The 144,179-nt window shown below is 44.3% G+C and overlaps 1 protein-coding gene across 1 annotated transcript; it reads right to left on the bottom strand.

The window, feature by feature from the left end:
• Positions 1–37,240: 37,240 nt before the first annotated feature.
• On the bottom strand, positions 37,241–137,321 carry LMBR1L (limb development membrane protein 1 like). Its single transcript, XM_068265191.1, has 17 exons — positions 137,078–137,321; positions 112,304–112,388; positions 108,357–108,390; positions 64,062–64,201; positions 61,314–61,417; positions 59,551–59,677; positions 57,975–58,043; positions 56,968–57,032; positions 56,447–56,519; positions 56,277–56,360; positions 55,285–55,361; positions 55,112–55,189; positions 43,125–43,198; positions 41,859–41,949; positions 41,166–41,232; positions 40,180–40,341; positions 37,241–38,646 (listed from the first exon to the last, which is right to left on the bottom strand). The coding sequence occupies exons 1-17, from the start codon at positions 137,141–137,143 to the stop codon at positions 38,591–38,593; spliced, it is 1,452 nt and encodes a 483-aa protein (XP_068121292.1). The 5' UTR covers positions 137,144–137,321; the 3' UTR covers positions 37,241–38,590.
• Between the last annotated feature and the right edge of the window lie 6,858 nt (positions 137,322–144,179).

Below are 144,179 nucleotides of genomic sequence, written 5' to 3'. Positions count from 1 at the left end.
GCGGAAGTACCACAAGGGTACTACCGCTGAACCGCCCGCTGCCTGGCCTCAACGCGTCACTCTGCTACTCGGACTCCTCCTCCTCCTCACTCCACTGCCAGCGCCAGCCACCAAGTACTATTTAACTTGCCTTAAACTTTTGTATGGGGAAGCGGGCAGAGGGGGGAGCGCTAGCGGAGGGGGTGGGGGGAATTTCCGACCCCCCCCCCCCCCCCCGCGATCGGGGCATGCTCCCCCCTTATGCCTGCGACCCCATAGGGGGGCCGTATTGCGGCATGTTCGGGCGAACAGGGCCCTGTTCGGCCGAACAGGGGCCCTGTTCAGCCCTGTTCGGCGGCCATTCAGTAGTTCGGGACGAACCCGAACTTAAAAGGCCGAACACCATCAGGTGTTCGGCCGAACTCGAACATCACCCGAACAGGGTGATGTTCTGCAGAACCCGAACAGTGGCGAACACTGTTCGCCCAACACTAATCCTGAGTGACATACAGTAGCGAGAAAAAGTATGTGAACCATTCGTAATTATATGGATTTCTGCACAAATTGGTCATAAAATGTGATCTGATCTTCAGCTAAGTTGTGGGCAGCACGGTGGTGTAGTGGTTAGCACTCTCACCTTGCAGCACTGGGTCCCTGGTTTGAATCCCAGCCAGGGCACTATCTGCAAAGAGTTTGTATGTTCTCTCCATGTCTGTGTGGGTTTCCTCTGGGCACTCTGGTTTCCTCCCACATTCCAAAAACATACAGATAAGTTAATTGGCTCCCCCTAAAATTGGCCCTAGACTACAGTACTTACACTACATAATATAGACATATGGCAATGGTAGGGATTAGATTGTGAGCTCCTTTGAGGGACAGTTAGTGACAAGACAATATATATATATATATACACATATATATACACTGTACAGCGCTGCATAATATGTTGGTGCTATATAAATAATAATAATAATAAGTCATAACAATAGACAATCACAGTCTGCTTAAACTAATACTATACAAATAATTAAATGTTTCCATGTTTTGTTGAAGACACCATGTAAACATTCACAGTGCAGGTGGAAAAAGTATGTGTACCCTTGGATTTAATAACTAGTTGAACCTCATTTGGCAGCAATATCTTCAACCAAGCGTTTCCTTTAGTTGCAGATCAGATGTGCACAACGGTTAGGAGTAATTCTTGACCATTCCTCTTTACAGATCTGTTTCATGTCAGCAATATTCTTGGGATGTCTGGTGTAAATCGCTTTCTTCAGGTCCTGCCACAGCACCTCATTCGGGTTGAGGTCAGGAATCTGACTGGGTCACTCCAGAAGGCGTATTTTCATTTTTTGCGCCGCTCCCACACCTGCCACATGACGTCAAGCATGCGCCTCCATCGTCCCTTCACATAGCAATACAGTGCGTCCTCAGCTACACAGTTGATATGCGTCTGTACAGCTGAGCTCAGCAATGTTGCCCAATAGGATTGGGTGTTGATCCCTGTTGGGCAACATCAGTAGTTCGGTGTGTACACACCCATACTCTCAGGACTATAATTTGTTCTATCATTTAACTCTGTGAGTGTGGCAAATAATGACCAACAGCACTTCTCAAGACAGAAGATGACCATCTCTGAGGAACAAACCCCCTTTTGTGGCTGGTAAAACACCCTCAGCTTACCAAAATTACTATGGGGAAGTGAAGGCTAGAATCTTGCCTTGAGCCACATTTCATCTTGATCCCTTTCTGCTGAAGCAGCGCTGGGACAGGTAAATATTAAACTGCTCCACAGTGCTACTCTGCAGAAGTGAGGAAATGGGGAGGGGCTGCCTCTCCACATACCTGCTATAGGGCAGGCTTATCAAAACCGCACCACCAATTTTCATAGCACTGGTTGTGTAATTGGCCCCTTTGTCATTATATGTCACTGCACCTCACATGGTGTAATCCAGGGGTCCCCAAACGTTTTGGGTCGAGGGCCGGGTCAATATACTTCAGACTGCTGGGGGGCCGGAGCATACATAAAATTATGTACAAGTCTTTCTGAGCCAGACAGTGAAACATACCCAGGTGGCAACCTGCAGTCCAGTTGGACAGCAGTGTCACCTGATGTGGAATTTGATTGGAAACTAGCAAATTGCTGCTTTCTGGCTTCCATGTGGATGGGTGGTGCCAACACTGCTGTTCTACAGTATATGTGGACAACCAATATTTAAAGATGTAGCTGACCGCATCTATAAGTAATAGATTTTGTGTGTGTGTGTGGAGGGGGGGAGGCTGGTAGAAAAGCCTTAGGGGGCTACATTCGGCCCGCGGGCCTTAGTTTGAGGACCACTGGTGTAATCACTTCCCAATGTCAGGTTTTTCCCACAGCTTCCAGTGAGATGATGTCTGCCCATCATGTAAGCATTGGTACATTACGCTGTTTACTAACTATACAACTTTACACATTTCTGTTACATTCTGCACCATTCTTATAAGACAGCTTGTTTTGTATCCTGCAGTGATTCATCATCATATTCTTGGAAGTGCAACCGTGTTATCAGCAAACAGAGACATTACCCAGCACTGCAGTCTCACAAACACAAAGGTGATTGAGGTGAGTGGAGCAGCACAGGTAATAGACTGAGCTCCACTGAGAGGGCAGGAGCTGAATGGAATCCCAGGTTAGTAAACAAATTTCCATTGAATAAAAGGCAGAGGAGGTCCTGAGATAAGCTCTGGAATCAAGAGGTGTTGTAAAAAGAATTTTTTTTTACATCCTCTTCCCTTTGACACACTATTGGCACAAGGTCACCAGCAGAGCACCTTATTCCCAGGGCTGCTTCTGTTATGGAGGGATTGTGTTAGAAAAGCATAACAAACTCGCCTGGTAAAAACCTGTGATATACAGTATATTGACAGAATTCTAGTTTGAAGTGTCTCTTTAATTCATAGACAACAACCTGGGCTTTGTGGATATTTCATTTCACATAACATATTCTGCTGCTTTTCACTTTGTACGATTCGAAAGGATCAAATGCTGGTCACCTGAGGCGAAAATAAACTAATGAAATAAACAATTGTATCTATCTTCCTTCACCTAAAAATGACTTTTTAAGATATTCTACAGTTTTATTTTATGTTTAAATCTACTTTTTAAGTTTTAACTGTTTTATTGTGTTTGCTCAATGATGATTCATTGAAGTATGTCAGAGCTAAAATTTATGAACTATTTTTTATCTCTTTCCTGCTCTTAGAAGCCATTTTCTGATAGGAAAGTGTTTTATAGTTGGAATTTATCTTCCTTCTCCAAAAAATGACTTTTTAAGATACTCCACAGTTTTAAAATCTACTTTTTAAGTTTTAACTATTCTATTGTTTTTGCTCAATGACTCATTCATTGAAGTATACCAGAGCTAAAATCTATAAACGGTTGACTCTTTTTATCTCTTTCCTGCTCTCGGAAGACATTTTCTGCTAGGAAAGTTTTTTATAGTTTGAATTTCTTATCAGTAAGGGTCACACTGTAGTCACTTCCTGTCTGAGTCAGAACTGAGTCAGCCACTTACATACCTGATATTTAACTCTTTCAGGGAGAGAAAGAAAAAAAGGAACACAGCATAGTTATTTGTGTGCTAGGCACTGTACATACCCATGTCTATCTCATCATGTCACCTCGGGTATCCTTTAAGGTAGCAATACACTTACTGTTTTTTACCATCAATATTCAGGAGATTCAATCACTGTGATACAATTAATGCCACAAGCGATGCCCAGTTGATCGATTGCATGCGCCAGTGCACAGGTGGGAGTTAGCTCTGCTGCCAACACTTTGCACAGCTTGGGGGTTCACTTTACATAGGGGAGACCTGGGGGGCCGGTATGCAGTGCACGACTCCATAGATTTTCAATAGATCTCATGCTGAAATCGTGAAAATTTGTGTAGAGTGTGTGAAATGATTCCATCCCTCTCAGATCACATTTAATGGTTGTCGAATCTGGTGGCCATTTATATGGCAATCTTTAAAGGAAACCTAAAGCCAAGTGAATGTAAATTAATAAGAAAAGATACGAGAATGGAGCGGAAAATTGAGTGGAAAAACAAATCGAAAATCAATACATTTTTGAAGGAAAAAAAATGCATCGTGTGTACCTAGCATTAACACTATCTGTACTGGAAACAATATGAGACGCATATCTTTGCTACTAATGTTCTATTTATTAGCTGTACTACACATACAAATCATTATATCATAACTTTTTTTTCATTTCAGATTCCCTCTAAAGAGAGTCTGAAGCCTTAAAAATGACCTCTTTTTAATAGCCAGTCCTCTTCAGCATTAATGCCATAGCTGAAACGCTACATCCCTGCGGCAGAACAAAGCCTTAATCACCCCAAAATCCCCGGGGCAAAATTCCACGACTTTCCAGGTCATGGATTTTGCTGCCCGGGGAGGTAGAGCTTTGAGCTGCCTCCAGTTGCATCAATCTCCGTGGATCTCCGCCTCTCCTTGCCCCTCCCAGTGAAAGAAGACTGAGACGGGCTGGAGGAGGCGGAGATCCGCAGAGATTGACGCGAGTAGAGGCAGAGCTACTGCACAAAGCTCTGCCTCTACCCGGAAGGAGCCCCAAATTTTGCCCCGGGATTTTGGGTTTTTCTTCAATCGAGTGAGCACCACCACCAACCCCTAGAAGGGGAAACTCACCCTTATTAGAAGACACTCTGTGAGATTGGGTCAAGGACCCAAACGTTATTATTGTAACAAACACATGTGTGTTTGGAATGATGCATTAAGACATAGAGACCCCTCCCATTAACTTGATGCAGGCAGCAGCCTACCCAATCCACATGTGTTTGTTACAATAATTGCGTTTGCATGAGCACATAGAAAACTAGAGCTAAGGCCCTTCATGAGACATAGTTTGTCAAAACTAGTAAGGTGGGACTAAAATGGATTTAAGATGGTGGTGAGCTGTGGAAGTTTTGGAGGAGGATCCCTGAGGCGGCCAGGCGACCAACATTGAGAGGGAGAGCTCTGAGTGACAACTCTATGCTTTATTACCAAATATTATTATTAATTCATTAATTAATTAATACAATTATCTTAATATGTGAGTGGCCATTTTTAACATTTAATACAATTTTGAATGGTTTTACGCTATGGAGGGATAATTTGTTTATCTTTAAGGTGTTATGTGCTGAATCAACTGTGAAGGATATCTATATATCATGAGATCGTGACAGGCGAAGGGTGGCCTTCAATGACCCTGCAGGCGCTCCTTGACCCAATCTCACAGAGGGTCTTCTAATAAGGGTGAGTGTCCCCTTCCAGGGGTTGGTGGTGGTTCTCACTCGATTGAAGAAAAACCCACGGGTGTCACGAATTGTCTCAAGATACGATAAAAATAGAAGTTTTATGAACTTTTAGTTCTGTGGACTTTTTATCCTATAGTAGCACTGAGCCCTGTATCCATTGTATTGCATTGTTGAATATCTAGTAGGAAGCACTCCACAAGAACCTCCAATTCAGATTGTTTTATATGCTAACGCCGTTACTGTGCATTTGTATCTCTAACATTTGCAGTTTACAAACTATACTTTTAAAGGGAACCTGAGAGGGATATTGGTGTTTCCTCTTAAACAATACTAGTTGCTTGTCAGTCCTACTGATCTCTTTGACTACAGTAGTGGCTGAATCGCACACCTGAAACAAGCATGCAGCTAATCCAGTCTGACTTCAGTCAGAGCACCTGATCTGCATGCTTGTTGAGGGGTTGTGGCTAAAAGTATTAGAGACACGGATCAGCAAGAGAGTCAGGCAACTGGTATTATTATCAAATGACAAATTCATATCCTTCTCAGTTTAGGTTCCCTTTAAACTATGAAACAGAGCTGGAAAGTTCAAAGGGTCATTAGCTCTGCAGTAAAACCTTAAACAAACAAGAAACAGTGAGATACAGGTTGAGATAAGTGCTTCAGAAAAGAGCACTGCTCTCTGACTCTTTTGCATAGATAACAACTGAAGTTTCTTAACTCTTCCTTTACTGGAAAGAATATCAGACTACTCATTTGCTACTAATGTTCTATTTGTTAGCTGTACTACACATACAAATAATTATTAGTTTATTTTCAGTTCAGATCCCCTTTAAAGCAAATCTGCAGTGAAAAATAAAAAAGTTACGTATTTACCACTCTAGAGGGAAGCTCTGGACGTTTGCAGGGATAAGGAACATTTTTTGCTGAGAGAGCCATAAACGCCATGTATTTTAAAATGTAATTGCATGAGAGCCATACAATATGTTTCAAACTGGGACAGTAGGGCTCACATCCCTGTTGCCATGGTGATGTGTATACAGCTGATCTGCTGGGCTGCGGAAGTGTCAGACACGTCTTCAGATTCTCTTGGGTTTCAGCAACATCAGCAATTTACCCGAGAGCCAGACAGGAGAAACACTGACTAATAGCTTGTACAATTAGCTAGCTGACTTGGGGGTTGTTTCACTTTGTAAGACGAGATCCCCACGCTTAGGCAGCCTATTGGGCCAATCAAAGTGTGGGGATCTCGTCCTACAAAGTCACTGGATTTGACAGGTTCTAGAGTGGGACAACAGCTGTTCGTTTTGAGGCAGTGCAAGTAAGTTAGTAGTGCATACTACAGCAGTACCGTGCACTACTTTGAAAATGTTACTTGCGCTGCCCCACTAAGCTGCGCTGCTTGAGCAGTGTAGCTTAGTGATTCAGCCCCTACTGATTTGTCTATGAGCCAGATGTAGCCATCAAAAGAGCCACATCTGGCTCCCGAACCATAGATTCCCTACCCCTGTTCCAGAGGCTTCCTCAATCTTCATTGAGCCCTCAGCTTCTTGCTGGAACCCTCTTCCTCTTCCCAGCCGCGCTGCCCTGTGTGCTTGGGCGTAGCCACACTGCGCAGGTGCCAGTAGGGTTCACGTTTGCGATGTAGCACGGAGCTGCCTGTGTATGGAGCAAAAAGCCATGCCCAAGCGGCTCCATGCTACTGTGAAGACCAAACTTTGCACCTTGTAGATGGAGGTGTAACGATTGTGGAATTCTCTCCGTGATCAGCGCACAAGCCGTGCGCTGACACTGCGGAAATCCTCCACAAGCGTGTAATTTGCAGGAACCCAGCAGTAGGTGCAATGCACCTGCAGAGGGAAATTCCTGTCGGCAGGTGGAGCTGTGGAGTGCAGAGGAACAGCTCCTCTGCCCTACCACACACGCCAGACAGGAATTGTACGAAGGGAAGAAACGCAGTCGCAAGAGAAGCGATTGAGAGTGAGCACAGAGATAGATTGTGTGTGTGTGCATAAAACTAGTCGCCAACCCGCGACTGTGCACACACCACAGCAGATATGAAGTAGGAACGCGATCGCGAGAGGTGCGATCGCCAGACGTGACACAAGGCTACAGCAAGGCGGAGCACAAGAGTAGCAAAGGCACAGCAAATCATACAATGAGGAGATACGGAAAATAACAAATGCTAGCTAACCGCGAACACCGCACTCATTCGCAACAGTGCACGCGGTTATGCGCGGTCTCCACGTGATAAGCACAATAGAGACAAGCACGCCTAACTAACCATCGACAGACAAACATGAAACAGAGGACGCGAACGCTTGCTTAACGGTTACCTCACCGAGCCTCCAGCAAGCGTCCGTAGCAGACAAGACAGACACACGAAAACAGGGACAAGCGAGAGATAGGATCCACAGCACTAGCGAAAGTGGCTAGCGCGATCCAGGAAGACAGAACAGAAGGATCCACAGCACTAGCGCAGGAGCGAGTGCGATCCAGGTACAGAGTAGCAGGACAGAAGGATCCACAGCACTAGCGCAGGATGCTAGTACGATCCAGGGAGGCAGAACAGAAGGATCCACAGTACTAGCGAAAAGAGGCTAGCACGATCCAGGGAAACAGATCAGAAGGGGCTACCAGCAACAACCGCTGTTCCGGTTAGCACCCAGACACACAGAACGACTTCCTATCGACCACCGCTGGGACAGGACAGTCGCAACAGACAAGCAAACAGATATACAATCCTAACTGCACTAAGGGACCTGCCTAATTGCAGTCCCAGGAATTACTCTAAGCTGAACTTCAAACAATGAGCAAGGCTGACACTCTCCAGAGTGTTTCACAGGAAGGAATCCATATGAACAGCGCAGTACTGTGGAATCACATGGCATATATAGGGCAAGCCCACAATGGATGTGGCTAGGCAATCTGCATGACAAACGTATGCAAATTCCTCAGCAGAAGCAAGCTGCAGAACTGACAAAAGGTCTCTCTTAAAGAGACCTGCAGAATGCAGACCTGGACAGCCCGACAAGGCCCAATTCCAGAGTCAGTCCAGCCGAAACCGACCTCATCGGAAGCAAACGCCACCGAAACATGCCCATCAGCACTACAAGTCTCAGCGTAACACCCATCAGGACTGTGGATACCAGAGAAGAAGCCATCGACACCCTCCAGACGATACCCACCACCTTCCAAGGAGCGTCCGAAAATACCAAACCTGCCACAATACCTGTTCGAAGTGTCCCTTACAACACAAAAGCCACCGTTGATCTTAGCCAGGGTACCAAGCAAAATTTCTCCCGGAATCTCCCAGAACCTTTTGAAGCTCCACAGAGATCCCAAGAGGGCAGAACAATCACCAGGCTCACATGGAGAATTACCAAGAACCCCCATGGAACCAATGACAATTCCAGACTCAGAATTACGAGGACACCCATCAAGATCAAGACTTTCAGGGACCACTTCTGGGCATGCAAGCAGGCAAGCTAAATCAGAGCATGGCTCCACCGAGGAAGCATCTGAGCATGCTGGTAACCGAGGCACACTTGGGCTTTCTGGGTCACAGAGCACATTGGGGTACACCAGCACAGGAGAAACCTCAGAGCATGTCGGGGAACTGCCAACCTCAGAGCCCGGCACGACAGGACCAAAACCAGTACCGGGCAGAGGATCATCATGAGCAGTGGTCTCAAGCACTGGACTTTCAAGAAAAAACTCATCATTGACTACGCATAACTGAAGCTCCACCAGAGCTGAAAAAGTAGTCAGCAAGGCAGCAATGCCTACTGAAGTGGGCAACACCTCCGAAGGGCCGAAGGGCTTGGGGGGCAGGAGACGTCTCCTACAAGTTCTGCACCCTTTGGGAGGAACTCGGAGGTCTCCAGAAAATCAGGCAAGACCTCAGGAACCTCAGTTTTCAAGTTTTCTGAGAAGGATTCTGAACTATCCATGTTACAGGGCAAAACTGGAACTTTATTTTGTGAACAGGGCAGATGTCCCAGGGAAGGTTCCACCATAAACTGAGACTGAATTTCATCATCAGGAGCGGAACGTACAGAAATATTTGCTGGAACACACACTTACTCCCTAACTTTAATCTTGCTGCACCCAGAATTCTGCGTAGCAGTCATACTAGCTTGCAACTCCAAAACTGCAGAAAAACAGGTGAGTATAGTGGCAATACCTAAACGAGCCTCTAGGGACACTGCAGGAGACTCTAAACAAGGCCATCTTAAATCATCCAGAGTACAGGGTGCAGAATCAGCATTTTCCTCAGAACAAGAAAGGGACTCACAAATGTCAGTGTGATTGGACATCACATTGTTATTCATGGTACAGGGTGGGCTCAGAGAAACTTTCTCTGGACCCAGCAAAGATGTTTCAGAGTCAGATTCGCAAAACTGAAGCTCTGTCTCACACTTAGATTCAGCTAACAATGTCAAATCCGAGGAGCCAGAATGCAAAACCTGGAAATCAAAAATCGCTTTAGGTTGTGAAACTGACGCTTCCATAGCGCAAACCTCCGTGATCTGCGGGGCAGACTGTAAGGTGTTCAGGACAGAAACACTGGAGCAACTGTCACCAGGCAATGGGCCCCTACAGGTGTGAACAGGGTGAGACAAAGACGCATCTGCAGTAGAAATAGCGACAACATCAGGAAAAGTTTTATTAGACATATTACTTTTACTTTTGATGCTGCAAAATTTAGGAATTTTCCCCATGGCAGAATCACAGATGGAAGATCTTAAAGATCTGTCTCTAAATGATAAGGGGTCCCACACATCCTTGAGAAAACTGGCACATTCATGCTGATCACAATCTGCAGGAATATCCGAGAAACAGGCATCAGACTGCACAGATTCAAACTGCACACTGTCAGGAGAGAATCCCTCAGGATTCGCACAGGAATCAACCACAGCGGCACACTCATTTATTTCAGATTGCACAAAGTCAAGACTCTCATGCTTTACCCCAGAAAGGCAGGAACAATCATCCGACAACGATGTCTCTCCATTGGAATCGATTGGTTGGTGTGTGTGTAACTCATCCAAAATAGTCTGCCACACATAAATCACCAGATCCACATCACCCTCGTCACACTCATCGGAATCAATCAAAAGGTACATAGAATCCTGACAATCATTCAAGACATCCTCGCTTTTTGCGATGTAAAAATCGCAAAAGGCTTTCCAATCAAAATCGAATTCCTCCAGCAAGGCCCCAACATCCCAGGAAGCAAATGGGGGTTCAAACAGGCCAGTATCCAGATAATCTCCATATGGGTGGAGTTCAGGAACAAGAACAGATTTTTTAACTGCTTTAATATAGTGGGCGATCCTACCTATAGTAGGATCCACACAAGCTTTGGATTGAGGCAAAAACCCCGGAGACAAAACAACATCATGGTAAACATCATTATCATACTGAATGGTTTTGCACATTTCAGACTTGACAGAAACAACCTCTTTATTTGTGGTTGCTATGGGCAACGGATCTTTCTGCTGGGAAGCCTTCCTAGATTTTTTACGTTTAGACTTGGAGGCTTTGGATGGCTGCTGTTTGGAAGAGGATGAGCTGTTAATGCAAATCTTTGCAGGCTGAGAGATTTTGCACTGAGTAGATGGAACAGCTGATTGAGCTGCCGACAACAACTCGTTAAGGGGATATGGTAACTGAAGTAGTCCCAGCCAATTATAAATAGTAAAGGCCAAAAATTCCAGGGGTCTTTGACTCAGGGTGGTATGATCTAACACATCATAAGCCCACTTTAACATTTCGCCCCCAAACAGAAGGTAGGCCATTTGGGGTGCCCTGGTAGATACTGGGGTGCATTGGAACTCAGGATTCATTAAAAGTTTAGTGCACTCAGACAAAAATTCATCCGCTGTTTCAGGTTCAAGATTTTTAAATCTTTTAAAGGTACAGGAGCAATACTCGACAAAATCATACAAATCGGAAATTCCCTCTACGCTGGGAATTTTGTTTGGGCTGTTCATACTGTAACGATTGTGGAATTCTCTCCGTGATCAGCGCACAAGCCGTGCGCTGACACTGCGGAAATCCTCCACAAGCGTGTAATTTGCAGGAACCCAGCAGTAGGTGCAATGCACCTGCAGAGTAGTGTTGGGCGAACAGTGTTCGCCACTGTTCGGGTTCTGCAGAACATCACCCTGTTCGGGTGATGTTCGAGTTCGGCCGAACACCTGATGGTGTTCGGCCTTTTAAGTTCGGGTTCGCCCCGAACTACTGAATGGCCGCCGAACAGGGCCGAACAGGGCCCCTGTTCGGCCGAACAGGGCCCTGTTCGCCCGAACATGCCGCAATACGGCCCCCCTATGGGGTCGCAGGCATAAGGGGGGAGCATGCCCCGATCGCGGGGGGGGGGGGGGGGTCGGAAATTCCCCCCACCCCCTCCGCTAGCACTCCCCCCTCTGCCCGCTTCCCCATAAAAAAAGTTTAAGGCAAGTTAAATAGTACTTGGTGGCTGGCCTGGCACTGGCAGTGGAGTGAGGAGGAGGAGGAGTCCGAGTAGCAGAGTGACGCGTTGAGGCCGGGCAGCGGGTGGTTCAGCGGTTCAGCGGTAGTACCCTTGTGGTACTTCCGCCCTTTCTCTGACCTCACGTCCTCTACGTGACGCGTACCCTCGTATGCAGAGGACGTGAGGTCAGAGAAAGGGCGGAAGTACCACAAGGGTACTACCGCTGAACCGCCCGCTGCCCGGCCTCAACGCGTCACTCTGCTACTCGGACTCCTCCTCCTCCTCACTCCACTGCCAGTGCCAGGCCAGCCACCAAGTACTATTTAACTTGCCTTAAACTTTTTTTATGGGGAAGCGGGCAGAGGGGGGAGCGCTAGCGGAGGGGGTGGGGGGAATTTACGACTCCCCCCCCGCGATCGGGGCATGCTCCCCCCTTATGCCTGCGACCCCATAGGGCCCCCAAAATGGGCATGTTCGGGGGTCCCATTGACTTCCATTGAGTTCGGCGTTCGGGCCGAACATGCCGAACATCTGGCCCATGTTCGGCCTGTTCGGCCCGAACCCGAACATCCAGGTGTTCGCCCAACACTACTGCAGAGGGAAATTCCTGTCGGCAGGTGGAGCTGTGGAGTGCAGAGGAACAGCTCCTCTGCCCTACCACACACGCCAGACAGGAATTGTACGAAGGGAAGAAATGCAATCGCAAGAGAAGCGATTGAGAGTGAGCACAGAGACAGATTGTGTGTGTGTGCATAAAACTAGTCGCCAACCCGCGACTGTGCACACACCACAGCAGATATGAAGTAGGAACGCGATCGCGAGAGGTGTGATCGCCAGACGTGACACAAGGCTACAGCAAGGCGGAGCACGAGAGTAGCAAAGGCACAGCAAATCATACAATGAGGAGATACGGAAAATAACAAACGCTAGCTAACCGCGAACACCGCACTCATTCGCAACAGTGCACGCGGTTATGCGCGGTCTCCACATGATAAGCACAATAGAGACAAGCACGCCTAACTAACCATCGACAGACAAACATGAAACAGAGGACGCGAACGCTTGCTTAACGGTTACCTCACCGAGCCTCCAGCAAGCGTCCGTAGCAGAAAAGACAGACACACGAATACAGGGACAAGCGAGAGATCGGATCCACAGCACTAGCGAAAGTGGCTAGCGCGATCCAGGAAGACGGAACAGAAGGATCCACAGCACTAGCGCAGGAGCGAGTGCGATCCAGGTACAGAGTAGCAGGACAGAAGGATCCACAGCACTAGAGCAGGATGCTAGTACGATCCAGGGAGGCAGAACAGAAGGATCCACAGTACTAGCGAAAAGAGGCTAGCACGATCCAGGGAAACAGATCAGAAGGGGCTACCAGCAACAACCGCTGTTCCGGTTAGCACCCAGACACACAGAACGACTTCCTATCGACCACCGCTGGGACAGGACAGTCGCAACAGACAAGCAAACAGATATACAATCCTAACTGCACTAAGGGACCTGCCTAATTGCAGTCCCAGGAATTACTCTAAGCTGAACTTCAAACAATGAGCAAGGCTGACACTCTCCAGAGTGTTTCACAGGAAGGAATCCATATGAACAGCGCAGTACTGTGGAATCACATGGCATATATAGGGCAAGCCCACAATGGATGTGGCTAGGCAATCTGCATGACAAACGTATGCAAATTCCTCAGCAGAAGCAAGCTGCAGAACTGACAAAAGGTCTCTCTTAAAGAGACCTGCAGAATGCAGACCTGAACAATGGTCAATAAGCTGCCTGCCTGCACAGGCAGCTGAGCAGATCATCACAGGAGGGTAGTGCTGCTGTGAGCACCACATTCAACATTATTGTCGAATATTTCCATTTTCTATGTAAGGTACAGTAAGTGCTGCATTCTCTATGTAGGGTAATTACTGCATTTTGCTGTGTGGGCTTGTTAAGGTAATTACCAAATGTATTTTTTTGTGGTAATTGCTGCATTTCATACGTAGTGTAACTTTTTTTTTTTGGGGGGGGGGGGGGTGATTGCCGCATTTCATCCGTAGTTTAATTGCTATATGTCATATGTGAGGTGATTGCTGCACATTTCAAATTTGGGGTGATTGCAGCATTTTCTATGTGGGGTAATTGCCATACTTCATATGGGGGTGATTGCTGCACTTCATACGTAGTTTAATTGCTATATGTCATATGTAAGGTGATTGATGCACATTTCAAATTTCAAAAGATTGCTTGCGGTCACACTCTTCTTCATGTACCAGCGTGGCGCACCATATGGTCCGCGTCTGCGCAGTAGTACAGGGCCGCTCGTTCACATCTTGCTTTCTGTGCATGAGCAGTCCATGCTACTGCGCAGGCTCAAACCCACTGGCATTCGTACACAGAAGGGAGCACGTCCATGAAGACGAAGAGGTGCTGGCTGGCAGAGGATGGGTCATGAAGCCAATCCATGTAGACAGCATGGTTGCATAGTGTAGTGTTTCTGAACATTTTATTGGTATGATAACTGGTTCTAAACAATTTCCAAGCATTTACTATTGATTTTAATTAGATAAAACACTAATTTGGTGGAGTTTAAAGAAGATTTATCATCTTCTAAAACTCTAAATTTGTTATTCTTGGTTAAGTATATCAAGCTCGAGTACCTCCTGGAACCGACAGAAGTACCGCCTGGGGTATGCATACCATAGGTTGAGAACCTAGGGCGTAGTGGATAGCACTCTCGCCTTGCAGCGCTGGGTCCCCAGTTTGATTCCCAGCCAGGGCACTATCTGCACGGAGTTTGTAAATTCACCCCGTGTCTGTGTGGGTTTAATCTGGACACTCTGGATTCCTCCCACATCCCAAAAACATACAATTGGCTTCCCCCTAAATTGGCCCTAGGCGATGATATGTACAGACATGTGACTAAGGTAGGGATTAGATTGTGAGGGACAGTTACATGACAGGACAATGTACCCTGTACAGTGCTGTGGAAGATGTCAGTGCTATACAACAATAATTCATAATTACTTTGAAATGATCTCAGGATAGAATTAATCATTCACAATATTGTAGTAGACTGATATTTTTACTGTTTTTTGAAAACTAAATTCACATTGGGTATTTTCTGGCTGCAATTATTGGCATTGCCAGTGTGACAGTGACCATGTAAATTGTGTAACTACGATTAGATACTTCCTTTACTCCCTCGGACACTAAACAAAAGCTGTGTGTTTATGACAGCAGCCAGCTCTGTGCCAGCAATGCTCGTGGCAGCACTAGACACATTCACTGGCATGGTAGAAAGTTACTCCTGTCTCTGGCCACCTCCCATGCTCAGACAAGGGCAGCTGCAGGTCTGCAATTTCCTCACATATAACTTCACTTCCTGCTTTTCATGATTACAGGAGGTGTGCTTGCGTGTAAGGAGATTTTATTAGTTCAGTGGGTGGGATGAAATGGTCACAGTGAATGGATTCAAGATAGGAACTTGACAATGTTTAACTCCTTTCTTTCTTCCGTATGACATAAATGAAATGTAATTTCACTAACTATATACTACAGTCAGGGCTTGTTCACACTAAGGGCGTTTTTGCCCTTTTTTCAAACGCGGGCGTTTTCAAAATCCCCTAAGAACGCTTGTGCAATGATTCTCTATGACAGAGTTCACATCTGAGCGGTTCGTTCCGATTCCCACAGAGAAGTGTTGCATGGGCAATTTTTGAGGCGATTAGGCCTCAATGGAAGGTATAGAAAAATACGATTGCGTTCGTGTTTTTAAGAATAAATACATTGTATTTATTCTTTTCCAGGTCAAAGAGTTCACTTCCTGACTTGCGCCAGGGAGTGAATTACAAAACGCTCGGGAAAAATGCTTAGAAAACCGCTTAGCGCAAAAAAGAATCGCCCACCCAGGTGAAGGGAATCGAAAAAAAAGAGACACGTCAAAAACCACCTAAAGCTGACAGCCCTGCAAACAGAACGCAATGTGAACAAGGCCTCGGAGTGAGCAGGTTTATCGGTCCATCCTCTAAAAGTATATACTGTATATGTGTGGGATTGTAAACTCAAGGATGTACGTTTAAAGCAACGTAAAGTAAGTAAACAGTGTGTTAGTTTTCGAAAAGTTTGATGCAACATTCAGTTTTCTATTGGAAATTCTTAACTTCTTCCAAAGGACCCCGCCCACCCAGGCCAACTTCCTTTTGACGCTCTTCCATGTGCAATCCTCCTTCTGTATATAGAAGCCACTCCCTACGTGTTCAGCAGCCCCTAACCTGTTCCATGTACAGTGATAGGTTGGAGTAGGCCCACCAAATATTATAAAAAGCTTAAAGGGGTTCTCTGGGGGGTGTTGAAAATAAATACAAACACTTACCTGGGGCTTCTATCAGCCCCATGTAGTGGTCATGTTCTGCGCCGCCCTCCTCTGATCACCCGTTCCCCGCTGCCGCCGTCTAACAAGACGAATATTGTGCAGGCGCAGTATGAAGTTTTCTTGTACTGCACCTGCGCAGTAAGCTCCCGATGACCTTGGCTGCACAGCCGCAGTCTTGCTAGGATCACAATTACACAGGGACCAGCGGCGGGGAAGGGTGGATCGTTGGAGGACGGCGTGGGATATTACAGCTGCAGGGGGCTGTAGAAGCCCCAGGTAAGGGTCCGTTTTTATTTTCATACCCCTCCCCACAGAACCCCTTTAAGAAGAGCAATATAAAGAAATCTTACTTCCATTGAGTAATGGGACTAGGAAGATACAAATTTACTAGATGCTAAAAGACAATGCACTTCATGGTCCTTCCCCACTTCCTCGGGTTAAAAACATAGTGTCTGTCTTTTTTCCTTTCCCGATTCCTGGGGTTCACCCAATGAAGTTCATCCACTGGATACACCCACTGTTCCATGTACAGCTCTGTCTCTTCTATATCTCACCACTGTCCTGAGCAGAAGCTCCGTCACTGAATAGACATTTATAGTCTTGGCACATAGAGCCTCTTTTCCTGACATTTTTTTTTTCATTCAGTAGGTCAACTTTATTGACGTAATAATGATCTTGTCCTTAAAGAGGAACTCCAGTGAAAATAATGTAATAAAAAAGTGCTTTATTTTTACAATAATGATGTATAAATGATTTAGTCAGTGTTTGCCCATTGAAAAATCTTTTAAATCCCTGATTTACATTCTGACATTTATTACATGGTGACATTGTACTGTTGGCAGGTGATGTAGCTGCTGCATGCTTTTGTGGCAGTTGGAAACAGCTGTAAACAGCTATTTCCCACAATGCAACAAGGTTCACAGACAGGAAACTGCCAGGAATACCAGGGTCCTCATAGTTTCTTGTGGGAGGGGTTTCACCACAATATCAGTCCTACAGCGTCCCCTGATGGTCTGTTTGTGAAAAGGAATAGACTTCTCATGTAAAAGGGGGTGTCAGCTACTGATTGGGATAAAGTTCAATTCTTGGTCGGAGTTTCTCTTGAAGTTTACTGTAGTTACAAAGTCTTGTGTACCAGACCTGGTCTACTCAAGATATTTAACTCCTTGTATGATTGTATTGTAATGAGACATTTGTCAACATCTTACTAGCTTATGTGGACATAAAAGCAGATTTTATCCTCCTCTGGACTGCACATAGGTACATTTACACTGTGTTTATGATTGCTTAATCCTGATATTACAAGAATGTTTGCAGTGTGGCAAATGCTGCCGAAAGGCACTAACGTGATTGCTTCTTTAACAACTTGCGTACCAGCAGTCTCTGGCCCCTTAAGGACTACAGACGGCTGGTTCTGAAAAACTAAGCAGACAGCAGAGCGAGTGGCTTGCGGCGATTGGAAAGTAGTATAATCGGCGGGTCCGTGTGGTAATTGAAACCTACGCCCTGGCAGGAATAAGTAGCCATAAACAGGGCGTAGATTTCAATTACCGCCATCCGGAAGTGGTTAAGATAAATATTAAAACTGCTGCATTTTTTACATGTATACCGTAGCTGTCTGGATACTATTTAAATTAATTTTTTTATGAACTATAACTAGGGCTTTTCTTTTTGGAGTAGTGATTTTATTTCACGCATCCTCAATAATCCATATACTGATAAATACAAGAATACTGCGCCACAGTCCACAAAGTCTTAAGCATCAAATGTCACCCGTTGCTGGGATCGCTGCAGAGAATCCAATAGGCAATCTGTTAGTTCAATATTACTGCTGCGCTCTCCAGAAACAGTAACTGGCCTCAATTCACTAAGATCATGCTGGAGATAATAAGGCAAGAGAAAACTTACCTCCACATAGTGAGAGAGTTAACTTATCTCTTAATTCCTTACGTTACCTCTTCTGTAGTTAATTTACCTCCTCTAGTTAATTTACTTCCTCTGTAGTTATTTTCACACGCAGTTAATGAACAGCCTGTCTTTAACTCTGGAGTTAATTTAAGGATTAGAGAGTTAACTTAAAGACAGAAAAGTTAACTTTAGGTTTGCCTGAGGTAAAATGTTTCCTGAATACTACATGCCTTATCACCATGGTAACAACTCTAGAAGAGTTATTAACCACCCTGGCGTTCTGATTATATCGCCAGGGTGGCTGCGGGAGGGTTTTTTTTGAATAAAAAAAAAACTATTTCATGCAGCCAACTGAAAGTTGGCTGCATGAAAGCCCACTAGAGGGCGCTCCGGAGGCGATCTTCCGATCGCCTCCGGCGCCCAGAATAAACAAGGAAGGCCGCAATAAGCGGCCTTCCTTGTTTTGCTTATATCGTCGCCATAGCGACGAGCGGAGTGACGTCATCGACGTCAGCCGACGTCCTGACGTCAGCCGCCTCCGATCCAGCCCTTAGCGCTGGCCGGAACTTTTTGTTCCGGCTACGCTGGGCTCAGGCGGCTGGGGGGACCCTCTTTCGCCGCTGCTCGCGGCGAATCGCCGCAGAGCGGCGGCGATCAGGCAGCACACGCGGCTGGCAAAGTGCCGGCTGCGTGTGCTGCTTTTTATTTGATTAAAATCGGCCCAGCAGGGCCTGAGCGGCGACCTCCGGCGGTGTTGGACGAGCTCAGCTCGTCCAGACCGCTCAGGTGGTTAAAGACAGGAGATAAGCTTAATGAATTGAGGCCATAGAAGCTCCACATAGGGTAATAACGTTCAGTATATCTTCTTATACACCTCCTGAGTGCCTGTGTATCTCGTGACTCCCCAAGTGCCACTCTCCTGTGTGTACCCTCGTCCCCTCTCTTTAAATACTCACCAGATATGAGCCACCTCAGCTTCCAGGTGGGTCTTAAGAATTGCTCAAAAACAGCTCACTTAGATTCTTGATTCTGCAACAAAAGATAATCTCCACATAGGGTAATATTGTCCAGACTACAGCAAAAACATGTGCAGTAAAAACCTCCATGCTCTCGTGATCACACTCAGTGTTAGTGCCAATCCCAAACACTACATGCCAGAATGCTCACCAGTTGTGTGTATTTGAATCTAAAATATATGAAAGTCTAATGTTTATCAGTACATTACAGAAAATAATGAACTTTATCACAATATGCTAATTTTTTGAGAAGATCTTGTATATCTGCAGGGGGATCATGCGTGTATGGTACCTTCAAATCACAACAACGGCACTTGTCAAAATGTCTCTGCCTCTCTTGAGGTTTTCTTTTAATCCGGTAAAATCTCTCAATAAAAAACATAAAATTGCCACATAGCGTAATACTGTTATGGTAGACCTCTGGGCGGCGGGTGCAAATAGAATCACACTTACACGTCCCGGAGTAATATTCAGCATATAACAAAAGCTATTCCAATGCCCATCTGCTGGAGTGCAGGGTGCGGGGTGGGATGTCCGCGGTGTTCCGCTCAGCCACAGGGTTTGCAGTTGGTCCGCGCTGCTACTGGTGACCGGCTAGTCTGCATGCTTCCGTGGCCAGTGGCCTTGCTTTGAATGCTGATCACCAAGCTCTCTCAGTGTGTCTCCGCGTGGCACTGGATGTGACTTCACCTCCCTGCTCGCATCATCACTAGTATCGGCCAAACACCGGCCTTCAGATGATCCAATCCAAATACTGTACCATGCTAGGGCTTATTTTCAGGGTAGGTCTTATTTTCAGAGAAACAGTGATTGACAGCACTGTACACCATCATTGCTGTGTTTCTGCTAGCTGGTCTGACAGCTTCCCATCAATTCCTGCAACCCCTAGGGCTGCCCAATCTAGTTTAGCAGAATTACAGACACATCCGAAACCTGTTGTCTTTTGCGCATAATTATAATGCTGTCATGTTTGCAAAGAAGTAAAATTTGAAATTGCTGCCAAAGTGCGATAATTGTAACCATCTTCAAGTATAGATAGAACGATATAATGAAGACAATTTTGAATAGCAATATATTACAAGATAGCAAGTGCAGCACCAAGATACAGTGTATCGATCCTGTATGGAGATGATATACGTTAGCATTTTGTAATAGAGAAGTCCCTATGCTGTTGGTCCAGCATTAGAAAGCAGGCAGGGGATTAGCAGTGGGCAGGGGATGCAGAGCAGCTGGAGAGGTGTTGCACAGCTTTCTGAGCTTCCTGCCTCGTGCCAGGGGCCGCCAGGCGGACGGACAGAGCTGTCAGTGGAGCACACCGCACCCTCCCTAGACAATGTAATCAATGGCAGGAAACACATGAGTACCCCATCACAGACTCTGTGACATAAAGGGCAAGGAAACAAACACTTATGGATTGCCATTTCTGAGTTACTTCAGTGGCACAGAGACGTACGCATGAATGCCAAGCTCTTACATTTAGGAAATCAAGCTGTAAAAAGACAAATGAGTAGGATCCTTTCAAAGAAGATTAAAGGGCCAGTCCTTTCACCAGTTGATGCTGGAACACTGAATATCTTACCTGCTTCATGTCTTACGGATTTCATTGGTGAGATCATTGTTTTGGAATTCTCAGTCATGTCCACGTGGAAGAGATTGTTCAATGGCTTCATTTTTATGGGGTTTTTACATTATGTTATAGGAAATAGGGCATGATCTACCTGCAGACATCAAGGGATGGGTCTGCATGACCATCCTTGACAGTGACGGTCATGTCTAGGAGAAGCATGTGATTTGTTTGATCAGCTAATAGATTTGCTGTGATCACATCCTGCTTTAGCACATGATCATGACTAGCAAATCAGAGACTTACATATCTATAACCTGACCACACAGATCACATTTATCACAGCCGGGTGAGCAGTTTTTTTGGCTTTACTATGCGCCCAAATTTCCCACCGCCCTTTTTACATGCTTAGGAATTGCATGTTTTCACATTGTATATGCTATTTTGGTCTATTACAGTGATCTGCAAACTTGGCTCTTCAGCTGTTATGGAACTACAAGTCCCACAATGTATTGCGGGAGTCTGACAGTCACAATCATGATTCATAAAGGCAAATGCATTGTGGGACTTATAGTATCCCAGGGGCGTAGCAATAGGGGTTGCAGAGGTTGCGACCGCATCGGGGCCCTTGGGCCCCCAAGAGGCAAACAAAGTATCAGCTCTCTATTGGTTCTGTGCTCATAATAACCATTTCTATAGATACTTTTAATTGTGGTAATCATTAGCTTTCCCATCCCCTTCTTGCACCTCTGACACTGTGGTTGCCATTGGCAGGTTTTGGTGCCCCGTATCAGTTGTTATGTATAGATTGCTTGGGGGGGCCCCATTACAGAACTTGCATTGGGGCCCACAGCTCCTAAACTACGCCACTGATAGTTCCTTATCACCTGGAAAGCCAAGTGTGCAGATCACTGGTCTATTAGGACATTCATTGCACAAGTGTGTACATAGCACTTTGTTATATGTTGTCCATTATATGCACTTGTGTATATGTCTTCTTCCCCCCCCCCCTTTTTCTTGCAAACTCTCAGCTGCGTAAGAACGCCTTGTCCCAACTCTGAATTTGGCTTCATCAAAGCTCTTCCTATGTTGGGAAATTGTAGCATTATGGTTTGCATTCTATAAGTAATTTTTAATTTTACGTAATAGTTTACAATTTATTAATACTCATGCAATATTCAGTGTAATGTTATCAATGATTTATAGCCTCTTCGTTCACATTCCAAAGAGAAAAAAAAAAGAAGCACACCAATCCTCTCCTTCTTTCATACCATCCCAGATACACCCCTTAACATCCTTATCCCGCCCACCACCCTCTACCCCATTCAATCCAACCACCTTGCTCTCACTCTCCACCCCTTATACTAAGATCTGTAGGGTTTTCCCTTTGAAAATTGTGTGTTAAAGGATACCCAAAGTGACATGATGAGATAAACATGGGTATGTACAGTGCCTAGCACACAAATAACTATGCTGTGTTCCTTTTTTTTCTTTCTCTGCCTGAAATAGTTAAATATCAGGTATGTAAGTGGCTGACTCAGACAGGAAGTGACTACAGTGATAAGATAAGAAATTCACTGATAAGAAATTCCCCTTTTTGTCTCTTTCTTGCTCTCAGAAGCCATTTTCTGCTAGGAAAGTGTTTTATAGTTGGAATTTCTTAACAGTGAAGGTCACACTGTACTCACTTCCTGTCTGAGTAAGGACTGAGTCAGCCACTTACATACCTGATATTTAACTCTTTCAGAAAAAAGGAACACAGCATAGTTATTTGTTTGCTAGGCACTGTACATACTCATGTCTATCTCATCATGTCACATGTCACTTCGGGTATCCTTTAAGGTCATCCCAAAGATGTCTCACCACCCTCTTTCTGTCCTTTTGGACCGCTTCCATCATCAGACCACTCCCTTTCCTCATCATCCCCTAACTGAGGCACCATTTCCTCTTACCATTCTAACATTGCAGGAGGATCTGAGTCTTTCCACTTTTGTATAATTAGTCTCTTTGCTGTAGCAATACCCAGCTTTATAAGATGTTCTCTTACTTGATCCTGACCAGACACAACTGGATCCCGGATTCCAAACATTATCAGATTGGCTTCTAAAGGAGAGTTAGGACTCAAATCTATCCCAAAAAAACCTTCTAACTCCTTCCAAAATATTTTCACTATTGGGCATTCCATTATCATATGGATCAAGGAGCCATGGGCATTATTACATTTCCAGCATGTATCATTGTCCATTATGCCCATTCGTGCCTTCCGGACAGGGGTTAAATACCATCTGGTTATTACTTTAAATTGGAAAATTTGTAAATGGGTCCCAGACAAGGACCAAATTTCTTGAAAAATGTAGTCCATATCTCAAGGGAAAAATATACCCCTTTCTCACTCTCCCGTCTGAAACAATAAGGCGGAAGGACAGTGTGTGAGACTGAGTCAATTAAATTATAAATCTTGGACAGGGCCCCTATTGGCCTTTGCTTCAGTAAAAACCACTATTCAAACATATTTAAAACAAGATATTTGGTATAGTCTTGGTCTTTGATACGGGTCAACTTACAAGACTTGGAAGTATCCAACTATCTAGCTTTTGGAATAATCTATTGCGAAAGGAAAAGACTGTTAAGCAGAAGGTAAATCTATGTATGTCTTTCTGCTCCTTGCCTTGACAAAGGGGACCCTGAGTTACTTATTTTCAAAGGATCTCTTATATTTCTATGAACACACAAGTTCCTGTGCTGTGTGTCCTGCTGCCTTCCCCACTGTGCCACCACTTCCTCTGCTAGATCCACCTTTTGTGTGCCCATGCCCCCCTTGTACCTTTAGTGTCCTCCTGGTGTCCCTGTGTCCTCCTCTATCCCCTGTTCTCCTGTGTCCCATGTAACCCTATGTCCTCCTGGTGTCCTTCAATGTCCCCCTGCATCCTCCTCTTACCCCAGGCTCCATGTCATGCTGTCCCCAGTGTCCTGCGATGTCCCCCTAATCCTCTTCTTCCCCCCCAGCTCCATTGCTGCTGTGTCCCCAATTTTCAGCTTATAGGAAAGAAGTATGGCAACTTGGGTTTCTACTGGAGCCAATGATCTTGTTGGCGGGACCAAGACTGTTATGGGGCCGATCACTGCACTCACTGAGGAGCAGTGAGTGCAGTGATTGGCCCAATGACAGAGCCTTGGACCTACTCACGAGACCATGAGCTCCAGTAATAACATAAGATGCCGTACTTTTTCTCCTTACTGCAGCTAGGGCTTACTTTCAGGGTAGGGCTTATAATGTCAAGCATGCTCGAAATTCCTGCTAGGGCTTAATTTCAGGGAAAGAGGGTATGATATAAATATATTGATGGCCAATGAGGTTTATTATGTGTTTTTAAATAGTTTTACGTGGTTGAAATAAAGCTGTTATTACTTTACAACAGGTGGTGCTGTGATGTGACCATTCTTTTTCTATACAGTAGAACATTAGAATATCCCATTATTTCCAATGAGCTATATTGATAGGGGTGGAAAATAAATTGCAATTTAAAATGTGTAATGCTGGGAATACACCATGAGGTTTTTTTGGCAGATAGATGGCTTGATAGATAATTACCGACAGGCCCGAGCTGATTTTGATCGCTTTTCTGATCGATTTTCTCATAGAAGTGAATGGAAATCGACCAGAAAAACCATTGTAAAATCCATCAAAATCTACCACAAAAAAAAATAATTCATAGTGTATTCTCAGCAGTAGTCTTAACCCGTTGTAACAAGTAGCCTGATGATAGTTCTCATCTTTTTTCTCCCTGTAAGAATAAACCCTGTGTTTTTAGTCTATAAATATGCCTCAGTAATAAAGGCCTTGTCACAGTTCTCTTTTGTAGTCTTTCCGTATCAGGGCACTTTATTTTGCACTTTGCCTAGGTATTCTATGGAATGACAAGGCCAGTTTAGGCAAAGTACTTTGTATATTCAAAACAATGTAACCATTTCATACTTTCTGCTTCAGAACATCAGACATGCCATAAAATGCCTGGATTTTGCTCTATGTCTCTGACATATTCTGCATACTATACTGTTCCTGATCAATGCAAGGATTGCAGGATTGGCGCTGCCACTGGAGCTCTGATTTCTCAGCGGGGATCTCTGTGAGAGAACAGGAAAAGTGAACAAATGATGGTGCCAGTCACAGAGGGGGATGCGGCTGGTGAACAAATGAAGTAATCTTGCCAGGAGATTTCTGAAGGAGAAGAAATAAGGCAGCAGGTCTGAGAGCAAGGAGAGGCCTCTTTCCCATTACGCTGTGCATGTAGAGGCTGCCAGAAAGGCATAGAATACAAGCAGGCATCATTTCTACAACACTCATAACTGCCACTGCCAGACACAATAAGTAATACTCCTTTTCCTCAGGTTTTCCTTCAGACAGCAGGTCTTGGCATCTTCCCAGTCAGTTAACAAACCCCCTGGGGCCATTTTGTAATGTTTATGAATTGACGGGAATGCAGGGCTAAACTTTATATAGATTACGGTACTTAAAGGACCACTGTCGCAAAAATATTAAAATGTGAACTATATCTAAACACGTAAAATTAAGAAGCAGGTTTCTTCCAGTGTAAAATGAGCCGAACATTACTTTTCTCCTGTGTTGCTGTCACTTACAGTAGGTAGTAGAAATTACATTAGACAGGTTTTGGAATAGTCCATCTCTCCATAGGGGATTCTCAGCATGACCTTTATTCTTTATAAAGACACTCCCTGAAAAAGATTTATACAAAGATGCTGGTCAGCCTCCCTCACCATATACTTTTTGGGCAGTTAGGTGGAGCAATTGCCATTCACTAAGTGCCTTGAAAATAAAGAAAACCCTGAGAACCCCCCTTCCCCATGAGGAGATGGCCTAGTCCAAAAACGTATTGGTTGTCAGATTTCTACTACTTACTGTAAGTGACAGCAACATAGGAGAAAAGTAATTTATGGGTTATTTTACTCTGGAAGAAACTTACTTATCTGTATATGTTAACATATTTTAAATTTTAAGATTTTTTTTTTTTTTCACAACAGAGGTCCTTTAATCAGTTAAAGTAAACCTGTAGTGCAAAAAAGTGCCCCGAGAGCAGGCATGGGCAAACTTGGCCCTCCAGCTGTTAAGGAACTACAAATCCCACAATGCATTTGTCTTTATGAGTCATGACTGTGGCTGTCAGACTCCTGCAATGCATTGTGGGACTTGTAGTTCCTCAACAGCTAGAGGGCCAAGTTTGCCCATGTCTGCCCTAGAGGGTACCTTGGGAGGGGGAAGCCTCTGGATTTTAAAGGGGCTTCTCTCATCCTCCCGGTCAGCCCCGTTCTTGTGCTGGAACCCCCTGAACTCTTCAGAATCATAATAAGCCCGTGACGCGCCTCGCACAGGCGATTTAGCTGCTTACCCCTTGGGCTCCATCAGAAAAAGCCAAAACTGATCAGGTCCGCTTCACTGCGCAGTACGGCGGACTGATTGGGCTCGGCTATAAACATTCTATTTGTGCACTAGTTAGTGCAAATAGGATGTTCAATAAATGCCAAAATGCACAAGCATGTGTCCGTTTTAACTCCTCAATGGAGGAATGTCAACCACTTGCCGACTGCCCACAGCCAATGGGCGGCGGCAAAGTTGACGCCGAAAAGACCGCAATACGCCCAAGGGCGTTGCGTCCTTTTCGGCATGCCGGGGGAGCGATCGCGTCATTGACGCGCGCTTCCCCCGGCAACTGGCTCCGCCCACCCACGACGACAACCCGCCGGCCGTTCGGAAGCGCCGGCAGGTTGTTAACCCCGCGATCGCCGCTACAAAGTGTATAATACACTTTGTAATGTATACAAAATGTATTATACAGGCTGCCTCCTGCCCTGGTGGTCCCAGTGTCCAAGGGACCACCAGGGCAGGCTGCAGCCACCCTAGTCTGCACCTAAACACACTGATCTGCCCCCCCCACCCCCTGATCGCCCACAGCACCCCTCAGACCCCCCCCCAGACCACTGTTTGCACCCAATCACCCCAATAATAACCCATCAATCACTCTGTCACTATTTTTTTTTTTTTAAATTCCATAAACTGCCCCCTGGGGACTCCTGATGATCACCCCCCCCCACCCCTCAGACTCTCCCCAGACCCCCCCCGTGTACTGTATGCATCTGTCAATCACCCCCTGTCACTGCCACCCATCAGCCCCTAACCTGCCCCTTGCGGGCAATCTGATCACCCACCCACACCAATAGATCGCCCGCAGATCCGACGTCAGATCACCTCCCAAGTGCATTGCATCTGTTCTCTCCTCTAAACACCCACTAATTACCCATCAATCACCCCCTGTCACTGCTACACATCAGATTAGACCCCTATCTGCCCCTAGGGCACCCAATCACCCGCCCACACCCTCAGACCCCAGCACTGATCACCTCGCCAGGGCATTGCTTGCATCTATTCCTCCCACTAATCACACCTTGAGACACCCATCAATCACCTGTCACCACTTGTCACCCCCTAGCACACCTACCCATCAGATCAGGCCCTAATTTGCCCCGTGTGGGCTCCTGATCACTCGGCCAAACCCTCAGACCCCCTTCCGATCACCTCCCCAGTGCATTGATTGCATCCATTTTCCCCTCTAACCACCCCCTGAGACACCCATCAATCACCTCCTGTCACCCCCCTAGCATTCCTATCCATCAGATCAGGCTCAATAATAATTGCAGTATTTGTATAGCGCCTTTCTCCTGTCGGACTCAAAGCGCTTGCGAGGCAGCCACTAGAGCGCTCTCAGCAGGCAGTAGCAGTGTTAAGGAGACTTGCCCAAGAAACTCCTTACTGAATAGGTGCTGGTTTACTGAACAGGCAGAGCCGAGATTTGAACCCAGGTCTCCTGTGTCAGAGGCAGAGCCCTTAACCATTACACAATTCAGCCTCTACAATACAACCTGTCATCTAAAAGGCCACCCTGCTTATGACCGGTTCCACAAAATTTGCTCCCTCATAGACCACCTGTCATCAAAATTTGCAGATGCTTATACCCCTGAACAGTCATTTTGAGACATTTGGTTTCCAGACTACTCATGGTTTTGGGCCCGTAAAATGCCAGGGCAGTATAGGAACCCCACAAGTGACCTCTTTTTAGAAAAAAAAAAAAAGACACCCCAAGGTATTCTGTTAGGTGTATGACGAGTTCATAGAAGATTTTATTTTTTGTCAAAAAGTTAGCGGAAATTGATTTTTATAGCTTTTTCACAAAGTGTCATTTTTCACTAACTTGTGACAAAAAATAAATTCTATGAACTCACCATACACCTAACGGAATACCTTGGGGTGTCTTCATTCTAAAATGGGGTCACTTGTGGGGTTCCTATACTGCCCTGGCATTTTAGGGGCCCTAAACCGTGAGGAGTAGTCTAGAAAACAAATGCCTCAAAATGACCTGTGAATAGGATGTTGGGCCCCTTAGCGCACCTAGGCTGCAAAAAAGTGTCACATGTCATATCGCTGTACTCAGGAGTAGTATAATGTGTTTTGGGGTGTATTTTTACACATACCCATGCTGGGTGGGAGAAAGCTCTCTGTAAATGGACAATTGCGTGAAATAAAAAAAAAAATGGTCATTTACAGAGATATTTCTCCCACCCAGCATGGGTATGTGCAAAAATACACCACAAAACACATACTACTTCTCCTGAGTACAGCGGTACCACATGTGTGGCACTTTTTTACACCCTAAATGCGCTAAGGGGCCCAAAGTCCAATGAGTACCTTTAGGATTTCACAGGTCATTTTGCGACATTTGGTTTCAAGACTACTCCTCACGGTTTAGGGCCCCTAAAATGCCAGGGCAGTATAGGAACCCCACAAATTACCCCATTTTAGAAAGAAGACACCCAAAGGTATTCCGTTAGGAGTATGGTGAGTTCATAGAAGATTTTATTTTTTGTGACAAGTTAGCGGAAAATGACACCTTGTGAAAAAAGACAATTAAAATCAATTTCCGCTTGTGACAAAAAAAAATCTTCTATGAACTCACCATACTCCTAACGGAATACCTTTGGGTGTCTTCTTTCTAAAATGGGGTCATGTGGGGTTCCTATACTGCCCTGGCATATTAGGGCCCCTAAACCGTGAGGAGTAGTCTTGAAACCAAATGTCGCAAAATGGCCTGTGAAATCCTAAAGGTACTCATTGGACTTTGGGCCCCTTAGCGTACTTAGGGTGCAAAAAAGTGCCACACATGTGGTATCGCTGTACTCAGGAGAAGTAGTATAATGTGTTTTGGGGTGTATTTTTACACATACCCATGATGAGTGGGAGAAATATCTCTGTAAATGGACAATTGTGTGTAAATCAAAAAAATTGTCATTTACAGAGATATTTCTCCCACCCAGCATGGGTATGTGTAAAAATACACCCCAAAACACATTATACTACTTCTCCTGAGTACAGCAATACCACATGTGTGGCACTTTTTTGCAGTCTAACTGCGCTAAGGGGCCCAAAGTCCAATGAGCACCTTTAGGCTTTACAGGGGTGCTTACAATTTAGCACCCCCCAAAATGCCAGGACAGTAAACACCCCACAAATGACCCCATTTTGGAAAGTAGACCCTTCAAGGTATTCAGAGAGGAGCATAGTGAGTCCGTGGCAGATTTCATTTTTTTTTTTTGTCGCAAGTTAGAAGAGATGGAAACTTTTTTCCATTTTTTTTTTTTTTGCCACAAAGTGTCATTTTCCGGTAACTTGTGACAAAAAATAAAATCTATGAACTCACCATGCCTCTCAGTGAATACTTTGGGATGTCTTCTTTCCAAAATGGGGTCATTTGGGGGGTATTTATACTATCCTGAAATTTTAGCACCTCATGAAACATGACAGAAGGTCAGAAAAGTCAGTGATGCTCCAAAATGGGAAAATTCACTTTTGGCACCATAGTTTGTAAACGCTATAACTTTTACCCAATCCAATAAATATACACTGAATGTTTTTTTTTTTTTAATCAAAGACATGTAGCAGAATAACTTTTGCGCTCAAATGTATAGGAAATTTTACTTTATTTGAAAAATGTCAGCACAGAAAGTTAAATTTTTTTGACAAAAAATTCATGTCTTTATTGATGACTATAATAAAAACTAAAACTCGCAGCAGCAATCAAATAGCACCAAAAGAAAGCTGTATTAGTGACAAGAAAAGGAGGTAAAATTCATTTAGGTGGTAGGTTGTATGACCGAGCAATAAACCGTGAAAGCTGCAGTGGTCTGAATGGAGAAAAAGGCTCTGGTCCTTAAGGGGTAGAAAGACTGTGGTCCTCAAGTGGTTAATATCCTGGGATATAGGAATCTTATATTATAGGAGTTTGGGATGCTCTCTAAATAATGACTTAAAAAAATATAGAACGTGTATTTGTGTACAACTACAGTATATTAAACCAATACTCAATATAGATATAATGCAAGTTCCATCCCACTTTAATGTACCTGGCCAAGTTTGTATTTGCTAATGGGTTGGCTATGGTTCTGTGGCCTGTTGAATGTACTATTACTTTTAGATGCAAACAGCCATGAAGGTGTCATCAGCTGACAGAGTTAAGCCTGGTACACACTTTCAATGCTGAGTGGCCAATCACTGACCAACTTTACCACCTCCATGTAGTTTAGAGGCAACAGATATTGATTATAAGCAGATTGTGTAGCGAAACCCACATACTACATATAGAGGTGATAAGGGCCCTTTTCCACCAGCGCGTTTGCGCTGGCTGAATCGCAAAAACGCAAACCGCTAGCGATTTTACAATCGCTACGGTTTGCTTTTTAACATAGGAATCGCGGTAGGTCATTTCCACTACCGCGATTCGTTTTTGCCGGGAACGCGAACGCGCGGCGGAGCGATATTTGCCGCGATTTTGCTATGCAGTGCATAGCATAGCAAAATCGCGGCCGCGAACGTCGGGGAATTGCCGGTAATTGTGATTCAGCAATCGCTAGCGTTCAGCGTGAACGCTAGCGATTGCTAGTGGAAAAGGGCCCTAAAAGTGGTCAGTGATTAGCCAATCATAATTGAACGTGTATTCCAGGCTTTAGATTTAGAGAAGTAATGCTGCTATAGGGTACGGCAACTCGGTCTTGCTCACTTGTACAGTTTATGGTCCTGATTTGAACAGAGGAACACTATACAGCATGTTTACTTAGCCATAATGGTGTTATATATACTTTATTTGTACTTAATTGTAATTCTGCAACAGTGATTAAGCTCACATTGCTTGTTAGTGCATTGTGACATACTATGAAGCATGCAGTACAGTGAAATACTCTTCACTGCCACTGTAAAGACATCATCTGGGAACTATACAACAATGCTGCATGTTATTCCATTGCAAATCACAGTACAATCCATGCACTGATGTGAATATACTATTGAAATATAATTGCATCACGTTGCAATTATATTGTCCGTTGAGACAAAATGCAACGGATACAGTGTGAAGGAGCGCGACACTGCAGGCTACGGGTTGGGTTCAAATACTATGATGTAGTACTGCAAAAGGAAGGGAGAGGGGACATCCACTTTCCAATAGGTTGTAGTAAACTACTCCCACACTATTCGGCCAATTACAATGCTTTGTGCTGTGATTGGAGAACTGTTCCCTATGAGGTGTCCTGCTGGGTCCCCCTAAAATAGATTAGCGTCCACATATTAAGAGGAAAAATACACAGGAAACAGTTTTCGTATAAAAAGTGGAGGAGATTTTAATATAAAAACATTTCTATCACACATTTACTCCTACATAAAACATACACCCCCATCAGAAAACATCCATAAGATTTGCACAGAGTTCTCTTCAAAAGATACTGCCCCACTGACAATATAATATAATCTTGTTCACGATATATTGCTATATTTTTTTGTATTGCTCATTTAAATTTTTATATCTCATGTATAATTATGTACATTTCACATCCACATCTGTATCATGCCTGAAGAAACCTAATGTGTTATGAAGGCTTGACTTTCCAATGGAAGAAAGCAACAATTTTAAATGTAAAATTACAGGTTTCAGTGCGTTCCTATTAAGGTGTTAGCCAACAGGCACTGCTCCATGGATGTAGATTAGATTTGCCCAGCTAGTGTAGCATTTAGGGCCGAAGCACGACGAAGCTTGGTGATCCATTATGCCAGATCAGTAAGTCACCTATACATAGGCTAGATTCTTAGCTCAAGCATCAACACAGAGGGGTCAAAATCTTCCTGGCAGTTGCAACAGAATGATATCTGCAGGTTCCCTTTAAGTTTAAATCCACCAATATGGCTGAGTGAATGTTGGCGAGTAGAATATCTGCATCTTAGACAGCTACTGAGCTGCCTGGAAAATGTGCTTTACACACATCAACACTGATAGAGATCCTTTTCTGCTCCCCCTACAACAAAAAGGGCACTGAAGAGAGTGTAGACTGGAGATGGAACAGAGAGCCTACAAATAGCAGGTGGAAGGAGCAGGAGAGTGTTACCATTAAGGCCTTAGTCTTCTGTTCGTTCCAGGAATTCTTCAGAAGAGATCAGGTTTGGTTCAGAAAATAAAAAGTGTTCTGACTTTTCTGCTGCTGAATTGGAAATCAGCAGGAAAATGGCAAGTGCAGTTAAAGATAATCTTACTCTATCCACTGCTAAGTGGTTCTCCATTAGTCCTGTTTCGTATAGCCTGCCGCAGGCAGGTGCATTCACTGCCTGTCAGCTGCTCCAGTGCACTTGGCGGGCACTTGCCAGTGCTCAGAAGAAGCCGTGAACAGGCATCTGTTGCAAAGTCTAACATCTCAGCCTTGCTGTAGCTGCACTAAGAAGTGACATGAAACTGATTCTTGTTGCCAGGTAACTACACTGGGTCAAATGCTGACGCACATGGGGTTTAAAACACTGCCACTCAGCTGCATTAAATTGCAGCCAGAAGGCACTCTGTGTCCAGAAATTCAAAGGCTGAGCTGCCAGTCAAATGTGCCATTGAGTGAGAGGCCTAAAGGCTGGGACCCACTAGAGCAATTGGGATCACTTTCAATCTCTAGCGATTTCCCAAAACGCTGTGCCAATGTAAGTGGATGGAGCAGATCCCACTGGAGCAATTGCGATTAGGGAAATCACAATCGCAGGATATGCTCTGCAAAGTCCTACACAAAATGCATTTTCCTCAAAATTCCTCCATGTTGCAGCACAATTTCATTTTGTGTAGGACTTTGCAGGGCATGTCCTGCGATTGTGTTTTCCCTAATCGCACTTGCTTTTTTGCCCCAAAATACAGTTCATGTGACCCGACATTGGCTTCACAAAACCACTACTGTATATATAGCTGAAATAGACACTCCTATAGAAGACTGCTACTGTGCTGGTCAGGTAAGGCGAATAACCAGCTCTCATAAGGGGGTTGTATAAACACAAATATATTATGTTATATAATGCACCAGCTGAGCTACTCAGTAAAGGGGCCCATACACCTAACGATTTTCCCGCCGATATACAGCAGATTCGATCACTGTGAAATCGTCGCACAAATGCTGACAGAACGATTGATTTCCGTCCAAAATCAATCGTTCCCGTCGATCCGTCCGTGTGGATGATTCTTCTCAATCGCCGTCGGGAGTGCGTCGATAGCGGCGTTCGAATGCCTGACGACTGACGCAATACATTACCTGTTCCAGCCGACGCGACTCCCCCGGTCACCACTGTCTTCTCCGCTCCGGGCTCCAGCTTCACTGAACTTCCTGTCCCGGCAGGAAGTCTAAACAGTAGAGCGCTCCTCTACTGTTTAAGCTTCCCCTGGACAGGAAGTTCAGTGAAGCTGCAGCTGTTCCGGAACCCAGCGCAGAGAAGACAGTGGAGACCGGGGGAGTCGCGCCAGCCAGATCAGGTAATGTATAGCTGGCGGGCAGGCGGCGGCGGCAGCTCCACAGATTGTGATCAGTTTCATGCTGAAATTGATTCACAATCTGTTTGCAGTAAAGGCAGCCATACGTTTCCTCTCTGATCAGATTCGATCAGAGAGGGATCTGTTGGTCGAATCTGATGGCAAATCGACCAGTGTATGGCTACCTTAAGAAGTTGTGGGAGGAGTAGCAAGGCTAATAGAGTGCTGGGCAGTTTATGAGTGGTAGTTCTCTAACAACAGGATGTAGAGCAGTGTACTCAAGTTTGTTGCCTTAATGGTTTTAGTTCTCGGTGACAATGACTGACTGCTGTTGTAGCTTCACTGCAGTTCTCCCCCTTCCCTCTGACTGAATGTGCTGCTCAGGACAGAACTGAACAACATTTCTGTATATTGATGGATGGCAAACAATTACCTGAAGTGATGATCCATTAGATCATTTTGAGGAGACATTTATCCAGAGTATGTGCATAATAGAATCAATTACTTTTTAGAACAGAAGATTTTCAGCTTTGCTCATCTGAAAATTGTATGGGCCCTTCTCTGTGACCGGAGTTACACCTTAAAGTATTACTAGTTAGTCCATATCCCAAAACATCCCTCAAAATAAAAAAGGCATCTCAGCTTCTTCATAAAAACATTTTAAAAGTAAAACTGCATTGTACTGTGCTCAGACATGGATACACAGTGACATGAGAAAGCCACTTTAACTCAAATGTACATGGAATGAAAATTAAACACATTACAATGAAAAACTGTTGAGGAGAAGCCCAACATTCTACTTACTACCAAAGGTGTAACTCGGGAATTGCACTTTCTGGTCATTTACATAAAATATCTTCCAAGTTAACATTTTTAACTTTACATGAAAATGGTAAACAATTCTCTACCTAAGCCTGGTGTCTAAACTTGAAAGAAAATAAACTTATAAAAGTCTGCTTGATTACACACATTTGTCCTCACGTTGGATTGTAGATCATGGCTGTGCTCAGTTATAAAATTACAGCTTATACTAAACCTCCATGGCATAAAACATTGATAAAAACTGAACAGGATGAAGCACCAATGTATGAACTGGTCAGTCTACCACACCCACTCTCAGACCCCACCTGCTGGGGGAGTGGCTACAGTTTGGATTGTACTACACATCACACCAGGAAGACATGGTATCAGTAGGTTTTAGTATGAGCTGTGAGGATCTAGATCACCATTTCCCAATTTAGGACTTCAGTTAGACCAACAACAGCAGATGACCATAAACTGTACACTGAACACCAGTTTAGTAAGCACTGAACTAGAGAAACATCAAAGTTCATACATAAAAGTTAGGTACGTTTATAAACAAAAGGTGCACATGAGAAAGGCTTATCTAGGATAGAATACTCCACAGAAATTCACACTGCTGTACTAAACAAATATATCTGACAGAAGTGGGGAGAGCAGCTATAGAAAATGGCTGCCACCCCTACATTCACCACTGAACTCTGCTAGAACAGTAGCCTGGCTGCCATATTTGTTTACTAGTACAGGAGACAGGCTCAGTGTGGCTCCCTATGGGACACACCCCAGATAAGCAGCAAGGCAAATGTGGGTCTACGGCTTCCAAGCGTTCCAGTCTTAGCAAATCTTTATAATAGACTTTCTGTAGCGAAAATAAATACTTCCCGTAACTTGCATATGTTTACTATCTAATATGTTCCTTTTTCTATTATCTCCCATAAAAAGATAAAATGTGTTTATTACTCTGTATTTCCGCTCTCCCACCAGCCATCTTGTAATTATTTCATAGTAAAATTGACCATGTCTGAATTACTAAAGCTAGCACACTGACCCAACATGTTCTGTACTAAAATCGCCAAAGCAACAGTGGCTGAAGCAGGTGTCTCTTTTAAACAAAACCCAATTCATCACACACATACCCTTACATTTGAAATCAACAGCTAAAAATACCAATAAAATATGAAAGTTTGCGGTTTAGATTTTTTTTTTTGTGATTCACAGATCTCTGCTACACTGCACAGCTAAGCCCAGAGGAGTAGCATGCCTATGCCAGCCATTCAGCTCCCGCTATAAGCAGCCTGCACATTGGGCAGCAAATTAGCTGTGTGGTGATGCAACTTCATAGAGTACGCAGTGACACAGGAAGCTGTAAAAGGAGAACTTAAAACACACGGGCCCATATGCAAGTCACTTTTCCTCCTAAGTTTTCTCCTAGGTGATACATTTTTTTTTAGAAGAATGTATCCACATTTCACAATTGTAAAAGTACTAAAAACAGTAGAAAGAGTACTGTCAGAAAGATTCGGAGCATTTTCTTGCTTGCTGGGGGTTTAAAAGGCATTTTATTGACAAGGTGTGGAAATATCAACTTGGAGAAAAAGTGAATTGCACATGGATCACGGTGTCACTTGATGGGTTCTACAGTAAAGCAGACATACTGTATGTGAAGGTTGCCTGGGTGAAATAGTCAACCATTTGACACAAACAGTTCAAACACCACAATAGGTGTTTCAACTGCACATTTTGCTAATTTGTCTGTAGTTCCTATTATGTGCATATTTCTTCAGGGTAGGAAGAAAAGAAAAAAAAAAAAAAAAAGTCTACAACATTAAGGTGGCCCCCATTCCAAAACCTTAAAGGGACCCTGAACCGGTAAAACGACAATCTGCACTTACCTGGGGCTTCTCTCAGCCCATGAGGTCCCTCGGGGTCCTCTGGGTCACCCTCCATGGTCCCGCTGGCAGCTTAGTTAGCCCAGCAACTTAAGGTGAAGTTGTGTGCAATTGCACATGCTCAAACCATCCACGTACCCGGCTTGACCACACGCCCACTGCCATAAGTGTCCTGCGCATGAGCATTTCAGTCTTGAGAACCGCACATAAGCAGTACACTTATGGTGAGTGGCAAGTAATCGAGCCGGGTGCAGTTGTGCAAGACTTTGCCGGAAGTCGCTGGGCTAACAGGGCCACCAGCGGGACAACGGAGAGGACTCAGGAGAACCTCGCAGGCTACGGAGGGCTGGTGGAAGCCCCAGGTAAGTGCGGATTTTAATTTTACCAATCTTCAGGGGTTCAGGGTCCCTTTAAAAGCTATGTCAGCTGGCGAATTAAAAAAAAAAAAAAAAAAAGTTAATACTTACATTGCTCTAATAACTGACATGAATAAAAATGAAGGCTAAGGGGATGTGAGGTCCATTACTGGTATTTTTTTTTTTTTTTATCTGGAATTTTGTTTTAACAAGAACAATACTACGACCACTAGTGTCACTATGCAGTAACTGGCAGGTTAACTTAAAGAGAACCCGAGGTGGGTTTGAAGAATATTATCTGCATACAGAGGCTGGATCTGCCTATACAGCCCAGCCTCTGTTGCTATCCCAAACCCCCCAAGGTCCCTCTGCACTCTGCAATCCCTCATAAATCACAGCCACGCTGCTGACAAACAGCTTGTCAGAGCTGGCTGTGTTTATCTCTATAGTGTCAGTCTGCTGCTCTCCCCGCCTCCTGCAGAACTCCAGTCCCCGCCTGCATCCCTTCCCTCCCTGCTGATTGGAGGGAAGGGACGGGGGCAGGGACCGGATCTATGCAGGAGGCAGGGGAGCAGCTGAGACTGACACTACAGATGTAAACACAGCCTCACAGCACGGCTGTGATTTATGAGGGATTGCAGAGTGCAGGGGGACCTTAGTGGGGTTTGGGATAGCAACAGAGGCTGGGCTGTATAGGCAGATCCAGCCTCTGTATGCAGAGAACATTCTTTAAACACACCTCAGGTTCTCTTTAAGACACCAAAGTATCATAAAAACAGGGCACTACTTGTCGCTTTACCTGGGTTTTTTTAAAGCTTAAATACCTATATTACCAAAACTAATGAATCTTACATCAGACTGTGACTGAATGAGCTAGACCGGATTATAGGAGAGGAGATGGTCTATTGTTCATTACTGAACATCACAACACAGTGGCCAGACAAGACAACGTCAATTTCTTTACTCTGTTAGTGGACTGACTCCATGGTCCGTAAATGAAGATAGCTTGCTGGCTCTACAGCTGGTCAGGTCATGGTGGGGAGTGTGGGCTGTCATTATTTACATTACTGATGGGCGAGCCACGTATGGAGTGGTTACCGGTCTATGCTTAACCCTATGATGTGTTTGATACATAACATACAAAGACAAATGCTACAAAATACTGCATATCCAGAATACCTCTGGAAGACTCCCTACCACAGACAAAAACAGCAGCATGGACTAGTACACATTCACAAATAATTCCACCATAGGCTTGATAGACATCTGCAATAAAACACATTCACTGACAAGCCAGAGGAACAAACACATAACACAAAACACATACAAAAGATACAAAATGGAGTCCTCTCCTCTACAGCAGGAGGACAGGAGAACCTGTTGAATGCTGGACTTCAGAATGATGCTGGTGTGTTCTGTCACTGCAGAGGTGGCACACCAGATGAGATGACAACACAATGTCCTGAAGGCTGGAGTGGAGTTCATGTAAACAAGCACAAGCAGAGCGGAGAGGTTCCTTACACTTTCATTACTCCCTCTTCCCTTCCTTAGTGTAAAAATAGTGTTGCTTTCATTGCACTTCAAAGTCTTTTTCTTAAATATAGGTGGTCACAGGGTAATACTTTTTTAAAATGCAAATTCATAAAAAAATAAAACGAAAACAGTTTAAAACAAAAAAACAAACAAACAAACAAAAAAAAATTTAATTCACTCCACACCCTTCTCCTACTCTGTAGCAGCACAAATCAGGTTTAAACTATTTCACCCTCAGAGAGTTGGCTCAGTTTGTTGTGAAATTCCGTATAGCTTCCTATTAGCTCTTCTTCCAGATCTTGTGGTGGAAAGCGCACAATTTCCCTTGCGGGTTGGTGAATTCACAGAGTGTAGAGCCCAAACAATGTTTTAGTCCCAAGAATCCAGCCCTGAGACTTCTTCAGTCTTCAAACAACGTAGAGCAATCTGTAGAGCAGACTGTCTGGGCACTCAGGGATTCAAGTACCTGGATATCAGGTGCACATTACATCGAGAAAGGCAACTACACCGAAACAGGTCAAGCCTTGCCTTGGCTCCGAATCCTGTTCACAGACAGAGGTAGCCTGTCCAGTCCTAAAACACAATAGGATGACAGATTAGTACAGGAAACAGCAGAAATGTTACAACAACCCATCCCAACTAGACCTGCACAGAGGAATAACAAAAAAAAAAAACAAACAAAAAAAAACAAAAAAAAAAAATACTAATGCCAACCATACTGCATGAAGGTCAGGAACACATTGAGACCTAATACACATGGGCAGATCACAGCCAACTTTTCTGGCACATATTCCTATCAAACATCTTGATCAGAAACCAAAATCAAAGGCAATCTCCATTGTATGTATGTGGGTTTGGCGTCCCTCCAAAACTTTTGTTCCCAGAAATTTCTTGTAATCTTTCAATCAGGTGCTGGCACCTCTACATGGCATGACATGCACAAACAGTGACTGCCATGTCTATGCCACCAAACAACAGATTCAGCAATTAAAGGGGAACTGAAGAGAGAGGTATATGGAGGCTGTCCTGTTTATTTCCTTTTAATCAATACCAGTTGCCTGGCAGCTCTGCTGATCCTCTGCCTCTAATACTATTAGCCATAGCCCCTGAACAAGCATGCAGCAGATCAGGTGATTCAGTGGTTCAGACTTATAAGTCTGATCTGACAAGACTAGCTGCATGCTTGTTTCTGGTTTTATTCAGATACTACTGCAGAGAAATAGACCAGCAGAGCTGCCAGGCAACTGGTATTGATTAAAAGGAAATAAACATGACAGCCTCCATATACCTCTCTCTTCAGTTCCCCTTTAACAGTGGTGATCAGTCTGCCAAAGTGTTTGCACTCTTGATTTTTCCAAATTATGATCACTTGTTTGGATTGTTTGATTGGCAGTGAATATTGCCTCGTGTACCAGGACTTTATGGCAGGCTTCCAGACATTTAATTCTTGGTAAAGGTAGTATGCCATTTCAGTTTTCTCTTAGACATCATTTTGGGCAATAACTAAACCCATCTATGTAACACTGTCACTGTAGACCTGTGGTGTCACATTAGCCAAAAAGCCTCAAGGCTGGAGCTACACCTGTGCACAAGATGTGGGTAAAAACGAGCAGGATTAGTGCAGCAATCAGCTGTAAAAAGACCATATTTTAAAAAAGCACCTCTGCTTTGGCTTTTGTACAGATCAGTGTATTATCTGACTGGTACATTGCATACTAGCTGACTGAAGTTATGTCCTGCAACTGCGGTAGTATGTCCATTCTGTGCACTGCTGTTTACTGTCATATGCAATTTCCAACATTCAGGCTCCACCTGGTGGTCAATCAGAGCCACCACATGACTTTTATTAACATCTTTAGCCCACATTGTCAATAGAGACAAACTGTACACAGCCTGGAATCTGGATTTTTATAGGGATGGCATCTGAGTTGATGGCTCAGAAAGCACTAGTGGAAATGTAAAGATATCAATTTTAGATGAATCCAAATAGGAAACAAATCTACCTAATATTTTTCCAAAACTTGTTTTTTAAACTGTCCATACTGTATGAACCACAGAGGTTCTGTTTAGTGGATTTCTAGCCCTCTGCATAGTTATGGAACTTACCAAATGCACGGATGAGTTCAGCTTGTATAGCCCAAGTAAACTTCTTCACTAGGCAAAGTGTAGTGAGACCAGCAAACAGAATGTTATACAGGAAGATCAGGTAAAAGTTTCCAAGCCAGTTAAATCGCCCAAAGTCACCAAGGAGATCAAATCTGGTGATGCCTGAAAGGAATTTCATACAATGAGATAGACTTTAGTAATCACACAAACTTCTCAGTGTGTAATAAAGCAGGAACTTGGAAACCTGACAATTTATACACGATACAGAATACTTGATTTATACAAATTCACAGCTGTATAGAAGCTTATTAAAGAAACTGAAGCCACAAAAAGGTCAGTCTGTATACAGAAGCCTGCACCACCCCATTATCATAGCAGTGCACCTTTGAGACCCACCAAAACTCAAAGTCCCTAAAGACCTGCTAATTCTGTCAACTGAAGTGGCCAAAATGAGTCACTTAGATCTAGCCTAGCTCACAAAGTGATGTATGCAGAAATCATTCACTGGCCGGAGGAGCGTGATAACCAACCACCCTGTAGAGTAAAGTAAGTCTATAGTCAGCAATAGAAAAATGGTCTTCTAAGTACAAAGTCCTTTATCACATACAACACTCTGCAGCAACTAAACAGTCTGGTACTCAGAAAGAATCTAACTCAAGTCAGTCAGCCTGAAGCCTAAGTCAGGCTATAGAGCTCTTGCTAATGTTATCCTATGAGTGTGTTTTCATTTGAGTGATGCGATTTTATAAAAATCCCCCATAGCATTGCATTAGCAAGAACTTTTCAAATCACTAGCTCTAAAAAAAGGCTCTTGCAGTTTGAACCAGCCCTTACAGTTTGAAAGACAGAATTCACACTGCTAAGCCATATAGAGCTGCAAGTAATGGTGGTGATCATCAATCATCATCATCATCATCAGTTGGAATGCCTTGTTCAAGTCAAATATTCCAGAGCACACATTTTACATTATCAGAAGAAGAGCTCACCCAATGTTCTGGAGAAAACAGGGAGAGCAGAGCTCAGCACAAGTAGGGAGACACAGTTTCCAATGATCTAGGAGAGAAAGCTCATGTTAATAATAAAAAGTTACTTTGCTTGATTTTTATGCCCCTTGCACGCTTACGTGCTGCATTGCAGCAGGTTATGTTTCCCCTCCATATGGGCCATGCAAGCCTATGGAGACTTGCACAGCTGTCACAATGTAACGTGGTGAGAGAGAAGCATCCAAATCGCTGCAATCCCGATGCAAAGTCTGCAGGGTGTTACCACATGATCCATGTCTACCACATGTAACATGCAGTAATGAAAGGCAATGGGCGATGCAGTAAGCATGCATGATGGGAGTGCAGTGCAATGCAATAGGCATGTGCGGACTGTACTTCCTCCCCAGCAGGGAGTATGTCACAAGCCGGGGGTGGCGCTACGCATATGACCCTATAGCCACCCCATGGTGCAGGGTCATATGTAGCCTTGTTTCTGTGGGGTATGTGGTGCTGCCCCACTAACCTTAGGCGTGCAACTGCGCCTAAGTGTTACAGTATTGGGCTTTTGAAGTCTTTCAGGTCTTAGATGTAAGGCTATTCAGTTTGTGACAACACTGGACATCTAGCAACAGCTTGAGAGAATACTACACAATAGACCTATTTACAGCATTTTACTTGGGTAGAAAAAATACTTACTTTGGTCATGGTTGTGTTATACTTTTGAGGCCGCAGTCTTTTGAACAATGGAGAGCTGTAAAATCCAACCACTGATGCAGCCATCAGGTAACTGGAATAAGGTTAAGGATACAAGCCATACATGCTTTCCAGAGTCTATTTCTATGGTGCACATAAGGCTTTGGTCAGTCATATAACATCACCTCTGTTCACTGCCAAGGAGTGATAGTAATCTGAACACACAGACCCATCCATAGCAAGTTGTATACTAATGCTTCATACACACTTGAGATAAAAGTCTTTGAAAAATGCAAGATCACAGACCAATTTTACCCCCTTCCATGTAGTATGAGAGCCATACTCTACACAGTCTGTTCTATGGAGCTGCACTCCCCATCAGATAAAATCTTTGCAAGATGCTGCACACAAAGATGCTGTACACACTCAAAAGATTATTATCTGCAAAAGATCTGTTCCTGCAAAAGATCCATTCCTGCAAAATGCATTCATAGTCTATGAGATCTGCAGATCCTCATACACACTTTGTTTAACAGACTTCATCTGCATATCTGGCAATCATCTGCAGATCTGAAAATCCATCCTGGTGGATCTGATCTGCAGATGATTGTCTGTTAAACTAGGTGTGTATGAGGATCTGCAGATCTCATAGACTATGAATGCATTTTGCAGGAATGGATCTTTTGCAGGAACCGATCTTTTGCAGATAATCTTTTGAGGGTGTACGGGCATCTTTGTGTGCAACATCTTGCAAAGATTTTATCTGATGGGGAGTGCAGCTCAATAGAATAGACTGTGTAGAGTATGGCTCTCATACTACATGGAAGGGGGTAAAATTGGTCTGTGATCTTGCATTTTCCAAAGACTTTTATCTCAATTGTGTATGAAGCATAAGAATTGTCACTTCACCAGATCTGTCTACTAAGCTGCAGGCTAGATTCCTTGTTGAGCAGCTCTGTTACATCATCACTGAGGGGAGGTGAATGGGCTGGGCAGAATTACCAAAACCAATGCAAAGAGCAGTGGAGCATTATACAAATGCAGAAGTGCAGCAGGTGGTCAGATTGCCTAATCAGAATTCCCAATTCCCAATTGCAGATGAGTGCAGATTCCAACTTTAGCATCTTTTTTTTGCTCCACACATTACAATAAATTTAGCAAAATCACATATACCTTTCTTTTTAAAATTTAGCAACACAGCAAGCAATTTTGAAAAGGAGCACATATACTGTATAGCCATCATACTTCCTCAAACTGTATAAAGGATACAATATAAGGACAACTTGTACTGCTGCTCCAAATGGACCAAATACAGAGAAGGAGACCTTTCCAAGCCGAGAATCCTACAAGACCCAGAAAGAGAAATGTGTTACTATGTTACACAAAGCTACGCATCCCATCACAGCGCTGAGTTACACAAGACCTTCTGTCCTCCACTCTAGGCATCTTCCTGCTCCAGTAATCACCTTACATAGCTCTCCTCTACCCTGTAGCCTTCCCTGCCTCCTCAGGCAACTAGCTAAAGGGAACCGAAAGTGTGAGGAACACAGAGACTGCCATCATCGTTCCCTTACAATGCCAGTTGCTTGGCTGTCATGCTAAGCTTTGAGCATGCTCATTCTGGGCCAGCGACTTCAGGTATTAGGGGCAGAGCAAAAGCACAGCAGACAGGTAACTAGCAATGAAGATGGCAGCCTCTTCTGTATTCCTCATGTTCCCTTTTGTAACAACAAAGTCCAGGGTCAGTTAGCACACCAATTTGTAAATTCCGAAGTGTTTTATTCTTTCCCATCACAAGTCAACACACAGATTGACAATTTTTCCGGGGCCACGGAGGGTCCCCCTCATCAGAAAGTGCAGACCACACAACATGTATAATCTGCACTTTCTGATGAAGGGGACCCTCCATGTCCCAGAAACAATAGTCAATCTCTGTGTTGACTTGTGATGTGAAGAATAAAACACTTTGGAATTTAAAAATTGGTGTGCTAACTGACCCTGTACTTTGTTATGAATTGGGTGTGGCTTGACACGCAGGTTATGCATCCATCTTTGACGTTTGGAAAGGTGTGCCACTCCTGACCTACCACTTTTCAGGTTTCCTTTTGAGGCACATCTTTGATAGCTCATTATTAGAAATATTTTTATTCTATCCTAAAATGTTTATTTTGAAATAGCTGTATGAATTTCCAGTGTCCTACTGCCTGACACTAACTGCTGCCTCTGCCACAAAAAAACAAAACAAAAAAAACCCCCAAACAAAACACGTGCGATGAACTGCAGAACTGTATTTTATTTTTAGTCTAAATAAAATATCTTGCCTGTTATTTGCTGTGACCAAGCAGGAGTTAGGTAGAAGGAAAAAAAAGGCACACTTCTACACAGTTATTTACTTAGCTCTGCCAAGACTACACAGAGTTGTGATTTTAGGGCATTTTGAGTTCTCAGATAAAATGTATTTTTTCCCCTAAATTATACACCATTTGCCTTAGACAGTGGGTAAGGCAAGGCTGTAACCTGTCCATACCACTTTAACCACTTAAAGAGACACTGAAGCAAAAAAAAATGATATTATGATTTGTATGTGTAGTACAGCTAAGAAAAAAAACATTAAGATCAGATACATCAGTCTAATTGTTTCCAGTACAGGAAGAGTTGAGAAACTCCAGTTATCTCTATGCAAAAAAGCTATTAAGCTCTCCGACTAACTTGGTCGTGGAGAGGGCTGTTATCTGACTTATTATCTCAACTGTAATTGAACTGTTTACTTTTCCTCTGGCAGAGGAGATGCCATTACTTCACAGACTGCTCTGAAAGACTCATTTTGAATGCTGAGTGTTGTGTAATCTGCACATATTATAGGATAATGCAATGTTAGAAAAAACACTATATACCTGAAAATAAAAGTATGAGAATATTTTCTTTGCTGCTAATCTTCTAGTAATTATTCATAGTACACAACCAATTCATCATATTTTTTTTTTCGCTTCAGTGTCTCTTTAACGACCGCCCACTGCACAGGGGCGGCCGGAAAGTGAATCCCGCAAGGACAGCCGCATGCACAGAGGCAGCGGTCCTTGTACGGGCATGGGCGGAGCGATCACGTCATCCGTGACGTGATCCTCCGCCGGGGATCGATGGCCGGGTACTTGGACTCCAATCGAGTTAAATTAAGTGTATAAAGCACTTTGCTAGGTAAACAAAGTGCTTTATACACGCTTCCTCCTCGCCTCGTGGTCTCATTGTTCCAGAGACCACCAGCGAGGAGGAAGCAGTAGTAAGTACACACCACCCTTTTTTTTCACCCACAGCCCCCCTGATCACCCACCCCAGCCTTCAGACCCCCCCCCCCCCCCCCTGCCCACCCCCCAGAACACTGTTTGCACCCAATCACCCATCAATCACTCCCTGTCACTATCTGTAAACGCTAATATTTTTTTATGCGCTAAACTGCCCCCTGCTCCCTCCTGATCACCCCCACCCCTCAGATTCTCCCCAGACCGCCCCCTCCTCCCGTGTACTGTATGCCTCTATCCCCCCTGTAATAACCCACTGATCACCTGTCAATCACCCCCTGTCACTGCCATCCATCAATCAGCCCCTAACCTGCCCCTTGCGGGCAATCTGATCACCCACCCACACCAATAGATCGCCCGCAGATCCGACGTCAGATCACCTCCCAAGTGCATTGTTTACATCTGTTCTCTACCCTAAACACCCACTAATTACCCATCAATCACCCCCTGTCACTGCTACCCATCAGATTAGATCCCTATTTGCCCCTAGGGCACTCAATCACCCGCCCACACTCAGACCCCAGCCCTGATCACCTCGCCAGTGCATTGCTTGCATCTATTCCCCCCTCTAATCACACCTTGAAACACCCATCAATCACCTCCTGTCACCCCCTAGCACACCTACCCATCAGATCAGGCCCTAATTTGCCCCGTGTGGGCTCCTGATCACCCGGCCAAACCCTCAGATCCCCCTCAGACCCCATTCCGATCACCTCCCCAGTGCATTGATTGCATCTATTTTCCCCTCTAACCACCCCCTGAGACACCCATCAATCACCTCCTGTCACCCCCCTAGCACTCCTATCCATCAGATCAGGCCCAATACAACCTGTCATCTAAAAGATGACCCTGCTTATGACTGGTTCCACAAAATCCGCCCCCTCATAGACCACCTGTCATCAAAATTTGCAGATGCTTATACCCCTGAACAGTCATTTTGAGACATTTGGTTTCCAGACTACTCATGGTTTTGGGCCCGTAAAATACCAAGGCGGTATAGGAACCCCACAAGTGACCCCATTTTAGAAAAAAAAAGACACCCCAAGGTATTCTGTTAGGTGTATGACAAGTTCATAGAAGATTTTATTTTATGTCTAAAGTTAGTGGAAATTGATTTTTATTGTTTTTTTTTTTTTTTACAAAGTGTCATTTTTCACTAACTTGTGACAAAAAATAAATTCTTCTATGAACTCGCCATACACCTAACGCAATACCTTGGGGTGTCTTCTTTCTAAAATGGGGTCACTTGTGGGGTTCCTATACTGCCCTGGCATTTTAGGGGCCCTAAACCGTGAGGAGTAGTCTAGAAAATAAAAGCCTCAAAATGACCTGTAAATAGGACGTTGGGCCCCTTAGCGCACCTAGGCTGCAAAAAAAGTGTCACATGTGGTATCGCCGTACTCAGGAGAAGTAGTATAATGGGTTTTGGGGTGTATTTTTACACATACCCATACTGGGTAGGAGAAATCTCTCTGTAAATGGACAATTGTGTGTAAAAAAAAAAAAAAAAAAAAAACAATTGTCATTTACAGAGATATTTCTCCCACCCAGGATGGGTATGTGTAAAAATACACCACAACACACATTATACTACTTCTCCTGAGTACGGCGGTACCACATGTGTGGCACTTTTTTACACCCTAAGTGCGCTAAGGGGCCCAAAGTCCAATGAGTACCTTTAGGATTTCACAGGTCATTTTGCGACATTTGGTTTCAAGACTACTCCTCACGGTTTAGGGCCCCTAAAATTCCAGGGCAGTATAGGAACCCCACAAATGAACCCATTTTAGAAAGAAGACAGCCCAAGGTATTCCGTTAGGAGTATGGTGATTTCATAGAAGATTTTATTTTTTGTCACAAGTTAGCGGAAATTGATTTTAATAGTTTTTTTTTCACAAAGTGTCATTTTCCGCTAACTTGTGACAAAAAAAATCTTCTATGAACTCACCATACTACTAACGGAATACCTTGGGGTGTCTTCTTTCTAAAATGGGGTCATTAGTGGGGTTCCTATACTGCCCTGGCATTTTAGGGGCCCTAAACCGTGAGGAGTAGTCTTGAAATAAAAATGACCTGTGAAATCCTAAAGGTACTCATTGGACTTTGGGCCCCTTAGCGCAGTTAGGGTGCAAAAAAGTGCCACACATGTGGTATCGCCGTACTCAGGAGAAGTAGTATAATGTGTTTTGGTGTGTATTTTTACACATACCCATGCTGAGTGGGAGAAATCTCTGTAAATGGACAATTAAATATAAAAATGTGTAAAAATACACCCCAAAACACATACTACTTCTCCTGAGTACGGCAATACCACATGTGTGGCACTTTTTTGCAGCCTAACTGCGCTAAGGGGCCCAAAGTCCAATGAGCATCTTTAGGCTTTACAGGGGTGCTTACAATTAGGCATCCCCCAAAATGCCAGGACAGTAAACACACCCCACAAATTACCCTATTTTGGAAAGTAGACACTTCAAGGTATTCAGAGAGGAGCATAGTGAGTCCGTGGCAGATTTAATTTTTTTTTTTGTCGCAAGTTAGCAGAAATGGAAACTTTTTTTTTTTGGTCACAAAGTGTCATTTTCCGCTAACTTGTGACAAAAAATAAAATCTATGAACTCACCATGCCTCTCAGTGAATACTTTGGGATGTCTTCTTTCCAAAATGGGGTCATTTGGGGGGTATTTTATACTATCCTGGAATTCTAGCCCCTCATGAAACATGACAGGTGGTCAGAAAAGTCATAGATGCTTCAAAATGGGAAAATTCACTTTTTGCACCATAGTTTGTAAATGCTATAACTTTTACCCAAACCAATCAATATAGGCTGAATGTTTTTTTTTTTATTTTTATTAAAAAAACATGTTTGTCCACATTTTTTTGTGCTGCATGTATACAGAAATTTTACTTTATTTAAAAAATGTCAGCACAGAAAGTTAAAAAAAAAAATCATTTTTTTGACAAAATTCATGACTTTTTTGATGAATATAATAAAAAGTAAAAATCGCAGCAGCAATCAAATAGCACCAAAAGAAAGCTTTATTAGTGACAAGAAAAGGAGCCAAAATTCATTTAGGTGGTAGGTTGTATGAGCGAGCAATAAACCATGAAAGCTGCAGTGGTCTGAATGGAAAAAAAAAAAAGGGTCCTTAAAGGGAAGGTTCAAGCAAAATAAAAAAATGAGTTTAACTTACCTGGAGCTTCTACCAGCCCCATGCAGCCATCCTGTGCCCTCGTAGTCACTCACTGCTGCTTCGGTCCCCCGCTGGCAGCTTGCCGACCTCGGAGGTCGGCGGGCCGCATTGCGTACATTTTTACACATTCCCGCTAGTGCAGGAACATTAACATACATTTTTACGCGTTACTGGTTCAATGCGTAAATTTTTACGCATTGAACCAGTAATGCGTAAAAATGTGTGTGTTAATGTTCCTGCTCTAGCGGGAATGCGTAAAAATGTACGCAATGCGTCCCGCCGACCTCCGAGGTCGGCAAGCTGCCAGCAGGGGATTGGAGCAGCAGTAAGTGACTACGAGGGCACAGGATGGCTGCCTGGGGCTGGTAGAAGCCCCAGGTAAGTGAAACTCATTTTTTTATTTTGCTTGGACATTCCCTTTAACCTGCCTGGCGTTCTATTAAGATCGCCAGGCAGGCTGCGGGAGGGTTTTTTTTTAATAAAAAAAAAAACTATTTCATGCAGCCAACTGAAAGTTGGCTGCATGAAAGCCCACTAGAGGGCGCTCCGGAGGCGTTCTTCCGATCGCCTCCGGCGCCCAGAATAAACAAGGAAGGCCGCAATGAGCGGCCTTCCTTGTTTTGCTTACATCGTCGCCATAGCGACGAGCGGAGTGACGTCATCGACGTCAGCCGACGTCCTGACGTCAGCCGCCTCCGATCCAGCCCTTAGCGCTGGCCGGAACTTTTTGTTCCGGCTACGCTGGGCTCAGGCGGCTGGGGGGACCCTCTTTCGCCGCTGCTCGCGGCGGATCGCCGCAGAGCGGCGGCGATCAGGCAGCACACGCGGCTGGCAAAGTGCCGGCTGCGTGTGCTGCTTTTTATTTGAGCCAAATCGGCCCAGCAGGGCCTGAGCGGCAGGCTCCGGCGGTACTGGACGAGCTGAGCTCGTCCAGACCGCCCAGCAGGTTAACCACTTGAGGACCACAGTCTTTTCGCCCCTTAAGGACCAGAGCCTTTTTCTCCATTCAGACCACTGCAGCTTTCACGGTTTATTGCTCGCTCATACAACCTACCACCTAAATGAATTTTGGCTCCTTTTCTTGTCACTAATAAAGCTTTCTTTTTGGTGCTATTTGATTGCTCCTGCGATTTTTACTTTTTATTATATTCAGCAAAAAAAGACATGAATTTTGGCAAAAAAAAATTTTTTTAACTTTGTGCTGACATTTTTCAAATAAAGTAAAATTTCCTATACATTTGAGCGCAAAAGTTATTCTGCTACATGTCTTTGATAAAAAAAAAAAAACCATTCAGTGTATATTTATTGGATTGGGTAAAAGTTATAGCGTTTACAAACTATGGTGCCAAAAGTGAATTTTCCCCATTTTCAAGCATCTCTGACTTTTCTGCGCACCTGTCAGGTTTCATGAGGGGCTAAAATTCCAGGATAGTACAAATACCCCCCAAATGACCCCATTTTGGAAAGAAGACATCCCAAAGTATTCAGTGAGAGGCATGGTGCGTTCATAGAAGATTTTATTTTTTGTCACAAGTTAGCGGAAAATGACACTTTCTGACAAAAAAAAAAAAAAAAAAAAAAAAAAGTTTCCATTTCTTCTAACTTGTGACAAAAAAAATGAAATCTGCCACGGACTCACTATGCTACTCTCTGAATACCTTAAAGTGTCTACTTTCCAAAATGGGGTCATTTGTGGGGTGTGTTCACTGTCCTGGCATTTTGGGGGGTGCCTAATTGTAAGCACCCCTGTAAAGCCTAAAGATGCTCATTGGACTTTGGGCCCCTTAGCGCAGTTAGGCTTCAAAAAAGTGCCACACATGTGGTATTGCCGTACTCAGGAGAAGTAGTATAATGTGTTTAGGGGTGTAGTTTTACACATACCCATGCTGGGTGGGAGAAATATCTCCGTAAATGACAATTTTTTTTTTTTTTTTTTTTTTTTTTTTTTTACACACAATTGTCTATTTATAGAGATATTTCTCCCACTCAGCATGGGTATGTGGAAAAATACACCCCAAAACACATTATACTACTTCTCCTGAGTACGGCGATACCACATGTGTGGCACTTTTTTGCACCCTAACTGCGCTAAGGGGCCCAAAGTCCAATGAGTACCTTTAGGATTTCACAGGTCATTTTGCGACATTTGGTTTCAAGACTACTCCTCACGGTTTAGGGCCCCTAAAATTCCAGGGCAGTATAGGAATCCCACAAATGACCCCATTTTAGAAAGAAGACACCCCAAGGTATTCCGTTAGGAGTACGGTGAGTTCATAGAAGATTTTTTTTTTTTGTCACAAGTTTGTGAAAAAAAAAAATTAAAATCAATTTCTGCTAACTTGTGACAAAAAAAAAAAAAATCTTCTATGAACTCACCGTACTCCTAACGGAATACCTTGGGGTGTCTTCTTTCTAAAATGGGGTCATTTGTGGGATTCCTATACTGCCCTGGCATTTTAGGGGCCCTAAACCGTGAGGAGTAGTCTTGAAACCAAATGTCGCAAAATGACCTGTGAAATCCTAAAGGTACTCATTGGACTTTGGGCCCCTTAGCGCAGTTAGGGTGCAAAAAAGTGCCACACATGTGGTATCGCCGTACTCGGGAGAAGTAGTATAATGTGTTTTGGGGTGTACTTTTACACATACCCATGCTGGGTGGGAGAAATCTCTGTAAATGACACATTTTTGATTTTTTTTACACACAATTGTCCATTTACAGAGAGATTTCTCCCACCCAGCATGGGTATGTATAAAAATACACCCCAAAACACATTATACTACTTCTTCTGAGTACGGCGATACCACATGTGTGACACTTTTTTGCAGCCTAGGTGCGCTAAGGGGCCCAACGTCCTATTCACAGGTCATTTTGAGGCATTTGTTTTCTAGACTACTCCTCACGGTTTAGGGCCCCTAAAATGCCAGGGCAGTATAGGAACCCCACAAGTGACCCCATTTTAGAAAGAAGACACCCCAAGGTATTCTGTTAGGAGTATGGTGAGTTCATAGAAGATTTTTTTTTGTCACAAGTTGGCGGAAAATAACACTTTGTGAAAAAAAAAAACAATACATATCAATTTCCGCTAACTTGTGACAAAAAATAAAATCTTCTATGAACTCACCGTACTTCTAACGGAATACCTTGGGGTGTAGTCTTTCCAAAATGGGGTCACTTGTGGGGTTCCTATACTGCCCTGGCATTTTAGGGGCCCTAAACCGTGAGGAGTAGTCTTGAACCCAAATGTCTCAAAATGACCTGTGAAATCCTAAAGGTACTCATTGGACTTTGGGCCCCTTAGCACAGTTAGGCTGCAAAAAAGTGCCACACATGTGGTATCGCCGTACTCAGAAGAAGTAGTATAATGTGTTTTGTGGTGTATTTTTACATATAACCATGCTGGGTGGGAGAAATATCTCTGTAAATGACACATTTTTGATTTTTTTTTACATACAATTGTCCATTTACAGAGAGATTTCTCCCACCCAGCATGGGTATGTGTAAAATTACACCACAAAACACATTATACTACTTCTCCTGAGTACGGCGATACCACGTGTGACACTTTTTTTGCAGCCTAGGTGCGCTAAGAGGCCCAACGTCCTATTCACAGATCATTTTGAGGCATTTGTTTTCTAGACTACTTCTCACGGTTTAGGGCCCCTAAAATGCCAGGGCAGTATAGGAACCCCACAAGTGACCCCATTTTAGAAAGAAGACACCCCAAGGTATTCCGTTAGGGGTATGGTGAGTTCGTAGAAGATTTTATTTTTTGTCACAAGTTAGTGAAAAATGACACTTTGTGAAAAAAACAATAAAAATCCAATTTCCGCTAACTTTTGACAAAAAATAAAATCTTCTATGAACTCATCATACACCTAACAGAATACCTTGGGGTGTCTTCTTTCTAAAATGGGGTCACTTGTGGGGTTCCTATACTGCCCTGGCATTTTAGGGGCCCTAAACCGCGAGGAGGAGTAGTCTAGAAAACAAATGCCTCAAAATGACTGTTCAGGGGTATAAGCATCTGCAAATTTTGATGACCGGTGGTCTATGAGGGGGCAAATTTTGTGGAACCGGTCATAAGCAGGGTGGCCTCTTAGATGACAGGATGTATTGGGCCTGTTCTGATGGATAGGAGTGCTAGGGGGGGGGGGGGGTGACAGGAGGTGATTGATGGGTGTCTCAGGGGGCGGTTAGAGGGGAAAATAGATGCAATCAATGCACTGGGGAGGTGATCGGAAGGGGGTCTGAGGGGGATCTGAGGGTTTGGCCGAGTGATCAGGAGCCCACACGGGGCAAATTAGGGCCTGATCTGATGGGTAGGTGTGCTAGGGGGTGACAGGAGGTGATTGATGGGTGTCTCAAGGTGTGATTAGAGGGGGGAAATAGATGCAAGCAATGCACTGGCGAGGTGATCAGGGCTGGGGTCTGAGGGCGTTCTGAGGTGTGGGCGGGTGATTGGGTGCCCTAGGGGCAGATTAGGGTCTAATCTGATGGGTAACAGTGACAGGTGGTGATAGGGGGTAATTGATGGGTAATTAGTGGGTGTTTAGAGGAGAGAAGAGATGTAAACACTGCATTTGGGAGGTGATCTGATGTCGGATCTGCGGGCGATCTATTGGTGTGGGTGGGTGATCAGATTGCCCGCAAGGAGCAGGTTAGGGGCTGATTGATGGGTGGCAGTGACAGGGGGTGATTGACGGGTGATTGACGGGTGATTGACAGGTGATTGACAGGTGATCAGGGGGGATAGATGCATACAGTACACCGGGGGGGGGTCTGGGGAGAATCTGAGGGGTGGGGGGGGGGGGTAATCAGGAGGGAGTAGGGGGCAGATTAGGGACTAAAAAAAAAATAGCGTTGACAGATAGTGACAGGGAGTGATTGATGGGTGATTAGGGGGGTGATTGGGTGCAAACAGTGGTCTGGGGGGTGGGCAGGGGGGGGGGTCTGAGGGGTGCTGTGGGCGATCAGGGGGCAGGGGGGGGGGGAATCAGTGTGCTTGGGTGCAGACTAGGGTGGCTGCAGCCTGCCCTGGTGGTCCCTCGGACACTGGGACCACCAGGGCAGGAGGCAGCCAGTATAATAGGCTTTGTATACATTACAAAGCCTATTATACACTTTCCGTGCGGCGATCGGGCAGCTAGTAACCCGCCGGCGCTTCCGAACGGCCGGCGGGTTACAGCGAGCGGTGGGCGGAGCCAGTCCCCGGCGGCTGATCGCGTCACAAATGACGCGATCGCCGCATAGCCACTCCCGCAGCCGCCCCCGCCGATGGGCGTATTGCGGTCGTTTGGGCCCGGACTTTGCCGCCGCCCATCGGCTGGGGGCGGTCCTTAAGTGGTTAAGGGGGGGTAAAGCCTACGGCCCTCAAGTGGTTAAACACTTGAGGACCCTGAGCTTAAACTACCCTAGTGACCAGGCTGTTTTTTCTTAATTAGGCCACTGCAGCTTTAAGGCCTCGCTGCAGGGCCACACAACTCAGCACACCAGTGATTTCCCCCCTCCCCCCTTTTCTCCCCACCAACAGAGCTCGCTGTTGGTGGGGGGGTCTGATCGCTCCAGCAATTTTTTTTTTTTAAATCAATATTTCTTTATTTTTTCAATAAAATTACCTATTTATATTTACCTTCCCTCCAGCTGCCAGCCAATCAGTGCGATCAGCTGCCATATGCTTCAGCCTATGACAGCAGAGCCAACGGCTCGATGCCGGTGCGTCACCGCTCGTCCACACGTGCGGATCGATCCCCGCGGGCAGTTCTTTATCAGTGTTTCGTTTCTACCATTGTCCGCCCGCGGGGATCAAGCGCGGTATCGACCCGCCGCAGTGATCGGACAGGTTGATTATTGTCGAGCCATCAGCGGCTCAATTGATAATACAAAACGAACAGTCTATGCCCAACATTAGACACCAATTGGCGTTAGGCAGTCCTGGGGCTGCCGCCTTGATCACGCACATTGGTGTTAGGCGGTCTTTAGGTAGTTAATCTGGCTGGTAATCCCGTTATTCATCATTCCTACACTGTGGCCTCATTCACACTCGGGTGCTTTTTACCTGCAATTAGCGCTTTGCTGATCGCCAATAATCAGCAAAACATTGCTGCACAAGTAATCCTATGGGATAACTCGCGCTGTGGCGATTGTGGTGCATTTGTGGTCTCCAACGATCACAAACGTGCTGCATGTAGCATTTTCCTGCTGATTGCGTTGCGATTCACATTTATTGAAGTATTGCAAAACGCAATCGCTGAAAAATCGCGGAGAATAGCAATGCAAATCATAACCACTTGCAGATTGCGATTCCAAGTGTGAACGGGGCCTTTTTTCACAAGCATTGAAGGCAATGAATCACCAGCAGCCCCCCTTGTAGTTGCGTGTGAACCTTGCTCAGACGTGTCACGAGATGGGTTTTCACTGCCGGGTAACGCCACCAAAAAGTGAAACGTACAGTGCTGATGAATGCTGCCATTCGGTTGCATGGAATTGCAGCTGAATGCCACTTGTTGGTTTCTACTCTTCTCCCCCAGTGGACTGCAGCTCACATACGTAAGGCTCTCTCTCCTAGTGTATCTTAATAATGCAGTATTTGTCTCAATTCAATCTCAACATACTCCTTACACATTGCAATTATATTTTCCCACATTTTTACTCTACAACCTAATTTTCTTTTCTTAAAGACTACAGGTACCCTTTAGGAAAGGCAACTAAAGAGAGAAAGAGGAAGAAAGAAAAAAAAAAAAAAAAGTTGTGTTAGAAGCTAACAAGTACCTGCATCCCCTTTGGCATGGCAGCTTCATCAATAAGAAGTTCCAGGATGTGAAAGCACACAATCAGAACAGTGATGCCCTAAAAGGAATATGGAAGCAAATGTAATAACATGCTATGTCTACTGTATAAAACTGCATAGCTTGTAATGTTACTGCAAATACAAAGTTACTTACTGTCAGTGCAAGAAGCAACAGCATGGCCAAAGGATAAACTAAATTACGCTGCCATGGAGAGGCTTTCCTCCTCATTTCTGTAAAACCAAAAACAACACTTTTTTTAACACAATAGAAGACACATCTAAAACCCATTATAATACGAACTCCTCCTAAAACAATTAACACACACACACACACACACACACACACACACACACACACACACACACACACACAGTAAATGTTGCAAAATTGAGTCACTAGGTGGCACTGCAATACTGTTGTGAGCATTAAAGATGTAGTGTTTTAGAGCTACACAAGGTTAAAATCCTGCAAAGTAGATTTTGTGATAAAATTTCCCAAAGTATGCATGTTATTTACTATGGAGGACCAATTAGTGCTTAGTGACAGTATGCTGGGCATACACGACTCGATTGTGCCACTCAATCGTTTTTCCGCCCGATTACACAGTCAATTCTCTCATCTTCCGCTTTTTTTCCCATTCACTTCAATACGTAATCGAGCGGCGAAACAATCGGTCGGGAGATCGGACATGTCGGAAATTATCTATCGAGCCATCTAAATGGCTCAGAATCAAGCCGTGTATTCCCAGCATTAGGCCAAGAAAAAAAAAAGTCTATTAGACTTTTGAAAATAGATTATCTGATTAAACAGAAGCCATGTGCTCCTAGTCTACCTGTCTGGCCATGAGAGCGTCCAACCAGAATATTTTATTCACACTGCAATAAAGGCAATTTGGTAAGATGAATGTGTGCTACAATTAGTTTCCAGGTGCATTACAAGCACAATTTAATAACAGCTACTAAGAGAGAAAAGCCCTTGTTGAAAAATATTCTAAGCGCAATTCACAAAAAGGGCAGAGATACACTGCAGAGCGTTTTTTCGATGCGCTCAGCAGAGTCTCTTCCCATAGTGGGAAGTACTTTCAATCTTGCGCTTTTGGAGAAAGAGCAAGAGAGCACAAGCGAGAGAAAAAATAAGTTTCTTACCTAATGTGATTCTTTGGCTCTTTATTGCAAGAAGTCTTTTCTGCAGAGCCTCCATATTTAAGTTCAGCCAGCAGGAAGCCTTCGCTGTAATAACAGAGAGAGGTGTATAAAGTATGAGCAGAAACCCCATAGTAGCTAACAGACCATCATCCTACCTGGTGCCTACTTACTGGAGATTTTGCGTGATATGGCCGCCTCCTCAAATGCTGTACAGCTAAGCTGTTCCTCCAAGTTCTCCAACAGCTAGAAAGAGGAAACAGATGCAATGGTTTCATTTGTGACAATTACACAATTTGTTTACGTTCTGATTCACTGTAGTGTCATGGATACTAAAGAACATCAGAAGTGAGAGTTTTGTGGAGGCTGGCATTTTCTTTCGTTGTAAACAACTCAAATTGCCTGGCTGTCCTGCCGATTATCTGCCTATAATACTGTTAGCCATACACCCTGAACAAGCATGCAGATCAGGTGCTCTGACCCAAGTCTGACAAGATTAGTCACATGCTTGTTTTATGTGTGTGATCAAAACACTACTACTGCAACTAGAGATCAGCAGGACTACCAGGCAACTGGTATTGTTTAAAAGGAATGAACATGGCAGCCTCCATATCACTCTCACTTCAGGTGTCCTTTAAAGTTCGGTGCCCAACATCTCCAAAAAAACAAAAAGAAAAAAAATTCAAACTCTTACCCGTGGTTTGACCAACAGCTTCCCAGTAACAGAGAACATCCGAGACAAGCCCAAGGGAGTACACACTGCAGAGGGCAAAGTAAACCAATGTGAGGAAGTGGGTTAGCATGCAACGATATGATCAGTGGAATGAGAAAACAACTGCATACATTCATGGAAGCTCATCCCACCTCTGGGGTAAAGGTGACCACACACGATACAATAAAATAATCAGATTTTACGGCAATTCAATAAAAAAAAAAAAAAAAAAAAAAAAAAAAATTCCCGGGGGAAATAAAACTTTTTTTTATTCGAGCAAGAAATCGATAGATTTCCCATTTTTATTTGATAAAAGTTGATCTGGAATGGTGGTTTTTTTTTCTGAATAATTTTTATGAAAATTGAATGGTGTGTGGTAGATTCTCAAAGTTTTCAATCATTTATCATAATTGAGGATAATTTGAACGCGTGTGGTACATTGGTCAGATTTTTTGAAAGGTTACATTCAGATTATATATATATATATATATATATATATATATATATATATATATATATATATATATATATATATATATATATATATATATATATATATATATATATATATATATATATATATATATATATATATGTGTATATATATATATATATATATATATATGTGTGTGTGTGTTCAATTCAAGAATGGCAATATATATCTCTCTATCTCTCTATCTATCTATCTATCTATATATAAATACATACACACACACATAATATATATACATAATCTGTAAAGCATAGACAACTCCATTAATTCTTCCTTGAGTAACAGGCTGCACAAGGCAGGAAGCACAGCTATTCTTTATACACAGCTGTAGCAACACACCCATCAGGCATAGTGCAGTTCTCCGCTACCTACACACCATTTCTCCCCCCCCCCCCCCCCCCCCCCCCCGATCAACAGGCAGTCTGAATCAAAGAAAGGCTGTCAAGTCAGTAAGGAAGATGGCTTCAGTGGACAGATGCATAGGAACATTACTTACACAGCAGGAGAAGAACTCCAAACAGCGAGATGCCAGAGTAGAGATAGGGTAGGTAGTATTCCCACAGATCTGAAAGAGGAATAAGCTATAGTTAAACACTCTTTGAAACATCCACCAACCCTCATACATCACTGACAGTAACATGATGCCTGAACCCTTTCATGTTTCTCACAAACACACTTATGGCTGAGAGATTAAACTGATTGCCAAGCTCTACAATAGAATGTACAGCTCATGCATGCATTACATGTTTCCACAAGTCAGAGCACTATTACATAGAAAGAAGAAAAGAAAAAAACCTCACAATCCACTCAGAAAAAAGCCCCAGCGCTTGTTCAGGTATGCAAAGAAATGTTATGACGGCTGTCATTTTCTGCAGCATCAACATTAAGGGCTCATCTCCACTACATGCAGATTCCGCATCAAAAATGCAACATGTTAGTGAATGGTTCCATTTCTATTCAATGCAAACGTGATGCAGTGCGAAAAAAATATGGATGGTATGCTGCATTTTTCCGCATGCAGGTGGAATCTGGATGCGAATCACGGCTAATGTTAGTCAATGGGTCCGCATTCAATACAAACGCGGAAATTCGCATTGCGAACAGGAATTGGCCAGCGAACATGTGACGTGTTGCTGGGCAGATTTAAAATCGCAACGCGAATTTTTGCATTAAACCGCATATGTGCATTAAAAACCGAATGCGGATTTCCGTACACGATTCAGACGCGTGCTAGTGGAAATAGGCCCCAAGTCATCACTTCCTTTATAAAGGAGAAATGGGCAGCATGGCGGCATTTAAAATACCGGCACATCTAAGTTATACAAGTTCTGGGGCTACTCACACAATCAGTGCTTAAACTGAATCTAACTAGCCACAAGGCATTTATAATTCATATGTACCGGTATTTAAAGGGATGAGGTGGCAACCCTGCCTACAGTACTTGTTTTGCAGAAAACCACAAACATTCACAAGTAAGGTAATTAGTGTCTCACCAACTCTGGATTTCCACAAAACATGCACTGTTGTTGGTACTTGGACAGGGTTGGGAAGCCCTGGCGCAGTGGATAGAACTCATGCCTTGCAGCGCTGAGTCCCTGGTTTGAATCCCAAACCAGATAGTATGGCCGACAGCTCCTCTTAAAAGGAGTTCTGTGGGCGGGTGCTTAGGATAAAAACTGCCAGTTACCTGGGGCTTCTAGCAGCCCCCTGTAGCAGTAAAGTCCTACACCCTCCTCCTCCGATCCGCTTATCAGACGAATAATTCCCCGGTGCCAGCGCCGGGGAACGGCGGATGGGAGGAGGGCGGCGTGGGACATTACTGCTACAGGGGGCTGATAGAAGCCCCAGGTAACTGGCGGTTTTTATCCTCCGCCCCCCCCCCCTCCCCACAGAACCCCTTTAAAGTGCTGTGGATGTCGGCACTATATAAATACTGCATAATAAAATGGGCACCAAAATTTGTTCCAATCCATTTGTTCTAAAGCCACTTACATTTTTTTTTTTTTTTTTTTTTTACTCCCAGGTTATAAATAGCGCAACAACATTATGCTGAGGAAATAAGTGTATAATACCATAGAGGGATTCCCTTCCTGCAGAATCATCGTCAATGATGGCGGATGCTACCCACACAATGCCAAAGACCAGGAGTGTGAGGAGCAGCAGGACCACAGAGGTCTCATATACTCTGGACATAACGCCCTGCGAACAGAAACATACAATATAGTTAAATGGTTGACAAAAAAAAAAAAAAAAATCATCAAGAACAGGTGGCAGCAAACTGGTATACAAATAGTGGATTTTTTGTTTATAATTTGCATTGCATTATAATGGTGCAGGGGAAAATGATGTGCACATTGCCTGCACCCTGCAGGTGTGAACTTTCAAATCTGTAGCAATTGTCACACAAGAGTTTTTTTCCTGTAAATCTCAAAACGGGTACACAGACTGTGCTGCTCTGTTTCACACATTCTTTATTGGAGCTTATTTTCAACAATGTGCTGTGCAACATTCAGTGACAAAAAAATTATTGTATATTAAACAGGTAAATTCTGATCTGAGGGCTGGTGCATACCGATCGGCTTTTTTAGCGTTTCTGCAGCCGCTTGCGGCTGTGGATACAATTGGTCAATGTATCTCAATGGGGTGGTGCACACCAGAGCGGGAGGCGTTTTGCAGAAATGCATACTCCCGGGGTGAGGCATTTTTTGGATTGTGGATGCGTTTCTGCCTCAATGTTAAGTATAGGAAAAACGCAAACCGCTCTGAAAAACGGTTTTGCAGGCTTTTTTTTACAGAAGCTTTTCAGTAACAGCTTTATTGTAACAATATATGAAATCTACTACACTAAAAACGCTTCACAAAACCGCAAAATGCTAGCTGAAACGCTACAGAAAAATAACAAAAAGTTTCAAAATCTGCTAGCATTTTGCAGATCTGCTAGCGGGATTTTGATGTGCACCGGGGCTGAGAAGAGGAAATACTTGAGCTAATCCAAGGCAGCAGCAGAGAAATAATTAGGGCTCGTTTCCACTATCGCGAATCTGCATGCGTCCAACGCATGCAGATCCGCACATGTAATACAAGTGGATGGGCCTGTTTCCACTGTAGCGTTGTTGAGGTGCGTTTTTTTCAGCGTGAAAAAACGCACAAAAGAGCCAACGATTTCGCCTGCGTCGGGAATCCGTGCGAATCGCCGCTAATGTATTTAATAGTAAAAACGCATGCGTTTGTTACATGCGTTTTTACCCGCGATTTCGCGTGCGATTTCGCACCTTTTTCAATTTTATTTAGCCCTGGCAGTGTCATGGTTAATTTCGCATGGCACCCTGCCATGCGAAATCGCGGGTAAAAACGCATGTGGAAACACATCCGCATGCGTTTTTACAAGCGTCGGAATGCGGCCGAAATCGCGTCGCAACAGTGGAAACAAGCCCTCAGCTAGTGGCTGGTTGTTTCACCAGTGGGTAGAGGAATGGAGGGCCTAGACAACTGTGTAGACATGGTCACATCTCTGCATTGTAGTGGACAATGTGGCCATGCACTGTCAAAGTTTCTGGATAACCTGTGTTCAGTATGATATACAGCAATTCCTTATGCTATGACAACAACATGAACATTGTGATGCCTTATTGTTTTGCATTATGCCAGCAGTGTGGCACAGGCCTTAGGCAATGGACATAGTCAGGAACTCTTAGTTTAGAGTATGACATCACTGAAGCACAAGGTATTAAAATTAACTTGCTCTACAGTATGTAGCAGACACGGTTTCTCTGAACATCAAATACTCTATGTAAATTTGCTTTAACACTGGAAATAAGAATAAATGGGTAGCTACCTTTTTTGATCCTGCAAAGCCTTCTGCCTCAGTAAAGAGATAAGCAAATGGCATCAAGAACACTAGTGACAGGTTGGAGAAGAGGAATACCAAGTTCCAGAGTCCTAAAAACACAAAACATGAAGCCAAAAAACAGGTAAACATTACACAGCAGGTTAACATGAAAAGAACACAGAATTAGCCCAACACAATGCAGCAATACTTTATCAGCCAGAGCTCCCTTCAGCTGCCATATTGCACCCAGTGAGCAGACCTTTACTACTACTTATAGTTAATGTAAACCACCTGCATCACTTAAAGGGAACCTAAACTGAGAAGGATATGGATTTTTCCTTTTAAAACAATGCTAGTTGCCTGACTCCTGCTGATCCTGTGTCTCTAATACTTTTAGCTACAGCCCCTCAAAAAGCATGCAGAGATGGTTCTCTGACTGAAGTCAGACTGGATTAGCTGCATGCTTGTTTTAGGTGTGTGATTTAGGGCTCGTTTCCACTGTAGCGGTGCGGAATAGCCTGGATTCCACCGCTGAAGAAATCGCATGCGGCTGCGTTTCCCCATGCGGATTTACCCGCGATTTCGCATGAGATTTCGCATGGCAAGGAGCCAGGCGATTTTAACCATGTCACTGCCTGTGTAAAGTTTCATTGCCTTTCATGCGAAATCGTGGGGAAATCCGCATGACAAAGCCGCATGCGATTTCCCTATTGAATGCATTAGCGGCGATTCGCCCGCATTCCTGCCGCACGCAAAAATTTTTCCCGCACCGAAAAACGCCGCCGCACACGTGGAAACAGCCCCATCCACTAACATTGAGTATGCGAATCCGCATGCAGTGCCCGCATGTGGATTCGCTATAGTGGAAACGAGCCCTCAGCCACTACTACAACCAAAGATCAGCAGTACTGCCAGACAACTGGTATTGTTTAAAAAGAAACATCCATACCCCTCTCAGTTTAGGTTCCCTTTAAGCCTGGTACAGTTAGGCATTAATCCTTCCAATTTCCTATAAGTTCTTGATTCCTTTAAAGAGAAACAGTCAAAATAATTTCTAATATTTTTAGCGACTAGTCTGAAATGATGTACTTGCCCATGCTAGGATGTTTATCACCTAAGATAAATAATAAATGACAGTCACTAGACAAATCCTGGCTTAAATAAAAATACATAGCAAAAAAACCTTCCTGATGGGTAAAACTTCAATATTATGAAATTTAACAGCAGGGTTTTGATTAACACTAACATCTATTGAAATACTGTATATATAAGCCTAATTGTATTAGGCATACAAAAAAAAAAAAATGTGCTGAAAAGTTAACTCATCGGCTTATATGCAAGTCAGTGTAGCAGAACAGATTGTGGAGCAGGTTTTGTTACTGGCAGCAGAGTAAGGATCACGCACTAGTGATCCTGCTCTAGCCAGCTGGCTCCCTGCTGTGTCCGTGCCCCCCATCCCCTGCAACGTGGTGTGCAAAGTGCGCTGCTCAAGACTTAACTGTGTCCACTGGCTTGTGGAGTGTGCAAGCAACGTGTCAGCGGTGCAATGATTGGGGATTCTTCCTGTGTGGCAATTGCTGTCTCATATCTACGATGTCATCTAGTGGTGTCTTGAGACACCGCTGTATCATCCTTGGGGCACATCAGGCTATGGGGAGAGGGGCTGACTTGTACTGGGGGCACATCTGGCTACTGTGAAGGGGGCAATATTGGGAAGGGGGCTTATACCCAAGTCACATTTTCCTGGTTTCTGAGGGAAAAGTGGGTACTTTGACTTATACGCGGGTCGGCTTATATACAAGTATATACAGTAATTCCTTCTATGGTCTAAAAAACACTGCATTAGAAAATGATGGCTATAACAAATGAACAAAAAGCTGGAAAACCGAAAATAAGGAAAATTACAGTGCATAGCTTAAAGACAGATACAAATATCGATAGCAACCATCAAATCCTACATAGATAAACATACTAGATATAACAATGCACTTTGTTCTTCAGTTTACCTCAGTGATCCTTTAAATCGTCAGGCTGAAAGTAACCTTTGTTTGGGAGATAGAGTCATTTCCTTCCCCTACATCCCTCATTATGAGGAAATGGCAGCTTCTGAGCTATTAGTAAGGATGAGAAGCCTTTATAAACAAAGGTTTCAGGTGAAGAGTGGTCAGGAGCTAATGCCAGACTGAGAACTCTCTCAACCCTTATTACTGAAAGACAGTCAAATAAGTACCTACATCTTGGTAGCAGCTACTAGTGCCATAATAGGAATGTGTGCGTTTTAAAGAACCAATCTGTTAAAGTAATTCAAGTGATGTGCTTATACGTTAAAGTGTTCCGGAAGTATACCTGAGCATATACATTATATACAATACATTATATATTTATCTTTATTGACATGACAAACTGATTTCCTCTTCCCGATATTTTCCCCAGAGAATGACTGAAAGTCAAACATTGCCAACTGCATCAGAATGAAGTGCTTCATTATGAGGTGGAAATCCCTCCCTCTTTGACCCTAAAAGCTTTCCCATTGGGCATTTAATGTAATGGATTGCTTCAGTGACCAGTACGGAAGCTCTGCTCAGCCAGTTCCCCTTTGCACATCTACTTCAGTCTCTGTAATTAGTGAAACTGTAGCAATTCAGTTTTCAGTATATGAAACAGGATTCTGAATTCCTTTTGCTTAGGATTTACAGTCAGGAAGAATAAGCTTGCAAATAAAGTAGTGCCAGCCAAAGCACTCTGAGCACTCACCATGTATAAGGGCCCCGTTAAGCCACTGGATGTAGTAATTGTGTGGCAGAGAGAGCAGTACCTCATTGCTGATAATTGAGAAGGGCAGAAGCAGTACGGCACCCACTGACACGGCAAGGGTGAATGTGCACATCCAAAGCCTGCAGAGACAAAAGCAAAGAGCATCAGACCTGCTGCCACACTGTACTTCACTACATCAAACCAATATCAGCAGTAGGTTAGGACCAAGCAACACAATCTTTATGCAGACGACTTTTTTTCTGCTCATTATTTACAGCATCTGGAAGCATCAATCTGCTCTGCAATCATCAGAAAAGGCTGGTTACAGCATGTATTATGTGGCTTGATTAAATCAAATACATGAGGAGCTTTGATTTTTGGTTTTCAGTCCATATGTTTTTGCTTAGAATGTTAAAGTGAACACCGGTAATGTGGGCTTTTCTGTCACATCTGTAGAGAGACTTGTCCATTTGGCCAGTTAGCAATAGAATCTTTGATGCAGACTAGTCACGGGGTGATTTCCACTATCTTCTTTTTGCTTTTGCATGGGCGATCATATTGCTTGTGGTGTCAGCACTTTGCAAAGACAGGGAGAATGCTCAAGATGACTCAGCATGCTGTGCTATGTTAAAGGGGAACTGAAGAGAGAGGTATATGGAGGCTTCCATGTTTATTTTCTTTTAAGCAATACCAGTTGCCTGGCAGCCCTGCTGATCCTCTGCCTCTAATACTATTAGCCACAGACCCTGAACAAGCATGCAGCAGATCAGGTGTTTCAGACTATAAAGTCAGATCTGAAAAGACTAGCTGCATGCTTGCTTCAGGCGTTATTCAGATACTGCTGCAGCCAAATAGACCACCAGGGCTGCCAGGTAACTGGTATTGATTAAAAGGAAATAAATATGGCAGCCTTCGTATACCTCTTACTTCAGTTCCCCTTTAAGGGCTGGGTCACATGGGCTTCCGCTGGAGTGTCGGTCAAATGCTTTCCTGCAAGTGTGCAGAAAAGCATTGGACATCTTCTGGCTGTTTTCACCCCTGCAGGGAGACATGGAGATGCAATGGTAAGCGACCCTGGAAGCAGCATGTTGCTTCCGGAATATAAGAACGCCAATTTTTTTTTATTTATTTATTTATTTCTACTTGTTGTTTCAGCAAACTACAAGTAAAAAAAAAAAAAAAAAAAAAAAAAAAAATAATACTGCTGCCCATTCACTTGGATGAACAGCGCTTTAACAACGAGCGCAGCAGCTGGTGGGGTGACACTGAGCAGATGCCGTGTGAACTGGCCCTAATGTAGCCTGTAAGCGAACATAGAAGTCGTACAGAAGTGTGTTTGATTGCGTGCTGAAGAAAAAGCCTAGCTATGGGAGTGGTTGCGTTGCTCATGTCATGGGGGTGTGTTCAGTTTCAATGTCCCTTCTTTAATATAATGCATTTACAGTGCTGAACAACATGAATTTAATTACCTGAATGTACACAATGGAGGCAGAATGGAGAGGAGACAATGGTTCAGGCTAAGTTCAGAGTAGGACGTTAAAGTTGCACATTCAACATTTAACACAGAAGAACTCACTGCAATGAAAAATCAATACGCTGTTCACAGGGCACACATTGCGTCAGTGTCTAACGCAGCACGTTAAGTGAAAGCACTGCATGCAGTGCGTTATACATGTTATTAGCTGCGTTCGACTGTTTGCACATGCTCAGTACTGACTTGGAAGCATATTCTTCATTGCCTGTATTCTCTACTGTATGCGTTGGTAAAGCTGCGTTGCGACTTTTTGAGCACGTTGCTTTGTAAGTTTGCGTTGTGACTTTAACGTCGCATCAAAACAACCGTCCCACCGTGAATCTAGCCTGAACTGACTTCAGTTGACACTCGGAACATCTAATGAAGCTCAAACATTCAGGGCTGGTGCACGCCAAGAGCGCTTCTGAGCACTTCAAAAAGCGATTGGGTAATGTATTTGAATAGGATGAAGCACACCAGAGCGATGTGTTTTGTTTCCCCCAAACGTGGTTCCTGCAGCATTTTTGCTGATTTCTGAGGAGATTCAAAATAGGAAAGTGGAAAATTGCACTGAAAAGCGCTACATCAGAGCGATGTAACAAGCATTTTTGTTACAGAAGCTGTTCAGTTACAGCTCTACTGTAACAAAAATTAAAAACCACTATACCAAAACGCAAAAAAAAAATAAAAAAAAAATTATTCGCTAGGCATGCTTCGAAAAGTCCCTAGGCACATGCCTAGAATCACCTTCAAAAAAGCTGAGCGTTTGCTTTTATGCTAGCTCTTTTTGGTGTGTACCGGCCCTAATAGGTCATCACTGTATTCATAAGGTTTTGTGAAAGAACTAAAAATGATTAGGTTACAAAAAAAAGTGACATTTTATACTTAATGTTTTCCAGTCTTCTGAGATTTTCAGATTTCACTTTTATAAGGCTTAGTTCATTCAACAAACCAATTGCGATTTTGGAGTGCACTTTCACTCTGAAAAATGCAAGTACCCAAAATTGCTCTGACTACACAGGCCTGATAAAAAGGCAGACTTATTAAGGCATACTCTCTGGAGACCACTGGGGACAGAACTGATCTTTCTTCAGGGCCTATACTGGGATTTTGCCAGTAATTGAGAGTGCATTAGCTGCATATACTAGCAACATTTACATTGGAAATATGCTACATTTCAGAACTGTACATACTAGGAAATTAAGTTGTACGTTTTGTGTACGATATGTGTCAACAGTAGAGTTCGAAAGCTTCAGCTAGCTACAGAACTGCAGATTTGCACTGTTGACACTTTGGGTGTGGGATTTAATACCGGGATAAGCAGGTCTGGCTCACCATCTGGGCCTGTTTGAATTGCACACCAAAAGTCAGAACAGAACAGGTGTGCAGAAAATCTATGTGATGATCGTCACAGGTGCTTTGGAGCAACTAGGATGGTGGCATTTGCAGTATTGTCTGTTTTGTAATCTATTTATAAAAAAATAAAAAAAAAAGCCTGTTTATTAATATGCTTAACACTATACACATACGGCATATAGAAATGTGGGCACACTGAAGGCATCTGTCTGCCCTCTTTATCAGTTAGGGACATAAAAAGACTAAGGGCCCGTTCAGATCACAAATGCGGATGGCCATGCGTGCGGAACGCGTGCGGACCGCAACGCGTACGAACGCATGGCCATCCGCGTTTGTGTGCGTTGCGTGGCTGATCCCATCACTGAAAAGTGAATGGGGCTGCCACGCGTTTTAGCAAAATCTGCGTGCAGCATGCGTTCCCGGACCGCACAGGTCCGGAACGCATACAGTGTGAACATCAGACATTGCACTCTATGCAATGTCTGATGTCGTGCGTATCGGCCACCTGCACGCGTTTCCAAAACACGGCTGGAAACGCGTGCAGTGTGAACGGGCCCAAAGGGAAGGCTTCTCAAAATGGTCTGTTGGTTTCTAGATGGAGCTAAATAGCTCCTAATGGTTGAATGTGAAAGTCTACTTGTGCGCATTAATGATTCTTACTGGCATATGTTACTAACAGTTTATTGCAACAACAATATGGCACAAGGACTGAAGTAAACATAAGGAGTGAGAGGAGAATGGTGCCATCAGGAATAACCCCACATATGAGCAATGCTGCAGCTCTGAGCCCACACAAGCAGGATTAGCTGTGATTCATGTAATCCTCCTAGAAGCATTCTGCTGTCACAGGCGTAGCAATTTCTAGATCAGGAAATTCATACAATGGTTATTGATAGGTTGATTTAGCAATCATACAATGCTGCCGCTAATGATAGAGGTCATCAGGTTTAAGTAGGGTTCATACAAAATGTTTAAGAGGATGGTAATCTGTGGGAGTTTAACACCCTCTAAAACTAAACTGAATGTTAATAACAGAGTGGATACACTGCCCCTCTGTCCCCAATGCAGTAACCGCTGAGGTGCTGTAGCCATCAGGGCTGTGGAGTCGGAGTCGTGGAGTCGGAGTCGTGGAGTCGGAGTCGTGGAGTCGGGCAATTTTGGGTGCCTGGAGTCGGAGTCGGGAAAAAATGCACCGACTCCGACTCCTAATGAATTTGTAACTGTAATTAAAATAGAAAATATGATAAAATGTTCTATTTCTCAGATAATAGTCATTAAAAATAATGTATATATACAGTAATAGCTGTGCTTAGTCCACAAAAATGAAATAAACCAATCAAAATTAGTTACTTGTGCTGCTTCAATAAAGCAGTCCCCATATTTTTAAGGTCAGATATACATATCTGATTGTGACTGTATATATGATGTGTACACAGGAATCTCTTATATATACTAAATAACATCTATGCTGTAAGAATAAAGCCTGATGTGTAGCTGTGTCACTAATAGAGATGGTCAACGAGATGGAAATAATTCTGCATTGATGCTGAGTTATGCAAATGTATGCACTCCCTTTGCTGATGAAATCAAATAATATGATATGTAATTAAAATTTGGTTTGGTGACTACAAATTTAAGGGTAACTGAGACGGATGAAAAGTAAAGTTTTTACATACCTGGGGCTTCCTCCAGCCCCCTTCAGGCTAATCAGTCCCTCGCTGTCCTCCACCACCCGGATCTTCTGCTATGAGTCCTGGTAATTCAGCCAGTCAGCGCTGTCCGGCCGCATGCCGCTCCCACAGCCAGGAACATTCTGCACCTGCGCAATAGTGCTGCACAGGTGTAGTATGCTCCTGGCGGCGGAGTGTGTGCATGCGCACTACGCCCGACTGGCTCAAGTACCTGGACTCATAGCAGAAGATCCAGGTGGTGGAGGAGGACAACGAGGGACTGATTATCCTGAAGGCGGATGGAGGAAGCCCCAGGTATGTATAAAACTTTAATTTCATCTGTCTCAGGTTTACTTTGTTACACAGTAGTACTATACTCTACATATGCACTCCCCACAGAGCTGCAGGGAATCCACTGAGAATGCTGTGCACATTGAACACAGAGGTGTTGTCTGTTTACAATCTCCTCATTCCCCTGCAGAGTACCTACACATCATTCTTACATGTACCCACACTTACATTGCCTAGGGCCTGATAGATGTTCTTTGTTCCGGTTTGTACCTTTTACAAGTACTCTTACCAAGGACTAGTTTTAGTCTAAAGGGAATAAATATAGTAGTCTACATATCCTTCAGTTGTCTTGTAAAATTCCTAAGCGTTGGCAGTTAAGAGACGAATTTCATGTTACATACTTTTAATCAACAAAATTGTAATATGCAAATTAGAGGAGTCGGAGTCGTGGAGTCGGTGGAATCCTAAACTGAGGAGTCGGAGTCGGTGGATTTTTGGACCGACTCCACAGCCCTGGTAGCCATGCAGTGGTTCACAGTCCTAACACGGTGCATGCAACATCACTAATGCTTGCCTTCATTCACGTACACAAGTATGGGCCAAAAAATTTCCATTGCCCAAAACTGGCCCATGCTTTAGAGGGCAACAAGAAAAAGCTGCCCCTCTGCTCAAACTGCATCCAACCTTTTTTTCACCAGGGAGTCAACCAGTGTACACCCGGACCCCAGGGGTGTGACTTATGCAACCAAGGTAAGGAAAAGTGACTGGGTCTCCACCTGGATTTTATGCAAAAATAGCTTAAATTTATTTATACCATAGTATAAAAAATACACACGACGTTTCGTGCTTTAGAGGGCATCTAAATGCCACCAGTTAGCACCAGCTGAAACATCCTTGCAAACTCTGCATATGATGTGGTCATGACTGTTAGTTAGGCAATGTGTAGAGGGAGAAGTATATTGAATAAAGACAATACTCAAATACAGCAGGTGTAACACAGCCAACGCAGCACAGGAACCTGAACAGTGACACTTCAAGGAAAACTCCAGTCTGTCGTTCTAGGGCTCTAAAATATTCAAATCACAAACACTATTTTATATATAAATGATAAATACAAAAAAAAAATCCTTCCAAGATCAGTAACCATCCCTGAATTTCAATTCTATAACCAAAAAAAGAAAGTGTTTTAAAACTTCTCATGCTTTCCATCAAGTTACCTGTATTCATTTTGTACACACTTTCCAGAATAGTCACTCCGATTTCCATAACTGGCTCACTGCTTTTCCCACAAGTCTGACCACAGCCAGAGATCTAGTTACAGGTAGATACTAAAGCTACATACACACTGGATTTTTGTCAGTAGAGAGAATAGTTTGCCAGTCTTGGCGTAAAACCCTATAATCTGACCCACAATATTGTTTTAAAGTGGAACTGGCTGCCTCAGCAAAGTAGCTAATTTGTAGACACAGGATGAGGATGTTAACCCTATGTCTGCTTCCATGAAAGCAGGAAGACACTGCAGATGTATTGCATGATTTGTATCAGCTGCAACAATTTTTTTTCTTTTAAATGTTATGTTGAGTATCTTTTATAGCAGAGAGGAAGTTCTAAGTTCAGGCCCACTTTAATGATTAGAAACAAGTTGCCTTCCTGTATGGTTTTTCCAGCCTTGGGGCCCTGTGAAGTTCTTTACCTTGTCACCCCCTCCATAGTACAGAATAGGCTGCCCAGATGAAGCCAGAGTGTACAAAACAAGCAGATGACTGACTATAGTGAATACAATTTGCCAACATGCTTGAGAAGATCAGATCTCACCCAGAAGGCATGTTATTTGGAAGAGAAGTGTAATAGTTTCTCATAAAAAGGCATGGTTATAAGTTATGTAAGAACCTAACATGTAAACAGTTATTGCCTCTTTAAGCAACTGCATCATATACCAGAAAACAAACATCCATTCACAAACCCCAGCAACAAAGCAGTACCACATTTGTCCACAATGTGTCACCATACACAGCACACGTGCAAATCCCAGCCTCAGCAGTAAAATATGTCCATGTGTTTTCCCCATTTAGAAGTGTACACTTTCATACTGGAAGTGCTTTCATGCACTCCGCTATGTATACTATATATTTATACAGCCTTGACACATTTGTCACAATGATTTCAAATTAGCCAATTAAACAATATATAGCGATTGGGTTAACCTTTGACTCGCTTTCTAGTTACATGTAATTTGTTTGAAAACTCAGAAAATTTGCATCTGATTTGTCAGCTCTAAGCAGCGTCTTTTTTAGAGGGGCTCATAATACAAAATCCTATCCACAGGTAAGGGGCTACTTTACAGGGGGTAGTTTCCTTACCAGTAAGACCCGGGAGGCTGATTCCCTGCAATGGCCAGGCACTTGGTAGCGCTCCATACAGGGATGAGGTTTTAAATTGTTAAATTTGTTTTAAATTGCCTGTAACACTTCAGTGTGTCAAACAATGAAAGGCGTTACAAAAGCTGCCATTCGCCTGCATGACAAGCACGCATTTCACCCTTCCTTGGAATAGTGGCCCATTTGCAGTGTGGAAGGAAACTAGTACATTCCCATGAAGCTCTGACAAGCACAGGGCGAGCACAAACTACACAAATGGTGCCCCAGGACCCTAGAGCTGTGAGGACACAATACAGGACCAAAAAAAAGGCACTCTACCATACATAGAGGACAGTCAACTTTTACAGTGCTTTACAGTGTATAGTTTTGTCACTAACTGTCCCTCAGAGGAGCTCACAAGCTAATCCCTACTATAGTCCTATATCTAAAGTACCCAAAGCGATATTAGGGGTGGGGCAATTAGCTTGTTTTAAAGCATGTATTTGGGATGTGGGAGAAAACTGAAGTGCCTGAAGGAAACACTCACAAAACATGGGGAGAGCATACCAACCCCATGCAGTTAGTGCCCTGGCTGAGATCTGAACCTAGTAGCCTAGCACTGTAAGCGAGTGCTATCCCCTACACCAGGGGTAGGGAACCTATGGCTCGGAAGCCAGATGTGGTTCTTTTGATGGCTACATCTGGCTTGCAGACATATCAGTAGGGGTTGATTCACTAAGCTACACTGCTCAAGCAGCACAGCTTAGTGTGGCAGCGCAAATACAATTTTCAAATTAGGCACGCTACTGCTGTAGCATGCACTACTAACTTACTCGTGCTACCCCAAAACTATTGACTGCTCCAATTGTTCCACTCTGGGCCCTGTGAGGTCCAGTGACTGTAGGACCAGATCCCCGCACTCTGATTGGTCCAATAGGCTGCCTGTCACTTGACAGGCAACCTACTGGACCAAAGTGAGGATCACGTCCTACAAAGTGAATCAACGCTCAAGTCAGCTAGCTAATTGTACAAGCTGGTAGTTGGTATTTCTCCTCTCTGGCTCTCAGGGAAATTGCTGATGTTGCTAAAACCCAATGGTGGCCATACATGGTACAATTATTTTATACAATCTTACCATGTCTATGTAGTATAAGAGTAAATTAACCAGCTGAGCGGTCTGGACGAGCTCAGCTCGTCCAACACCGCCAGAGGCTGCCGCTCAGGCCCTGCTGGGCCGATTTTAATGAAATAAAAAAGCAGCACACGCAGCCGGCACTTTGCCAGCCGAGTGTGCTGCCTGATCGCCGCTGCAGCGCGGCGATCCGCCGCGTGCAGCGGCGAAAGAGGGTCCCCCCAGCCGCCCGAGCCCAGCGTAGCCGGAACAAACAGTTCCAGCCAGCGCTAAGGGCTGGATCGGAGGCGGCTGACGTCAGGACGTCGGCTGACGTCCATGACGTCACTCCTGAGGTAAGCGAAACACGGAAGGCCGCTTATTGCGGCCTTCCGTGTTACTTCTGGCCGCCGGAGGCGATCAGAAGAACGCCTCCGGAGCGCCCTCTAGTGGGCTTTCATGCAGCCAACTTTCAGTTGGCTGCATGAAATAGTTTTTTTTTTATTTAAAAAAAACCCTCCCGCAGCCACCCTGGCGATTTAATCAGAACGCCAGGGTGGTTAAGTGAATATACTGAAAGGATAATTTAGGCAGTTCCCTTATATTACATAGAAATGGTAAGATTGTATGAAAAAAAAAAAAAAAAAAAAAAAAAGGGTACCATGCATGGCCACCACAAGAGAAGCTGAAGAGGTGTGACACTTCCGCTGCCTAGCGGATCAACTGTATACACATCACCATGGCAACAGGGATGTGAGCCCTCTGCTGCATATGTGCACTGTCCCAGTTTGAAAAATATCGTATTGCTCCCACAGAATTACATTTTAATATGTGGCGTTTATGGCTCTCAGCCAAAAAGGTTCCTGACCCCTGCCCTACACTAATGGAAATAAATAAATAAATAAATAGCCACATAAAAATGACACTGAATCCACCATTGTCTTAAAACACACAAAGTGTTCATATGTTTACTTTGCCTTCCTGTGAATGTAAGACGTATGTGACAGCGCTGTCACTCTAGGTTTTGATTGAGCAGTGTTAATGCCGACATCAGGCATTGGAATGAAGCAAAAATGACAGTCAGACCGGGAGAGTGAGGAAGGATGTATACTCTGTGCATGCTTCCTGTGCCAGACTCACAAGAGACAGACGCACGCTGCACGTTCGTGTACAGGGCGTGTGATGGACAGAGCCGCAGGCCACTTAGAATAAAGCTATTTCAGGACTGCATAGGTAGTAAATGCTACATGTTCAACCAGTAAAAGCAGTTTTCACTATGAGTAATAGAGGAATGTTCACGAAGAGGTCATGGCAACGTTCCTTAAAAAAAAATATATTCAAAGCAAAGCATTCAATAGCAATGCTAGGTATGGAGCCAAGTATGCCCTATAGACAGAGTGAAATTCCATCTGAAAAATCTGAGACTATTATAAGACTATATACGCAAGAGGGCTGGCTGCATGTACCTCATGTGCCTCTGCTAACTAGCCTGCAGAGAATCACTGCTGGAACAGAAGAGCAGCTAATCTGGCACTCTGAGCCCGTCTCTAACGAATCTGTCACTGGAAACAATCGCTGACACTTTGCAAATATGGCAACGTGTGAAGCAGAAGTCACCAGGGTCTGAATGAACGCTCCTTCACATCCCACTGGCTAAAGGAACATTTGGACAGAGAAGAAAAAAGGACAATGCAAATTATTTTTCTGTTAAAGGATATACATTGTGAAATCTTACCTAATAAAATTGCAGGTGTCTGTGTGTGCTGCCTGGGGTAGTGCGCATGTGCAAAACCACAGCAGCGCACAGCGCCATGCATGCGCAGTATGGCAGGAGGCCACCTAGCACCAGTTAATGGAACATGCTAAATTACCAGTAAGCATATAAAGTTTTACTTCTAGGGCTGAAAGAAGCCCCATTTAAGTCACTCTGGTCCCCACTGCAGTTCCAGCTTTCTCCAGAGTCCCCTCTGCCAGCTCCGTAGAGATCACCGACTCAGCAGCTTCTGCGCATACTCCTACGATCACTATCCTGTGGTTAGGAGCGTTCTGCACATGCGCAGTAAAAGGATAATAGAGCCTTGAATATTAACCAAAATTGCAGCAGTCTGACCCCCTTACTTCTCACCTCCACAATAAACATAAAACTATCCACTTTGTCTACCCCCACACTCCATAAGCAAGATGTTAAGAACGTTTGCAGACAAAGTGCTTAGGAGTCCGCTTACAACTGTAGAAGCAATGGGAAGAGTGTCGGAGCATTTTTCATACATAGGGATAAGCAGACAAGGTTGCTTGTGTATTATCAGTATAAGCACACAAATTTGCATTGCACATACTGGTGGTGACATGCTTGGATCCTAAGCCCTGCACTTTTCATACCATCTGCCCAAGCATTCTCCAGGAAGATCTGGTCATATTTTGGGTTCATCCCACCCTTTGCTTATGGATTCTCTCACCAATAGGCCCCAAGTTATCAAGCTGGGGGGGGGGGGGGGGGAGAATATCTCCATTACCATGGACAAGGTCTCCTCCTGTCTATCAGCCATCTCTTCCTGGATGTCCGCTAGGTTCCTGAAACTAAATCTAGACAAAAACAGAATTTATGATCTTCCGATCCCGGCCACCCATGGAACCTCCCAGATGTGCATGTCACTGTTAACCACACTACCATTCGCCCTACTTCTCAAGCCCGCTGTCTGGGTGTCACCCTGGACTCTGCACTCGCCTTCACTCCCCACATCCAAAACCTCACAAAGTCCTGCAACTTCCACCTTCGTAACATCTGTAAGATTCGCCCTTTCCTGACCTCTGCCACCACCAAACTCCTCATCCATGCCCTCATAATTTCCCGCCTTGACTACTGCAACGCCCTTCTGTCTGGTCTCCCTATGACCCAAAAAGCCCCACTGCAGTCCATCATGAATGCGGCAGCCAAAATTATCCACTGCTCCTATTGTTCCACCACGGCAGATCCCCTCCTTAAATCCCTCCACTGGCTTTCTATCCAGTCCAGAATCAGATTCAAGATACTGTGTCTGACCTACAAATCTGTCCACAAAACCTGTCCAACCTACATTTCCGATCTTACTCAGGAGGTACACACCTAGCCGCTCACTCCGCTCTTCCAATGAGCTTTGCCTAACTGCCCCCCGCATCACCCAGTCCCATGCATGCCTCCAGGACTTCTCAAGAGCTGCTCCAACACTATGGAACTCCCTACCTCCACCCATTAGGGCAGCCCCCTCCAATATCTTCAAGAAGGCTCTCAAAACTCACCTTTTCACTCTGGCCTACCCCCCCCCCCACAAGTGCTCTAAACCCACAGCTGAACTCTGGTCCCCTGCCTTTTGTGTCCTTACCTCTCCCTCTAGATTGTAAGCCTTTGGGCAGGGTCCTCCTCCTTTTGTGTCCTACCTGATCATGCGCCTCCATTACTGTGAACCCATGCTAGGCATCTGAGTGAACCTAACTTGCCTAATCTCCATGCTCCCCTCCAGTGACTAAGCATCAACTTGTACTCTTACTGTGCTGCATGATCTGGTCTTTCTTGTATTCATGTAGTCATTTTGCTATATGTCACCCCTAAATATTGTCTGTAACCTAAACTAATGTCCAGCGCTGCGTAATATGTTGGCGCATTATAAATACAATAAATAAATAAATGGCCACTAACACAGGTGCACCCCAAGGCTGCGTCCAGTCCCCACTGTTCTCTTCGTATACGAAAAACTGCAGATCCACGGCGGACTGTCAAGGTCATCAAGTTTACCGATGACACCGCTATTGTTGGCCTTGTCACCAAAAATGACCCCCAGGAGTGCTGTCAGCAAGTGGAGAGAATATGCCACTGGTGCAAAGAGAACAGGCTGGTGTTCAACGCTGGCAAAATAATCCAGCTGATAATTACTCCAGAATATGTTGGCGCTTTATAAATCAATAATAAATAATAAGTTACTCTGCCACTGTAGAATCGATCCTCTGCTCTTCCATCCTGGTCTGGTTTGCAGAGGGTCATCAGGGTTTCTCGCTATCTCAATACATGTGACTGTACCAACTTATATTGCCTTGCAATTTGGTTCTAGGGCCATTTATATGCCTGTGCTGTTTTTCTTTATTTCTTATAAACTCCAATAAAAATAAAAAAAATGTATTGAAACTAAAGCAACCAACAGGTGCCCTGCTCAAGAAACAAGAGCACTTAAATACTATATCCAGTGTGGAATTTTTTCCATACATTTCTTGCTTTTAGGAAAGTTGCAATGCATAGTAAATAGTTTATGAAGCTTAATGTACAAAACAAGTCTATGCATGCTGAGGAGGGAGACAGCAGCATTCCTCACACAAAGCTGCATTCTATTGGATTTATACACTTAAGCCTCGTCTACACGAGGCGATCCGGCGGCTCGATTAGCCACCGGATCGCCTCTTTCGCATCCCCGCCGCGTCCCCACTCCCCCGATTTGATCCCCCGCTCGATTCCCTGCCATTGTCCCCTCGTGGGGAACGAGCAGGGAATCAGCGGTGGCAAGATCCGACCTGTCAAATCTTATCAATTGAGCCGCATCAACGGCTCGATTGATAAGGCACATCGTGGAAACCTCGCTCCGTGTAGGACGTAGGGCTGTTTTCTGAGCGCTTTGTGGCCTCCAGAGTTTGAGAGCTTTTTAAAAAACACTCCCATTGACTTACATAAAATAAATAATAATAGTAGTAGTTTTTAACCACAATTTTAACCACTTCCGGATTCTCGGTGCGTATATATACGCCCCTGAATCCTGAAGTGTATACCATGGAAACATACGAGCGGCCATTCCATGTCAGTTCACGGAGGGTGTCTCCGTGAACACCTTGCGAGCCGATCGGCGGCTCGCAGGGTAAATGCAAACACACGGGGAAGACCTTCCCCGGTGTTTACATGTACACGGCGCTGCTGCGCAGCAGCGCCGTAGAGGAGATCGGTGATCCCCGGCCTCTGATTGGCCGGGGATCGCCGGCATCTGATAGGCTAAAGCCTATCCCATCAGGCGCAGGACGGAAATCCGTCCTGCGCCGCTCACAGGGGGGAGGGAGAGGGAGGGAAGGGGAAGGAGGCCAGGAAGCCCTGCGGAGGGGGGCTTTGAAGAGACCCCCCCCCGCAAGCGCAAGCAGCCGGCGGCGATCAGACCCCCCCAGCAGGACATCCCCCTAGTGGGGAAAAAAAGGGGGGGGGGGGGGGGAAGTCTGATCGGCCTGGCTGCTATCTGATCTGTGCTGTGGGCTGGAGAGCCCACGCAGCACAGATCAGCACACAATTTCATGGTATGGAAGTGGTTTAAATTTTTTTATTTTTTTTTTTTAAAGCTCTCAAAAAGCTCTGGAGGCCAAAAAGCACTCAGAAAAGCTCTTAGGCCCCATTCACACTAGAGAGTTTTGCTGGCGATTTTGGAAAAATGCTGAAGCGCTAGCGCTTTTTAAAGCACTAGTGCTATAAAACCCTATGGGCTCGTTCTTACTTGGGCAATTTGCGTTATTCGCTGGCGAACATAAATCACCAAATGCAAACACGCTGCGTGTTTGCATTTGGTGATATATGTTGTTCGCCTGCCCCATTTTCAGGTGTTTTCCTGGCGATTGCGTTTCAGTGCTATAGAAGCTCTAAACGCGATTGTGGAAAAATCGTCGCAGTGTCCAGTGATTTTTCCATGTGTAATCGTGGAAAAATCACCCTCGCAAAACGTCGGCGGTAATCGCCAGTGTTTTGCACTTTTAAAGTGTGAATGGGGCCTCATAGTGTGTCTGAGTCCTTAGTGGATGTACAGGTTCCCTGAGTGTTGCTGCTCCTCTCCCTCTCTGCCTAGTGTAAATATAGCACAGGGTAGTCCAAACATTTCACATATCTGTAATCTCTCATATGTTAGCCAAGTAGACCCAAGCAAATCTTCCGTTTGGGTACCCCCTTCCCTAAACACACACACACACACACACACACACACACCAAAAACCGCTAGCAGATCCGCAAAATGCCGCCTGGGAAACCGCTCTGAAGTGCCGTTTTTCAGAGCAGTTTGCGTTTTTCCTATACTTAACATTGAGGCAGAAACGCATCCGCAATCCAAAATTTGCAGCAGCCCGGGAGTATGCGTTTCTGCAAAACGCCTCCCGCTCTGGTGTACACCAGCCCATTGAAATACATTACCCTAGCGGATCCACACCAGCAAGCGGATCGCAAACCGCAGCAGAACCGCTCTGGTGTGCACTAGGCCTTACAGTACATTACGGAAAATAATGAACTTTATCACAATATGCTAATTTTTTGAGAAGATCCTGTATATCAAACAGAATGCAAGGCTAGCAACACCTTTGTACAGAATCAGGTTTCAAACTATAGCCAAAGCGATCGAGTACTAAGAGTGACAGCATTTGAAGGTGTGCACCTAGCTTTATACATTCAAAAGATCTCTGCAAGCACCTAAGCTATTCAGCATACATTTTAAATCGGCGCCGGTAGACTTGGGCGCAGGATACAACCTGTATATGGCTGATCCTGTTTCTGCACAAGTTTGGGCCGTGTTAATTACTATTCCCCTTTCCAGACCTTCATGGATAGTGGGAATGATATAATTCAGCTTCCAGCTTCTGACGGCGCCGCTGTTACTCACTGAGCGCGCTATAGCTGTAAATACTATTACAGTCTATGGTGGCGCCAGCTGTACCCAAATCTACCTGCACTGAAAAGAACTGCTCCGGCTAACCACCACCTAAAAAAAACAAAACAGGGCTGTGGAGTCGGAGTTAATCGGGGCAATTTTGGGCACCCAGAGTTGGAATCGTTGATTTCATACACTGAGGAGTCGGATGATTTTTGTACAAAATCCACAGCCCTGTTAAGTATTAGACTAAGGAGGAGTCGAAGTAGAGGAATCGGAGCTTCATAAACCGAGGAGTCGGAAGATTTTTGTACCGACTCCACAGCCCTACAAAAAAAAAAAAACCCCAAAAAAAAAAAAAAAAGTTCAGCATGAGGAATTTACTTTAAACTTAAAGGGAACTAAGCACCCTTGCTTTCACTAGAATTTCTCCTAGAAGCTGCCATGTTCCCCCCTCCCCTTCTCACAGTCCTTATTTACTGAAGTCAGTGATGCCATCTTGACACATTTACTCTAGATAATCTCAATGAAGAAACTGTCCTAATTACCCACCCCCCTCTCTTGATGAAAATGTATTGTTTACTTATTCGCAATGACTACGATACAACAATTAGCTTCCTGAAATCTCTGCGGCCGGGACAGACGGGCAGGCCTGCTGAAGTAGGCTAATATAACTTAATTGCTAAACTTTGAATGTAAAATGGAAGTTTATTTTAATAATAATAATAATGAGACATATTGTTGGCAAGCATTTTTCATGAGATGCCCTTGGTGCTAAAAATGGAGCTTTGTTCACTTTAAGGGTGAAATTGATTGGAAATCAGCTTTGTGATGCTACCCGCCTACTGTAAAATTATCGAAGTGGATGGTAGATTGCCTGCCAAGTCGATAGATGTATGGCCACCTTAAAGGACAGATGCAAGGTGTATAAAACGCCTCCCGCTCTGGTGTGCACCAGCCCATTGAAATACATTACCCTAGCAGATCCGCACCCGCAAGCGGATCGCAAACTGCAGCCAAACCGCTCTGGTGTGCACTAGGCCTCACAGAATATACAAGAGTCATTGGAGATAACACTAATCAGGAGAAAGCACTCTTCTGATTTTTGCATGGATATTTTCTGGTTGGCAAGTAGCACAGGATATTATAGGGGTACAGTGGACTGAAAGCTGCAGGATTTAAGTGTTAGTGTGGTTATATGTAAAATGAGGTTCTGATCCATATTACAACATACTAACATAGCAGATGTTGGGTCTGCTCAGTTATTTGCAATACAATAAATTCCTCACTAGCCTGTACTTACTCCAGGCTAGTTATTTGCATTTTGCAAAGGGGAACACCGCCTAGGAACTCTGCCAACATGAAACTACTCCTGGTCTGAAGCCTGTATGGCTAGGTGCACAGCAGTAGGAAAGCAGCACTCTACCACGAGTTTTTAATATGAAATAGTACATATCCAGAGGCAATACAGAGTCCTCTACTTATAAATGACTAGAGTTACAATTCATACATTAAAAAAAAAAAGTTTTCCATGTACAAAATAAAGGCGGTTCTCTACTTGCAAACAGATTCAATTCTAGGAGATTGTAAGTTGAATTTGTTTTTAAAGTTAAGTCCTGTGTTAAACAGAAACGTGAACAAATGATTTTTTTTCGGACAACTCTGTATTTGAACATACAGTAAAAACTATTTTGGTCGTTTTCAGAGTGCTTTTGAAGTGTTTGGAACTATTTATAACAGTTTACACAATGCTGTAACATTTAGCAACAATATGCAATAAAAAACAAAACAAAAACAAAACACAACAGTAATGTATATTTTCTACACAAAGGCAACTTTGCATCTCTGAAACAGTGCAACGTGAGTGGTTTGTGATTAGGGAACTGTCTGTTATTACATATAACAGTATTGTACAAACTGTTGCAAGTGGTTTAAAACAATGTAAAAAGGCATAAAACAACCAAAAAAAATACTGTTTATAGTAGAATGTCCAAATCCAGAGTCATTCAGGCCTCTTTAAAGAGACTCCGTAACAAAAATTGCATCCTGTTTTTTATCATCCTACAAGTTCCAAAAGCTATTCTAATGTGTTCTGGCTTACTACAGCACTTTGTACTATCACAGTCTCTGTAATAAATCAATGTATCTTTCCCTTGTCAGACTTGTCAGCCTGTGTCTGGAAGGCTGCCAAGTTCTTCAGTGTTGTGGTTCTGCTATGCACTCCCCCCTCAGGGGGGAAAGAAACACACAAATGATCTCTTGAGATTCAAAAGGAAGGCTGTATACAGCCTGCTTGTGTATGGATGTATTTTCTATGTGTGGACATACTGTACATCAACCTACTTCCTGTTTTGGTGGCCATTTTGTTTGTTTATAAACAAACTTTTTAAAACTGTTTTTAACCACTTTTAATGCGGCGAAATTGTGACAGAGGGGAATAGGAGATGTCCCCTAACGCACTGGTATGTTTACTTTTGTGCGATTTTAACAATACAGATTCTCTTTAACACTTGCATTGCAAGTGTGTGTTGCCTTACCCCGTTTTACAGCAGGATAACACATTGGCAATGCAAGTCAATGGGGCCTAGCACACTTGGCGTTGCGCCGGAAGTTTCAGAATCAAGCGGACGTAAAGTCAGCAGCATGTTACCGTATGACTTCCGCAGTGGAGGCAGAAGTCATTGCAGCCAATGGGTGATGCAGGAATTTCATTGATGGGAGCGCCGTGCGTCACTGTGCGCACTGACAGGAATCCTAGTGACATACCTGCCCAGAAGGGAGTACATCACTGAGCGGTGCTATGCATATGAGCCTCCCGACGCACTCTGCCACAGGATCAAAAGGTTAGTCATTTTTTACGTTGTGGCATCCCCACAGTAACGCAAAAAATCAGATGTAAAACCAGTAAATCATTTATCCATATTGCACCACAAATAACATGACTAGACTTACAAATACAACCTCCCAGAATGTAACCAGTTTGTAAGTATGGGACCGCCTGTATGTTTCATTTATGCTAACAATTATAACTTGACTGCTTTTAACCCTCTGTGTTTATATTTAGTTTATTCTTTCCTGAACATAACTATCCAAGCTGTGACAGACAAATTGTGTAAGATAACAGCACAGAATATATCCAAATTATTTAACTATGTAATACTTCACTATATGATTTAACTCTTCTAAACCCACAAACCATCTGAAGGCACAAAGACGCATTTAAAAAATAAAAAAAAAAAAATAAAAAAAAAAAATAATCAGACAATGAATAACCGTGTAAACACTTCATTTATGAAGCCACAAGCTGCATAATGCAAACAACCAGCGTGCGCCAATCTGGCTACATGAGAGCACACTAACAGCTGCTGTGCTGTAACACTACCAAGCAGGTCATTGTAGGAATTCAGTGTGGTGCCTCTCCAGCAAGCCGATACCATAATACAACACACAAAGTACATACAGCAACGTACAAACACCTCTTCCCCTCTATGAAACAGTACACTAGGCATTGGAGGCTGCTTGCAAGTATTCTAGACAAAACATAACTGAATGTTGTATATTTGGGGGGGAGGGGGGGGGGGGGGGGAAATCACAGATTCACAATATTGTTGGGGGGGGGGGGGGGATGGGCGGTTGGGGCTGGCACAGTGGGAAATACAGCACTTTCTCAATGTACATTACTATTACAATTAAAAGGGTTTTAGGATATTAACATGCTTGAGTAGATTTACATTAAATACATGCTTGCAGTATGCAAAACTTCATGAAAGATGCAGGCCTAATACACAAAAGGATTTTGAATAGATTACAGCTCAAACTCTACTGAAAATCTTTGGAGCCACACAAGGTCTACCAGGTCCCCCCCAGGTCCATCCCCCCCAATACAAACTGTTGGCAACATAGCTTACACTCACCTGTTCGCTGGCGCACGTCTTGTCTCTATCGCTGTCTGGGCTGCTCCTCTCTGTCTCTTCCCTCCATCGCCTGTGTCCTGTGACAAACACTAGAAGCCCAAGTATCGTACGTGACCCCGTACACGCTGGGCCCCCCTTGTTGAAGCCTCTGGTGGGTCACGGGAAGTGTGGCATATTTTCATTGTACTGTTGTAACGATTGGGTGCTGCAACTCAGACGTCTGATTATGTGGTGATCTGCAGTATCACCAATAATACTAGTTTAGCTAGCTGAGAGTAAGGTGTGGTGTTTGGTGCAACAGTATAGACTTCTCAGAGGAGCTGGAGGGTCTACCAACACAAACAACAATACCTTTACCAGAGGAGCTGGCAAATTACTAATAATGAAAGAATTAAAGAAGTTTGGCTAAACCTTACCAGAGAAGCTGGTAAGGTACTAACAGCACAAATAACTGAATAGTTTAACTAGACCTTGCCAGAGGAGCTGGCAAGGTACTATCAGTCACTGGAGCTATGCAAGTAAATCTGGACCTCACCAGAGGGGCTGGTAGGTTCTAATAGCTAGAGCACCTCACCATTGGCTAGGGCCCACTGGTGAGTAGAGTAGTCAGACAGGCAAGGTTTGATAACAGGCAGGTAGAGATAGTACAAAATCAGCAGGCGAGAGAGTAGTTAATATCAGGCAGAGGTTCAGCAACTAAAGTCAGAAAGGCAGAGGTACAGAATCGTTTAGCAATAGCAAGGTCAGAGTGTAGCTAGAATCATACACAAGTTATCAGAATACAATGTAATAATGACTAACTATAGATAGATGTATATCGCAAACACTGCATATACATCTATCATCAACAGGAACCTCACTAGGTCTGAGCGCTAACACGAGTGTATTCGCAACAGCAGACGAGTTGCCAATGATCTGTGAAGGCTTAAGAAGCCGAAGAGAGCCCAGCGCCACGCCCCCTAGCAATCAGCCAATCCGAGCGGCGCGAGTCACTCCTGACGTCAGCCGACCGGCAGGTCAGCTGACGCACCTTCTTCCAGCATAAATGTCCTGTCTCCGCGCGCGCCCGCACGATAAAGAGATCCTATGAGCAAGAGACAATGCCGGTCCCGGCATGCTGGACGCTGCCGGGACGGATAAGGCCTGTGAACAGGGAACAAAAGCGGCTGCGGGTATTGCATGCGTATCCGCAGCCGCCAAGTTTACAGAGGTTACAACTGTATACCTCACTGTATGGTCTATAGTCACATGTCATAAGGAGCAGAGATACAGAAATTGCACTTCTGCATGTCTAACATTAGTATTCAACTAAATAAAAAAAAAATAAAAGCCTATGAATCCACTTAATACTGTATATTGTCACAGCTTTTGCTTTGAGACATTCCCTGTATTTGCATGAGAAATCTAATTCTAAAATTTCCCCAGAGTCCATAATTCAAACGCGGGCAGATTAGCTTTCTATAAAAGGCTGTGCTACATTTCAGCTTTATTAAGTGACAGTGTCACAGCACCCAGGTGTCCCAGTTTTGTGGCAAAGCAGTATGAAGTGGCAGGTCACCCATCCTCTGTACCAAACTTCTATAACCTGTGGCTTTTCAGCTGCTCATGTACTGCAGTTCCCAGCAGGTTGTCTTCATAACAGCTGCAATATTACAGGCCATCAGATCTCACGACACTTATTGAGACAAATGCTTCCCAATTACACAGACTGAACAAGATTATAATCAGCAATGCATGGTCACTTGCAAGCTAAACCATGTAGGTCCAGGTCGTCTACCGAAAATCTACCATGTGTACAGCAACCCGATGTGTCAAAATCTGGAGTGGCGGATCATCCCATCCAAATGCATTGTTCCCCTTCTTATACCGCCCTCTGGAAATCAATCCTCCCCTGATCAGAGAGGGATTGGTTGTATTGCAACATCGGTGGGCAATTAGTGTGTGGCTAGCTGAGCAGTTTTAGATCTCTGTCTCTACTAGTATCTAGATGGGAAAAAAAAAAAAAACCACACCACACACACACACACACACACTTTCCATCAGTATACACACATACATATATACTTTTTATTTTTTTAACCAGTTCACCCCCAAGGGTTTTTATCCTAACGGACCAGAGCAATTTTCAGTTGTCAGTGCTCCTCCCTTTTATTCCCTAATAACTTTATTACTACTTATCACAAGAAAATGATCTATACCTCGTTTTTTTCGCCACCAATTAGGCTTTCTGTGGATAGTACATTTTGCTAAGAATTTTTTTATTCTAAATGCGTTTTAATGAGAAAAACAGAAGAAAAAAAAAATCATTTCTCAGTTTTCAACCATTATAGTTTTAAAATTAAACATTCTCCTGTGGATAAAACAAACACGTTTTATTTGCCAAGTTGTCCCGATTATTAAACAGTTTAAATGATGTCCCTATCACAATGTATGGCGACAGTATATTATTTTGAAATATAAGTGTTATTTTTCTGTTGTGTTTTTTTTATTCTGGCCATAACAACAAGCCCCTATGTAATAAATTAAAATTAATTTCCCCCCCCATAAAATATAAATTAACAAAGCTGAGTCCCTAAGGCAACTAATTTTTTTTTTTTTAGCTTATTTTTTTTTTTTACAAGTGTTTTTTTTTTTTGGGGGGGGGGGGGGGGGGGAGGGTTGGAAGTGTAATTTTATTAAGATCTGTATGTACTTGAAAATTAATGTATTTTGTAGGTGTAATGTACTTTTTGGCCACAAGATGGCATTAGTGAACACTAATAGGAAATGTTCACTTTTTTTTCTTCACTTTAATTGTTACATTTCCTGTTTATGTGAATGGACGTAGCCGCTGTTCGCGGTCACGTCCATTCACTCCAGGCACTGCGATTGGGTAGAGGACCGTTCGGTCCTCTTCCCCAATCACCCAGCACGGAAGCCCGACGGAAAAAGCGGCGGTAGCGGCGCACACACGGCGGTAGCATCGGCGGGAACGCGGGACGTATTAAAACGTCATGTTGCTGTTAATAGCGGTAAGCATGACGTTTTCATACGTTAGGATGTCAGTAAATGGTTAAAGGCGTCCCTGAACCTTCCCTTTAAGATTTCCCGCTCGATTCGTGGTTCGATTCTATTATTTCAAACATGCTCGATTGGAATTCGATCGTTTTTGCCGTCGATTTTGCATACTTAACATGAAAAAAAAACAATCGAAATCCAATCGAGCATGTTTGAAATAATCGAATCGAACCGTTCGATCCCGCGAATCGAGCGGGAAATCTCAACGTGTGTACCAAGCATAATAGAGATGGTCAACGAGATGGTAATTCTGCGTTAATGCAGATTTATTCAAATGTATGTTATAATTTAGTTTGGTGAGATGGATGAAAAGAAAAGTTTTACACATACCTGGGGCTTCCTCCAGCCCCATTCAGGCCAATCAGTCACTCGCTGTCCTCCACCACCTGTATCTTCTGCTACAAGTCCCGGTAATTCAGCCAGTCAGCGCAGTCCGGCCGCATGCTGCTCCTACAGCCAGGAGCATTCTGCACCTGTGCAATAGTGCTGCGCAGGTGTAGTACACTGTCGGCGGAGTGTGTGCATGCGCACTACGCCAGAAAGGCTCAAATACCGGGACTCATAGCAGAAGATCCAGGTGGCGGAGGACGACAGTGAGGGACTGATTAGCCTGAAGGGGGCTGGAATAAGCCCCAGGTATGTATAAAACTTTAATCTGTCTCAGGTTTACTTTGTTACACAGTAGTACTATACTCTACATATGCACTCCCCACAGAGCTGCAGGGAATGCACCGAGAATGTTGTGCACATTGAACATAGTTACATTGCCTAGGGCCTGACAGAGGTTTTTGTTTCTGTCTATACCTTCTACAAGTACTCTTACCAAGGACTAGTTTTAGTCTATGACTAAAGGGAATAAATATGAAAGTCTACATATCCTTCCCACTTCAGTTGTCTTTTAAAATTCCTAAGAGTTGGCAGTTAAAGAGGAACTCCAGCCTAAACAAACATACTGTCATTAAGTTACATTAGTTATGTTAATTAAAATAGATAGGTAATATAATCTCTTACACACACTGTTTTAAAAACAGGCAAATGTTTGATTTCATGATGGCAGCCATCTTTTTGGTTGAAAGGAGGTGACAGGGAGCATGAGACACCGTTCCAACTGTCCTGAGCACCTCTCCCAGTTGCTAGGCAACGTGAACAACAACATAGGAAATGCACAGCATCGGGGAAAAAAGCCTGGACTTTTTCTTTGATGGGTAGAGCTTAGTTAAAAATGCAGGTAAAAATTATGCTTTGGTAAGAAAAAAAGTTCTGATGCTGTGAAACACCAAGCCTTTTCAGTTCTGCTGAGTAGATTTTTAGTCCGGAAATTCACTTTAAGAGACAAATTTTATGTTACATACTTTCAAACAAGATTGTAATATGCAAATTAAAGGAGTAGGTGGAATCCCAAACTGAGGAGTCGGAGGATTTTTGTACACACTCCACAGCCCTGCTTTCCATACCCTCCCTGTAGCCTTTATTATAAAAAAGGCTGAAGAAAAGAAATGAAAAGTAGTTTATTATCACAAGCAGGAAGATGAGAGGTACACACTTGGCTCTTATAAATCATACTAGGAAGGGTGTAAAGCATTGACAAGGAATACTAAAACCTAGTTAAAAACCTTCAGTTTTGATTGGCCAATTTTACCGCCTCCAAGTGGATTTTACCCCCACAATATCCTACATCCTACCATTTGTATAGCACTTTTCTCCTGTCTGACTCAAAGCTCTCAGGAGCTGCAGCCACTGGGACGCGCTCAAGAGGCCACCCTGCCGTGTGAGGGAGTCTTGCCTTGAACTCCTTACTGAATAGGTACTGACCCTAGCCAGGATTCGAACCCTGGTCTCCAATATCAAAGGCAGAGCCCTTAACCAGTACACTATCCCCTGCCACTAGTACACTATCCAGTCACTATGTTCATAGTATTCTAAAGCTGTTGGCCCTCAAACCAAATACAGGAGGTAAAAAATTTGCCAATCAAAATTGTAATCTGTGTACCAGGCTTGAGACTTCTTTTACACTGATGTGTTCTGGACAACAACATAATCACATAGCAAATATTGTAATGGCATGTTCACATTGCCACATTAGTATTACAGTGTGAGAATTCAACGGAACAAGGTGAGGCATGCTGTATGCATTTACAGTCTTGACTTCATGTACTCTGTGCGCCACATTGCCCACGCAACACACCATGCGGCTTTTTCCTCCATTGCAATCCTGTATTTACAAGACGTGCAATGCAACCCTGTGTGAAACTATCCTAAAAAAAAAAAAAAAAAAAAAAAAAAAAAACCTAACAAAGGGAACCTGAAGCGAGTAAAATTATTAAAACAACAACATGATGTAGCTGCAATTGAATATTACATACTTGCCTCGCCATCAGTTCCTCTCAGAAGCTCACCATTTTTTCTTACAGAGATCCCTTCCCGTTCTGACAATATTTTGTCAGAACTGAAATATACCAGTTGTCAGTTATATATCAGCAGCTGTCAGTTACAACTGAATGTGCAAGGTAATGTCCATGTTTCCCTATGGCTCAAGTGGGTGATATTACATTTTAACAGTGTGCTGACCAGGTAGCTGTCATGGGGTAATGGCCATCATCAAAATGGAGGACGGAGAATTCAAATCGATCAATGTGGACAAATGGGATGCAGGAGAGGAGAAAGATTGAGCAGTATACTACACAGGAGGCAAGTATGACCTGTGTATGGTTATTTTGTCTTTTTATTTTCAGTTCAAGTTCTCTTTAAAAACTTTCACTCATGGCTCCTCTGGCCTCCCGCTGCCAGCTAGTTTCGTTTTTGCCGACTGGGAGTCGACCGGCGGCCATGCGTACATTTTTACGCATTCCTGCTGGTGCAGGAAGCTATTGCAGACATAAACAAGTACATTTTTACGAGTTACGGGTGTAATGCGTAAAAATGTACTTGTTTATGTCTGCAATACCTTCCTGCACCAGCAGGAATGTGTAAAATTGTACGCATGGCGGCCGACCGACTCCCAGTTGGCAAAAACGAAACTAGCTGGCAGCGGGGGACCAGAGGAGCCATGAGTGACTGCGAGGGCACAGGATGGCTGCAGGGTGCTGGTAGATGCCCCAGGTAAGTAAAAAAAAACCTTTTTGAGTTAAAGGTTCCCTTTAAGTTTGAAAGCTAATAAGATCCTACGCAAAACCACAGGCTACAAAAAAAAAAAAAAAAAAAAAAAAAAAAACACATACAGTGTGCATACATAAAGGGTCCTTTCACACTTCCGCCGTTGTGACGCAAAAATTTGACGCATTAAGACAGAATTGAAATCAGAACGATTGTTGGTGCACCTCTTTCCAAACGTACGCAAGTCCAAAGTCTGGCCAGCATACCGGACTCAAGGCGTTTAATTCATCATCATGCAAAAACATCCCACCATTGTTTTGGGGTTACAAAGCTACGCTCTTATCAGGGCGAGTTCACACAGTGTGTTAATAGCACGCCGTGCGTGTTTACCCTGGAGGTGACACATACTGTCTTTGTACTGTATGCCTCACTGTATGGTCGCACTGCTACTGTGCAGTGTGAGCTTTTGGGAATGTTGCAGTGCAGATGAAGAACAATCGCATCAAAAAGTAATGTTACAAGTATGAAAGGGGCCTTAATGTACACCCACCCTGCAGCTCCCTTTTACCATGATTGTGATGGAGGATCTCGGAGCTGTGGTTTAGCAGTGTTCCATTACACACTGCTACCTTTATAGCTCCCAGGAGCAAGGATTAGCAGTCAAAGGAACAGATCAGATTTCAAAAGAACACTAAACAGAGGAGGCATGATGTAAAATGGAAAAAAGGTTTCCTGTGTGGGGAACAAGACACTGCAACAGGATAAGAGACAGTCATGGATCACAAGAGAGCACAGAACATACTGACTGAATAAAGCCTGCCCACATCACCACAATATGCAGCACCACTGAAAAGGGTACAATAGGAGAAGGATTGCCTATAATCTACGCTGCACAACTCAAGTGTGATTTCCTTGAACATAACAAAAACTAAAAAGTTATGTAGGTGTACAAAGGCGCCAGAAGATTAAAAATTGTATTAACAGGTTTAAAATGGTAGGTAGTGGTGGACTTACCCCTTCAAGGCAGACAAAATGCTGTTGATTTTCTCAACAAAAATCAACAGCATTGTGTCTGCCTTGAGGGTACGTTTCCACTAATGAGAATTCGCATGCGTTCCCCGCATGCAAATTCACATAACCAATAAAAGTTAATGAGTCTGTGTCCACTTGTCAGGAAAACGGAGCGTTCTCTTGTGCAGGAAAAATCTGCACAGCAGAGGCATCCGAATTCGGACACCGCAAGCGATTCACATACAATGTATTTAATAGGGAATTTGCATGGCGGTTTTTTATGCGAATTCGCATACAATTTCGCATGGAATCAATGAAAAAGCACACAGGCACTGACATGGTTAAATTCGCACACAGCATCATCCATGCAAATTCGCAGTAAAATTCGCATACAACCGCATGCGATTTCGCTCCTGCATGCAAATTCGTCCGTGGAGAATACGCTGCGATTCCCCACCGCACTAGTGTAAATGCACCCTGAAGGGTCCACCACTACCTACTTCATTTTAAACATTTAATCCAATTTTTACTCTTCTGGCGCCTTTGTACTACTACATAGCTATCGAGTCCACCCTTGGTGAAGGGAATTTGGCCCCTTTCTTACGATCTACAGAGAGAGACTTCTTAATCCTGAGTGGGGACTGGTCTAATTCTCCCCACCTGCCCTGCCTGGTTGGTAACCCTGGTTTTGGAGTATTACATTTATTCTTACACTTTCACACCCATATCTCCAGTACATACTACTACACTATACTGGGCTCTCTGTGTCTCATTTTATATCCCCTTTACAAAAAAGGAAGAAGCGTTCACTGGGATAAAAGCTTTATTACTATAGTACTGTAACAACAAGCTGACACATTGCATTCCAGTGGTTCTGGAGTGTTTAGTTTTCAGGGTGATCAAAGGCCTGGTGCACACCAGAGGACTTTTTCTGAGCGTTTTGAGTTTTTAAATCTGCTGCTAATGTTATCCTATGTGTCTGTGCACACTGGAGCAATGAGGTTTTGTAAAAAAAAAAAAAAAAAAAAAAAAAAAAAAAAAAAAAAAATAGCATTACATTGGGAAGAGCTTTTAGAGGTTTCAAAAGCTCTTCCCAATGTAATGCTATGGAGTTTTTTACAAGACCTCATTGCTCCAGTGTGCACAGACACATAGGATAACATTAGCAACAGATTTAAAAACTCAAAACGCTCAGAAAAACTCCTCTGGTGTGCACCAGGCCAAAGAGCTGATTTTCATATTCAGCAGTGATGCTTTGTGGGGCACCTCAAATGCTCACTCCAACCTAAATAAAATTAAACCGCACACACACACACACACACACACACACACACACACACACACACACACACACACACACACACACACACACACACACATAGGATATTGTGTATGCTGCACACAGGTCAGCCCCAATAAGACAAACTCAGGAATAGAGCTCAGCACTCCTAAAGTTGTGTTACCCATGTGTCATAATTGGCTGGATGAAATTCTCTGGCTGAAGCTGCTGTAAGCTTACAAAACCAGCCAGCTCAGTCTAAAAGTGCGTAATGCGACTATAGTCGTTTGAAACGATCGTTCCAATTGTTTCAAACGACAATCGTTTAAAAAAAAAGCAACCAACGACCATTAAGTCTAACGATGGACGAGCTAGATCGTTAAAAACGAACGATCTAGCTTGGCGGATTTTTTCCAACGACGATCGTTTGCAAAAAGTAGTACATCGTTGGAAACTGTCGTTCGCACTAGGCTTGACATGCGCATTTCGCTATTTCTCCATGAAACTTCTTCATTTTTTTATGCGCAAGCGCAATAGTTGCTTTACGTGATGTAACGTTCGTTCTAACGATCACATCGTTACACACATTTAAAAACTGACTTTACTTAGGTCGTTCTTTCATCAATTAAAAGTTTGTTCGTCGTTCACAACGAACGATTGTTGTCGCATGCGTGTACGTAGCATTACACCAAGCAGGACCCAGCTGCCAAAGCTCGACAGGTCTACAGCTTAGCACAGGCATCAACGGTAAGCACTGGGTATGATGCTCTTCACAGGGACAGCACTTTGTTTACTAAAGGCGTGCTTGATTTTAACCAAGTGTGAACCTTTCAGTGTCGGAGTTTTTCCTTTTTAGAAAAGAAGATGTGGGCAAGCACCAAAGAGTTATTGAATAATAATAACAAATAATAATAATAATAGAATGTGCTAAGGATGTTGTTAAAATGAATAAAATGGGACAAAATATAAAGTAATATACCCCAAACCAGAAAATATAAATGGTTTAATCTTTAGTGGAAAAATTATAGCACATATTAAAAAACAAACAAACCAAACCACCACCATGGGTGGAAGGGAACATACATAATTATAGGGTGGGTATTATCTACCAGTGATTGAAACTAATAGGGATAATGATCTGGGAAGATAATGAGGTAGGTAGAAATTGACCAACACAGCCATGCAATATATTCACAATAGAAAAACAAATACCATGTATGCAAATTGGCTGAAGCAAAAAGGACTTTTGCAAAATCATGCAAAGTGGTAAAAAGCAGAAAATTCATAATAAACTTCCATTAAAGAGCAAAATGAATATTTGTGTTGGAGCTGACGTAAGCATGTTACAACATCGTGCAGTGCAATATCCTATGCAGATCATTGCATCAAACTCATCACCTAACTTAGGAAATCCATATACCGTACTCTTTAACCAAATAAGACCAAAGTTGGTCAGTAAAGCTGATAAACCATAAAGTAGTAAGGAATGAGAAATAAAGAAAAAACTTTAAAGCTGGTAGATCATAAAAGAAATAAAAAATAAACTGATCAGAGGAATGATGAGAGTTTAAAATGTCCAGTAGGGGGAGAGAGAAGGGGGGGGGGGGGGGGGGGGGGGGGGAAGAGGAAGAATGCATACATGTAGGATCACAGGACCTGGCTACAGACACTGCAATCTCCCTCGGATTACCACAGGGCATGTGTGCGTGGGTAACTTAAACAGGAACTTTAAAGGGAACCTATACTGAGAGGGATATGGATGTTTCCTTTTAACCACTTAAGGACTGCAGTCATAAAACCCCTTAAGGACCAGAGCCTTTTTTTCCATTCGGACCACTGCAGCTTTCACGGTTTATTGCTCAGTCATACAACCTACCACCTAAATGAATTTTACCTCCTTTTCTTGTCACTAATACAGCTTTCTTTCGGTGCTATTTGATTGCTGCTGCGAGTTTTACTTTTTATTATATTCATCAAAAAAGACATGAATTTTGTCAAAAAAATGACTTTTTTAACTTTCTGTGCTGACATTTTTCAAAGTAAAATTTCCTATACATTTGAGCGCGAAAGTTATTCTGCTACATGTCTTTGATAAAAAAAAAAAACATTCAGTGTATATTTATTGGACTGGGTAAAAGTTATAGCGTTTACAAACTATGGTGCCAAAAGTGAATTTTCCCATTTTCAAGCATCTCTGACTTTTCTGCGCACCTGTCAGGTTTCATGAGGGGCTAAAATTCCAGGATAGTACAAATCCCCCCCAAATGACCCCATTTTGGAAAGAAGACATCCCAAAGTATTCAGTGAGAGGCATGGTGAGTTCATAGAAGATTTTATTTTTTGTCACAAGTTAGCGGAAAATGACACTTTGTAACAAAAAAAAAAAAAAAAAAAAAAGTTTCCATTTCTTCTAACTTGCGAAAAAAATGAAATCTGCCACGGACTCACTATGCTACTCTCTGAATACCTTAAAGTGTCTACTTTCCAAATGGGGTCATTTGTGGGGTGTGTTCACTGTCCTGGCATTTTGGGGGGTGCCTAATTGTAAGCACCCCTGTAAAGCCTAAAGATGCTCATTGGACTTTGGGCCCCTTAGCGCAGTTAGGCTGCAAAAAAGTGCCACACATGTGGTATTGCCGTACTCAGGAGAAGTAGTATAATGTGTTTTGGGGTGTATTTTTACACATACCCATGCTGGGTGGGAGAAATATCTCCGTAAATGACAATTGTTTTATTTTTTTTTTTTACACACAATTGTCAATTTATAGAGATATTTCTCCCACTCAGCATGGGTATGTGGAAAAATACACCCCAAAACACATTATACTACTTCTCCTGAGTACGGCAATACCACATGTGTGGCACTTTTTTGCACCCTAACTGCGCTAAGGGGCCCAAAGTCCAATGAGTACCTTTAGGATTTCACAGGTCATTTTGAGAAATTTCGTTTCAAGACTGCTCCTCACGGTTTAGGGCCCCTAAAATGCCAGGACAGGATAGGAATCCCACAAATTACCCCATTTTAGAAAGAAGACACCCCAAGGTATTCCATTAGGAGGATGGTGAGTTCATAGAAGATTTTTTTTTTTGTCACAAGTTAGCGGAAATTGATTTGAATTGTTTTTTTTTTCACAAAGTGTCATTTTCTGCTAACTTGTGACAAAAATAAAATCTTCTATGAACTCACCATACTCCTAAAGGAATACCTTGGGGTGTCTTCTTTCTAAAATGGGGTCATTTGTGGGGTTCCTATACTGCCCTGGCATTTTAGGGGCCCTAAACCGTGAGGAGTAGTCTTGAAACCAAATGTCGCAAAATGACCTGTGAAATCCTAAAGGTACTCATTGGACTTTGGGCCCCTTAGCGCACTTAGGGTGCAAAAAAGTGCCACACATGTGGTACCGCCGTACTCAGGAGAAGTAGTATAATGTGTTTTGGGGTGTATTTTTACACATACAGATGCTAGGTGGGAGAAATATCTCTGTAAATGACAATTATTTGATTTTTTTACACACAATTGTCCATTTACAAAGAGATTTCTCCCACCCAGCATGGGTATGTGTAAAAATACACCACAAAACACATACTACTTCTCCTGAGTATGGCGATACTACATGTGTGACACTTTTTTGCAGCCTAGGTGCGCTAAGGGGCCCAACGTCCTATTCACAGGTCATTTTGAGGCATTTGTTTTCTTGACTACTCCCTACGGTTTAGGGCCCCTAAAATGCCAGGGCAGTATAGGAACCCCACAAGTGACCCCATTTTAGAAAGACGACACCCCAAGGTATTCCGTTAGGGGTATGGTGAGTTCATAGAAGATTTTATTTTTGTCACAAGTTAGTGAAAAATGACACTTTGTGAAAAAAACAATAAAAATCCAATTTCCGCTAACTTGACAAAAAATAAAATCTTCTATGAACTCATCATACACCTAACAGAATACCTTGGGGGTGTCTTCTTTCTAAAATGGGGGTCACTTGTGGGGTTCCTATACTGCCCTGGCATTTTTACGGGCCCAAAACTGTGAGTAGTCTGGAAACCAAATTTCTCAAAATGACTGTTCAGGGGTATAAGCATCTGCAAATTTTGATGACAGGTGGTCTATGAGGGGGCAAATTTTGTGGAAACGGTCATAAGCAGGGTGGCCTCTTAGATGACAGGATGAATTGGGCCTGATCTGATGGATAGGAGTGCTAGGGGGGTGACAGGAGGTGATTGATGGGTGTCTCAGGGGGCGGTTAGAGGGGAAAATAGATGCAATCAATGCACTGGGGAGGTGATCGGAAGGGGGTCTGAGGGGGATCTGAGGGTTTGGCCGAGTGATCAGGAGCCCACACGGGGCAAATTAGGGCCTGATCTGATGGGTAGGTGTGCTAGGGGGTGACAGGAGGTGATTTATGGGTGTCTCAAGGTGTGATTAGAGGGGGGGAAATAGATGCAAGCAATGCACTAGCGAGGTGATCAGGGCTGGGGTCTGAGGGCGTTCTGAGGTGTGGGCGGGTGATTGGGTGCCCGCAAGGGGCAGATTAGGGTCTAATCTTTCCATCATAAAGAATTCTTTATTGAATTTTTAAGAAAGGATGATTACATACGATCGTGTGGTAAACAGATCTACATTTAAGATATACAGTTGACTATTACATACCAGTATACAGTGTATATAAACCTGAAACACTTTACCTTTAATGTATTATGCCAAGGTATTGTTATGCAATAGTGAGTAGCAAGAATATATACATTTCAGTGGTGACAGTGTAACATAGCGAGGAAGAATAATACTGACAATAGTAATAATAATGATGGGTCTTATGATAAACTCTAGCCGGGCATTTACATAACCTATTAGGTAGCCAGGGAGAGAGTATCCTATTTTGGAAATGTATATGAATGTAATCTAGTGAATCAGTGGGCCAGAACGGGCCCCCACTAGATATATAGGATAGCATGAGCGGAGACCTTGTTTTATTGCTTATAAATTCAGGCCTGGTATATATTCTTTGGATTACAGATTAACAGAGGATCTAGGAATAACTAAGACTAAAGTAGAAACTGAATACTTAACTAACACTCTATCTATTGAACCACATATATATATAGCTATTTAGTGTACCATATAGATGGGTAGATGTAGGATGATTATTTATTGTAGTGTAACTATTTATTTATTTATTTATTGATTATTTGTGCCTAGCCTTGGCCAAGGGGGGGTTTGTGTGGGGTTCCTATGTCTCTTTGTTTGGGGGGGGGGGGGGGGGGGAAGTTCAGGTGGCTGGGTAGAGTTTTGGGGTGAAAAGACCCAGTTATCGACTTGCTCCAGGGTTATGACCATGCTGAGGGGAAGTAGAAATTGGCGTATGGCAGACCTAGTCTGGTTCTTATTTTTTGTTCCATCTGTAAATTGTTTCTTGTGTACGTTAGGAGCTGATAGGATGGTATCTCATCTTGAGATTTCCAGTTTAATGTGATTAGGGACAGGGCCCCCAGTATTAGGTGGAGAATTGAGGGACGGATGTCAGAAGAAAATTGATTGAGATCCACCAGTAGAAGCGCCAATTCGGGATTGAGCTTGAAGCTGGATTGTGGATGTTGCGTATCTGGTTTTCAACTGTAGACCAAAGGTTGGTAACCAGGGGGCATTGCCAGAACATATGGAGGTATGTGCCCAAAGAGGAGTTACATTTCCAGCAAATAGCAGAGCTGGAAGAGGAGAAAGAGGCGAGTTGCCTAGGTGTTCTATACCACTTATATAAGATTTTTTTGGTTAGTTCATGGTGGGAGTTGCAGCAAGAATTTTTGGATATATATCTACTCGCCAAGATTAATTTACTCACTTTAATCTCACAGTTGAGGTCTGCTGACCACACCTTAGCATATCTATTAAGAGGGGACTCTGGGTCGAGTTTGAGGAATTTATACCAGATGGAGGTGCCCCCTTTTAGATGGCCTGTATGGTTTAGCATGGATAGGATGGTAGGGTGAATGACAGGGGGAGATATGTTTTCCTTGCTAATTAAGTGGAAGATTCTATGATAAGTAAACAATTGGGTGTGGGAAAGTCTGTATTGTTCCTGTAGGTCTGCAAATAATTTGAGTTTGGAGTTGCAAAAGAGGTCTTGTAGGAGTAGGATACCTGCGTCTTTCCAGGGTTGAAGGTTAATATTTGGGGTATAATGTTCGAGAACAGATAGGGGGGTTGGTAGAGGAACCGTTTCATTTTTAGGGGGAGGGTGTTTGACGAAGTATTCCCAGGATCTTAGCGATGCCTGAATAGAGGGGTAAGCGGATTGAGGAGGTTTTGTTCCCATTGCTATATTGGTTAGAATGCTTCTTAGGTTTGGTCCCAATATAGCCGAGTCAATCTGGACCCATGGTTTATGGATTTGAGGAGACCACCATTGTTTCACCATATCCAGATTGGCTGCGTGGTAGTATTGTTCTATGTCCGGAACCCCCATGCCTCCTAGTAGCTTTGGGAGGGACATTATTTGATAAGAAGTTCTGATTTTTTTCCCCTGCCAAATGAAATTGTTTATACATTTCTTCATGTCTATAAACCATGCTCTGGGTACAACTATTTGTAGAGTGCGCAAGACATATAGGATTTTTGGTAAGAGAAATAATTTAAAAGCTGCTATGCGTCCGGCCCAAGATAGCCAAAATTTAGCCATTGAGGTACATTCTTTTTTAATTTCTGCCAGAAGGGGGATAAAGTTATATTTAAATAGTTCTGTTGAAGACTGGGTTAGCTGAATACCCAAATAGGTTACAGCTCCGTCTGTCCAGGTAAACGAGAAGGCAGCCTTAAGCTGTAGTTCCGTTTCATGGGGGATATTGAGGGGGAGGACATAGGATTTGGAGTGATTTAGTTTATAAAGGGATACTTTGGAGAATTGTTCTAGGTCCTCTAATAGGGGCGGGAGGGAGTTTGTTGGCTCCGAAATCATTAAAGCCACATCGTCGGCAAACATGCTAATTAAATGGTTTGTGCCTTTGATAGTGATACCTTTTATATCGGGGTTGGATCTGATTTTCTGGGCGATGGTCTCCATAATTAGGACAAAAATGATGGGAGATAGGGGGCAGCCCTGGCGGGTACCATTGGTAATGGAGAACGGTTTGGATAGAAAGCCCGCAGCGTTGACCTGAGCAGACGGGGCAGAATAGAGCGCCATAATGGCAGATAGGATAGTTCCCGAGAAGCCAAACTTGATTAGTGTAGCCCTTAGAAATTCCCAGTGCACTCTGTCGAATGCCTTCTCAGCGTCCAAGGTCAGGAGCAGAGAAGGCATCCGACAGAGCCGCACATATCTCAGAACAGTAGCGACCCGTCTAGTTGCGTCAGAAGCCTGACGACCAGTGGTAAAGCCCACCTGGTCGTGGGCTAGAAGAGAGGGGGAGTGTTTCATCAATCTTATTGCCAATAATTTTGCATACAGTTTGGTGTCTGCATTTAGTAGAGAAATTGGCCTATAGTTGGATGTTAGGGAATGATTCTTGCCCGGTTTGGGGAGAACCGTGATGATGGCCTTGAGGTATTCTTCTGGTATTGATCCTGAGTTGGCGAAGTTATTAAATAAGTCTGTCATGAGTGGGGAGATTGTAGAGTTGAACGTCAAGTAAAACTCGTTTCCGTAGCCGTCGGGTCCTGGTGCTTTGTTACGTTTAAGGGTTCTGATTACCGATGATATTTCGTCTGGTTGAAAGGGGGAATTGAGGTTGCACAGTTGTGCGGGGGATAGGGAAGGGAGATTGATAGACTTGAGGAAGTCTGCTATAGTTTCTTTAGTTGGTTGAGCTAGGGAGTTATCCGACTGGAGGTTATAGAGGTTGGAGTAGTAGTCACAGAACGCATCTGCAATTAGTTTAGGATTGGATTCTAGTGCTGATGTGTAGGGGTGTTTTATTGAGTGAATTTTTGTTTTAGCTTGTTTTAGCTTGATGAGTCTAGCTAGGTAGGAACCTGCTTTATTGCTTTGGGAATAGGTATCCAGTTTTAATTTCTGTCTTAGATAGTCATATTTATGTTGCAGTAACGAGTTTAATTCCTGTCTAAGTTGGAATAGTTTCCTTCTCTATTTCTAGAGTCGGGTGTTGCTTATGTTGCTTTTCTCTGTTTGAATTTGTTGGAGTAGCATATTATATTTTTCTGTCTGTTTCCTTTAATATAGGATCCTTGCCGTATTAGAATCCCTCTTGTGAAAGCCTTCAGGGCAGACCAGATCACGGGTATCCCCACATCCGGGGTGCAATTGGTGTCGATAAAATTTTTAATCTCATTTTCCAATTTACCTAAGAAGGGTGAGTCAGAGAGTAATGAGGTATTTAGTTTCCACAAAGGGGGTTTAGAGTTAGGGCTGTTTCCCTTTATTGTTATGTATATGGGAGCATGGTCTGACCATGATTTGGTTCCTATGAGCGTGTCTGAGACATTCTGCAGAAGGGCTTTATCTGTCAAGAACAGGTCAATTCTCGAGTACGTTTTATGTACTGTGGAGAAGAAGGTAAAGTCTCTGGCGGAAGGGTTGTGAATGCGCCAGGGGTCGGTATAGGTCGTGCCAATGGAGTTGTTTGTCAATAGTATATGTATGGTGTCGGGCCTTGGAAGAGGTATCTAGTAGGGAGGGGCACGCATTAAGATCACCACCTATTAGTAAAGAGCCTTTTTGAACAGATTTAATCTTTGCAAAAAGTTTTTGATAGAAGGATTTTTGGGCACTGTTCGGACCATATATTGTCACCAGGGTAAATGTGCAGTCATTGATTTGGCCTATAAATATCAGGAATCTACCGTTGGGGTCTGAGATTACCTCGAGGGGGTTTATCTTAAGATCCTTGTGGAATGCGATCATAACACCACGCTTCTTTTTGGTAAAAGTACTATGATATGTAGTTGGGAAATGTTTGTTTTTACAGAGGTGTGTATCTTTCTCCAGCAAATGTGTCTCTTGAGTAAAAATGATTTGAGAATTGTGCTGTATGGCTTCATTCCACAAGAGATGTCGTTTGAAAGGGGAATTTAGTCCCCGAACATTAATAGATGTAATTTTTAGCTCCATAGTAATAACCAGTTAGAGTAGAGTCGTAGGTGGGATAATATATATATGCACATATTATATAGACATAGGATATGCAAAGAGAACTTGCGAGGGGAAGTCCCGTTAGGTATAGGGTTAGGCACAATACTGCGGGGGTTATATCTGATACACATAGCGATCAAAATATCAACATTAAACCAAATAACAATAAACCATAAGATGCTAAATCTGAATAAAACGAGATTTGTAACATTGTGAGGATACAGCAAAGATAAAATACGCTGTGATAGATCCCAGCCATTGAGCTGTGCGGCTGAGAGGACCTTAAGTGGGTGATTTTTCCATCTGGTAGAACAAATTGTTCCTTGTTCTACAACCTTGGGGGAGGCAGGAATAAAGACACCTGCGAGTATGAAAGAAGTAAGGTAAGTAACCGCCTGCATGTAGCTACTCCTAGGCCAGACTGTCTCGTGCTCCGGCTTGAGAGGAAGCGAGGCGCCAGTCTTGGCTTATTTTTCCAGAGAAGGGATTTTGCGAAGAAGTGGAGGCATCTTCCTGAAGTTGGATTTTTAAAGATTTCAGTAGGCTTCTGCCTGCAGCCATTGAGGGAATAATGTGCTGTTGGCCCTGAACGGAGAAAATTATTTTCGTGGGGAAACCCCATTTGTAAGGGATGTTGGCAACTCTTAAAGCTGCGGTGATCGGTTGAAGACCCTTCCTCAGCTGCAGGGTATGCTGGGACAAGTCAGCGAAGACTTTAATTTTGTCGAAGGGGTCAGGAAGCGAACCGTTCTTGCGTAGTGCGAGAAGGAGATCGTCTTTCACATGATAACATAGGTAGCGCACAATAACATCTCGTGGGACATGAGGTGGGAGGTGGGCTGGTTTGGGAAGGCGATGTGCCCTGTCGATTATCAATTCCGTATCATTAGCGTTAGGTAATGCGGATTTTGTTAACCTTTGAACGTACACTTTGAGTTCATTAGTGGGGATGTTTTCTGGCACTCCTCTAAATTTAAGATTGTTCCTTCTTGATCTGTCTTCCAGATCTGCTGACTTGGACTTGAGCCATTTGATATCACTGGATTGGGCCTCAGATACATCCACCATGACATTGTGTTCTCTTACTATGTCTGAGATTTTGTTTTCCGCACTGTCCACTCTGTTTCCTAGATCATCAATTTCATTGTGGAGCGAGGTGGATATGGCAGCGATATCTAGCAGTAGAGAAGATCTAAAGGAAAACAAGATCTCTTTTATAAATGCTTGTGACGCAGTTTGGTCTGTAGCAGGGAAGTCTGCGAGAATGGCCGCTGCCTGTGAGGTGCTAGGGGAGAGTGGAGGCCTTACCGGAGCTTCTGCAGCTTCGTTCTCTACCCGGAGCTTTGATCTCGCTGGGCTGTTGGATGGAGAGAGAGCCGGTGAGTCTAGTGGGTAGATGCCGTCAATTCCGGAGTTTGTTCCGTCAGCGGCTGCCTGGGTGTTAGCTGCGTGAGCAGGGCTGCCGGCGCCATCTTGGATCCTCCTGGAGGGCTTCTGTGTTTTGGGGCCGAAGAAATCCGTAAGTTTATGGGGTTTAAGTGACCCAAACTTACGTTTTTTATTAATGTCCTGTTCGGTTTCCATCTCCTCTGTTCTGTTGTGGTTGTTTGCAGAGTTGTGCGCCATGCTGTGAGCCGCTTTAGATCTGCCGGAGCCGGAGCTGTTCTAAGTTGCGTCCGTCCTGTCTGCCGTCGCGGCCACGCCCCCAGATTAGGGTCTAATCTGATGGGTAACAGTGACAGGTGGTGATAGGGGGTGATTGATGGGTAATTAGTGGGTGTTTAGAGGAGAGAATAGATGTAAACACTGCGCTTGGGAGGTGATCTGATGTCGGATCTGCGGGCGATTTATTGGTGTGGGTGGGTGATCAGATTGCCCGCAAGGGGCAGGTTAGGGGCTGATTGATGGGTGGCAGTGACAGGGGGTGATTGATGGGTGGCAGTGACAGGGGGTGATTGACAGGTGATCAGTGGGTTATTACAGGGAAGAACGGATGTAAATAATGCACTGGCGAATCGATAAGGGGGGGTTTGAGGGCAATCTGAGCGTGTGGGCGGGCGATTGGGTGCCCGCAAGGGTCTAATCTGATGGGTAACAGTGACAGGTGGTGATAGGGGGTGATTGATGGGTGATTGATGGGTAATTAGTGGGTGTTTAGAGGAGAGAATAGATGTAAACGATGGATTTGGGAGGTGATCTGATGTCGGATCTGCGGGCGATCTATTGGTGTGGGTGGGTGATCAGATTGCCCGCAAGGGGCAGGTTAGGGGCTGATTGATGGGTGGCAGTGACAGGGGGTGATTGACGGGTGATTGACGGGTGATTGATGGGTGATTGACAGGTGATCAGGGGGGATAGATGCATACAGTACACAGGGGGGGGGGGGGGAGGGGTGATCAGGAGGGAGCAGGGGGCAGTTTAGGGACTAAAAAAAAAAATAGCGTTGACAGATAGTGACAGGGAGTGATTGATGGGTGATTAGGGGGGTGATTGTGTGCAAATGGTGGTCTGGGGGGTGGGCAGGGGGGGGTCTGAGGGGTACTGTGGGCGATCAGGGGGCAGGGGGGGCAGATCAGTGTGTTTGGGTGCAGACTAGGGTGGCTGCAGCCTGCCCTGGTGGTCCCTCGGACACTGGGACCACCAGGGCAGGAGGCAGCCTGTATAATACACTTTGTAAACATTACAAAGCGTATTATACGCTTCCTATCCGGGGATCGTCGGGTTAACAACCCGCCGGCGCTTCCGATTGGCCGGCGGGTTGACGTCGCGGGTGGGCGGAGCCTATTGCCGGTGGATGCGCGCGCATCCCAGCGCGCGATCCCCGGCCAGAGAGTGCCCCAGGACCTGACGCCAATCTGCGTTACGTGGTCCTGGGGCTGCCACTTTGCCGCCGCCAATATGAAGTAGGCGGTCGGCAAGTGGTTAAACAATACCAGTTGCCTGGCAGTCCTGCTGTACTCTTTGGCTACAGAAGTAGCTGAATCACAGACCTGAAACAAGCATGCAGCTAATCCAGTCTGACTTCAGTCAGGGCACCTGATCTGCATGCTTGTTGAGGGGCTGTGGCAAAAAGTATTAGGCCCCGTTCACATTACAAACGCGGACGAGCACGCACGTGGAACGCAACGCGTACGAACGCACGCCATCCGCGTTTGTATGCGTTGCGTGGCTGATCCCTTCACTGAAAAGTGAATGGGACAGCCACGCGTTTTGGCAAAAAATGCGTGCAGCATGCGTTGCCGGACCGCACAGGTCTGGAACGCATGCAGTGTGAACATCAGACAGTGCACTCTATGCACTGTCTGATGTCGTGCGTGGCGGCCTCCTGCACGAGTTTCCAAAACGCGGCTGGAAACGAGTGCAGTGTGAACGAGACACAGGATCAGCATGATAGCCAGGCAACTGGTATTTTAAAAATAATAAAAAAAAAATCTATATCCTCAGTTTAGGTTCCCTTTAACCCTCCTGGCGGTTTAATTATTTCCGGCAGGAGGCAGCGCAGCAGTTTTTTTTTTTTTTTTTTTTAAATCATGTAGCGAGCCCAGGGCTCGCTACACGACAGCCGCTGCTCAGCGGCATCCCCCCGCTTCGATCGCCTTCGGTGATCTCCGATCAGGAAATCCCGTTCAAAGAGCGCGCGGCGTGACGGATAGCGGCGATCGAGCGAGGGGCGGCGGCGATTGGTGTGCTGACGCAGCTAGCAAAGTGCTAGCTGCGTCCAGCAAAAATAAATAAATAGGCCCAGCAGGGCCTGAGAAAACCTCTTGCGCGGCTTACCGCCAGGAAGGTTAACTCAGGATTGAACTTCATCCCAATCAATAGCCGATACTCCCTTTCCCATGAGAAATCTTCACCTTTTCTCAAATAGATCAGGGGGCTCTGTATGGCTGAAGATGCGGACACCATATACAATAATAATAATAATAATAATAATAATAAATCCCTCCCACAGTGTAATGACATGACCATGGTCCTGACAGTTTGCCACATTACAGAGCAGCCATTATGCTACACTGCAACGCACCAGTGTGAATGTAGCCATAGCGGAGGGGGCCTCTATGGAAACATGTAGCTAATTAACCCTTTAGGCTAGGTTCACAGCGGTTAGTTGATTAACGCACGAGTTATAACAAGTGTAAACTGCAATGGAGACTGGTCAGAGACTTTAATACAAAGCATGTATGCGCGTTAGAATAACAAGATCAGTTACAATGCAGTACTGTGAACAGGCCCATAGAATTACATGGGCAGTGAGTTGACAAGCAAAATTATTCTGCAATGCAACTGAGCACTGTGAACAGGGCCTTACAGCTCCTCGCTTAGGAGTTTATCTAGGACGTGGATATTATGCAACGTCACTTTTTATAATAAATTACTTGCAGCTAATTTCTTAAAAACACATTAAGCTTGCATTTCGCACCTTTTAATTGTGCGGCTCTACATCTGGTGAGCAAACGCTGGCACTGTGGGAACTCTATAAAGAAGCTCAGGAAATATTGTTGCAATTAATAGCTGCACAATACACCTACTACAATAAAACAGGAGTAAAAATATTTACAGAGGAGTTAAAAGGTAAACTACAAAAACTGCACCAGTAGCAAGTTGAAAGTCTATGACAGAGCTGTGATTAAGTTACCAGGACAGCGTGGCAGGGCAAAGGCCAGTCACATAGGAAAAGAGCAAAGATAACAAGCATCTTATCCAAATAATGTCCAGCCATTCCAATACTAATCCTCACCAGTACACAGTCCAAATGACAGATGACATAAAAACACTGGTCAGCTGAAATAGCCAAGCTAACATGAATGTGCAAAGGGAACATTAGGGCAGCCATAACCGCAGTATATTAGATAAGAACATAGGACAAACTGTTAATGTAGCACTGAACTGTAACACTGGTTTGAAACTAAATATTTAAAAAGGGTCATAAATGCATTACTGACTTTTCTCCTATAATAAGATGACAAGGCAGGTAAAACTATCAAAACCTTGATACCAATAAGTCCCCTGGTCCATCCTCCTTCCCCATAATAAATACATTTAAAAAAAAGTGCTTACACATGAACAATGTTACCTGCAGAGACCTGGACTAGATCCCTTAGGCAAGTTCAGGAGTGAGTGCTGTACAGGAGAGGGGGAGAAGGGATGACGCACGAGGGAACGGGAAGAGAACCAATGCTCTCAGTCTGCGCTTGGCTAATATAGCCCAGCAGTATGAATCTCTAGATGAAGCATGGGGCCGCTGTACATTTGCTAGAGTCTCAGCAGAGAGGACCCAGATAGAGAACCATCTAGCACATGCATCAGGCTTAACCACCCTGGCTTTTTTTTTTGCCAGGGTGGCTGCGCAGTGTTTTTTTTTGTATTTTTTTTTTTTTTTTAAATCATGTAGCTAGCCTAGCGCTTGCTACATGATGCCCTGCTCCTTCCCTCCCACCCTTTCGATTGACACCGGCGATCAAGCCCGTCCAGAAATCCAGTTCTGAATGGGATTTGCTTTAGGGCTTCCCCCGTCACCATGGCAACAATCGTGATGTCATCGGGAGTCCCGATCCACCCCTCAGCGCTGCCTAGCACTGATTGGCAAGGCTGCGCACGGGGTCTGCGGGGGGGGGCTGCCTTTCACGTCAGGTAGCGGCGCATCGGCGGCGATTGTTAGAAACACGCAGCAAGCAAAGTGCTTGCTGCGGGTTTTAAAATAAAAAATATCAAAATCGGCCCAACGAGGCCTGAGCGGCGCCCTCCGGCGGTCATTGACGAGCTGAGCTCGTCAATACCGCCAAGGAGGTTAATTATCACACCACAAGAGCTGCTAGGTATAAAACCACCCAATATAAAGCTAGGATTCTATTGCTTACACAGGCATTCCCTCACACTCTGGCCAGCATATCACCTGAACAAGCATGTCCACGCAACACCCAGTCAAATAAGAAGCGGACTGCTCTGGTTTTTAATACATCTTCATTAGATTTATGGAAATCTAACACCTACTCTGTTAAGGCTGCAATACACTAGTTGATTGCCACCAGATTGATCATTTATCAGACAGATCCCTCGCTGATGGAATCTGATCAGGGAGGGATCTATTGCTTGCCCATACTCTGCACACAGAATTTGAATTTAATTCAGCATGCCTCGCTGCCGCTGCCTCGCCTTCCCCATTTGGTCTCCCCGGGCCAGCAGCAATATTACCTGTCCGTTGGTGCATGTCCTCAGGATCTTTTTCTCCATCTCCTTTTCACTTCCTGGCCCATCCTGTGACAAGTGGAAGTTCAAACAGTAGAGCGCCTTCTACTGTTTGAACTTGGCTTCTCACAGGATAGGACAGGAAGTGAAGAGGAGGAGATTGAGAAGGCGGCCAGCCTGAGAAAGGGACAGCATGGACCCGGGGGCTCGCGACATCGGGACTGAAGAAATGATCGCTGCGTCGGACATCGCCGAATGGACCGCCACTAACGATGCGCTCCCGATCCACTGGCGATCAAGCAAAATTTTACACATGGACAGATCGACTAAAGTCTATTTCAGATGGAAATCGGTCGGTCAACATTTGTGTTATGATTTCACAGCAGACTCGATCACAGTGATCGAGTCTGCTGTTTATCGGTGGGAAATAAACAGTGTATGGGCACCTTTACAAAAGAAAAACACAAATCTTGTACTTAAATAAGAAACTCTTCGTGTAGTATTACTGAATAAGAGTTTAGGAGTCTGTTGTGAATCATATCTGCCATTTGAACATCCTGCACGAAACACTCAACAGGTGACTGCACTCATCTTCTTGCCTACCCTCTCCATAGGGCAGAGCAGGCTGCTCAGCAGACAGGCAAGTGGCTTTTTCCCCCTTTACACAGGGTTCTGTCACCCAAAACTAATGTTTAGGGCAGGGGTGCCCATTGGGTAGATCGCTAAGAACTTCATAGTAGATCCTGACCACACTACATTTTCCATTCTCTATATACAATTGTGCTCCTAGAATTGTACATAGGTAGATCATTTTGACTTGCTAATTTTTTAAAGTAGCTCACAAACAAAAAAAAAAAAAAGTGTGGGCATCTCTGGTTTAGAGTTTTAATGGGTTTTAGAATATATTTAGAAAGGGCTTAAAGGGAATGTCCAAGCAAAATAAAAAAAATGAGATTCACTTACCTGGGGCTTCTACCAGCCCCATGCAGCCATCGTGTGCCCTCGTAGTCACTCACTGCTGCTCCAGTCCCCCACTGGCAGCTTGCCGACCTTGGATGTTGGCGGGACGCATTGCGTACATTTTTACGCATTCCCGCTAGTGCAGGAACATCAACACATACATTTTTACGCGTTACTGGTTTAATGCGTACATTTTTACGCATTGAACCAGTAACGCGTAAAAATGTATGTGTTAATGTTCCTGCACTAGCGGCAATGCGTAAAAATGTACGCAATGCGTCCCGCCAACATCCAAGGTCGGCAAGCTGCCAGTGGGGGACTGGAGCAGCAGTGAGTGACTACGAGGGCACACGATGGCTGCATGGGGCTGGTAGAAGCCCCAGGTAAGTGAATCTCATTTTTTTATTTTGCTTGGACATTCCCTTTAACATTAGTTACTCTAGCTCACCAGAGAGTGAAAACAAAAATGTGGTTGTGTATCAGATCAAGGCATGATAGAGCTCAATGCATTAACACCAAATACAGTTTCAATTAAGGACCACACCAATGAACACAGTATTAAGCTTGCTTGTATTGGATGTTCCTGTGTGCGCTGCAAGTTGTAAACACACACCTCTGCCAGAGTGATCATTTATAAACTGACACTTCAAGAAGTCACATTTATTAGACCACACTTAGCAGTTAGTAAATATTTAACATAAGGAAAAGACAAATGGATTACACATTACCACTGGAAAGATATAGCACCAAACAATATATTGTTTTTAAGTTTGAAATCCTAGATCACTTACGCAATTCGGTTAACAGCTGCATCTTCAAGGTCAACTGCAATAGAAAAAAACATAAAAATGAGCTGCATTTGACTTTATGAAAAGCTTCCAGATTCTAAAAGCTACAAAAAGGTGTGATTAATATCAGGGCTGTGGAGTCTGAATCAAGGAGTCAAAGCAATTTTGGGTACCTGGAGTCAGAGGTTTCAATAAACTGAGGAATCGTGAGTTGGATGATTTCTGAACCAAATCCATACATAGCCTTTGTAAAAATAATACTAAGGAGTCAGGAGTCAATGGGTGGGAGCAATTTTGGGTACCTGGAATCGGTGGTTTTAGAAACTGAGGAGCTTGAGTTGGATGATTTTTGTACAGACTCCACAGCCCTGATTAATATATCTTATCTGGAGTACAGTTAATATAAGGAATTGAAGCAGAACAAGGAATATGCAGAATCCAAAAGGTTAAAATAGGGCATTCAAAGGATACATTAGCGCAAAATTAAATTACAAACTGGGGTAGCAGGCATGTTTAGTGAGCTCTCCTCATGCACACTGCTCCCCCTGTTCTCCTCCCGTACTGCCTTCCGACCCCACCGAACTTACTTCCTGGTCATGGTGGTCAAGGCTCACTGTGCAAGTGCTGCCCTGTGGTGCTCATCTTTGTTCGCACGCCTGCGTCCAGGAGAGCTCTGTGCAGGCGTACTACATAGTTGTAACATCACAACTACCTAGTGTACCTGCGCCACTAGACAGCACCTGCACAGTCAGCCACGGCCGGGAAGTAAGTTTGGTGGGGTTGGTAGGCAGTACCGGAGGGAGACTGAGGAGAACGGTGGACATTAGGTAAGCCCACTAAACATGCCCGCTTCCCCCGTTAATTTAAATTTTGCGCTAAGGTATCCTTTAAAGTAAAAAATATGGGACAGGAGCTTGAATCAGGACAGGGGAATCAATTGTTAGAATAATAGGAGGCAAGGAAACTCAGTAACAATGTTTAACTTGTGAACATTTGCGGGCAAACCTATGCATGTTTGGCATTGCAGGTGTGCTGTGATTGTGAAGGACAACATGCCAATGACAAAATAAATACTCTTACTAGTTGGTGACTGTATGTCAGTGGAAATTGCCAAGCACTTCAATTAGTGTTACCCTGACTGGAAACCAAGCAGGTTGAGCAAAAGGAAAAGAAAAATTACATAAACTCCAGACTGTTTCCTCCTGTCCATCTGTCTACAGCTCTCCTCACATCCATTGTTGGCTTCTATTTTGTCAACTGAATTACACCCTCCTGATATGCTTCACTGTGGCACTATGCCGGATGGGGTGCAAACCAGTACTTAAATTCCTAATTGAAATGTTGAAGTGAAAAACATAGGGTGATCTGAAGAAAAGGAAGCCCGTGCCCACATACATACACAAATTTCAGTTATATAGGTTTTTTTTTATAACATTGCATCATTCTCTAATATCAGTTTACACACTACTCAGGTCAAAAGTTCACTGGCCTGCTCTGTAAAAAGAAAATACAGTGACTGACAGTTGAGATAACAAGCTTCAGAAGACAAAACGCTCTGCGACTTTGAAAGACTTGGAGCTCAATGGCTCTTTTGCATAGGTAACTGGAGTTTCCTAACTCTTCCTGTACTAGGAACAATATTAGACTTATGTATCTGCTCCTAATGTTTTATTTCTTAGCTGTACTGCAAATACAATTTTTTTTTTCGTTTCAGTGTGTCTAACTATTGTCCTTAAACCCACACCAAGTGAATGTTCTGTAATGTTTACTGTATCTGGAAACCATGCCTGATCGATACATCATCCTGCAATAACAAATATCAGTTCTTACAAAGTGATATATTTTTCTAGTGTAACAGCAAGAGAGGCGAGGTGAAGCATGGGAATGAGCGTTACCTAAAAGGAGCCCCTGTGGAAAGCAGTTCCATGGCATAGAAAGAAAGTCTGACATATCTTAACCAATGCTGACTTATTAATAGATGTGCTGAACAAGAGTCCGTGGAAACTCTGTTCCAACTGGAACATCGTATCACAATGGGAGAGAAAGAGAACTCACTGCAGATATAGGGAACAGGTGATTAATGTGCTTGCTGACCAAAGAGTGGAACTGTGACCATGGAATGCATCTACTGTATAAGCCATGACCACTTACATCCTGAACCGTGGAAATGAACTCAGAACAGATTTATAGGGAACACTAGTTTTCTTCTTCTCTAAACAAAATGACTCAGTGTGCCATTAACTGTTACTAACAGCATTGACAATGGCTGCATCACATGACCAGTGCCAGTCACATGCTCAAAATCCAGTTGTTACTTTTATGATTTCTGTATATTGACTTAACCCTCTGGGGGATAATCCCGAGCTGAGCTCGGGGTAAGCCGCCACAGAGGTTTTCTCAGGCCCTGGTGGGCCAATTTGCATAATTTTTTTTTGTTGCACGCAGCTAGCACTTTGCTAGCTGCGTGTATATACCGATCGCTGCCGCTCCGCGCTGATTTGCCGCTATTCGCCGTGCCGCTCCCCCCCCCAGACACCCTGTGCAGCCTGGCCAATCAGTGCCAGGCAGCGCTGAGGGGTGGATCGAGACTCCCTCTGACGTCACGACGTCGTTGACGTCGATGACGTCATCCCGATCGTCGCCATGGCGACGGGGGAAGCCAAACAGGAAATCCCGTTCTGAACGGGATTTCCTGTTTGCTTTGTATGCCGGAGGCGATCGGAGGGGGTGGGGGGATGCCGCTGCACAGCGGCTATCATGTAGCGAGCCCTGGGCTCGCTACATGATTTAAAAAATAAAAATTAAAAAAATAGTGCTGCGCCACCTCCTGGGCGATATAATTGTATCCCCCAGGAGGTTAAAGCAGAACTGAAGTTCATTTTAAAACAAACAGTTTCACTTACCTGGGGCTTCCCCAAGTCCCCAGCAGCTGTCCTGTCCCATGCTGGTCCTCCATGATCTTCTGTTCTTCCACCGCCAGCTACTTTCGGTTTCGCTGCTGGGCCATTGCGCGCCTCTGGTCACGCAAGATCGCTATTGCAGACGGGAACGCGTAGAAAGGATACGTTTGGCAGGGCTGCGCAGGCCTAGACTTACAAGTCAAGGAACGAAACAGAGCGGCGGCGGGAGAACGGATGATCGTGGAGGACCGGCGCGGGACAGGATTGCTGCTGGGGGCTTGCAGAAGCCCCAGGTAAGTGAAATGGTTTTAAAATGAACTTCAGTTCCGCTTTAAATTAGTGTCTTAGACTGATGACAGAAGGAATTATTTTGTGAGCTTCCCTTAGGATGCTTTTACAGTAAGACGTTGCGTTTTAGGGGACGTTATGGTCGCATAACGTGCCCCTAACGCAATGCCTGGTGGTGTTCAAAGAGAACGCCAAAGTGAGCAGCGTTATGCAGCTCTTTGTGCGCACTGCGTCTCCGTGGCGCTGATTGGCTGGCGGGACCACGTGATGCGGAGTGTTCCACTACGCATCACGTGGTCCCGCCAGCCAATCAGCGCACAAAGCGGCCGCTCCAGGAAGAAAACACTGCATGCACATATAATGCACAGTATGCTGCACTTTCACAGAACGGGCAGCGTTACAATGTAACACAACGTGGGCACTGTGAACAGCCCATTGCTTTTACATTGCTGTAAATTGGGCTGCGTTACAGGCTGCACTAACATGCGCCTGTAACGTCTTACTGTGAAAGCAGCCTAAGTGAAATAACTATGTACTCTGTAAAGGCCTGAATAATAGGTCAGTGCTAAATAGCAAAATTACAAAAGAAAGTAAATATAATTATATACTTCTCATTTTATTTAAAGAATAATAATCGTCTCAAATTCAATGTTACAGTTTTTGCTCCTGTGCTTCTGGAAAATGAGCCGAACATGCAGTCTATTCCACAGTCTGCCACCATCATTCATTAATCTTGAAAGCCTGATGGGAAAAATGACTCACCTGTGGTGAAATCAGCATGCTTCTTGAACTTGGTGATGACCATATACGAGAGGAGGTAGAGTGCAGAGAAAAGCAACGTGCAGATCTGCCAAGAGAGGAAAAACAACATGTAACTTTCCTTTCCTGTTCCTCAGAAATATCTGCACATAAATGGCATGTGGGGAAGCCTAGAAAAAGCTCCTCAGAAGTGCAAACAATAGCTGAAGCCTGTTGACACGAGTGATATTATCAGAAAACAATATATAATGACTGGCAGCAGGAAAAGATATTCCATAGTGTGCTGGCTGCAGGAAGCCTACCATGGGCTTAGATAGTAAAAAATATACTGAAACCACTGCCAACATCAGCAGCATGAGGGCTTACTCACAGGGGCTCCTGTGGGACGGCTGATGCAAAACATTTTTCTACTACCAAGCAAAAAAAAAAAAAAAAAAAAAAAAACAAACATTCGGCATCGGTTCCATGTGATTCCTCGCGGCGTCACGTTTTAAGCCCCGGGCACGGATCTACTTGAACGGATGCTACATGTAGCGTTCAAGACCCTTGTCTTGAACGCTACATGTAAAAAAAAATAAAAAAATGAATTATGCTTGAACGGAACAGCTTTTGATCACTTTCATCGTTCCCTGAAAACGCCACACTTACCACCCGTCTGAACCAGTCCTCAAGGATCAGCAAACAGTGCACAGAAATAACAGAATAACCCACTTTATGGCCCATTGACACTAGAGCGTTTTGCCAGGGATTTTCGGCAAACGACTCAAGCACTTTTGAAAGTGCTAGTGCTATGATACCCTATGGGCCCATTCTTACTTGGGCGATTTGCATTAATCCCCATGCGATCAACTCAAATCGCCAAACCCAAATGCGTAGCCTGCACCATTTTTAGGCGACTTCCCAGCGATCACGTTTCAGTGCTATAGAAGCGTTAAACGCGATCGCCGGAAAATCGCTGCAGTGTCCAGTGATTTTTCCGCGTCAAATCGCAAAAAATAAAAAAAAAATAACTCCTGCAAAAGACCAGCAGTAATCGCTGGCATTTTGCGCTTAAGTGTGAATGGGGCCTCAGGGTTACGGAATCGAAGGACTCTGTAAACAGCAACAATGAGGAAAGCTCACAGATAGGCATGTTCACATATAAAAAAAAAAAAAAAAAAAAAAACCCCAGGGCAATCGCTGAGTGCTTTTTCAAGCACTTGGAGATTTCCTTATACTTTGTGTTGAAGCGCAAACACTCAGGAAATGGTGCAGGAGCCGCGTTCGCAATTGGAAATAAAGCTCATCGCTCATGTGAAACACTCACATAGAGCAACACTGCAAAAGTGGAAAAATGCCCATACTCCGTGCATCCTCATACAAGTGTCACAAAGCCAGCAAGTGCACTTCTGCCATTGCCAGGCAGGACATTAGGGTGCTGTGCCTGGTAATTTGCATGCTGCAATAGACCACAGTATTGAATGGCAGCCTCCACATTCCTCTCATCTCGGGTTCCGTTTAATCCTCCCCCTAAATATAGCCCTACCTCTGCCCTCTTTACATAAGTTTGGGCTCCGGCCATGCCCACAATTGTACACTGGGCGCTGCTGTAGTTGCAATTTTTTTTCCTTTTAAAACAATACTAGTTGCCTGGCAGCCCTGCTGACCCTGTGTCTCTAACACTTTTAGCCATAGACCCTGAACAAGCATGCAGCAGATCAGGTACTCTGACTGGTTTTACAGGATCAGCCATATACTTGTTGCTGGGTTTGGACTCAGACACTACTTATGCCAGAAGACCAACAGGGCTGCCAGGCAACTGGCATCGTTTACAAGGAAATATGGCAGCCTGCATATTCCTTCCACCTCTGGTTCCCTTTAATGTATGGAATAACTGCCAATCTGTTAGCAGCTTCACCAGGCAGCCAAATGTACAAGTATGCCTGCCATTGCCACCTAAAAATACTGTAAGTAGTGAAATCCATATAAAAATGTCCAAAGAGGAGACATCAGAGGAGGGCATAATTATAATACAAGATCTACCTAGATGGGCTTTAAAAACTTGAAGCCAAAGTTCAGGCAACATTTTTATATGCATTTAATAAAAATTTAAAATGTATACAAATTATAAAAACAGGAACAAGAAAAATATCTGCTGCATCAATTCATCCATCCAGGGACTACAATGTGGAAAGACATCTTTCCGCTTCCTCTCGCTGCAGCTTTGAGCCACTACAGTCTCCCAAAGATAGTGACTCAGAAACGTGACTGTACTATTCGTACAATCTACCCCTGGCAATGTATGGAACTGTCAACAGGTCACACGAAGGCAGGGGGCAAGGCTAAGCTACCCACAACTAGGAATCTCAATAGAAACTGTTGTATAGTATTGCCTGCAGGTTGCATTTAAAACCATTTTTAAAATTGGGGCTTTAAAGCAATAGTGTGAAAATTTTAATTTTCAGTGCACAGGTATTTCTGCACATAAATACATTTTTTGTACAAATTATTTTATAACCTTGCCATCAAGTTTGAATTGCTGACTTCTAGTGTCAATGTCAGATGCTGCTTGGGTGAATTATAGAGCCAGATTGACTGTTCCAGCCAAACTCCTCCCTCTATCACTTACATAGGGTAGTCAGGGAGGAGCATCAGCTAGTCCCTCCCTCTAAATGCACACGCCTGGATTTTTTCACTAGAAATAACATTTAATAGACTATTCCATTGTTCACACCAAGGTCATATTTTGAAGAGTTAGTTAACAAGCCAGAGATCTGTGCACAAAAGTGGAAAACAGAGTTTCTGCCTCTGAGCAGAGCCATCATTTGACCCCCACCCTTCCCTTTATACTCTTGGAGATGCAGAGATAAAAAACTGGCTAGTGCCTCTGTGGGCAATAATGTGCTTGGGGTAAAAGGGTGGGGTGGGAGACCGTTCATACACAGCTGTTTAGTCTAACATACTGTAGCTGCAACTGACATTAGTACAGCTAGCCAAAAGATACCTTTGTGGATTGCAAAATTATAATATACTCCACAAAATAAGCATACAAACCACACACACCTGAATTAGGGCTTTGTTTTTTTAGCTGCCACAACAAAATCTCATTATTAATTCCTGGCCAGTTAGTGTGCAATAAAGCATTTACCCTTCCCACACCCTCCTCAGTGGATGTACACATTGGTTTAAGGAAAGAAAGAAGAAAAAAAAAATTATATGAAGCATTGAGAAATTGTTTCTTAATGTGGGCAGGGCAGAAGTACATGGGCTTTATTAAAGCCTTACTATAATTTGGCATGACATACAATTATGAACCTGTCTCCCAAATCCTTATTGACATAGTTCTCCAACCTGCCTTTAACCCAAAGTAATGCCCATCTGTGTGGAAAAAAAAAAAAAAAAAAAAAAAAAAAAAATAACAGCCCTGCCCCCAATCCCATTTAACGGATACCAGACGCCTGGATGAAACAAAATAATAATAATCCACTGCCAGTTCAGGCAAAGCACCATGATGAGATTTTCCTGATTATTATTTTTTTATTCTGTTTACCTTGATAATCCCTGTGTTCCATTCATCTTCACAAATTAGGAAAGAAAAAGTAAAACATGTATTTAGAGTTACACCCGCAGCTTTGGGAATTGAAGAAAGGCCTCATTTTGTTGCTGACTAGTAAACAGAAAAGACTGCCCCACTCGCCACAAAAACCATGCAATTCATTTTCAGCAGCATTTTACAGTTGCTTGATGGAAATAGTGTACATTGCAAGAATGTACTCTGAAATTCCTGCAGGAACAAAAAGACACTGGGATAAGAGACCCATCCTGGTGGCTTGCTGAGGGAGAGGACACAAGTTATACCATACAGCAGTGGTCTTTAAACTAAGGCCCGTGGGCCGAATACGGCCCCCGGTGGCTTTTTTACCGGCCCCCCCACACACAAAAATGTGTCACTTAGGGATGGTGCTGACTACTACTGTCACTCAAATGCTTTGTTCACACTACACATTTGTAAGAAAACATACACATTTCCTGTGCTGAACTGCCTTTACAAATGTGTTGTGAGTGATGCCCAGCCAATTACCACAAAACAGGAAGGGTGCATACACCAATTCTTCCTCTCTTTGGCTTCTGTCATACTATATACAGTACACACCTTGCAAATCCTGAAATATAGGATAGCAGTGATGTACGTTATTCTATCAGGATTCATCACACCACAAAACTACCAGCATGAAAAGCCCCACTGTATTATAATTGCACTGTGTTTTGATGCGATTGTGCCGCAATGAACATAGTATCTGTTGCGTCAGAGTTTTAACATTCACATGTGACATCTCAGGCCGGAATTGACGGTTAGGCCTGGAACCCACTAGAAAATCACAGCGCAAAACAAAAAAAAAAACAAAAAAAAAAAATTGCTGCAGTGCTGTGTGCAGGAATTCTTAGCACAATTGCATTTACCCAACGCTCAGAAGCGCTGTACAGTGTTTCCAATTAGCGGTTCACACTTTAAAAAAGATAAAATAATTTTATTATACTTACCAGGTGTCCAACTTCCATCTGTAGCCCTGCCCCCTAAAGGAAGAGGTCATAGGTGCTTCTCTATGACAACTTTCTTTAGGGGGCGGGGCTATGAGCAGAAGCAGGAAATCCAAACATCGGGTGAGTATTCTAAAGTTTTATCTAAATTGCAATCGCTCGGCCCCCCAAAGTGTTGCAAAATTGCTTTGAAAAGCAATTCTTGCAGCACTTATATTCTTTAGCATTGAACGACAACGCGTTCAGAATGCTACATGTCCTGCAATTACCCCTAATCGCAATCGCACTAGTGGGTTCCCCACCACCCACTTTCATTGGCATGGTGTTTTTGGGAATTACCCACTAGCCCAAAATCACCCTAGAGGGTCCAGCCCTAAAGGATTTTAAAAGATAACAGACAGCAACAGCACAGCATGGTGCTGGATGCATATCCCAGAGGCCACGTTACATTTTTATTTCAATGTAAGGTCACTTTTAGAGAACGCTATCCATTCGATTGTTAACTAAATGTGAAATTAATTATCACAACTCAAAAACTGGTACATGAAACTGGGGGAGTGACATGCTTTTAGCTTGGATCCCTTGGTAAATGGCTCAATGCTATATTTGAGTTCCAGCAAAAACAAAGGATGAATGTCGGACACACAACTTAACCAATACAGTCATCTGGAAGTCATAGTATGCATCTTCTCATACAAAACAAAGCAGGTGATGTTCATGCTATGGAAAAAAAAAATGCAACCAAAATGAGATCCACATCATAAAAATGCTCTCTGCTACCCGATAAATAGCAGCAGGCACTGCCCAGCATGAGATAAGCAAGCATTTCATGCACAGACAGCTGGAAATGCAGACTGCTTGGGGACAGGGACACAACAGACTGAGGAGGAATTCCATGACCTCTAGGTGTCTGGGCACAGCAATGCAGCAACACATAGACCAATTGGAAACTGCCTGGTTTCCGTCTCTCCTTCACTGCATTCAGCCTGCGTAACACAGAGTCCCCTCTCCATCACGCTGAGCGACTCCCTGGTCAGGCTCCACACGCCTCATATACCAAATAACACCATTATTTATCAGGGAATCTAAGCAGGCACGCTTCTTTGGCACAGAACACTGCTTTGTACAAGGCATGTTTTATATATTACAGGACAAATGGATGAAACTATTTAAAGATGAGAAAAGCAGCATAAAAAAAGCGAGATAAGCCAGTAGAGAAGTGAATGTGGTGGATTCGGGGATGGTCTGGCAGTCGGGAAACATGCACACTGTCATTCACAAGGTATGCAGAGAATTTGGCTATTCAGCACACAGATCCCAGCAAAACCCAGGACTTTGTGTCTAATACACCGAAGTCTGCATTTAATTACTATTGCAGAACATAAAAACGCAACCTCCATTTCCTTTACCATATGATCGGATATTACAAAAAAAAAAAAAAAAAAAATAAAGTTAAAGGATTTTTATTAAGAGCAGGTGATATAAAACAGAACACAGCTGCACTATACATGGAGGACGAGCAACAGACTAGTCTCAACATACTGCAAGACATCTAGTAAACAGGACAGCAGCACCTTGGCCTCTCCTCAAGTATTCTGCCATTCGCCAGCCTCGTGCCAGTTCAGGTTACAGGTTTGCATGAGGTCAGAGACATACAGACAATATGCACACGATGCATCATACTGACCCCGAAAGACTGCCTGTGTCACGTGCCAGGCAACAGTACAGAGCAGGAAAGCAGACATCCTGCAGGAATCACTTCCACTTTTTATAAAACTAGCTGTCAGCAATTACATGGCAAAGGATATTCATGAACAAAAAAAAAAAATCATTGTTATTACAACTGAAGTTGTCTGGGCTTGGATTTGCCCAGACTGCAGAAAATTACACAAGGGGACCATGATGAGTAAAATTATGTGGCAACAAGAACTTTGACACCAACATACTATTACAATAAAATATATAGTCTAGTTCTTTGTTCATAGCGGTCATGTTCAAGCAGATGAAACATATGTGTCTGAAGGAAGCTCCCCTGCAAGCGATTTTCAGTGAACACCGGCTTATGCTAGGTACACCCAATCCATTTTTCTGACAGATTTACTGTCAGATCCATTATTTCCAACAGATTTACTGTCAGATCCATTATTTTCAACATGTCCGATCTGTAGTGTAGGTTGCAGCTTTTATTTTTATTTGTTTTAAATTGCAGAGCATGTCAGAAAACACAACAGGCTTATAGGAAAGCATTACTTGCATTTTCACCTACAATTTAGGCAAATGTGATCGGGGCTGTGGAGTCGGAGCAATTTTGGGCACACAGAGTCGGAGTAGTTGATTTCATAAACTCAGGAGTCGGAATCAGGAGTCGTATGATTTTTGTACAAAATCCACAGCCCTGTTAATTAGACTAAGGAGTCGGAGCCGAGGAGTCGGAGCCATTTTGGGTACCCGGAGTCGTGGTTTCATAAACCGAGGAGTCGGAAGACTTTTGTACCGACTCCACAGCCCTGAATGTGATCCCTGCCTAAATCATACAGGTGTTACAAATGTGATTTATAAAAAGATAAAATGTCCACTGATCAATCAAAATGCCAAAACCACCAGCCAGATACTATTTGTAGGGCACCTTTGGGCAACAAAAACAGCTGTGACCATTCACGCCTTTATTCCACAAGACTGCTGAAAGTGCCCTGCAGTATATGGGACCAAAACTTGGGCAGCAAGGAGGAACGTAGCAGGTCACATATCACCAGGGCTCCAGCTTGATGTGAACAAGGCTACAATACCTCTGCTGTTGGACTTCAAAGAACAAGTTCCAACCTCAAAATCATAGGTAGGAAGTAAACAAATTCCTGCTTCTTACAATGATTGTCAATTATGCCAAATATTGGAGTGAGTATTGTAGCAACCTTGCAGACACTTCAAGCGCTGAGCCCATATACCTTGATCTTTTGTGCAGCTGTGAAAGCCAACATAAGGGTCATACAGGTGTCACATAAAGGAAACCGTGAATGTGAAAAACTTTATACATTACGGCACACATCAAACCAACCAAACTGGTAAACTATAGATATCTAAACATGTTGCAACAAAGCTTCTACCTTCTATTAATCCTTGCTTTGCTTCCTCACCTTGGAATCTAACTCCTCCAGTATGGTCTAGAGATTACATGAAACAAATAGCTGGAAAACTGAACCGAGAGCTTACCTCTGTGCAGCTTTACCTTAGGCCAGGTATACTGTAAGGCAGTTTACTTATACAGTATATATTATATGGAGGCTGCCACATTTCCTTTTTGAATGTATTTGGCTGCAGTAGTGTCTGAATCACACCAGAAACAAGCATGCAGCTTATCTAGTCAGATCTGACAATAAGGTCAGAAACAGCTGATCTGCTGCATGCTTGTTCAGGGTGTATGGCTAGAAGTATTAGAAGCAGAGGATCAGTAGGATAGCCAGGCAACTGGTATTGATTAAAGGATACCAGAGCCCAAATAAATATAAGAAACGAGGGGGGTGTCATATATGAGCTGTCCTGATTCTCACTGCTTATCCCCCCCACGTTCTCTACCCTCTGCTGCCTGTAAATGCCCTCCTTCACCCTCTTCCAGTTGGCCGGGCATGACTGCGCTTGTGCTGGCCTGGCTGCATGTGTTCTAAAACTACACAACCACACCCGGGAGCGTTCTGCGCATGAAGCAGATGCAGGATGCCCAGCCGACCGGAAGAGGGTTCCGGAGGGTAATTACAGGCAGCAGAGGGGGCAGAATGGAGAATGGGGAGGGAGGGGGTCAGGGGTGGAACAGTGAGCAATAGGACAGCTCAAGAATTAAAAAAAAAAAAGTGATCTTAGGACGCAATCCTGACATAAGAAAACCTTTCTGGTAAGGCTACCTTTCAGCACTTGCATCTAATGTAACTGCATGCTTTCACATAGCACCAGTTTATTCAGTAACCTTACCTCTGGGTTAGAAGCGTCAGTAATATTTGTCTAAGTCTGATTACGTAAATAGGAATATCTAGCTGTCAAATGAACGCGTCACACTTGCTGGTATACTGGCGTGGCAGGTCCACAAGGCAATATACAGGATTATAAAAAAGGCCATAAGCAGTGACAGGGAACCAAACAAGTGACAATAGGCTGACTAAGCTTTCAGGAGTGTACCAGGAAGACTGTGGTTATTTACACCAGTTAGAAAGAGGATGCAAATCACAAAAGTGGTCATTCATTCCTACAATAAAGCCTGCCTACCGTGCAATGCAAGTCTTTACTATCTGTCTGCAGGAACTGCTGATACATTAGTGACCACTAGCTTTTGTGATCGTATCACACTGCCTAGCACAGGCATGGGCAAACTCGGCCCTCCAGCTGTTACGAAACTACAAGTCCCACAATGCATTTGCCTTTATGAGTCATGACTGTGGGTGTCAGACTCCTGCAATGCATTGTGGGACTTATAGTTCACCTTAGCGGTATGGACGAGCTCAGCTCGTCCATTACCGCCAGAGGGTGCCGCTCAGGCCCTGCTGGGCCGATTTTGATGAAATAAAGAGCAGCACACGCAGCCGGCACTTTGCCAGCCGCGTGTGCTGCCCGATCGCCGCCGCTCTGCGGCGATCCGCCGCGAGCAGCGGCGAAAGAGGGTCCCCCCCAGCCGCCTGAGCCCTGCGCAGCCGGAACAAATAGTTCCGGCCAGCGCTAAGGGCTGGATCGGAAGGCGGCTGACGTCAGGACGTCGGCTGACGTCCATGACGTCACTCCGCTCGTCGCCATGGCGACGAAGTAAGCAAAACACGGAAGGCCGCTCATTGCGGCCTTCCGTGTTACTTTTGGCCGCCGGAGGCGATCAGAAGAACGCCTCCGGAGCGCCCTCTAGTGGGCTTTCATGCAGCCAACTTTCAGTTGGCTGCATGAAATAGTTTTTTTTGAATTTAAAAAAAACCCTCCCGCAGCCACCCTGGCGATCTTAATAGAACGCCAGGGTGGTTAACAGCTGGAGGGCCTGGCCTAGCAGGACAAGAACTTTTAGGGTTTCTTCACAGTGGGACGTTGCGTTGTGATGAGACATTAAAGTCGCAACACAGCATTACAATGCAAACAAAAACAAACAAAAATAAAAAGGTGGTGACACATTAACGCTGCGTTACCATCGCATACAGTATGTACAGTAAAGAATACAGGCAATGAAAAGCAAGCTTTCCTTACCTGGTAACTTGCGTTTAGAGGTAACAACTGCAGCAGTGCGTTACCATAATGCTACACATTGCAATGCAACTCTAATTTCGCATTGTGAGCATTACATAGACTTAGGATTGCAGTGCAGTAAGCCAATTAATAAGAATTTATAACGCAGCTCCGCAACATCCCACTGTGAACCTATCCGTAGGCCTTGTTCACACCATTTCAGCAACACATATAGGGCTTGGTTCACTAAAATGTGATAACTCATATCACGGCAGTTTTCGCGTGCATTTTTTTTACATTTGCGTGCGATCAAATTTTCCCATGAAAACTCGGTTTTCGCGTGGAAATTCGCGATTGCACATCATAAGAAAATGCACACGAGAATGGCCATGATAGGAGTTATCATGGTTTAGTGGATCAAGCCCATAGTGTGCAATGAGCAAGGACACAAAAAGCACAGACTGCACTGTCTGACGTCCTCACTTATGTGCTGCAGATAATTGTTATTGTAACGCACTGCTGCATACAGGTTTGTCAAAAATGTAGCGCTACCCTATTCATATCAGTGAATGGGAGCACTACTGCAATGGACAGCAAACACACATGCCGTGCATAATGTACAAGCACAGCCACCTGCGCTGCGTAATGTGAACTAAGTCTTTTTATAGAAAACACTGTTTTTGAGCACTAAGGCCTCAATCACATTGGTGGTTTTGAGGGGGAAACCGGCTGAACCTGAACTCTTGCACAGGACAGAAAGAAAACAGAAATGCACCCTGTATGTATTTAGAGAGTTTAGCCTGTCTAATTACCTCATCTGTGACCAAGCAGCACCACTGTAATTTGATCCCTTCAGCTGTGTCAGCTCAGGAATCTCCTCTGCCAGGCAGAGCTGCTACTTTCTAAACACAGGATGTTAACCCTATACCTGCTTCCATGAAAGCAGGAAGTAGAAAAACTGCAGATTTATATCAACTGCAACCAAAATTATTTTCTTCCCAGGAAAGTAGAATGTTGTTTTTTACCTTGGATCTTCCCTTTAAGGTAAAACTGCCAATCCTCAACATGCACTGTTTTCATTGTGGTAACTTCCCTTAGCACGCTTTTCTAAGTGTTTACAAAACCCAGTGAGCGATGAGCTGCTTCTGACAGATGCAGCCCAATGGACTGTACTTCCATCTACAGTGAGAAAAGCTTTCAAGCACAAATAACACATTCTATTCATTACTATGGAAGAGCAAAGTGGTCATCCATGAGACTAGAAAAAAACAATGATCACACAACTAGTCTATAAGGCAGGCATACATGTGCCATGTGTGTAAAAGATTGATATTCACCATCTTGCCTGTTGTTCCACCGATATTTGATAAGATCTCAGCAGTGACCTGATCTACTATCCTACTCTCCAGTCTCCACCACAGCCCCTTGCTGCACTGCAAAGCTAAGGAGTCTCGCCTCTGCTGCCTGCAGTTCTCCCAAGCTCTGTCTGCTCCCATTCAACGTTCAGTCGACAAAATGAAAGAATATACATTGAGTGTGCTAGATTCAATTATGTTTATATTACAAAAGCTGCATAATGTATGTCTAGCTTCCCTGTGAGGTCTAGTGATGTATCTTGAGCTTAAGTCATGCGTAGTAAATAAAAGAGGTCGGTCAGTCAAACAAGGCGCACAGAGAATTACCGCTAGCTGGCTGCTCATAAATATCAGATAAAGGAAACCCAATCTGACCATTTACTGTATAGTCAAAAGGAGTATTCAAGATTTATGAAGGCATCCCCAGACCTATTCAGCTAACAATGCCTCCTCACTCGTTCCCTCTCAAACATTCACATTCAGGTGAACTCAGCATACTAAAATCACCAGATTTTGCCAGCTGCAATGACCTAAATGTTGCTGGACCATGTATGGCAGCATCCGCATGTCCACATCTCTGCAAGTGCTGATTAAAGGATCAAGGCAAGACATTTATATTGCACTTTTCTCCTGGCAGACAAAGCGCTTGAGCTGAATGGCGCACTCAGTAGGTGCTGGCTTACTGAACAGGAAAAGCCAAGATTAGAACCCAGGTCTCCTGTGTCGGAGGCAGAGCCCTTAACCATTACACTTTCCGGCCACTGAACAGGATTAGAAGACCACGTTCACACGAATAGCAGACAGTGGAAAGTTTAGAGTTTGTCAGTCTTCTATGACCTTCTAGTGTTTGCCAACATTAGGAGAGGCGGTGGTACAGGAAATCACTGCTGAGTGAGTAACGATTGGCCAAACAACAGTGTCCAGCAGTATGGTTGGACAACTGGCAACTGACAGCCCCAACTGTCCATAGGGATTAACTTATTAGATATGGTCAATAACATGCCAATAATTCCAGCTAGCGTGTAAGTTGAATGCAAAATTATGCTGTTTGAAATCAGACCAGTCAAATTTACACTTGTAGATTTGCCTGCAGGTGTGGAAAGGTGGAAACAATATGTCAAGACTCAAACATCAGTGTTCTCCCCAGGCACTTTTAGCTGGGTGCTCCACCCAGCTGATTCCATCATCGGCTCTTCTTATGCTCCTCCTATGCTGTAAGCAAAGTTGGACCAGCCCTGCATTCCCCCATCGTGCCCCACCCGGCTACTGTTTCATGCCACCCGGTTGGAAAAAAAAATTTCTGGGGAGAACACCGAACATATATTAGTACAATCCTATTTTTTTAGTACATTTAGGCTAGGTGGACAGTGAATAAAACCGCACACATGTTAACTGATCAGTTACTGTGCATTTTCATGCGCATTAGCATGTACTGGGTCCACACAGACAAAAGAGATTTTTTTTTTTTTTTTTTTTTTTTTTAAATGCACGTGGCATTGGTTTGCAAAAATTCCTTCAGTTAAAGGAATACCATCGATACCCAAGTGTTCTAAAATGACAGTGTGCAAATAATGTCTAAGTAGCTGTGTAAATATTTTCCTACTCTTCATGTTAAATATCAGAGGCAAAAACTGTAATTTATTGAGGGTAGGATTTAGCTATATTGGGACAAATCAATTGCAGAAGGGGTGTCTGCTTCAATGCACAGCCAGAGTTGCATATCAGACTACAGAAAGCAAATATCAAACTCTAAAAGCAAAAACAGTATGAAAAAGCTGTGAGAATTACCGGTAGTTACATTTCCTCTGCTCTCTTCAGACACTTCAGTCAGAAACACAGGACACAGAAACTGCAGCTCTTGGGAGCTCTCTCTCTGTCACACACAGAGCTACACTAAGGCCTGGTGCATACCAAAAACCACTAGCAGATCCGCAAAATGCTAGCAGATTTTGAAACGCTTTTTCTTTTTCTGTAGCGTTACAGCTAGCATTTTGCAGTTTTGTGAAGCATTTTTGGTGTAGTAGATTTCATGTATTGTTACAGTAAAGCTGTTACTGAACAGCTACTGTAACAAAAACGCCTGGCAAACCGCTCTGAAGTGCCGTTTTTCAGAGCGGTTTGCGTTTTTCCTATATTTAACATTGAGGCAGAAACGCAAAAAAAATCCAAAATCTGCAGCAGCCCGGGAGTATGCGTTTCTGCAAAACGCCTCCCGCTCTGGTGTGCACCAGCCCATTGAAATACATTACCCTAGCGGATCCGCACCCGCAAGCGGATCGCAAACCGCAGCAGAACCGCTCTGGTGTGCACTAGGCCATAGAGTTAACTGATCAAGTGTGAGGGGAATTTCCCCTCTCCTCATGGCTGAGTCAGCTCAGTTTTGGCGTCAGTAAACTTTGAATGTATTTTGCTAACAGTAAACAAAGAAGTTGCTACTAAAATGTATACACCAGTACTTAGCAGCACTTCCCAAACAATTCCTGTGTCAATTGAAAAAAAATATGTGAATCGATAGTATTCCTTTAAACACATATATAAACTGAGCCAAAGGGAAACAGGAAATTCCTTCACCTGCATATCACTTGTCTACTGCACTACAGACCACTGCAACTATACAGCGGCTACAACTCACAGAACTGACTTTCACTGGATAGTCTTATTTTTCTGGCGCATACCATGGCCAATTTAAGAGGAACTGTAGTGTTAATTTTTTTAATATTCATTTATAGATTTAGTCTATATTTTGCCTATTGCAAAATCTTTCCTCTCCCTGATTTACATTCTGAAATGAATCAATGGTGGCGACATCTTTAGTCCTGCCAGGTGATCTCGACTAGTGATTAATGCTAGCAGCTCGCCTGCATAGGCGAAATGCTCACCGCGAAGCTATGGGCAGCCTGGCCCTGTACTACTTCCGGGTCGCAATGTCCTGCACTAGTACGCATGCCCTGGCCCGGATGCATTCATCAGTACGCATGCCCTGGCCCGGCGGTACACGTCCTGGATTGCGCACCTGTGGCCAGGCACTCTTTGCGCACGAGCGTGACGTCACGAAGCCTGCCCGGCCACAGGCGCGCAATCAAGGACACGCACTGCCGGGCATGCGTACTAATGAACGCATCCAGACCAGTGCATGCATACTACTGCGAGACATTGCGACCCGCAAGTAGTAGAGGGCCAGGCTGCCCATAGATGTTCGCAGGGGAGCAGTTTACCACCATGTTTGTCACACACACAGAGATATGGTTTGCTTGGCAGTTGGAAACTGCTGTTATTTCCCACAATGCAACATGGTTCCCAGACAGAAAACTGTCAGGACCAAGGTCATGAAGTCACTGTGGGAAGGGTTTCACTACAATATCAGCCATACAGACCCCATGGTGATATATTCGAGAAAAGGTAAAGATTTTGTGTGGGAAATGGGGTATCAGCTACCGATTGGGATGAACTTCAATCCTAGGTTAAAGCTCATCTTTAAGAATGCATAAAACCAATGGCATCAGTCGTACTGTTGCTTTTTTAAAACTACAGAGAAAAGGGTGACCACCTGTATGTCCTGAAGCCATCCTGTAGGAAATGAAGAATCCATCTGCTCAGTCCTGAGGCAATTTCTCATTTCTGGTCCAGCAACAAACTCCCTCCCCCTTCCTTCCCATTTCAAATCCTGCAGGAAATCAATTCTGTGGGCACTGATCAGACAGCAGTCAATGGAAGATATACTTCTGCCCCAGACTAGTAACAACCAGGGCTGTGGAGTCGGTACAAAAATCCACCGACTCCGACATTTAGGATTCCACCGACTCCTCTAATTTGCATATTACAATCTTGTTGATTGAAAGTATGCAACATAAAATGCATCTCCTAACTGCCAACGCTTAGGAATTTTAAAAGACGACTGAAGTGAGAGGGATGTGGAGGCTGCCATATTTATTCCCTTTTAAACAATACCAGTTACCTGGCTATCTGGCTGATCTTCTGCCTCTAATACTTTTAGTCATAGACTAAAACTAGTCCTTGGAAAGAGTACTTGTGGAAGGTAGGTACAGACAAGAACATCTATCAGGCCCCAGGCAATGTGACTGTGGGTACATGTAAGAGTGATGTGCAGGGGAATGAGGCGATTCTTCCTCTATTACACATTCTTCAGGTACAATCTGAACCAGGTTTATGGGTGATATTAAACACCTGTGTTCAATGTGCACAACATTCTCAGTTGATTCCCTGCAGCTCTGTGGGGAGTGCATATGTAGAGTATAGTACAATGGTGTAACTTAAAGTATACCTGAGAGATTAAAGTTTTATACGTACCTGGGGCTTCCTCCAGCCCCCTTCACGCTGATCAGTCCCTCGCTGTCCTCCACCACCTGGATCTTCTGCTATGAGTTCAGGAAGTTGAGCCTGTCAGGCGTAGTGCGCATGCACACATTTTTTCCCGACTCCGAGTACCCAGAATTGCTCCGACTCCACAGCCCTGGTCACAACAATGGCCATAGTTCAGCAATAAATTTATAATCCTGGCATTTAAAGATTTCCATGCTGATAGGAGCCCACACACAGGTGCTGTGCACATTCAAAAAAATTCAGTGAGCAATGAGGAAAACTTGGATAGCCAGCATCTCAAGTGAGGGCTGGTGTGCACCAAGAGTGCTTTAAAAAGCGCTCGGCTAATGTATTAGGGCTGGTGCACACCGAGCGGCTTTTTGGGCGTTTTCAGATCCGCTTGCGGCTGCGGATCTGCTTGGTCAATGTATCTCAATGGGGTGGTGCACACCAGAGCGGCAGGCGTTTTGCAGAAACGAAAAATGCCTGGGTGAGGCATTTTTTGGATTGCGGATGCGTTTCTGCCTCAATGTTAAGTATAGGAAAAACGCAAACCGCTCTGAAAAACGGCACTTCAGAGCGGTTTTGCAGGCGTTTTTGTTACAGAAGCTGTTCAGTAACAGCTTTACTGTAACAATATATGAAATCTACTATACTGAAAACCGCAGCAGCAATCCGCAAAACGCTAGCAAAACGCCTCATAAAAATAAAAAAAAAGCGTTTAAAAATCTGCTAGCATTTTGCGGATCTGCTAGCGGGTTTTGGTGTGCACCAGCCCTTAGAATGGGATAGATCACAACAGAGCAATTTTTTTCACCAAACGCGGCTCCAGCAGAACTCTGAGGCGATTCAGCCTCAATGTAAAAGTATAAGAAAGTGGGGGGGTGAGGGAATAAAAAAAAAAATTTCACTAGAGCAAAGCTATTTTCCAAGATAGATAGATCTATCTATTTTTTTTTTTTTTTTTTTTTTATTAGGCTCGTGCCTATAATCATCATGGAGAATTACTTCAAAAAGCGCTGAGCGTTTGGGATTACGACAGCGCTTTTTGGTGTGCACTGGGCCTTAAAGATGTTTCTGTGTATATAGATAGCATTCAATTATCCGCCAAGTCAGCAATCAATGATCAGGCAGTGGAGAAAAACTAATTTATTAACCATTCTCTGTGAATGTCAATATGAACACTCAACCGAGTATATAGCACAAAGGTCAATTTCTGGCACAGACACAGCATCTATCGCTTATGCAGAAAGAACAAATGCTACATTTCATGTCATGTGCCATTAGCCAAACTCCTTGGTTTACCATTCAATAATGTGTCCTGTAGCCCAGCTACAGAATTTACAGCAGCTTCAGCTGCCTTCCTATCATTTTGGATTCAAAACTGAAAGTGCAGTAAAGCTGAGAACCATCTAAGATGCGTTCAAGGATATGTCAGCCATTCAGGCTGAGGAGCCAACGTTTACAGGATCTTCTAAAAAAAAAAAATTAGCATATTGTGATAAAGTTCATTCTTTTCCGTAATGTACTGATAAACATTAGACTTTCATATATTTTACATTCATTACACACAAGTGAAGTAGTTCAAGCCTTTTATGGTTTTAACCTGCTGGGCGGTTTGATTATGCGCAGCCGCACAGTTTTTTTTACACCTAATTTTTTTTTTTAAACCATGTAGCTAGCCTAGCGCTAGCTACATGATACACAACTCCCCCCCCCCCCCCCCCCTCTCCCGATTCCCACCCACCCTTCCGATCACCGCCTGTGCCCATCAGGAAATCCTTGAGGGCTTTCCCCGTCGCCATGGCGCGGCGGAGATCGGAGCTAGCAAAGTGCTAGCTGCGCGTTAAAAAAATAATTTATATATATATATTTTATTAAATATTATTCAAATCGGCCCAGCAGGGCCTGAGCGGTGGCTTTATGGAGATGAAGATTTCATTTTTCAGCATGACCTGGCACCTGCTCACAGTGCCAAAACTACTGGTAAATTGTTTACTGACCATGGTATTACTGTGCTCAATTGGCCTGCCAACTCTCCTGACCTGAACCCCATAGAGAATCTGTGGTATTGTGAAGAGAAAGTTGAGACGCAAGACCCTACACTCTGGATGAGCTTAAGGCCGCTATCGAAGCATCCTGGGCCTCCATAACACCTGAGCAGTGCCACAGGCTGATTGCCTCCATGCCACGCTGCATTGAAGCAGTCATTTCTGCAAAAGGATTCCCGACAAAGTATTGAGTGCATAACTGAACATAATTATTTGAAGGATGACTTTTTTTTTGTTTCAAAAACACGTTTCTTCTTTTATTGGTCGGATGAAATATGCTAATTTTTTTTAGATACGAATTTTGGGTTTTCATGAGCTGTATGCCAAAATCATCAATATTAAAACAATAAAAGGCTTGAACTACTTCAGAATCAGAATCAGAATTTATTATCGCCAAGTACAACCGGTGGATTGTACCCGGAATTGGTTTTGGCACATACAGGGTCGTTGGTGAAGAGACAAGAAATAGCATACAGTTAAGCATGGCACATACATAGGACAAGCATACATAGGACAAAAAAATTACAGCTTGTGCGTACAATTAAGCAGAGTGCAGCATCACATGCAGTCAAGCATGGGTCATACGTATAAAATATAAAAACAAAAATAAAAAGCAAACAGAGCATTGCAGCACACACGTACATTTAACGTAAATACAAAACATAGCAAAGCATACATTGATAGCAGGGACAGAAAAGAGTGGGACTGGAGGAGCAGCCTGAGAGCTGATATGAGCACTGCCATTTTCGGCACTGGACGCTACACAGCGACACTCTCCCAACAAGACAGGTGCCCGATTTGTCCACGAAAGTAGAGAGGAAGAAAGTAGAGAGAAAGAAACTGAGAAAGCAACAGAGAGAGCTGTGTAAAGTAAAAGAGTGTAAAGGAAAAGGAGTGGATAGAGAAAGCAAGAGAGAATGGATAGCTAAAAAGAGGAGAGAGAGAGAGAGAGAGTCCCCTTTAGGACTGCAGATTGTGTACAGTCCGATAATCAGTGCTCCCAGCCGAACTGAGGGGATCACTGAGAGGGGCCACGCTTAGCATAGTCCTGGCTTGGTGCTCGGTCTGGGCTGGTCAGGTCCAGAGTCCATTCGATGATGGTTGCAGGCAGAGGGGACCTGGTGGGGTGATCAGATATGGCCGCAAATTAAGGGCTGGATGTGGGGGAGATCTTCGTGGCAGTGGCCTCATCAAGGGAGGTCTGGCCTGCGGGAGAGCTCAGAGGAGAGGAGCTCCTCCACGTGGGTGGCTTACCCGGCTGGAGTCGGCAGATGCTGCCTCTGGAGTGGCCAGCAGAGCCACTCTCGCACTGGGGATCTCCTCCACGTGGGTGGCCGAGCAGAGATATGTGGCAGTGCAGCGGGTGTTGGAGCGGCCAGCAGTGCCCGGAGGTCACCCCTGGGCCCGGGAGAGCGGACCAGCGTCGGTGGGGATGGGCAGAGGCCCCGCAGCAAGCAGCAAGGCAGACCCGGAGAACGTCCCAGCTCCCTCCATCCGCAGCAGCATCTCCCCCTGTCGCAGAGTGCACAGGCTCCGACTGGAGCAGGACAGGATCCGCAGTGGTGCAGCACAGTCCCCATCCCCTCAAAAAGCGGGCGGCGTCTCTTGGTTCCCCCGGCAGCGGCGGTGTGGCCACCCACGTGGTGGACACATGAGTGTTGGAAGAGCCGCAACGTGCCCCGGCTGGCAGTGGGGCGAGGCGGCCTGTTACCCGGCAGCAGCGACAACTCAGAGCGGCTGCACTAGCGTCTGGCGATGGAGCGGCCCCATGTGCTGTCCAGCCGAGTGAGGAATGGCTGCATCGATGGTCCTGGCGATCCAGGTTCCGGAGCACAGCGTGCCCAAACTCCCCAGGATGAGGAGAGCAGGGGGGACATCTCTGACCTCCCGGCGCAGGTGAGCCACCAAGGGAAAGGGAGGAAAGAGCCAGAAGAGCCGGAGCCCTGTGTGCCGAGGCGTCCTACTCAGGCGCCATCTTTGTGTGTAATGAATCTAAAATATATGAAAGTCTAATGTTTATGGCCTGGTGCACACCAAAAACCGCTAGCAGATCCGCAAAATGCTAGCAGATTTTGAAACGCTTTTTCTTCTTTTTCTGTAACGTTTCAGCTAGCATTTTGCGGTTTTGTGAAGCGTTTTTGGTGTAGTAGATTTCATGTATTGTTACAGTAAAGCTGTTACTGAACAGCTACTGTAACAAAAAAACGCCTGGCAAACCGCTCTGAAGTGCCGTTTTTGAGCGGTTTGCGTTTTTCCTATACTTAACATTGAGGCAGAAACGCATCCGCAATCCAAAATTTGCAGCAGCCCGGGAGTATGCGTTTCTGCAAAACGCCTCCCGCTCTGGTGTACACCAGCCCATTGAAATACATTACCCTAGCGGATCCACACCCGCAAGCGGATCGCAAACCGCAGCAGAACCGCTCTGGTGTGCACTAGGCCTTACAGTACATTACGGAAAATAATGAACTTTATCACAATATGCTAATTTTTTGAGAAGATCCTGTATATCAAACAACAGAATGCAAAGCTAGCAACACGTTTGTACAGAATCAGGTTTCAAACTATAGCCAAAGCGATCGAGTACTAAGAGTGACAGCATTTGAAGGTGTGCACCTAGCTTTATACATTCAAAAGATCTCTGCAAGCACCTAAGCTATTCAGCATACATTTGAAATCGGCGCCGGTAGACTTGGGCGCAGGATACAACCTGTATATGGCTGATCCTGTTTCTGCACAAGTTTGGGCCGTGTTAATTACTATTCCCCTTTCCAGACCTTCATGGATAGTGGGAATGATATAATTCAGCTTCCAGCTTCTGACGGCGCCGATGTTACTCACTGAGCGCGCTATAGCTGTAATTACTATTACAGTCTATGGTGGCGCCAGCTGTACCCAAATCTACCTGCACTGAAAAGAACTGCTCCGGCTAATCACCACCTAAAATAAAAAAAAAAAAAAAAAAAAAAAAAAAAAACAGGGCTGTGGAGTCGGAGTTAAGGAGTCGGGGCAATTTTGGGCACCCAGAGTTGGAATCGTTGATTTCATACACTGAGTCGTCGGATGATTTTTGTACAAAATCCACAGCCCTGTTACGTATTAGACTAAGGAGGAGTCGAAGTAGAGGAGTCGGAGCTTCATAAACCGAGGAGTCGGAAGATTTTTGTACCGACTCCACAGCCCTACAAAAAAAAAAAAAAAAAAAAGTTCAGCATGATCTCAGTTGGAAATTTACTTTAAACTTAAAGGGAACTAAGCACCCTTTCTTTCACTAGAATTTCTCCTAGAAGCTGCCATGTTCCCCCCTCCCCTTCTCACAGTCCTTATTTACAGAAGTCAGTGATGCCATCTTGACACATTTACTCTAGATAATCTCAATAAAGAAACTGTCCTAATTACCCACCCCCCTCTCTTGATGAAAATGTATTGTTTACTTATTCGCAATGACTACAATACAACAATTAGCTTCCTGAAATCTCTGCGGCCGGGACAGACGGGCATGCCTGCTGAAGTAGGCTAATATAACTTAATTGCTAAACTTTGAATGTAAAATGGAAGTTTATTTTAATAATAATAATAATGAGACATATTGTTGGCAAGCATTTTTCATGAGATGCCCTTGGTGCTAAAAATGGAGCTTTGTTCACTTTAAGGGTGAAATTGATTGAAAATCAGCTTTGTGATGCTACCCGCCTACTGTAAAATTATCGAAGTGGATGGCAGATTGCCTGCCAAGTCGATAGATGTATGGCCACCTTAAAGGACAGATGCAAGGTGTATAAAAACAAAACTACTTACCCGGGGCTTCCTCCAGCCCCTGGCAGCCGATATGTCCCGCGTCGCAGCTCAGCTTCCATCCGCTGGTCCGGGGTCCTCGCCGGCGTAGATACTGACGCTCACGAGAGCCGGTCTCTGTCGCACTGACATCATCTGGAGTGTTCTGCGCAGGCTCAGAACTACCGCGTCGGCGCAGTACATTCCAGACGACGTCAGTGTGATTGACAGCGGCGCTGGCACAGTAGAGGACGACCTGGCAAGGTCATCTTCTACACCAGAGGGGATCTCGGTCCAACGGCTGGGAACGGAGCTGCGGTGAGTAGAATTTTGTTTTTTAATCACCCCGGACCACCCCTTTAAGCACCAATGCACATTGTCTAAACTCACCCTCACAGTAACAAGGGACATGACTGCACTTCTATTGTGTCTCCACAGTGGGGAACCTTTTGCTCATCCTCTCCCTCCCCATAGAAGAGAACAGGCTGCATGACAAACAGCTACACTGTGTTTACAGTGACTCTTCCTAAACTGTCACCTAAAGCCATCACAGGTCTTGCAAATGTTTAGCTTTTGTATTTTTCCTGATAAACATTTATCTGTTCTACCAATTTGCCCCATCCAGCTACAGACGTTTGATTAAACTTGGCTTGGGTGGTGTGGTAAACAATTACAACTTGCATCCTCCACCTTACATTAATCTGCCAACCCTCAGCCTGACACTATCTTCTACCTAACTGTAACCTTCTCTTTCCCCTGCCTAATGCTACCCTATCCCTCTCTGATGCCTACCTTCTCTTTCCCCTGCCTAATGCTACCCTATCCCTCTCTGATGCCTACCTTCTCTTTCCCCTGCCTAATGCTACCCTATCCCTCTCTGATGCCTACCTTCTCTTTCCCCTGCCTAATGCTACCCTATCCCTCTCTGATGCCTACCTTCTCTTTCCCCTGCCTAATGCTACCCTATCCCTCTCTGATGCCTACCTTCTCTTTCCCCTGCCTAATGCTACCCTATCCCTCTCTGATGCCTACCTTCTCTTTCCCCTGCCTAATGCTACCCTATCCCTCTCTGATGCCTACCTTCTCTTTCCCCTGCCTAATGCTACCCTATCCCTCTCTGATGCCTACCTTCTCTTTCCCCTGCCTAATGCTACCCTATCCCTCTCTGATGCCTACCTTCTCTTTCCCCTGCCTAATGCTACCCTATCCCTCTCTGATGCCTACCTTCTCTTTCCCCTGCCTAATGCTACCCTATCCCTCTCTGATGCCTACCTTCTCTTTCCCCTGCCTAAGGGCAGCTTTCCATCATAAATTGCAAAACGCAGACGCTTGCGATAAAATTGTGTTTAAGATTTCTTTTGCTTGCGATTCAAGAACAAAAAGGGCAAGAACAAGCGGAATTGTTCAAGAATGCAATTGCATTAGTAACAAAATTGAAATGCAATCAATGGAAATAGCTCTTAGCGATTTTTATGCCTACTTATGCGATCTAAAAATTGCACACATTGTGCGATTGTTATCAGATTGCTGCTAGTTGAAAAAGGCCCTTACACGATTCTCTGTACACACATTTGATCACCCTCGTTATAAAATGAGCAATACCAGACAGTTTGCGAATTACATCAAAACACATTTGAATTCAACAGCACAATGACCGGCTATCGATCAGATCATCAGCAGATGCTCGAAATTGAGGACCTGGAAGTGTGTAACTACCACACACTAGTGATGGGAATTCCGGCTCTTCTGAATCGGCTCCCATTAAAGAGCCGACTCTTACGGCTCTCAATCGGCTCTTCATTAAATATCACTAGACACCACTCAGAATCGGAGTAAAAGCCCCGCCCCCGTCTCCATGACAACTCCAGACTGCTTCTTTGACTGGGCTAATCCCTCCTGCTACTGCTCTGACCCATACACTCCTACAAGCTGCACGAGGAGGACATCTCCCAGCATGCCTCTGCACCCTTTATTACACAGCAAATCAGAGCTGTGTGGGGCGGCTGAGGCATCGGCTCTTTTAAAACTGAGAGCCGGCTCTTGTCGTTCGCAGCAAAGAGCTGGCTCTTAGAGCCGGCTCGTTCGCGAACGACCCATCACTACCACACACACGCGTGAGTAGTTTGAAAGTAGTGATCATTCCAAACTACTAAGGCCCCATTCACACTTAAAAGCGCAAAACGCTTTGCGGGAGTGATTTTTCCACGATTTCACGTGGGGAAAAAAAAAAAAAAAAAACTGGACACTGCAGCAATTTTCCCGTGATCGCATTTTGCGCTTCTATAGCACTGAAACACGATCACCGGAAAATCACCTAAAAATGGTGCAGGCTACATGTTTGCCGATTTGCACTAATCGCCGACGATTAACACAAATCGCCCAAGTAAGAACGGGCCCATAGGGTTTTATTACACTAGCGCTTTCAAAATCGCTAGCGTTTGAGCATTTTGCCAAAATAGCCAGTAAAACGTTCTAGTGTGAATGGGGCCTAACACTGATTATAGTCCAAACTGGCCCATTAGGACAGATCAGTCTACACGGACTATATTCGCTGCCTTTTACAGTCATTGGAACACTTTTTATTAAGAGAGTCTCTGCCATCCTGGCATTCCTTGCTTGTTTTGGAGGGTGATGGCAGGCGAGTGTGTGCACAGACCTTAGCTCTAACCTCTCCTTTCCCCTACAGAGTGTGAGTGAAATCGCCGCCGGGAGACTTGGGCGCAGGATACAGCCGATACAGCTTAACCTGCTCCTGCAGAAGTCCTGGCGGCGTTAATTACTATTCCCCTTCCAGGTCCACGTCGATGATGGGGAATGATCTAATTTGGTTGCAGCCAACTTACAGGGTTTTAAAAGTAACTTCAGCTCCGTCTTCTGACTGCGCAGAAGTTACTCACTGTGCATCGCTATAGCCATAATTCCTATTACGGTTTATGGTGGCACCAGCTGCGCCCAAATCTCTTACGCTGGATCCAACATGTTCACCCCTACGTAATACTAAACTTCTCCTCAGTGATGCAAGTTCTGCCAGGCCAAAAACCAATACCATGTCACCCAATAAAGACCACCTCGAGCCAGCATCTGGCATGCATACAGGACTATGCAAGTATAAGTATTGCTGCACTTATACAGGGGTAAAACACTTGGTTTAGCTGCCTAATGCCTGGTACACAACACAATATTCCATCAGATCAATGGGTCAAATCGATAATTTCCAATCAATTTTCCTATCACTTCTGTAAAAGATCAGAAGATCAATCAGAAACCTTATCAGACCTGTCAGTCATTTTCCAAGTACTTTCAAAAAGGCATCTGTAAACGTGGCCTTATTACATCCCCAATAGAGATGCTCGGCGATCTCCATAGCATTAACTCTGTTAGCAAGCTATTAGTAGCTTTCTGTGCCATTACTTCCACAATAACTAAGAAGCAGTTGATAAGCCACAGGTGACAACAGAAGGCACCCACCAACTCACCGCAGCCAACCCCACTGGCACAATATCTCTCATAAACTCCGGCAATGAGCGGGTTAACCCCTCCCAGCCCGGATTAACCGCCTGCTGCCCGGCACTCACTATGCATTCCCGGACCCACTCGTGGAAGAGCTGCTCTCTGAGCGACACATCCTGATCAGCTTCCATTCTCCGGCAGCATGGCGGCCCCGAAGCTCCTGCGTCCACCCTGGGAGAAGAAGACCGGTGAGGGCTCCAGTGTTCCCGCTGTCCTCTCCGCACTCCCTACAGACTAGCCCCTTCTGAAGCTCGGCAGCAGCGACTGCTTACATACATGGGATCTCCTCCAGCTGCATGAGCCCCGCCCACTCCCCGGCCTACGGCAGCGGCCACAGAAAGCCAGCCCTCACTGCCATTGGTGGAGAATACTGACGCAGCCACTAACGGTTGGCTATTGTGTGTGATGGGCTGGGATGAAGCCTATCACCCTTTTATCTACAGAGTTCATCATTTTAAAAGGACCTGGTCTCTGGAGATAATGAGGCACGCAGGGCTTCAGTCGCTGCAGTACTACAGCTGTACAGACACGTCACGTGTTGCTGGCTGGCTGCTGGCCTGGGACAGTCCACCATAAAATACTAGATAATAGAAAAAGTACTGCTGCCAATGAGATGTGAGCTGCTGCTGCTAGGAGGCAGACATGGGGCCGTGCACACCTCATTAACCACAGTAATTCTGACATGACAGCTGTTATCAGGGGGCAAATCCAGGATTTTCAAGGGGGGGGGGGGGGGGGGGGGGGTGTTCCTGATAGGTCTCTTTTGGCAAGCCGCACACTACCGCGCCTGCGTTTGCCCACAAAATCCACATGATGCACAGCATTTCTCCACAAAATACACACAATGCTTAGTGTTTCCCTACAAAATACACATGATGCAGTAGCGTTTCGCCAAAATATATATAATGTGGCAGTGATTAAGTAGCCAGATAACCCCCCTTTATTATGGATAACGAAATTACCCCACCCCTCTTTAGTATAGGTGACCAGATGACCCCCATTTATCACACAGGTAGCCAGATGAGGCCCCCCCCCCCAGTTAGGATAAGTAACCATATGATCCCCATTTATAGTATATAGCCAGATAACTCCCCGTTCAGTACATTCCCCCTTGTATTTCGCCAGATCCCCCTTGTATATATGGCCAGTGTATATAGTCAGATCCCCTGTATTTATAGCCAGAGATCCCCCCCCCCCCCCCTGTATATACCCATATACCCACTGTATGCAGCCAGATGCCTCCCCCTGCATATAGCCAGTGTATATAGCCAGATCCCCCTGCATATAGCCAGTTCCCCCTGCATACAGCCAGTGTATATATATATAATCGTAATGTGGGCAGCAGCCATCAGAAAATAATCGTAATGTGGGCAGCAGCCAGCAGTCATCAGAAAATAATCGTAAAGTGGGCAGCAGTCACCAGAAAATCACAATGTGGGCAGCAGGCACCAGAAAATCGCAATGTGTGGGCAGCAGTGACCAGAAAATCGTAATGTGGGCAGCAGACACCTGAAAATCGCAATGTGGGCAGCAGACACCTGAAAATCGCAATGTGGGCAGCAGTCATCAGAAAATCGCAATGTGGGCAGCAGTGACCAGAAAATCGTAATGTGGGCAGCAGACACCTGAAAATCGCAATGTGGGCAGCAGACACCTGAAAATCGCAATGTGGGCAGCAGTCACCTGAAAATCGTAATGTGGGCAGCAGACACCTGAAAATCGCAATGTGGGCAGCAGTGACCAGAAAATCGTAATGTGGGCAGCAGTGACCAGAAAATCGTAATGTGGGCAGCAGTCACATGAAAATCGTAATGTGGGCAGCAGACACCTGAAAATCGCAATGTGGGCAGCAGTGACCAGAAAATCGTAATGTGGGCAGCAGTCACATGAAAATCGTAATGTGGGCAGCAGACACCTGAAAATCGTAATGTGGGCAGCAGACACCTGAAAATCGCAATGTGGGCAGCAGACACCTGAAAATCATAATGTGGGCAGCAGACAACTAAAAATCGCAATGTGGGCAGCAGTGACCAGAAAATCGTAATGTGGGCAGCAGACACCTGAAAATCGTAATGTGGGCAGCAGACACCTGAAAATCGCAATGTGGGCAGCAGAGACCAGAAAATCGTAAAGTGGGCAGCAGACACCTGAAAATCGCAATGTGGGCAGCAGTGACCAGAAAATCGTAATATGGGCAGCAGACACCTGAAAGTCGTAATATGGGCAGCAGACACCTGAAAATCGCAATGTGGGCAGCAGTGACCAGAAAATCGTAATGTGGGCAGCAGACACCTGAAAATCGTAATGTGGGCAGCAGACACCTGAAAATCGTAATGTGGGCAGCAGAAACTAGAAAAAAAATGCACCTGTGAAAAAAAAACAAATCACTTACCTGACAGAAGTCTTCTCCTCTCCTGGCATCTGGCACCAGCTCCCCGATGATCCTCCTGCAGCACATCTCCCGCGCTGACAGGCAGAGTGCAGGGCTACGGCAAGATGGCTCCCGAAGCCCTGTACTGGAGACACAGTCTCCAGAGCAGGGCTTCGGCAGCCATCTTGCCGTAGCCCTGATCTGCCTCCGGGAGACTGCGGGGCTGCGGGGAAGAAGCAGCATATCTGGCTGGGGGGTCCCTCAATAGGGAGGGTGACAGCGCTCCCCCCCCCCCCCCCACACGGCTAGCGGGCCCCCCTACTGCGCACACACATGAGCAAGCGGCAGCTGCACTATTACATTCAGTGGCTGCCGCTGCTCAGATTCCGGAGGCACTTCCGGTCTAGGTGCAAGGGGGTGGTTCCAGACACCCGGAACAACCCCTTCCATGCGCCAGTGGTTATGTTTTATTATCAGATTAACCGTACATTTTTTAAAATAGTTTTAAAGGAATTATTTGTTAGGTAATTAAATTTAAAGGGACTTAAAATATGCTTAGCATTGTTACAATATAAAAGTCCTATAGATTATTATTATTTTTATCATATGGGTAGATCAAATGACCATTATTTCAAGCCCTATGTCATTAAAATATAATTTGAAGCCCAACATCCTACTGAGGGTCCCTGTGTTGGATAATGGCTGGTATATGGCCTGCTGCTGCACAAGTTCTCGGCCGTGTTAAATTCCCCCCTCCAGGCGCCATGGATGGTGGGGAAGTAAATAATTTGGCTTCCAGCAATTGCCGAATTATTGTGTTTTTAAAAGCAACTTCAGCTCCATCTTCTGACGGCGCCGAAGTTACTCCATTTGCGCTGCTATAGCCGTAATTCCTGCGCCCAAGTCTCCTGCGCTGGATTCACTGTGTTCAATGTAGGGAACCCGGGGACACCGGCTGGGAGCGGAGCTGTGGCAAGGGACACATCGGCTGCCAGGGGCTGGAGGAAGCCCCAGGTAAGTAGCTCTTGTTTTTCCTTTTCAGTACTATTGTAAATCCGGACAAGGGTGGTCTTATGCCCCATAAGAGTACAGACTGCAAACATCTTGGTGGCCCATGACAATCCAGGTAATAGGGCAATAGTCTCCCTTGATTCCGAAAAGACCTTTGATAATTGACCTTTCATGCTCTCAAATATTATCTTCAATTTGGAAATTGGATGTTTTTTAGGTACTTGCAGCTTGGTCATGCTATGCAGTCACAATTTAGAGGTGACAGAGTTAGGCTTCCTGCTGCACACTGCAAATCCGATTTGCGATTCCGATTTTCCCTGGATGCTATCAAAAGAAAAACGCAGAAAAAAACGCAGCATGCAGTACCGATTAAAAATCGGAATCGCATGTGAAACTCGATTAAAAATCGCAATCGACCTCTGCCACCACTAAACTCCTCATCCATGCCCTCATAATTTCCCGCCTTGACTACTGCAACGCCCTGCTGTCTGGTCTCCCTATGACCCGAACAGCCCCACTGCAGTCCATCATGAATGCTGCAGCCAGAATTATCCACAGCGGATCCCCTCCTTGAATCCCTCCACTGGCTCCCTATCCAGTCCAGAATCAGATTCAAGATACTGTGTCCAACCTACATTTCCGATCTTACTCAGAGGTACACACCTAGCCGCTCACTCCGCTCTTCCAATGAACTTCGCCTAACCGCCCCCCGCATCACCCAGTCCCATGCACGTCTCCAGGACTTCTCAAGAGCTGCTCCAACACTATGGAACTCCCTACCTCCACCCATTAGGGCAGCCCCCTCCTTCAACATCTTCAAGAAAGCCCTCAAAACTCACCTTTTCACTCTGGCCTACTACCCCTCACAAGTGCTCTAAACCCACAGCTGAACTCTGGTCCCCTACCGTTCGTGTCCTTACCTCTCCCTCTAGATTGTAAGCCTTTGGGCAGGGTCCTCCTCCTTCTGTGTCCTACCTGATCATGCACCTCCATTACTGTGAACCCATGCTATGCATCTGAGTGAACCTAACTTGCCTAATCTCCATGCTCCATCCAGTGACTGACTAAGCATTACCGGGTACTCATACTGTGCTGCATGATCTGGTTTTCTTGTATTCCTGTATTGTCAAATTGCTGTATGTCACCCCTAAATATTGTCTGTAACCTAAATTAATGTTCAGCGCTGCGTATATGTTGGCGCTTTATAAATACAATAAATAAATACTGTGCAGAGAGCCTTATAGATGCTGAAAGTTCACCTGGAAATCTATTGTTTAAGCAAAGATCATATAGATTGCTTTCATGCTTGTATGGCTGCCTGATTTCTGACAGAACAGACAGGGCATCTCTGTATTGATTAAAGGGAACCAGAGAGGAACGGGGGTGAAAAAAGGAAAAGGATTTCATACATACCTGGGGCTTCTTCCAGCCCCATAAGCCTGAATCGCTCCCACGCCGCCGTCCTCAGCTTCCTGGATCCGCCGGTACCGGGCCCGTCACTTCCGGCGGACGCGGCCAATTGTCCGCATCACAGGGGCTCCCTCCATACACGTACGCATGCGGCTGCGCAGTAAGCAGCCACATGCGTATCTGTATGGGGAGAGCACCCTGTGATGCGGAGAATTGGCCGCGTCCGCCTGCCGACTTGCCGACTCGCGGCAATGACGGGACCCGGTGGCGGCGGATCCAGGCAGCGGAGGACGGCGGCGTGGGAGCGATCCGTGCGTATGGGGCTGGAGGAAGCCCCAGGTATGTATGTGTCATCCTCTCTGGTTCCCTTTAAGCTGATTTTTTCTAGTTTAACGTAATGACACAGGAGTATAACAGAGATATTTTAACTCTTGGGTAAGGAGATTGATACCATAATTACCAAAATGGCTATCTTAGCAGATAGCTAGACTACAATGGAAGTTAAAGGACACCTAAATTGAGAGGGAGATTGAGGCTGCCATATTTATTTCTTTTTAAAAATACCAGTTACCTGGCAACCCTGCTGATCCCTTTGCGGTAGTGTCTGAATCACTCTTTGTTCAGGTGTACTTTAAGTCCACCATTGTACTGAACAGAATGGGCATATAAATGTTCCTTCCTCAGTGCTACATCTGGCGCACACAGGATTAGCTTTGGAGTCCATTCTGTGCAGTATGACCGTGGTGAAATAAGTCTGATGAATTATTTGTATGATTTAATCAGTCTCTACTTGAAATTAAGACCTTATGATGCTTTAATATCCCTTCCCCCCATTCCACCTCGTCCTTCATACCTAAATCTCCCTGCCATCTTAAATGGAATAAGCCTTGTATCTCTTCCTGAACTTATTCTATAAATGCAGCTATACGTTTACATACGTTGACCTTCAAAAGTCACAATTGCTTTCAAAAATGTCATAATATTTGTGCCCCTGGGCTGAATAGCAATAGACCTATTTGTAGGCAAAATGGAAACCAGGTCACTGAGTGTCACGTTCCGTAACAACTAGAGAGGACAGAGAGTGACTGATCTCTGGAGATCTGCAGTATCGCCAGAAATACAGATATACCTGATTATAAGTGATCTGCAGTCTCACCGATAATCCGATATATACGCTAACCTCTGTCCACCCACATGGGGTGTAATGATTGGTGCAAACAATAATAGCGTATTGCTCTGTGGCGAGGGCCCACAGAACACAGACTACCGTCCAGCGGCAAGGGCCCGCTGGCGGGGATGGTCGACAAGCAAGGATCGGCAACAGGTAATCAGAAATACGAGGTACAGAATCAGGAGGCGGAGGCGGAGTCTAGAAGGCTAGCCGGGGTTCGGCAACAGAGATCAGAGATACGAGGTACAGAGACGGTAGGCAAGAGAGTAAACGAGGGCACAGCAAGGTAGGCAACGGGAAATCAGATAGGCAGCAGTACAGAAGGATTCGGCAAACTCAGAGTCAAGGACAGGCAAAAGATCAAAGACACAGGTAAATACAATGGTATATTTCTTCCAGTACCTATATATTGGCGTAACCAATATATAAGTATACTGTGGATCCGAGAGCTAGCACAGAGTGTGATCGCTACAGCGGACAAGGAGTACTGACAGTCTGCTGCTTAAATGCAGATTGTTCCTCCAGGAACCCCCACCCCCCGGATGATGTCAGCAAGGGGCGGAGCGTGCCTCAACAGGGCGGATCAAGGCAACCTTCTCCTCAGGGCATAAAGGGCCTGACGCTCCGTGCGTGAGCGCGTTGCCCGGCCCTGCAATGATGACTTGTGGCTGTGACGGCCGCCGGCGCCGCCAGCTGATGCCGACCGGAAGTTCGGGGATCCGGTGACGTCAGCGCTGCGAGCGGCGTCCATACTGGCCGCCGCTGAAGAGGTGAGTCTCTCCCTGACATTACCCCTCCCCTGAGGCGTGGTCTCCGAACGCGCTAAGGAAGGTTTATCAGGATGGGAGTCATGAAACTCCTGTATGAGTTCTTGTGCATGGCAATGATGAGCTGGTACCCATGATCTCTCCTCAGGACCGTATCCCCTCCAATGAACCAGATACTGGAGAGACCTCCTAAGAAATCGAGAATCCAATATTCTCTCGACCTCATACTCAGGCTCCCCATCCACTAACACAGGAGGAGGACCAGGGTCCACATGCACCGCAGGTTTTAGTAATGACACATGAAATGTTCTCACCCCACGCATAGATTGAGGCAACGTTATCTGATAAGAAACTTTATTGATTCTTTTAGCTACTGGATATGGACCCACAAATTTAGGCCCAAGCTTAGCTGAAGGTTGCCGTAAGGCGATATGCCG

Source organism: Hyperolius riggenbachi, chromosome 2 (assembly GCF_040937935.1).
Source record: "Hyperolius riggenbachi isolate aHypRig1 chromosome 2, aHypRig1.pri, whole genome shotgun sequence".
In the NCBI taxonomy this organism is placed as follows: domain Eukaryota; kingdom Metazoa; phylum Chordata; class Amphibia; order Anura; family Hyperoliidae; genus Hyperolius; species Hyperolius riggenbachi.
This window is presented reverse-complemented; position numbering and strand designations above follow the sequence as displayed.

Bases quoted from the DNA above. Each gene is read 5' to 3' on its own strand.
- LMBR1L (XM_068265191.1), bottom strand. From the start codon at position 137,143: ATGGAAGCTGATCAGGATGTGTCGCTCAGAGAGCAGCTCTTCCACGAG. The intron at 108,391-112,303 runs GTGAGTCATTTT...TTTCTATTGCAG, and splicing joins GCATGCTGATTTCACCACAG to TTGACCTTGAAGATGCAGCT. The intron at 59,678-61,313 runs GTAGCTACCCAT...TTCTGTTCGCAG, and splicing joins GCTTTGCAGGATCAAAAAAG to GGCGTTATGTCCAGAGTATA.